The sequence below is a fragment of the Embiotoca jacksoni genome, unplaced genomic scaffold, assembly GCF_022577435.1.
Source record: "Embiotoca jacksoni isolate LCO1_2020_lvr unplaced genomic scaffold, fEmbJac1.0.p SCAF_2, whole genome shotgun sequence".
NCBI lineage: Eukaryota > Metazoa > Chordata > Actinopteri > Embiotocidae > Embiotoca > Embiotoca jacksoni.
In genome coordinates this window covers 22,583,824-22,702,236 of record NW_027185340.1, presented here as the reverse complement: position 1 = coordinate 22,702,236, position 118,413 = coordinate 22,583,824, and the positions used below count along the sequence as shown (strand labels likewise).

The window sequence follows — 118,413 nt, the reverse complement described above, 5'->3', positions numbered from 1 at the left end:
TTGCAAAGGTTTACATATAGATACATATCTGTCATAGGCCATGACTGCAAACAGTGAACATTTCAGAAGAACCGAAAGAGTAAAACACAAACACTTGAAAGAAGCAAGCTGAAAATTCTGACCTTTCACTCATAAAAAGCATTTTTAGCATGTGCAGTATGTAGAATACATAAACTGTATACATTCATAACACAATACTGTTGTATAACAGCAATTGAAAAGAATGTGACAGTACTGTGTTACAAAATGTACTTACTATCGCCATAACTAAAGAATTAATCATATTTTGTAGTATCTTTAATGCATTGTCAAAGCTGAAATTAGGCTTTAAAGTATATTTAGTCACACAAACACATTTTTACATGAAAGAAAAATCATCTTTGAATTTATGTTACAAAAGAAATTAATGTATATCCAACAGAACAGCCTCTTGACTTGACGTGTTTATAGATTTCTTTCATTTTTAGACCATATATAATTGGATTAAAGAGAGGGTGACATGTTACTATCTGTAAAGTCAATGTTAAATATGCACTTTGAGAAAAATCTATTTCCACTCGAGCCAAAACTATATCAAATGAACACAAACACGAAAAGCTGATTAAAATGAGCAGGTGAGGTACACAGGTCTGTGCAGCTTTTTGCCTGACGTTTTTCCAACCGTCAAAATTCTGAACCACCAAGACAGTAACCTTTGTAGTAGCCTTTGTAAGGCCACGCAAAAGTAGTCCCGAAAAAAATCCTCCCCGTGACCCTTTCAGGGGCTCCGTACATTTGTTAGTGAATCAAAATCATTCTAAATTGACAGGCGCGTGTCCACGCTCTGCAATTAGCATACTGACATAACCCTGTGTCTCCATGTAAGGACACCCATTTGTCTGGAGCTGTCAAGACGAAAGCAGTGAAGACAAGTTAACAGAGATATGTGCAGAAAACTGATTTTTTAAACCGTGCCCACGCATACCTGCACGCAATGTTCACTTCATGAATCACAATGCAAGTGGAAATGTGCGCATGTACATCCGCCTCATATCCCGCCTGCAGTGATAGAAATTCCACCATGATGTCTCCATGACGCTGCATTCTGTGCATCTGAGAGCGCAGTGGAAACACTTTTACACACAACAACTGCATTAAACTATGTGTGCACAATATGAGAAAAAAACATTGAAGACTGACCCTCTGTTCTACAGTTCTTTAACCTAATGCTGTTTGATGTTATCTTGGATTTTTACAAAGGATGATGATAGTTTACAATGTAAATGCAGTGAAAATGAACGTGGTGGAGTGACAGCATGTATGATAAAATGAGCACAATTAAATCTGAGATATAGATTTGCTTTTTTCATGTCCAGTTCAAATTTGTTTATAGAATATTTATAGGTCACGAGCAAAAAGTAGCCTGCTGGTTAGAATGATAATGATAAAGTGGACCCATGTCCAAATAAGATGTGATATGAAGTGAAATTAAATGTGAGAGGCTTCGTTATACGTATCAAGATGTCTGTCACATATCATTTCTACAATCTGGCTTCAATTCACCACCTCACCGTCTGTGTTGCTAATTTTCCCCGATGGTCAGAGTTTGTTTACAGGTGTGCACTATTTACCATCAAGTTTGGTTTTATAAATCCCGACTTTTGCGTGGGGAGTGTCGTACACCTTTTTCAGGCCCTGTTGTGTGCGTACGCAACGGTTAGAAATGAGGCCCCTGATCTGTTCCAAGTCCTGAGTGATGCAGAAAAAGGCGGTTGAATTGTGTTTTCTCTGAAAGCTGGTTGCCCTGTTAGACATGGGTTGTACTGCCTCATACTATGTGTTTATTCTATTATGTGTATGTGCTGGAGACAAAGATCAGCTTATGACAGTTAACTGTTCATGCAAAATAAACAGATCATTTTAACACAACAACATTGTTGGTTTATTTGCTATGAATTTTATTTTATTTTTTTCTTATCAAAACTTACAACAAAACGTATTATGAAATGTTAGAAGTTACAGTCCAAGCGACCACACACTGATAAACAAACACTCATCATTAAAAAACGTAAAATGCACATATTACAAATATAAGGACTTCAGTGCAACAAAATTATTAATATTCATTTGTATTCTCTCATTCAAAGTGATTTAGATTTTTAATATTACGTATCAAAGATGGTACACCTTATACTGATGACATATCCTGTATTTAAAATGTTGACACCTGCTAAAACTGTTGTAAACTTCATTATTATTGTACCACTGAATATGATCACAAGTAACAGATCAAGCAAAACTTTGTGGGAAAATTATTACGGCGAATCGACGTGGCAAATTAATCCTTATATTAATTAAGCTAAAGATAGTATTTCATATGTATCATTCAATAAAACAAATATCCCATATTTCCTCCAAATAAATCACATCTCTGTGTAACTAGCACAGAAGAAATCATCCTTATTTAGCTTAGTTTGACACAACGGAAAAGCTTTTTGAGGTGTTTAGAGATTTCCTTCATTTTTAGACCATATATAATTGGATTAAAAAGAGGATTATACAGAACCATTTGTAAAGTCATTATTAAACGCACAGTTTTTGGAAAATCAAATTCTATTCGAGCTATACTGATATCATATATAATCAAACAGGAGAAGCAGATTAAAACCAACAGGTGAGGTAAACAGGTCTCTGCAGCTTTTTTCCTGACATCTCTACCGCTGCGGTAGGATATTATAATGATCTTTGTGTAAGTAAAAAGTATGAAAAGCACAGGGAGAAGTCCAAGATTTAGCAACACAACCAAACCATATACATATATTGCTTTTGACATGACACAGTGAAGTTTTAAGATTGAATTGTTGCAAAAAATCCCTTTCAAAGTGAAGTCACAGAGTTTTTTTTCAGCACTTAATCCAGTTGACACTGCAGCCTGCACGGCAGGCAGAAACCAAGCTAACAGTAGTAATGTATTAACAGTTGTTTTTCTCATGATAGTTGGATATTGCAGAGGTTTACATATAGAAACATATCTATCAAAGGCCATGGCTACCAACAGTAAGAAATCTGAACCAGCTAAACCATAAAACATAAAATACTGAAAAAGACACGCTTGATAAGATATGATCTGTTTTTCAGATAAAAAGTCAACCAACAGCTTCGGGTAGATATTAGTGCTGAACAGAATAGAGTTTACTGACAAAGCTGCAATGAAAATGTACATCGGCTCATGGAGGTTTTGGTGAGCCCAGATCAGGTACACAATGATAGAATTACTGAAAATTATTAAAACATACAATGCACACATAATTAAAAAATAAAGATATCTGTATTTGCCCACTTCTACATACCCACCAAGAGTTATGTATGTCACATTTAATTCATCATTCATTTCAATATTGTTAGTAATTAAATAATTATGATTGAAATGGTAACAACAAAATTATATGAATCAAAATAATAAAACGAGTGTAGATGTTAAGACTGCCTCGGAAGAATTACATTAAATTGTCTTATTGATTTCCAGATATCTGACCTTATCATTACCTTGACTGCTTGATCATCTGTGGAAATGAGAAAGTGAGGGAAGTTTTTATGAGATATCTTTATCCTCAAAGGATCTCATTAAACTTTCCATCAGCGTGACAAAAACAACATTAAAACTTGTTGATTCGTTCATCCACATGAACTCTTTTCCCATCCATTTTACAAATCATAATTAACCAGAATGTTAATTTGTTGCATTACATTGCTATATTATCCTATTATATTTTTGCTTTTGCCTTCTCCTGTAAAGCACATTGAACTGCATTATTTGTATGAAATGTGCTTTACAAATAATGTTTATTATTATTATTATTATTATTATTATTATTATTATTATTATTATTATTATTATTATTATTATTATTATTATTATTATATAGCTGATCAATATATTGCAATCCTCTTTCCACAAAAGTTGGGACGCTATATAAAATATAAATATTAACAGAATACAATGATTTGCAAATCATATAAACCCATGTAATTAAAATAGACTAAAGATAACACTTCAATGTTGATACTGAGAAAGTTAAAACAGATGTATTGTTTTATAAAAAAAACATGTTTTTGAATTTGATGTCAACAACATGTTTCAAAAAAGTTGGGCGCAAATGACGGGAAAAGTTGTTTAATGCTAAAAAATAATTGAAGAAAAATACTGATTAACTGAAGTAACATGATTGCCAATTTAAAGAGCATCTTACACCACTCATGAAGCACTACGTGAGCAAATAGTGCATCAATTTAATAATAATGTTCCTCAACATAAAATTGCAAAGAATTTGAGGATTTCATCATCGACGGTATAAAATATAATTGTGTTGTTGTTACTCTGCATGAAGCGCTACATCCATCTCGCTACTCTTAATTGATTGATTCCCAAAGTCCCGATCACCTCATAACATATTGGATATCTAAATAAACAGCATAACTTGACCTTTCTGATGATAGCCATCATTTCTCTGTATGACAAAATGTTTTCAGCCAGTCCAGTTTTGAAATCACAGCTGACCTCTGTACTGTCTCCAACATAGTGCTGATATTACAACCTACTTTGTATGAATAATAATTATAATAACAACGTATTTATTGGTCTATAGTACAACTGAGGTATTAGCCAATATCACAGGACGTATACTGAATGGTTAGTCCCAATAATGACCAATCATGACACTGGCAGCAATTATGAACATTATATTCACTAGCTAGGACCCCGTCTCAGGAGCCGAGCGCAAACCTTCATTGATCATTTGTAGCGTTGAGGAATGGTTGAGGGAGATTAAGCCAAGGTGAGAGTTTAGCGGTTTGTGTAAGGCTTAGTTGAGGATCCACTGCAGCTCCCGGGGTTTGCAGATCCCCAAAAGAAGCCCTCCTAAGAAAGCAAGGCTGCCTGCCCTTAGCGCAGGTCGTTGAAGCTGTGGCGAGTGTAAAGTTGGAAGGCTTGGGAAGACCAGCAGCCCATGACCTTGATGAGGTGGTCTGGGACTCCTCTGCTTGACACAGTGGTGGCTGCTCCAACACTGAAGGAGTGGCCAGAGAAAGAGTCAGGATTAATCCCAGAGGTGATTAGGACTTCCCTGAAGTGTGAAAGGAACCAGGATGGATTGGCGACGTGGCCTGTTTCGGTGATGAACAACGGTTCATGGGAGGAGGTTTGCTGCATTTTCCTGAGCAGCAGATAGTGTATGAGAGGTTCATAGAGGCTCAGATGTGAATTTAGTTTAAAATCAAATATGGGGACTGGGTTACTTATCTGGTTTGTTTTGCTCTGTTTGAGCAAACAGGCTACACAATCCTCGGAGATAGGATAAAGGTTGAATATGCAGGGGTGGAGACTAGGGTTAAAGTTGGCTGAAGAAGATGCGAATTCTGAGCATCGCAAGAAACCATAAAAAGTAAGTAGAAACATGGATTGCAGGGTGCACGCTCGATGGGTGGAAAAGTGATTAGAGCGTAGGGTGACAATGCAGCGAGAAATAAGATCGGTGGTTAGCGGAAGAAGGCGAGGAGTCGGTGGAGGTGTTTGGTGCTGAAGGCCTTTAATAAGCAAAGACAACTGGGAGAGCGTTGAAGGGGAGCCAGTGAGTAATTTTGAGAAGAAATTGATACCGCTAAGGTAAACCTTAGTGGTGGGTATCTTGATGTGAAGAGTCGAATGGGCACAGGAGATGAAGCTGCATACGGAGGCCACGTCGAAGGAAGGGAACTGAAGGTTAAACGTGGTATAGAAGGAGCGGAAAGAGTTCCAGGCCGTCCAGTAAGCAGAAAGAGTGCTGGGGGTTAAGCTGATGATGATGGCTCATTGAGACAAAGAGATGAGTTCTGCGATGGTCGGTTTCAGATCAGGAATATCGTGTCTGAAAATGGTGGTAATGGGGTTGAATTCTCCTCCGCATCTGGAGCTAAGGTTCTGAAGATCTGGAAGGAGAAGCGAGACAGGGAGTCTGCGATGGAGTTATGATGGCCGGGAACATGTTTAACTCAATGAATTGATGAGTGACCGACTGCCACGTGAAACAGCGTATGAAGGGCAAGATCGTGGTAGAGTTTCTGCCTTTGTTAAAGATGCTGTGAAGTAGAAATGAAAATGAGTTTTAAGTTCATCACACCACACAGTTATGGGTTGTTAACTACCCATCCAAATTTGAATGAAAAAAAACACAGACACGTTTTTTTAAATTAGCCTTTGAAATGGTGAGAAAATCATCAGTCTTCTGCTCTGAGACTGGGGGGGGCGTGTCCTGAAGGAGCTGAAGCTCCGCCCACTCCCTGTGAGGTGTTCAGTGTCCTGTAAGACAGTCCTGTGGCTGAAGTTCTTTTCCCCACTAAGTGGTCCGTCTGACATCCAACCTCTCGGTGACTTTATGCATGATGTCCCACTGGTCCTCTGTCTCTCTGGTGGACGGAGCAGCCTGCTTTATGAAAACAGAATAGAATCAGAATTTATTTGTCCAATGAGTGAAACATACAGATGCATATAAATCCAGCTTGTCCCCCTGAGCTGTAACAGGAGTCAAACTGGACACCAGAGACAGAAGACAGTGAGTCTCCAACTACTTCTAACGCACCTGAATTACAATAGTGGAGATAATAAGAGAGGAGGAGTTGATTTAGTTCTGTAACGACTGCAACATGAACAACGCTGCATTACATCACATCAATTCATTATATCACATCAATTCATTACATCATATCAATTCATTACATCACATCAATTCATTACATCACATCAATTCATTATATCATATCAATTCATTACATCACATCAATTCATTACATCACATCAATTCATTACATCACATGTTAATTCATTACATCACATCAATTCATTACATCACATGTTAATTCATTATATCACATCAATTCATTATATCACATCAATTCGTTACATCACATCAATTCATTACATCACATGTTAATTCATTACATCACATCAATTCGTTACATCACATTAATTCAAACTTTGAACCTGTTCAGGTCGAGTTAAAAGTCTTTCTCTTTCACTGATGTCCCTCCTCCTCCTCTTCTTCCTCCTCCTCCACCGGCTCCTGCGCATGTAGTTGGGCTTGTTTAACCGGACCGGTACCGGTACATGTAACTGAAAGGGTCGGTGATTGTAACGTTACACCGGAGTACAACAACAACAACCCTCATTAATCAGGAGGACTAGATCTCCTCTGGTCCATGTTCACCATCACCCCGACATGTAAAACACAGAGTTACATATTTTATAGTTCCTTATCAGAGCTAGATGTCCATCTAACATAAAACAATCTGTTGTTATCGGAGCATTTTCCTCTGAACTCTGCTCGGCTACGAGCTCAATAGAAAAGAACCATTTCACCAAAATAAAGTTATTCTACAACGAGTAAAATCACGTTAGCAGTTTGCACCGTGGACTAAATATAGCAGAGTTACTGTGGAAAAGTTATCAAGTCTAATTATAACAAGCACACAGAACTTCCACTGAGTGGTGGACTGCTGGCGGCAGGGGACGGTGCCGGTGTTACCGGAGGGTGAAGCTCGGATCGGCTCCACGCTGCTGCAGGAGGAGCGGTGTGTCCTTGAACTCCGTCCGTCTCCGGTCCAAGATTAAACTATCTGTCGTGAAATGGTCCCTGAAGAGGCGTCTGTTGGTGTTAATCCTAAAGTCTCCTTTAGCTCTTCATGAAATCAATCCTCCTCTTTTTCCTTTCTTCATCAGTAGGACATTTAAACAACGATGCAGTGCTGCTTTGGAGGTTCTTGCTTCCAGCAAAGATTCACTTGCAGGTGGAGGGAGACGTCCTGTAGCAGTTAGCTGATGTACAATAACTATCTGACTACAGCAGGAGTAGAACTGAAGTCCAGTGGGACGACCTCTTATGTAAATGAGCTGCAGGATTTTATAGTGTTTCACCGTGTGAGAGGAGGAGCCATGCAGAAGGTTATATAAACCATCTGTCATCTGACGTAGATAGGTTGTAGTGATGTAGATAGGTTGTTGTGACGTAGATAGGTTGTAGTGATGTAGATAGGTTGTTGTGACGTAGATAGGTTGTTGTGACATAGATAGGTTGTTGTGACGTAGATAGGTTGGCTTTTAGCCCCGCCTAAAAAAACCTGAGCTGAAGACAGATGAGAAACTGTTCAACGGTCTAACTCCACATTTCAGTGTGACATAGTTTTCTAGCTTTGTAGATGCTTTCAGCAACTCATTTCACATGTATATAATGTACTGAGAAGCAAATCATGGAATTTGCTTTACAGCATCTTTAATGATGTCAACAACAGCGATATTATCTGAATGGATGAGTATAGATCATTTTGGCCACTCGTTCCCCCACAGGAGAGCAGCAATGATGATCGGATATACACTGCTCAAAATAATAAAGGGAACACTTAAACAACACATCCTAGATCTCAATGAATGAAATATTCTAGTTGAAAATCTTTATTCATTACATAGTGGAATGTGTTGAGAACAAAATAACAAGAATGATCAATGGAAATCAAAATCATTATCTCATGGAGGTCTGGATTCAGAATCATACTGAAAATAAAAGTGGAAAAAATCAGATCACAGGTTGATCCAACTTCTGTGGAAATTCCTCAAGACAAGTTCAAATGAGTCTCAGTAGTGTGTGTGTGGCCTCCACGTGCCTGTATCACTCCCTACAACGCCTGGGCATGCTCCTGATGAGACCACGGATGTTCTCCTGAGGGATCTCCTCCCAGACCTGGATCAAAGCATCAGTCAACTCCCGGACAGTCTGTTGTGCGACGTGGTGTCGGTGGACGGAACGAGACACGATGTCCCAGATGTGCTGGATTGGATTCAGGTCTGGGGAACGTGCGGGCCGGTCCGTAGCATCGATGCCTTCATCATGCAGGAACTGATGACACACTCCAGCCACATGAGGCCGAGCATTGTCCTGCATCAGAAGGAACCCAGGGTCCACTGCACCAGCATATGGTCTTCAATGGGTCTGAGGATCTCATCCTGGTACCTAATGACAGTCAGGGTACCTCTGGCTAGCACACGGAGGGCTGTGCGGTCCTCTAAAGAAATGCCTCCCCAGACCGTCGCTGACCCACCGCCAAACCGGTCCCGCTGGAGGATGTTGCAGGCAGCAGAACGTTCTCCATGGCGTCTCCAGACTCCGTCACGTCTGTCACATGTGCTCAGTGTGAACCTGCTCTCATCCGTGAAGATCACAGGGTGCCGACGGAGAAGCTGCCAATCTTGGTGTTCTCTGGCAAAGTCCGATCACCCTGCATGGTGTTGGCTGTAAGCACAGACCCCACTTGTGGACGTCGGGCCCTCATACCGCCCTCATGGAGTCTGTTTCTGACAGTTTGAGCAGAAACTTGCACATTAGTGGCCTGCTGGAGGTCATTTTGTAGGGCTCTGGCAGCGCTCCTCCTGTTCCTCCTTGCACAAAGGAGCAGATAGCAGTCCTGCTGCTGGGTTGTTGTCCTCCTACGGCCCCCTCCACGTCTCCTGGTGGACCGGCCTGTCTCCTGGTATGTCCTCTGTCCTCTTGACACTGTGCTGACAGACACAGCAAACCTTCTTGCCACAGCGTGCATTGATGTGCCATCCTGGATGAGCTGCACTACCTGATCAACTTCTGTGGGTTGGAGACACCTCATGCTACCTCTAGTGGTGAGGACACTGGCAAAATGCAAAAGTGACCAAAAATTATCCAGACAGGATGAGGACAGAGAAATGGTCTGTGGTCACCACCTGCAGAACCGTTCCTTTATAGGGTTGTCTTGATAATTGCCTCATTTCCACCCGTTGTCTGTTCCATTTGCACAACAGCAGGTGAAGTTGATTCACAGTCAGTGTTGCTTCCTAACTGGACAGGTTGATTTCCCAGAAGTGTGATTGACTTGAAGTTACATTGTGTTGTTTTCGTGTTCCCTTTGTTTTTTTGAGCAGTGTGTATCAGTGCACAATATGAGAAAAAACATTAAAGACTGACCCTCTGTTCTACAGTTCTTTAACCTAATGCTGTTTGATGTTATCTTGGATTTTTACAAAGGATGATGATAGTTTACAATGTAAATGCGGTGAAAATGAACGTGGTGGAGTGACAGCACGTATGATATAATGAGCACAATTAAATCTGAGATATAGATTTGCTTTTATCATGTACAGTTCAAATTTGTTTATAGAATATTTATAGATCACGAGCAAAAATAAGCCTGCTGGTTAGAATGATAATGATAAAGTGGACCCATGTCCAAATAAGATGTGATATGAAGTGAAATTAAATGTGAGAGGCTTCTTTATACGTATCAAGATGTCTGTCACATTTCATTTCTACAATCTGGCTTCAATTCACCACCTCACCGTCTGTGTTGCTAATTTTCCCCGATGGTCAGAGTTTGTTTACAGGTGTGCACTATTTACCATCAAGTTTGTTTTTATAAATCCCGACTTTTGCGTGGGGAGTGTCGTACGCCTTTTTCAGGCCCTGTTGTGTGCGTACGCAACGGTTAGAAATGAGGCCCCTGATCTGTTCCAAGTCCTGAGTGATGCAGAAAAAGGCGGTTGAACTGTGTTTTCTCTGAAAGCTGGTTGCCCTGTTAGACATGGGTTGTACTGCCTCATACTATGTGTTTATTCTATTATGTGTATGTGCTGGAGACAAAGATCAGCTTATGACAGTTAACTGTTCATGCAAAATAAACAGATCATTTTCACACAACAACATTATTGGTTTATTTGCTTTGAATTTTATTTTATTGTTTTTTTCTTACCAAAACTTACAACAAAACTTATTATGAAATGTTAGAAGTTACAGTCGAAGTGACCACACACTGATAAACAAACACTCCTTGTTAAAAAACTTAAAATGCACATATTACAAATATAAGAACTTCAGTACAACAAAATGATTAATATACATTTGTATGCTCTCATTCAAAGTGATTTAGATTTTTAATATAACGTATCAAAGATGGTGCACCTTATACTGATGACATATTCGGTATTTAAAATGTTGACACCTGCTAAAACTATTGTAAACTTCATTATTATTGTACCACTGAATATGATCACAAGTAACAGATTAAGCAAAACTTTGTGGCACAAATCATTATGGAGAATCGACGTGGCACATTAATCCTTATATTAATTAAGCTAAAGACAGTATTTCATCTGTATTATTCAATGAAACAAATATCACATATTTCCTCCAAGTAAATCACATCTCTGTGTAACTAGCACAGAAGAAATCATCCTTATTTAGCTTAGTTTGACACCACGGAAAAGCTTTTTGAGGTGTTTAGAGATTTCCTTCATTTTTAGACCATATATAATTGGATTAAAAAGAGGATTATACAGAACCACTTGTAAAGTCATTATTAAACGCACACTTTTTGGAAAATCAAATTCTATTCGAGATATACTGACATCATATGTAACCAAACAGAAGAAGCAGATTAAAACCAACAGGTGAGGTAAACAGGTCTCTGCAGCTTTTTTCCTGACATCTCTACCGCTGCGGTAGGATATTATAATGATCTTTGTGTAAGTAAAAAGTATGAAAAGCACAGGGAGAATCGTGAGATTTAGCAAAGCAATCAAACCATATACATAAATTGCTTTTGACATGACACAGTGAAGTTTTAAGACTGAATTGTTGCAAAAAATCCCTTTCAAAGTGAAGTCACAGAGTTTTTTGTCAGCACTTAATCCAGGTGGCACTGCAATCTGCATGGCAGGCAGAAACCAAGCTAACAGTAGTAATGTATTAACAGTTGTTTTTGTCATGATAGTTGGATATTGCAGAGGTTTACATATAGAAACATATCTATCAAAGGCCATGTCTACCAACAGTAACATCTCTGAACCAGCTAAACCATAAAACATAAAAGACTGAAAAAGACACGCTTGATAAGATATGATCTGTTTTTCAGATAAAAAGTCAACCAACAGCTTCGGGTAGATATTAGTGCTGAACAGAATAGAGTTTACTGACAAAGCTGCAATGAAAATGTACATCGGCTCATGGAGGTTTTGGTGAGCCCAGATCAGGTACACAATGATAGAATTACTGAAAATTATTAAAACATACAATGCACACATAATTAAAAAATAAAGATATCTGTATTTGCCCACTTCTACATACCCACCAAGAGTTATGTATGTCACATTTAATTCATCATTCATTTCAATAGTTAGTAATTAAATAATTATGATTGAAATGGTAACAACAAAAGTATATTAATCAAAATAAGAAAACGAGTGTAGATGTTAAGACTGCCTCGAAAGAATTACATTAAATTGTCTAATTGATTTCCAGATATCTGACCTTATCATTACCTTGACTGCTTGATCATCTGTGGAAATGAGAAAGTGAGGGAAGTTTTTATGAGATATCTTTATCCTCAAAGGATCTCATTAAACTTTCCATCAGCGTGACAAAAACAACATTAAAACTTGATTATTCGTTCATCCACATGAACTCTTTTCCCATCCATTTTACAAATCATAATTAACCAGAATGTTAATTTGTTGCATTACATTGCTATATTATCCTATTATATTTTTGCTTTTGCCTTCTCCAGTAAAGATAGGTAGGTAGGTTGGTATTTACTTTATTAATCCCCGAGGGGAATTTTTTTTTCGCTACAGCAGCATACAGAAGCAATAAGATATAGAAATAATAGAATAAAATAAGAAAATAGAATCTAATAGTAGAAAAGCAATAAAATAGCAGTAAATAGTAGTACAAAATATAAAATATAAAATGCACAGTATATACATTACATTATATATCTATATATATTATGTACAAACAAACCAAGAAACACAATCAACAGTGTTATTGTACTGTGATGGATTTTGCCAGAGGTGAGTTATTGTACAGTCTTATTGCAGTGGGCAGGAATGATCTCCTGTATCTGTCCTTGTGACAGCGGAGCTGGAGGAGTCTTTTGGAGAAAGTGCTCCGCTGTCCCTGCAGCAGGTGGTGGAGAGGGTGGTCAGGATGATCCAATATGGACAATAGTTTGTTCAGCGTCCTCCTCTCCACCACCTTTTCCAGACTGTCCAGTTTGTAGCCGATGATGAAGCCGGCCTTCTTAACCAGTTTGTTAAGTCTGTTGGTGTCACCGGCTCCAATGCTGCTCCCCCAGCAGACCCCAGAGAAGTACAATGCACTGGCCACAACAGATGGTAGAACATCTCCAACATCTCGCTGCACACATTGAAGGATCGAAGTTTCCTCAAGAAAAAGAGTCGACTCATCACCTTCTTGTAGACAGCGTTGATGTTGGTCTTCCAGTTCAGTCTGTTGTCATGGAGACACCAGGTACTTGTACTCCTCCACCATGTCCACCTCCTCTCCCAGAACTCTCAGCGGTTGTGGAGCCGTCGTCTTCCTCCTGAAGTCGACCACCATCTCTCTGGGCCACGTTCAGGAGCAGGAGATTCCTTCCCACCCACTCCACAAAGTCCTCCACTACTGCCCTGTACTCGTCCTCCCGTCCATCCCTTATACATCCTACCACTGCAGAGTCATCCGAGAACTTCTGCAGATGTCTTGACTCTGAGTTGTACTGGTAGTCAGTGGTGTATAAGGTGAACAGGAAGGGAGACAAAACAGTTCCCTGAGGAGCTCCAATACCACTGACCACCGTATCAGACAGCACACTGTCCAGACGGACAAACTGTGGTCTGCCTGTCAGGTAGTCAGTGATCCAGGAGACGGTGGACGTGTCCACCCCCACCACCCGCAGCTTCTCACTCAGCAGCAGTGTTGGATGGTGTTGAATGCACTGGAGAAATCAAAGAAAGTGATTCTCACAGAGTCACCGGTTCCATCCAGGTGAGACTGAGCTCGTTGCAGCAGGTAGATGATGGCGTCGTCCACTCCCACATGAGGCTGGTACTCAAATTGCAGAGGGTCCAGAGAAGAATTCACCAGCGGCCTGAGGTGGGCCTAGACCAGCCTCTCCAGCACCTTCATCACCTGAGATGTGAGGGCAACCGGTCCATAGTCATTGAGGCCGGATGGAGTCGTCTTCTTAGGGACTGGAACCAGGCAGGACGTCTTCCACAGCACCGGGACCTCCTCCTGCTTCAGGCTCAGGTTGAAGAGGTGTTGTAGGACCTCAGCCAGCTGGACGGCGCAGGTCTTCAGGACCCCGGGGCTGATGCTGTCAGGTCCTGCAGCCTTGCGCTGGTGGAGTCTCTCCAGCTGTTTCCTAACATGTCCAGTCGTCACAGAGAGGGGGGTGAGAGGGGTGTGGGGTGTGTGTGTGGGGAGGAGAGGGGGGGAGGTGTCGATGGAGGAAGAGCCCTTTGAGATTGAGGGCTCTGTGCAGTTCAACAGGGGGCGCAGAGGGAGGTAGGGGGGGAGGCAGCAGAGGTGTTTGGGAGGTGTGAGGTGTGGAGGAGACAGATGAGGGTGGTGAACTAAACCTGTTGAAGAAACAGTTTAGCTCATTGTTCCTCTCGTGGTTCCCCCTGGTTGTTCCTCTCCAGGTTCCCCCTGATTGTTCCTCTCGTGGTTCCCCCTGCTTGTTCCTCTCCAGGTTCCCCCTGATTGTTCCTCTCCAGGTTCCCCCTGGTTGTTCCTCTCCAGGTTCCCCCTGGTTGTTCCTCTCCAGGTTCCCCCTGGTTGTCTCTCTCTCCCCTTCAACCCAGTAATCTCCTTCATCCCGGTCCACACCTCCCTCACGTTGTTCTGCTGGAGTTTGGCCTCCAGCTTCCTGCTGTAGGAGTCCTTGCACTCTCTCATTTTCTCCTTCAGGTGGCGCTGCACTCTCCTGAGCTCCTCCCTGTCCCCAGACCTGAAGGCTGCTTTCTCCTTATTAAGAAGAACTTTCAGGTCACTGGTGATCCACGGCTTGTTGTTGGGGAAGCAGTGTCCAGTCCGGGATGGTACGGTGGTGTGTTCACAGAATTTAATGTATTCTGTGATACAGTCTTTCATGCTGTTGATGTCCTCCCCATGTGGTCCAAACAGCACATTCCAGTCCGTGGACTCAAAGCAGTCCTGCAGGGCGTCTTTGGCCTCCTGTGTCCACCTCCTCACAGTCCTGGTGGTCACAGGCTGCCTCTGCACCAGAGGAACATCCTTGAGAGTCAGCAGGACCAGGTTGTGGTCTGATCTACCAAGGGGGGGAAGGGCAGTTGCACTGTATGCATCCATGGCATTAGCATACAGTAAGTCCAGAGTTTTATTGTCCCGGGTGGGGCAGTTAACATACTGGTGCAAAGTTGGCAGTTCTTTATCCAGGCTGGTTAAAGTCTCCAGTAACTGCCAAAAATGCACCGGGATGCTTAGTCTGCAGTTTAGACACAGTGGAGTAGATGGTGTCTACTGCTGCCTCTACGTCAGCTGATGGAGGAACGTACACAATGATAACGATGGTGGACGAGAACTCACTCTGCAAATAATACGGGCGCATCCCCACGGCTAGAAGTTCAATGTCCGGGCTACAGAAACGTTCCTTCACACACGTGGTCGGGATTGCACCACCTCTCGTTCACGTAGCCTGCAATCCCTCCACCTTTCTTCTTGCCGCTCCGAACAACGTCTCTGTCCGCCAGAACAGTCCTGAAGCCGGGTACGGCTGCGCTGTGGTCCGGGAAATGTGAGTGCAGCCACGTCTCGGTGAAACACATGATGCTGCACTCCCGGTACTCTCTCTGGGTCTTTACCAGCGCGCATACCTCGTCCGTCTTGTTGGCCAACGACCTCACGTTCCCCATCAAGATCTCCGGTACCGATGGTTTATATCTCATCCTCTTCACCTTCAGCTTAGCTCCAGCTCTGCAACCCCGACGTCTTCTCCGAAGTTCGTCCGGGATTTCAGGCCTCGCTCCGGGCAGCAGCAGTCGAGGCCTACCCAGCGCGATCAGCTGATCACGACAGTAAACAATGGCCCCAATCCGTTGTGCGTAGCTCTCCATTACAAAGAAGGAAAAAAGTAGAAGAGCCACCAGAAAAGTGGAAAAGTTACGGTCCCTTTATTTTTTTGAGCAGTGTGTATCAGTGCACAATGAGAAAAAAACATTAAAGACTGACCCTCTGTTCTACAGTTCTTTAACCTAATGCTGTTTGATGTTATCTTGGATTTTTACAAAGGATGATGATAGTTTACAATGTAAATGCGGTGAAAATGAACGTGGTGGAGTGACAGCACGTCTGATATAATGAGCACAATTAAATCTGAGATATAGATTTGCTTTTATCATGTACAGTTCAAATTTGTTTATAGAATATTTATAGGTCACGAGCAAAAATGAGCCTGCTGTTTAGAATGATAATGATAAAGTGGACCCATGTCCAAATAAGATGTGATATGAAGTGAAATTAAATGTGAGAGGCTTCGTTATACGTATCAAGTTGTCTGTCACATTTCATTTCTACAATCTGGCTTCAATTCACCACCTCACCGTCTGTGTTGCTAATTTTCCCCGATGGTCAGAGTTTGTTTACAGGTGTGCACTATTTACCATCAAGTTTGGTTTTATAAATCCCGACTTTTGCGTGGGGAGTGTCGTACACCTTTTTCAGGCCCTGTTGTGTGCGTACGCAACGGTTAGAAATGAGGCCCCTGATCTGTTCCAAGTCCTGAGTGATGCAGAAAAAGGCGGTTGAACTGTGTTTTCTCTGAAAGCTGGTTGCCCTGTTAGACATGGGTTGTACTGCCTCATACTATGTGTTTATTCTATTATGTGTATGTGCTGGAGACAAAGATCAGCTTATGACAGTTAACTGTTCATGCAAAATAAACAGATCATTTTAACACAACAGCATTATTGGTTTATTTGCTTTGAATTTTATTTTATTTTTTTCTTACCAAAACTTACAACAAAACTTATTATGAAATGTTAGAAGTTACAGTCCAAGCGACCACACACTGATAAACAAACAGTCATCGCTAAAAAAAAAACGTAAAATGCACATATTACAAATATAAGGACTTCAGTGCAACAAAATTATTAATATACATTTGTATTCTCTCATTCAAGGCCATTTAGATTTTTAATATTATGTATCAAAGATGGTGCACCTTATACTGATGACATATTCTGTATTTAAAATGTTGACACCTGCTAAAACTGTTTTAAACTTAATTATTATTATACCACTGAATATGATCACAAGTAACAGATCAAGCAAAACTTTGTGGCACAAATCATTATGGAGAATCGACGTGGCAAATTAATCCTTATATTAATTAAGCTAAAGATAGTATTTCATCTGTATCATTCAATAAAACAAATATCCCACATTTCCTCCAAGAAAATCACATCTCTGTGTAACTAGCACAGAAGAAATCATTCTTATTTAGCTTAGTTTGACGTGATGGAAAAGCTTTTTGAGGTGTTTAGAGATTTCCTTCATTTTTAGACCATATATAATTGGATTAAAAAGAGGATTATACAGAACCACTTGTAAAGTCATTATTAAACGCACACTTTTTGGAAAATCAAATTCTATTCGAGCTATACTGATATCATATATAATCAAACAGAAGAAGCAGATTAAAACCAACAGGTGAGGTAAACAGGTCTCTGCAGCTTTTTTCCTGACATCTCTACTGCTGCGGTAGGATATTATAATGATCTTTGTGTAAGTAAAAAGTATGAAAAGCACAGGGAGAACTGTAAGATTTAGCAACACAACCAAACCAAATACATATATTGCTTTTGACATGACACAGTGAAGTTTTAAGATTGAATTGTTGCAAAAAATCCCTTTCAAAGTGAAGTCACAGAGTTTTTTGTCAGCACTTAATCCAGGTGGCACTGCAATCTGCATGGCAGGCAGAAACCAAGCTAACAGTAGTAATGTATTAACAGTTGTTTTTCTCATGATAGTTGGATATTGCAGAGGTTTACATATAGAAACATATCTATCAAAGGCCATGGCTACCAACAGTAAGAAATCTGAACAAGCTAAACTATAAAACATAAAAGACTGAAAAAGACACGCTTGATAAGATATGATCTGTTTTTCAGATAAAAAGTCAACCAACAGCTTCGGGTAGATATTAGTGCTGAACAGAATAGAGTTTACTGACAAAGCTGCAATGAAAATGTACATCGGCTCATGGAGGTTTTGGTGAGCCCAGATCAGGTACACAATGATAGAATTACTGAAAATTATTAAAACATACAATGCACACATAATTAAAAAATAAAGATATCTGTATTTGCCCACTTCTACATAACCACCAAGAGTTATGTATGTCACATTTAATTCATCATTCATTTCAATAGTTAGTAATTAAATAACTATGATTGAAATGGTAACAACAAAAGTATATGAATCAAAACAAGAAAACGAGTGTAGATGTTAAGACTGCTTCGAAAGAATTACATAAATTGTCTTATTGATTTCCAGATATCTGACGTGATCATTACCTTGACTGCTTGATCATCTGTGGAAATGAGAAAGTGAGGGAAGTTTTAATGAGATATCTTTATCCTCAAAGGATCTCATTAAACTTTCCATCAGCGTGACAAAAACAACATTAAAACTTGATGATTCATTCATCCACATGAACTCTTTTCCCATCCATTTTACAAATCATAATCAACCAGAATGTTAATTTGTTGCATTACATTGCTATATTATCCTATTATATTTTTGCTTTTGCCTTCTCCTGTAAAGCACATTGAACTGCATTATTTGTATGAAATGTGCTTTACAAATAATGTTTATTATTATTATTATTATTATTATTATCATATAGATGATCAATATATTACAACCCTCTTTCCACAAAATTTGGGACGCTATATAAAATACAAATATTAACAGAATACATTAATTTGCAAATCATATAAACCTATATAATTAAAATAGACAAAAGATAACACGTCAATGTTGATACTGAGACATTTTAAACAAATTTATTGTTTTATAAAAAGCATATCTTTCAATTTGACGTGACCAACATGTTTCAAAAAGTTGGGAGCAAATTACTGGAAAATTTGTCTAATGCCAAAAAATAATAAAAACAAAAACACTGATTAACTTAAGTAAAATGATTGGCAATTAAAAGAGCATCTTTCACCACTCATGAAACACTATGTGAGCAAATAGTGCATCAATTTAATAATAATGTTCCTCAACATAAAATTGCAAAGAATTTTGGGGGTTTCATCATCTACAGTACAAATAATCATTAAAAGATTCCAAGAATCCTGAAAAATTTCTGTACGTAAGGAACAAGGCCGAAAACCAACATTGATTTTTGGGCCCTCATGGGGCATCGCATACAAAAAAATATAAAAAAGATATGAATCTTTCATGGAAATCACTGCATGGCCTCACTTCCAAAAACATAAACTTTATGTACATGATCCAGAAATGTTCTACCTTCTCTGGGGCTGAGCTCATTTAAGATGGACTGAGGCAAAGCGGAAAGCTGTGTTTTGGTGTGATGAACCAAAATTTGAAATTATTTTTGGGATTCTTTGACGCCACGTTCTCTGAGCTAAAGAGGAGAAAGACCCTGACATGCCAAGAAGAAACCTAAATATGAAAATGATCTAGAAACTCAGCTGCTTTCTCTGCGCCCGTGCTTAGTTAAGATTGACCGAGGGAAAGTGGAAAACTGTCTTGTGGTCAGAAGGATAAAGAATTAAGAAAGCAAATTAAAATGGATAGGAAATTAGAATTACTGCAGAGTGGTTGCATGCTTCCGCTAACCAGTCAAGTTGTAGTTTATATGCATATGTGTCCAAACTAATATAGAGGATGCTGCAAAGAAGCTTATATTTTAAAAGTGGATGGTTCAGATCCATACGATCACCATAGTTTCTAAATGGACACCCCCAGGGTAATATAACTAATTTAGTATCTGTCATAAATGCGAAATATAGTCACAATCTCACCTACTGCCCCTCAGTTTTGGTGTAATAATAAACAGGAAAGAGCAATAATTATATTATTAGATGAGATATTTCAAATTACCAAGTTATGGACACAAAATGTTGTTATGTCACAGTTACCTTTGACCACCAAATTGTATTTAGTTCATCTTTGAGTCCAAATAAAAGTCAGTGCCAAATATTAGACATTTTTCAGGCCCTGTTGTGTGCGTACGCAACGTTTACAAATATCAAGTTGTCCTTCACATTTCTGTGATGTGGTGTGGCAGGACTGGACCCAAATGCAGACACAGAATCAAGTTCAGGTACAGAAACTGTTTTTATTTACTGGTGGCCAGGCCTAATGTCTCTTCTCCGCTCTCTCTCCTCTTCCTGAGTCGGGAGGGAAAGTCCAACGAACTCTGACCGTGGAGCGGGGCCAGCTGGTGCAGCCACGCACTCAGTTCTGGTCCGGGCAGGATCAGGTGGGGCCGTAGATACGCAGGCAGGCAGGCAGGCAGGCAGGCAGGCAGGCAGGCAGGCAGGCAGGCAGCTCCAGAGGTCCTACGAAGCGCAGGAACAGGTCCACTGTGTGGTTTCCAAGGTCCAACACAGGGTAGCAGGCAGGGTGGAGGTAGTCCACAGCAAGAGGACAGGACAGGACAGGACAGGACAGGACGCTGTTAGCACTGGGGACAGGTTACAGGTGAGTGGATGTAGCTGACAGTATGAACCGACTCCTCAGGACTGCAGGACCAGGGTTGATATCGTGTCGGGAGGTGATTAGAGTGATGAGGAACCGGTGTGTCAACCTGCAGCTGGTCATCAGCAGGATTGTCTGCAGCTTTGCAGGCTGATGAGGGGAGCAGCCATGGGAGGTGACTGGAGGTGGGGAGAGGAGGACACAGAACAAAACACAAAGCACATGGCAAACAACAACAAATACACAGGGGAACAACAGCACACATGAGGAAAGGAGATCTGGGGAAACAGAGGTCAAAACACACAGGGTCAGACAGGGATCCTGACAATTTCATTTCTGCAATCTGGCTTCAATTCACCACCTCACCGTCTGTGTTGCTAATTTTCCCCGATGGTCAGAGTTTGTTTACAGGTGTGCACTATTTACCATCAAGTTTGTTTTTATAAATCCCGACTTTTGCGTGGGGAGTGTCGTACGCCTTTTTCAGGCCCTGTTGTGTGCGTACGCAATGGTTAGAAATGAGGCCCCTGATCTGTTCCAAGTCCTGAGTGATGCAGAAAAAGGCGGTTGAACTGTGTTTTCTCTGAAAGCTGGTTGCCCTGTTAGACATGGGTTGTACTGCTTCATACTATGTGTTTATTCTATTATGTGTATGTGCTGGAGACAAAGATCAGCTTATGACAGTTAACTGTTCATGCAAAATAAACAGATCATTTTAACACAACACCATTGTTGGTTTATTTGCTTTGAATTTTATTTTATTGTTTTTTTCTTAACAAAACTTACAACAAAACTTATTATGAAATGTTAGAAGTTACAGTCCAAGAGACCACACACTGATAAACAAACACTCATCTTTAAAAAACTTAAAATGCACATATTACAAATATAACAACTTAATTACAACAAAATGATTAATATACATTTGTATGCTCTCATTCAAAGTGATTTAGATTTTTAATATAAGGTATCAAAGATGGTGCACCTTATGCTGATGACATATTCTGTATTTAAAATGTTGACACTTGCTAAAACTGTTGTAAACTTCGTTATTATTGTACCACTGAATATGATCACAAGTAACAGATCAACCAAAACTTTGAGGCACAAATCATTATGGAGAATCGACGTGGCAAATTAATCCTTATATTAATTAAGCTAAAGATAGTATTTCATCTGTATCATTCAATAAAACAAATAGCACATATTTCCTCAGACTAAATCACATCTCTGTGTAACTAGCACAGAAGAAATCATTCTTATTTAGCTTAGTTTGACACCACGGAAAAGCTTTTTGAGGTGTTTAGAGATTTCCTTCATTTTTAGACCATATATAATTGGATTAAAAAGAGGATTATACAGAACCACTTGTAAAGTCATTATTAAACGCACACGTTTTTGGAAAAACAAATTCTATTCAAACTATACTGATATCATATATCATCAAACAGAAGAAGCAGATTAAAACCAACAGGTGAGGTAAACAGGTCTCTGCAGCTTTTTTCCTGACATCTCTACTGCTGCGGTAGGATATTATAATGATCTTTGTGTAAGTAAAGAGTATGAAAAGCACAGGGAGAACCGTAAGATTTAGAAAAGCAAACAAACCAACTACATATATTGCTTTTGACATGACACAGTGAAGTTTTAAGATTGAATTGTTGCAAAAAATCCCTTTCAAAGTGAAGTCACAGAGTTTTTTGTCAGCACTTAATCCAGTTAGCAATACAATCTGCATGGCAGGCAGAAACCAAGCTAACAGTAGTAATGTATTAACAGTTGTTTTTCTCATGATAGTTGGATATTGCAGAGGTTTACATATAGAAACATATCTATCAAAGGCCATGGCTACCAACAGTAACATGTCTGAACCAGCTGAAGTATAAAACATAAAAGACTGAAAAAGACACGCTTGATAAGATATGATCTGTTTTTCAGATAACAAGTCAACCAACAGCTTCGGGTAGATATTAGTGCTGAACAGAATAGAGTTTACTGACAAAGCTGCAATGAAAATGTACATCGGCTCATGGAGGTTTTGGTGAGCCCAGATCAGGTACACAATGATAGAATTACTGAAAATTATTAAAACATACAATGCACACATAATTAAAAAATAAAGATATCTGTATTTGCCCACTTCTACATAACCACCAAGAGTTATGTATGTCACATTTAATTCATCATTCATTTCAATATTGTTAGTAATTAAATAATTATGATTGAAATGGTAACAACAAAAGTATATGAATCAAAATAAGAAAACGAGTGTAGATGTTAAGACTGCCTCAAAAGAATTACATTAAATTGTCTAATTGATTTCCAGAAATCTGACCTGATCATTACCTTGACTGCTTGATCATCTGTGGAAATGAGAAAGTGAGGGAAGTTTTTATGAGATATCTTTATCCTCAAAGGATCTCATTAAACTTTCCATCAGCGTGACAAAAACAACTTTAAAACTTGATGATTCGTTCATCCACATGAACTCTTTTCCCATCAATTTTACAAATCATAATCAACCAGAATGTTAATTTGTTGCATTACATTGCTATATTATCCTATTATATTTTTGGTTTTGCCTTCTCCAGTAAAGATAGGTAGGTAGGTTGGTATTTACTTTATTAATCCCTGAGGGGAATTTTTTTTTTCCGCTACAGCAGCATACAGAAGCAATAAGATATAGAAATAATATAATAAAATAATAAAATAGAATCTAATCATAGAAAAGCAATAAAATAGCAGTAAATAGCAGTAAAAAAATATAAACTATAAAATGCACAGTATATACAGCACATTATATATCTATATATATATTATATACAAACAAACCAAGAAACACAATCAACAGTGTTATTGTAGTGTGATGGATTTTACCAGAAGTGAGTTATTGTACAGTCTTATTGCAGTGGGCAGGAATGATCTCCTGTATCAGGAATGATCTCCTGTATCTGTCCTTGTGACAGCGGAGCTGGAGGAGTCTTTTGGAGAAAGAGCTCCGCTGTCCCTGCAGCAGGTGGTGGAGAGGGTGGTCAGGATTATCCAAGATGGATAATAGTTTGTTCAGCATCCTCCTCTCCACCACCTTTTCCAGACTATCTAGTTTGTAGCCGATGATGGAGCCGGCCTTCTTAACCAGTTTGTTAAGTCTGTTGGTGTCACCGGCTCCAATGCTGCTCCCCCAGCAGACCACAGTGAAGTACAATGCACTGGCCATAACAGATGGTAGAACATCTCCAACATCTCACTGCACACATTGAAGGATCGAAGTTTCCTCAAGAAAAAGAGTCGACTCATCACCTTCTTGTAGACAGCGTTGATGTTGGTCTTCCAGTTCAGTCTGTTGTCGATGGACACACCCAGGTACTTGTACTCCACAACCATGTCCACCTCCTCTCCAAGAACTCTCAGCGGTTGTGGAGCCGTCGTCTTCCTCCTGAAGTCGACCACCATCTCTCTGGTCTTGGCCACGTTCAGGAGCAGGTGATTCCTTCCCGCCCACTCCACAAAGTCCTCCACTACTGCCCTGTGCTCATCCTCCCGTCCATCCCTTATACATCCTACCACTGCAGAGTCATCAGAGAACTTCTGCAGATGGCAGGACTCTGAGTTGTACTGGAAGTCAGTTGTGTATAAGGTGAACAGGAAGGAGACAGAACAGTTCCCTGAGGAGCTCCAGTACCACTGACCACAGTATCAGACAGCACACTGCCCAGACGGACAAACTGTGGACTGCCTGTCAGGTAGTCAGTGATCCAGGAGACGGTGGACGTGTCCACCCCCACCACCTGCAGCTTCTCACTCAGTAGCAGTGGTTGGATGGTGTTGAATGCACTGGAGAAATCAAAGAAAGTGATTCTCACAGAGTCACTGGTTCCATCCAGGTGAGACTGAGCTCGTTGCAGCAGGTAGATGATGGCATCGTCCACTCCCACATGAGGCTGGTATGCAAATTGCAGCGGGTCCAGAGAAGATTTCACCAGCGGCCTGAGGTGGGCCAAGACCAGCCTCTCCAGCACCTTCATCACTTGAGATGTGAGGGCAACCGGTCGGTAGTCGTTGAAGGCGGATGGCATCGTCTTCTTAGGTACTGGAACCAGGCAGGACGCCTTCCACAGCACCGGGACCTCCTCCTGCTTCAGGCTCAGGTTGAAGAGGTGTTGTAGGACCTCAGCCAGCTGGACAGCGCAGGTCTTCAGGACCCCGGGGCTGATGCTGTAAGGTCCTGCAGCCTTGCGCTGGTGGAGTCTCTCCAGCTGTCTCCTAACCTGGCCAGTCATCACAGAGAGAGGGGGGCATGGAGTCGATGGAGGAAGAGCCCTTTGAGATTGAGGGCTCTGTGCAGTTCACCAGGGGGGCCAGAGGGGGGAGGGGGAGGCAGCAGAGGTGTTTGGGAGGTGTGAGGTGTGGAGGAGACAGATGAGGGTGGTGAACTAAACCTGTTGAAGAAACAGTTTAGCTCATTGTTCCTCTCCAGGTTCCCCCTGGTTGTTCCTCTCCAGGTTCCCCCTGGTTGTCTCTCTCTCCCCTTCAACCCAGTAATCTCCTTCATCCCGGTCCACACCTCCCTCACGTTGTTCTGCTGGAGTTTGGCCTCCAGCTTCCTCCTGTAGGAGTCCTTGCACTCTCTCATCTTCTCCTTCAGGTGGCGCTGCACTCTCCTGAGCTCCTCTCTGTCCCCAGACCTGAAGGCTGCTTTGTTCTTATTAAGAAGCACTTTCAGGTCACTGGTGATCCACGGCTTGTTGTTGGAGAAGCAGTGTACAGTCCGGGATGGTACGGTGGTGTGTTCACAGAATTTAATGTATTCTGTGATACAGTCCGTCATGCTGTTGATGTCCTCCCCATGTGGTCCACACAGCACATCCCAGTCCGTGGACTCAAAGCAGTCCTGCAGGGTGTCTTTAGCCTCCTGTGTCCACCTCCTCACAGTCCTGGTGGTCACAGGCTGCCTCTGCACCAGAGGAACATACTAGGGAGTCAGCAGGACCAGGTTGTGGTCTGATCTACCAAGGGGGGGAAGGGCAGTTGCACTGAATGCATCCATGGCATTAGCATACAGTAAGTCCAGAGTTTTATTGTCCCGGGTGGGGCAGTTAACATACTGGTGCAAAGTTGGCAGTACTTTATCCAGACTGGTTAAAGTCTCCAGTAACTGCCAAAAATGCACCGGGATGCTTAGTCTGAAGTTTGGACACAGTGGAGTAGATGGTGTCTACTGCTGCCTCTACGTCAGCTGATGGAGGAACGTACACAATGATAACGATGGCGGACGAGAACTCACTCTGCAAATAATACGGGCGCATCCCCACGGCTAGAAGTTCAATGTCCGGGCTACAGAAACGTTCCTTCACACACACGTGGTCGGGATTGCACCACCTCTCGTTCACGTAGCCTGCAATCCCTCCACCTTTCTTCTTGCCGCTCCGAACAACGTCTCCGTCCTCCCGAACAGTCCTGAAGCCGGGTACGGCCGCGCTGTGGTCCGGGAGATGTGAGTGCAGCCATGTCTCGGTGAAACACATGATGCTGCACTCCCGGTACTCTCTCTGGGTCTTTACCAGCGCGCTGAACTCGTCCGTCTTGTTGGCCAACGACCTCACGTTCCCCATCAAGATCTCTGGTACCGATGGTTTATATCTCATCCTCTTCACCTTCAGCTTAGCTCCAGCTCTGCAACCCCGACGTCTTCTCCGAAGTTCGTCCGGGATTTCAGGCCTCGCTCCGGGCAGCAGTAGTAGAGGCCTACCCAGCGCGATCAGCTGATCATGCGAGTAAACAATGGCTCCAGTCCCCAGTGCGTGGCTCTCCGTTACAAAGAGGAAAATAGTAGAAGAAGAGCCACCAGAAAAGTGGAAAAGTTACGGTCCCTTTATTTTTTTGAGCAGCGTGTATCAGTGCACAATGAGAAAAAAACATTAAAGACTGACCCTCTGTTCTACAGTTCTTTAACCTAATGCTGTTTGATGTTATCTTGGATTTTTACAAAGGATGATGATAGTTTACAATGTAAATGCGGTGAAAATGAACGTGGTGGAGTGACAGCACGTATGATATAATGAGCACAATTAAATCTGAGATATAAATTTGCTTTTATCATGTACAGTTCAAATTTGTTTATGGAATATTTATAGGTCACGAGCAAAAATGAGCCTGCTGGTTAGAATGATAATGATAAAGTGGACCCATGTCCAAATAAGATGTGATATGAAGTGAAATAAAATGTGAGAGGCTTCGTTATACGTATCAAGTTGTCTGTCACATTTCATTTCTACAATCTGGCTTCAATTCACCACCTCACCGTCTGTGTTGCTAATTTTCCCTGATAGTCAGAGTTTGTTTACAGGTGTGCACTATTTACCATCAAGTTTGTTTTTATAAATCCTGACTTTTGCGTGGGGAGTGTCGTACGCCTTTTTCAGGCCCTGTTGTGTGCGTACGCAACGGTTAGAAATGAGGCCCCTGATCTGTTCCAAGTCCTGAGTGATGCAGAAAAAGGCGGTTGAACTGTGTTTTCTCTGAAAGCTGGTTGCCCTGTTAGACATGGGTTGTACTGCCTCATACTATGTGTTTATTCTATTATGTGTATGTGCTGGAGACAAAGATCAGCTTATGACAGTTAACTGTTCATGCAAAATAAACAGATCATTTAAACACAACAACATTATTGGTTTATTTGCTTTGAATTTTATTATTAGTTTTTTTTCTGAACAAAACTTGCAACAAAACTTATTATGAAATGTTAGAAGTTACAGTCGAAGTGACCACACAATGATAAACAAACAGTCATCATTAAAAAACTTAAAATGCACATATTACAAATAGAAGAACTTCAGTACAACAAAATTATTAATATACAATTGTATGCTCTCATTTGAAGAAATTTATATCTTTAATATTACGTATCAAAGATGGTGCACCTTATACTGATGACATATCCTGTATTTAAAATGTTGACACCTGCTAAAACTATTGTAAACTTCATTATTATTTTACCAGTGAATATGATCACAAGTAACAGATCAAGCAAAACTTTGTGGCACAAATCATTATGGAGAATCGACGTGGCAAATTAATCCTTATATTAATTAAGCTAAAGACAGTATTTCATCTGTATCATCCAATAAAACAAATATCCCATATTTCCTCCAAGTAAATCACATCTCTGTGTAACTAGCACAGAAGAAATCGATCTTATTTAGCTTAGTTTGACACCACGGAAAAGCTTTTTGAGGTGTTTAGAGATTTCCTTCATTTTTAGACCATATATAATTGGATTAAAAAGAGGATTATACAGAACCACTTGTAAAGTCATTATTAAACGCACACTTTTTGGAAAATCAAATTCTATTCGAACTATACTGACATCATATGTAACCAAACAGGAGAAGCAGATTAAAACCAACAGGTGAGGTAAACAGGTCTCTGCAACTTTTTTCCTGACATCTCTACCGCTGCGGTAGGATATTATAATGATCTTTGTGTAAGTAAAAAGTATGAAAAGCACAGGGAGAATCGTAAGATTTAGCAAAGCAACCAAACCATATACATATATTGCTTTTGACCTCGCACAGTTAAGTTTTAAGACTGAATTGTTGCAAAAAATCCCTTTCAAAGTGAAGTCACAGAGTTTTTTGTCAGCACTTAATCCAGGTAGCACAGCAATCTGCATGGCAGGCTGAAACCAAGCTAACAGTAGTAATGTATTAACAGTTGTTTTTCTCATGATAGTTGGATATTGCAGAGGTTTACATATAGAAACATATCTATCAAAGGCCATGGCTACCAACAGTAAGAAATCTGAACCAGCTAAACTGTAAAACATAAAACACTGAAAAAGACACGCTTGATAAGATATGATCTGTTTTTCAGATAAAAAGTCAACCAACAGCTTCGGGTAGATATTAGTGCTGAACAGAATAGAGTTTACTGACAAAGCTGCAATGAAAATGTACATCGGCTCATGGAGGTTTTGGTGAGCCCAGATCAGGTACACAATGATAGAATTACTGAAAATTATTAAAACATACAATGCACACATAATTAAAAAATAAAGATATCTGTATTTGCCCAATTCTACATAACCACCAAGAGTTATGTATGTCACATTTAATTCATCATTCATTTCAATATTGTTAGTAATTAAATAATTATGATTGAAATGGTAACAACAAAAGTATATGAATCAAAACAAGAAAACGAGTGTAGATGTTAAGACTGCCTCGAAAGAATTACATTAACTTGTCTTATTGATTTCCAGATATCTGACCTGATCATTACCTTGACTGCTTGATCATCTGTGGGAATGAGAAAGTGAGGGAAGTTTTTATGAGATATCTTTATCCTCAAAGGATCTCATTAAACTTTCCATCAGCGTGACAAAAACAACATTAAAACTTGATGATTCGTTCATCCACATGAACTCTTTTCCCATCCATTTTACAAATCATAATCAATCAGAATGTTAATTTGTTGCATTACATTGCTATATTATCCTATTATATTTTTGCTTTTGCCTTCTCCTGTAAAGCACATTGAACTGCATTATTTGTATGAAATGTGCTTTACAAATAATGTTTATTATTATTATTATTATTATTATTATTATTATTATTATCATATAGATGATCAATATGTTACAACCCTCTTTCCACAAAATTTGGGACGCTATATAAAATATAAATATTAACAGAATACATTAATTTGCAAATCATATAAACCTATATAATTAAAATAGACAAAAGATAACACGTCAATGTTGATACTGAGACATTTTAAACAAATTTATTGTTTTATAAAAAGCATATCTTTCAATTTGACGTGACCAACATGTTTCAAAAAGTTGGGAGCAAATTACTGGAAAATTTGTCTAGTGCCAAAAAATAATAAAAACAAAAACACTGATTAACTTAAGTAAAATGATTGGCAATTAAAAGAGCATCTTTCACCACTCATGAAGCACTATGTGAGCAAATAGTGCATCAATTTAATAATAATGTTCCTCAACATGAAATTGCAAAGAATTTTGGGGGTTTCATCATCTACAGTACAAATAATCATTAAAAGATTCCAAGAATCCTGAAAAATCTCTGTACGTAAGGAACAAGGCCGAAAACCAACATTGATTTTTGATCCCTCATGGGGCATCGCATACAAAAAAATATAAAAAAGATATGAATCTTTCATGGAAATCACTGCATGGCCTCACTTCCAAAAACATAAACTTTATGTACATGATCCAGAAATGTTCTTCCTTCTCTGGGGCTGAGCTCATTTAAGATGGACTGAGGCAAAGTGGAAAGCTGTGTTTTGGTGTGATGAACCAAAATTTGAAATTATTTTTGGGATTCTTTGATGCCACGTTCTCTGAGCTAAAGAGGAGAAAGACCCTGACATGCCAAGAAGAAACCTAAATATGAAAATGATCTAGAAAGTCAGCTGCTTTCTCTGCGCCCGTGCTTAGTTAAGATTGACCGAGGGAAAGTGGAAAACTGTCTTGTGGTCAGAAGGATAAAGAATTAAGAAAGCAAATTAAAATGGATAGGAAATTAGAATTACTGCAGAGTGGTTGCATGCTTCCGCTAACCAGTCAAGTTGTAGTTTATATGCATATGTGTCCAAACTAATATAGAGGATGCTGCAAAGAAGCTTTAAATTTTAAAAGTGGATGGTTCAGATCCATACGATCACCATAGTTTCTAAATGGACATCCCCAGGGTAATATAACTAATTTAGTATCTGTCATAAATGTGAAATATAGTCACAATCTCACCTACTGCCCCTCAGTTTTGGTGTAATAATGAACAGGAAAGAGCAATAATTATATTATTAGATTAGATATTTCAAATTACCAAGTTATGGACACAAAATGTTGTTATGTCACAGTTACCTTTGACCACCAAATTGTATTTAGTTCATCTTTGAGTCCAAATAAAAGTCAGTGCCAAATATTAGACATTTTTCAGGCCCTGTTGTGTGCGTACGCAACATTTATAAATATCAAGTTGTCCTTCACATTTCTGTGATGTGGTGTGGCAGGACTGGACCCAAATGCAGACACAGAATCAAGTTCAGGTACAGAAACTGTTTTTATTTACTGGTGGCCAGGCCTAATGTCTCTTCTCCGCTCTCTCTCCTCTTCCTGAGTCGGGAGGGAAAGTCCAACGAACTCTGACCGTGGAGCGGGGCCAGCTGGTGCAGCCACGCACTCAGTTCTGGTCCGGGCAGGATCAGGTGGGGCCGTAGATACGCAGGCAGGCAGGCAGGCAGGCAGGCAGGCAGCTCCAGAGGTCCTACGAAGCGCAGGAACAGGTCCACTGTGTGGTTTCCAAGGTCCAACACAGGGTAGCAGGCAGGGTGGAGGTAGTCCACAGCAAGAGGACAGGACAGGACAGGACAGGACAAGACGCTGTTAGCACTGGGGACGAGTTAAGGGTGAGTGGATGTAGCTGACAGTATGAACCGACACATCAGGACTGCAGGACCAGGGTTGATATCGTGTCGGGAGGTGATTAGAGTGATGAGGAACCGGTGTGTCAACCTGCAGCTGGTCATCAGCAGGATTGTCTGCAGCTTTGCAGGCTGATGAGGGGAGCAGCCATGGGAGGTGACTGGAGGTGGGGAGAGGAGGACACAGAACAAAACACAAAACACATGGCAAACAACAACAAATACACAGGGGAACAACAGCACACATGAGGAAAGGAGATCTGGAGAAACAGAGGTCAAAACACACAGGGTCAGACAGGGATCCTGACAATTTCATTTCTGCAATCTGGCTTCAATTCACCACCTCACCGTCTGTGTTGCTAATTTTCCCCGATGGTCAGAGTTTGTTTACAGGTGTGCACTATTTACCATCAAGTTTGTTTTTATAAATCCTGACTTTTGCGTGGGGAGTGTCGTACACCTTTTTCAGGCCCTGTTGTGTGCGTACGCAACGGTTAGAAATGAGGCCCCTGATCTGTTCCAAGTCCTGAGTGATGCAGAAAAAGGCGGTTGAACTGTGTTTTCTCTGAAAGCTGGTTGCCCTGTTAGACATGGGTTGTACTGCCTCATGCTATGTGTTTATTCTATTATGTGTATGTGCTGGAGACAAAGATCAGCTTATGACAGTTAACTGTTCATGCAAAATAAACAGATCATTTTAACACAACAACATTGTTGGTTTATTTGCTTTGAATTTTATTTTATTGTTTTTTTCTTAACAAAACTTACAACAAAACTTATTATGAAATGTTAGAAGTTACAGTCCAAGCGACCACACACTGATAAACAAACAGTCATCATTAAAAAAAAACTTAAAATGCACATATTACAAATATAAGGACTTCAGTACAACAAAATTATTAATATACATTTGATTTTGAATATTACTTATCAAAGATGGTACACCTTATACTGATGACATATTCGGTATTTAAAATGTTGATAACTGCTAAAACTATTGTATACTTCATTTTTATCGTACCACTGAATATGATCACAAGTAACAGATCAAGCAAAACTTTGTGGCACAAATCATTATGGAGAATCGACGTGGCAAATTAATCCTTATGTTAATTAAGCTAAAGATAGTATTTCATCGGTATCATTCAATAAAACAAATATCCTACATTTCCTCAAAGTAAATCACATCTCTGTGTAACTAGCACAGAAGAAATCATCCTTATTTAGCTTAGTTTGACATGACGGAAAAGCTTTTTGAGGTGTTTAGAGATTTCCTTCATTTTTAGACCATATATAATTGGATTAAAAAGAGGATTATACAGAACCACTTGTAAAGTCATTATTAAACGCACACTTTTTGGAAAATCAAAATCTATTCGAGCTATACTGACATCATATATAATCAAACAGGAGAAGCAGATTAAAACCAACAGGTGAGGTAAACAGGTCTCTGCAGCTTTTTTCCTGACATCTCTACCGCTGCAGTAGGATATTATAATGATCTTTGTTTAAGTAAAGAGTATGAAAAGCACAGGGAGAACCGTAAGATTTAGCAACACAACCAAACCATATACATATATTGCTTTTGACGTGCCACAGTGAAGTTTTAAGATTGAATTGTTGCAAAAAATCCCTTTCAAAGTGAAGTCACAGAGTTTTTCGTCAGCCCTTACTCCATGTGGCACTGCAATCTGCACGGCAGGCAGAAACCAAGCTAACAGTAGTAATGTATTAACAGTTGTTTTTCTCATGATAGTTGGATATTGCAGAGGTTTACATATAGAAACATATCTATCAAAGGCCATGGCTACCAACAGTAAGAAATCTGAACAAGCTAAACTATAAAACATAAAATACTGAAAAAGACACGCTTGATAAGATATAATCTGTTTTTCAGATAAAAAGGCAACCAACAGCTTCGGGTAGATATTAGTGCTGAACAGAATAGAGTTTACTGACAAAGCTGCAATGAAAATGTACATCGGCTCATGGAGGTTTTGGTGAGCCCAGATCAGGTACACAATGATAGAATTACTGAAAATTATTAAAAACATACAATGCACACATAATTAATAAATAAAGATATCTGTATTTGCCCACTTCTACATAACCACCAAGAGTTATGTATGTCACATTTAATTCATCATTCATTTCAATATTGTTAGTAATTAAATAATTATGATTGAAATGGTAACAACAAAAGTATATGAATCAAAACAAGAAAACGAGTGTAGATGTTAAGACTGCCTCAAAAGAATTACATAAATTGTCTAATTGATTTCCAGATATCTGACCTTATCTTTACCTTGACTGCTTGATCATCTGTGGAAATGAGAAAGTGAGGGAAGTTTTTATGAGATATCTTTATCCTCAAAGGATCTCATTAAACTTTCCATCAGCGTGACAAAAACAACATTAAAACTTGATGATTCGTTCATCCACATGAACTCTTTTCCCATCCATTTTACAAATCATAATTAACTAGAATGTTAATTTGTTGCATTACGTTGCTATATTATCCTATTATATTTTTGCTTTTGCCTTCTCCTGTAAAGCACATTGAACTGCATTGTTTGTATGAAAGTTGCTGTACAAATAATGTTTATTATTATTATTATTATTATTATTATTATTATTATTATTATCATATAGATGATCAATACATTACAACGCTGTTTCCACAAAATTTGGGACGCTATATAAAATATAAATATTAACAGAATACATTGATTTACAAATCATATAAACCTATATAATTAAAATAGACAAAAGATAACACGTCAATGCTGATACTGAGAAATTTTAAACAAAGTTATTGTTTTATAAAAAGTATATCTTTCAATTTAACGTGACCAACATGTTTCAAAAAGTTGGGAGGAAATTATTGGAAAATTTGTCTAATGCCAAAAAATAATAAAAACAAAAACACTGATTAACTTAAGTAACATGATTGGCAATTAAAAGAGCATCTTTCACCACTCATGAAGCACTATGTGAGCAAATAGTGCATCAATTTAATAATAATGTTCCTCAACATAAAATTGCAAAGAATTTGAGGATTTCATCATCGACGGTATAAAATATCATTGTGTTGTTGTTACTCTGCATGAAGCGCTACATCCATCTCACTTTTCTTAACTGATTGATTCCCAAAGTCCCGATCGCCTCATAACATATTGGATATCTAAATAAACAGCATAACTTGCCCTTTCTGATGATAGCCATCATTTCTCTGTACAACAAAATGTTTTCAGCCAGTCCAGTTTTGAAATCACAGCTGACCTCTGTACTGTCTCCAACATACTGCTGATATTACAACCTACTTTGTATGAATAATAATTATAATAACAACGTATTTATTGGTCTATAGTACAACTGAGGTATTAGCCAATGTCACAGGACGTATACTGAATGGTTAGTCCCAATAATGACCAATCATGACACTGGCAGCAATTATGAACATTATATTCACTAGCTAGGACCCCGTCTCAGGAGCCGAGCGCAAACCTTCATTGATTATTTGTAGCGTTGAGGAATGGTTGAGGGAGATTAAGCCAAGGTGAGGATTTAGTGGTTTGTGGAAGTCTTAGTTGAGGATCCACTGTACCTCACGGGCCTTGCAGATCCTGAGTTACCCGAGTGGGACGGAAGGATAATGACTATGAAAAATGATAACCACAAGTACAATGGTTTAACAAGAGGGTTGGAGGGTGGGATGCGGAAAACACGAACAGCCAGAGGCTTAGAGTGGGTTTATATTTATAGGAGTGGGGGAGTGGTTGAGGCGTGGTCCTGCTCCGGAAAGTCACGTAAAATTATCTCCAATTCACCAGCTAGGACCCCGTCTTAGCAGCCAAGCGCAAACCTTCATTGATTATTTGTAGCGTTGAGGAATGGTTGAGGGAGATTAAGCCAAGGTGAGAGTTTAGCAGTTTGTGGTAGGCTTAGTTGAGGATCCACTGTGCCTCCCGGGATTTGCAGATCCCCAAAAGAAGCCCTCCTAAGAAAGCAAGGCTGCCTGCCCTTAGCGCAGGTCGTTGAAGCTGTGGCGAGTGTAAAGTTGGAAGGCTTGGGAAGACCAGCAGCCCATGACCTTGATGAGGTGGTCTGGGACTCCTCTGCTTGACGCAGTGGTTGCTGCTCCTACACTGAAGGAGTGGCCAGAGAAAGAGTCAGGATTAATCCCAGAGGTGATTAGGACTTCCCTGAAGTGTGAAAGGAACCAGGATGGATTGGCGACGTGGCCTGTTTCGGTGATGAACAATGGTTCATGGGAGGAGGTTTGCTGCATTTTCCTGAGCAGCAGATAGTGTATGAGAGGTTCATAGAGGCTCAGATGTGAATTTAGTTTAAAATCAAATATGAGGACTGGGTTACTTATCTGGTTTGTTTTGCTCTGTTTGAGCAAACAGGCTACACAATCCTCGGAGATAGGATAAAGGTTGAATATGCAGGGGTGGAGACTAGGGTTAAACTTGGCTGAAGAAGATGCGAATTCTGAGCATCGCAAGAAACCATAAAAAGTAAGTAGAAACATGGATTGCAGGGTGCACGCTCGATGGGTGGAAAAGTGATTAGAGCGTAGGGTGACAATGCAGCGAGAAATAAGATCGGTGGTTAGCGGAAGAAGGCGAGGAGTCGGTGGAGGTGTTTGGTGCTGAAGGCCTTTAATAAGTAAAGCCAACTGGGAGAGCGTTGAAGGGGAGCCAGTGAGTAATTTTGAGAAGAAATTGATACCGCTAAGGTAAACCTTAGTGGTGGGTATCTTGATGTGAAGAGTCGAATGGGCACAGGAGATGAAGCTGCATACGGAGGCCACGTCGAAGGAAGGGAACTGAAGGTTAAACGTGGTATAGAAGAAGCAGAAAGAGTTCCAGGCCATCCAGGAAGTAGAAAGAGCGCTGGGGGTTAAGCTGACGATGATGGTTCGTTGAGACAAAGAGATGAGTTCTGCGATGGTCGGTTTCAGATCAGGAATATCGTGTCTGAAAATGGTGGTAATGGGGTTGGATTCTCCTCCGCATCTGGAGCTAAGGTTCTGAAGATCTGGAAGGAGAAGTGAGACGGAGTCAGCGATGGAGTTATTGAAGCTCCGCCCACTCCATGCAAGGTGTTCAGTGTCCTGTATGACAGTCCTGTGGCTGCAGTTCTTTTCCCCACTAAGCGGTCCGTCTGACATCCAACCTCTCGGTGACTTTATGCATGATGTCCCACTGGTCCTCTGTCTCTCTGGTGGACGGAGCAGCCTGTTTTATGAAAACAGAATGGACTCAGAATTTATTTGTCCAATGAGTGAAACATACAGATGCATATAAATCCAGCTTGTCCCCCTGAGCTGTAACACAGGAGTCAAACTGGACACCAGAGACAGAAGACAGTGAGTCTCCAACTACTTCTAACGCACCTGCATTACAACAGTGGAGATAATAAGAGAGGAGAAGTTGATTTAGTTCTGTAACGACTGCAACATGAACAACGCTGCATTACATCACATCAATTCATTACATCACATCAATTCATTACATCACATCAATTCATTACATCACATCAATTCGTTATATCACATCAATTCATTACATCACATCAATTCATTCTATCACATCAATTCATCACATCACATCACATCAATTCATTACATCACATCAATTCATTACAGCACATCAATTCATTACATCACATCAATTCATTATATCACATCAATTCATTCCATCACATCAATTAATTATATCACATCAATTCATTACATCACATCAATTCATTACATCACATCAATTCATTATATCACATCAATTCATTACATCACATCAATTCATTCCACCATATCAATTCATTACATCAATTCATTACATCACATCAATTCATTATATCACATCAATTCATTACATCACATCAATTCATTACATCACATCAATTCATTACATCAATTCATTACATCACATCAATTCATTATATCACATCAATTCATTACATCACATCAATTCATTACATCACATCAATTCATTATATCACATCAATTCATTACATCACATCAATTCATTACATCACATCAATTCATTATATCAATTCATTACATCACATCAATTCATTATATCACATCAAGTCATTACATCACATCAATTCATTACATCACATCAATTCATTACATCAATTCATTACATCACATCAATTCATTACATCACATCAATTCATTACATCACATCAATTCATTACATCAATTCATTACATCACATCAATTCATTACATCACATCAATTCATTACATCACATCAATTCATTACATCACATCAATTCATTACATCAATTCATTACATCACATCAATTCATTATATCACATCAAGTCATTACATCACATGAATTCATTATATCACATCAATTCATTACATCACGTCAATTCATTACATCATATCAATTCATTACATCAATTCATTACATCACATCAATTCATTATATCACATCAAGTCATTACATCACATGAATTCATTATATCACATCAATTCATTACATCACATCAATTCATTATATCACATCAATTCATTACATCACATCAATTCATTATATCACATCAATTCATTACATCACATCAATTCGTTGTATCACATCAATTCGTTACATCACATCAATTCATTACATCACATCAATTCATTACATCACATCAATTCATTACATCATATCAATTCATTACATCAATTCATTACATCACATCAATTCATTATATCACATCAAGTCATTACATCACATCAATTCATTACATCACATCAATTCATTATATCACATCAATGCATTACATCACATCAATTCATTACATCAATTCATTACATCACATCAATTCATTATATCACATCAATTCATTACATCACATCAATTCATTACATCAATTCATTACATCACATCAATTCATTACATCACATCAATTCATTACATCAATTCATTACATCACATCAATTCATTATATCACATCAATTCATTACATCACATCAATTCGTTACATCACGTCAATTCATTACATCACATCAATTCATTACATCATATCAATTCATTACATCAATTCATTACATCACATCAATTCATTACATCACATCAATTCATTACATCACATCAATTCATTATATCACATCAATTCATTACATCACATCAATTCATTATATCACATCAATTCATTACATCACATCAATTCAAACTTTGAACCTGTTCAGATGGAGCTGAAAGTCTTTCTCTTTCACTGATGTCCCTCCTCCTCCTCCTCTTCCACCTCCTCCACTGTCCCCTCCTCCTCCACCTCCTCCTGCGCATGTAGTTGGGCTCGTTTATCCGGACCGGTACCGGTACATGTAACTGAAAGGGTCGGTGATTGTAACGTTACACCGGAGTACAACAACAACAACCCTCATTAATCAGGAGGACTAGATCTCCTCTGGTCCATGTTCACCATCACCCCGACATGTAAAACACAGAGTTACATATTTTATAGTTCCTTATCAGAGCTAGATGTCCATCTAACATAAAACAATCTGTTGTTATCGGAGCATTTTCCTCTGAACTCTGCTCGGCTACGAGCTCAATAGAAAAGAACCATTTCACCAAAATAAAGTTATTCTACAACGAGTAAAATCACGTTAGCAGTTTGCACCGTGGACTAAATATAGCAGAGTTACTGTGGAAAAGTTATCAAGTCTAATTATAACAAGCACACAGAACTTACACTGAGTGGTGGACTGCTGGCGGCAGGGGACGGTGCCGGTGTTACCGGAGGGTGAAGCTCGGATCGGCTCCACGCTGCTGCTGGAGGAGCGGTGTGTCCTTGAACTCCGTCCGTCTCCGGTCCAAGATTAAACTATCTGTCGTGAAATGGTCCCTGAAGAGGCGTCTGTTGGTGTTAATCCTAAAGTCTCCTTTAGCTCTTCATGAAATCAATCCACCTCTTTTTCCTTTCTTCATCAGTAGGACATTTAAACAACGATGCAGTGCTGCTTTGGAGGTTCTTGCTTCCAGGAAAGATTCACTTGCAGGTGGAGGGAGACGTCCTGTAGCAGCTAGCTGATGTACAATAACTATCTGACTACAGCAGGAGTAGAACTGAAGTCCAGTGGGACGACCTCTTATGTAAATGAGCTGCAGGCTTTTATACTGTTTCACCGTGTGAGAGGAGGAGCCATGCAGAAGGTTATAGAAACCGTCTGTGATCTAACGTAGATAGGTTGTTGTGACGTAGATAGGTTGTTGTGACGTAGATAGGTTGTTGTGACGTAGATAGGTTGTTGTGATGTAGATAGGTTGTTGTGACGTAGATAGGTTGGCTTTTAGCCCCGCCTAAAAAAACCTGAGCTGAAGACAGATGAGAAACTGTTCAACGGTCTAACTCCACATTTCAGTGTGACATAGTTTTCTAGCTTTGCAGATGCTTTCAGCAACTCATTTCACATGTATATAATGTACTGAGAAGCAAATCATGGAATTTGCTTTACAGCATCTTTAATGATGTCAACAACAGTGATATTATCTGAATGGATGAGTATAGATCATTTTGGCCACTCGTTCCTCCACAGGAGAGCAGCGATGACGACTGGATATACACTGCTCAAAATAATAAAGGGAACACTTAAACAACACATCCTAGATCTCAATGAATGAAATATTCCAGTTGAAAATCTTTATTCATTACATAGTGGAATGTGTTGAGAACAAAATAACAAGAATGATCAATGGAAATCAAAATCATTATCTCATGGAGGTCTGGATTCAGAATAATACTGAAAATAAAAGTGGAAAAAATCAGATCACAGGTTGATCCAACTTCTGTGGAAATTCCTCAAGACAAGTCCAAATGAGTCTCAGTAGTGTGTGTGGCCTCCACGTGCCTGTATCACTCCCTACAACGCCTGGGCATGCTCCTGATGAGACCACGGATGTTCTCCTGAGGGTAGTGATGTTACGAGATGTGCCGACGCTTCGAAGCGTGTGTCGAGTAACGGAGGGGGCGTTTCCTCGAAGCGCGTGTCGAGGCTTGCTTCATTTAGGGGAGGAGCCAAAAATGATGAAGTCCGAAGCCTCGCTGCCGGCTGTACCACGTGACTGCTTCGGGAAGTGGTTCAGATTTTGCCGGGAGGTTTGACAGCAATATAAACCCCTCAGGCTCCATTCAAAATGTCGGTTGTTGGTGGAGAGTTGAGGTCAGTTGAGAGTTTGGATAGTTTGTAGAGTTTAGAGAGAGAGATAGTTTGGAGATTTAGGAGAGTGAGGAGAGAAGGATAGGTGATAAGATGGAGCCAGCTGGGAAGAGGAGGATTTCCCGTGTGGGAACACTTTGATTTAATAACTCCTAATAAGGTAAGCTAAATCTAACTCTATTTCAGACACATTAGGTTTGCTTATCAAGAACTGTATTTTTCACAGTTTCTTATTTTATTCAAAGGTGAGGTGTTTATTGTGCTCCAAGGAGTTGGGGTACAATAACAACACCTCATCCATGCTGAGGCGTTACCGTGCCTTGCATGAGAATAAGGAGGAAACTGGAGCTTCACCCAGCCAAGGTAAGTCATTACAATATTACAAATGCACCATCACAATTTTTCCCTGTTCACTTTTGTTTATTGTGCAAATAAAGACAGGTAACAGACACTGTATTTATTCTCTTTTAACCAGCCACCAGAAAACAAGAGGTGGATGAAGCCCTCGTCTCCATGATAGTGAAGGACACACAGCCCTTCAGTATTGTGGATGATGTTGGATTCAGGGCATTTGTGTCCAAACTGGATCCTAATTATGTTCTCCCTACAAGGCAGGTATGTATGGGTGCATGCATGAAACAAATGAGTACTTTATTGTGTCTCACAGTTCAGCATTATATATTTTTTCCTTTAGGCTCTGAAGGCCATGGAGGAGGCCAAGTATGAGTCAGCTAAGGAGAAGGCTAAGGCTAAAGTGGAAAAGGTGGCTGCTGTTAGCCTTACTTCTGACATGTGGACATCCACAAAACCAAAAACTGTTGAGAAACTGTTATTTCTGAATAAAAATGAATAAAATGTCCCCTGTCCTGTACATCATTGTCCAAGTTACACAAGCATATTCAGTCCCCTCTTCCTAGTTCCACAAGGACTTCCACTGTCCTCTGCCTGCTTAAGCCCATGACATTTTCCTAAAGTGACAGAAAAACATTATTACACAACCTGCCATATCATATGATACTACCATTTTGGGAAAATGTACACACACAGAATACATTCAAAAAATATTTTATTATGCACATATGTGATAATTTATGTAAAGAAATTATTTGGTCATACATTTTTGTAATTCATAGTCATTCCCAACAGCCATAACAGACACAACAATTCAATGCATCACATTATGTGGTTCAGATACAGCTGCCTGTGATTATACACTTGGCCAGTAGGTGGTTTCGTGTTCACATGAAGCTTCGAGAAATGAACCCTTTCTCTAACCAATTGGCGGAAGTGGTTCGATGCCTCATGAGGCTTCATCTCACCATCACTACCTGAGGGATCTCCTCCCAGACCTGGATCAAAGCATCAGTCCACTCCTGGACAGTCTGCGGTGGATGTGGCGTCGGTGGACGGAACGAGACACGATGTCCCAGATGTGCTGGATTAGGTTCAGGTCTGGGGAACGTGCAGGCCGGTCCGTAGCATCGATGCCTTCATCATGCAGGAACTGATGACACACTCCACACACTCCAGCCACATGAGGCCGAGCATTGTCCTGCATCAGAAGGAACCCAGGGCCCACTGCACCAGCGTATGGTCTTCAATGGGTCTGAGGATCTCATCCTGGTACCTAATGGCAGTCAGGGTACCTCTGGCTAGCACACGGAGGGCTGTGCAGTCCTCTAAAGAAATGCCTCCCCAGACCGTCGCTGACCCACCGCCAAACCGGTCCCGCTGGAGGATGTTGCAGGCAGCAGAACGTTCTCCACGGCGTCTCCAGACTCTGTCACGTCTGTCACGTGCTCAGTGTGAACCTGCTCTCATCCGTGAAGACCACAGGGTGCCGACGGAGAAGCTGCCAATCTTGGTGTTCTCTGGAAAAGTCAGATCACCCTGCACGGTGTTGGCTGTAAGCACAGACCCCACTTGTGGACGTCGGGCCCTCGTACCACCCTCATGGAGTCTGTTTCTGACAGTTTGAGCAGAAACATGCACATTAGTGGCCTGCTGGAGGTCATTTTGTAGGGCTCTGGCAGTGCTCCTCCGGTTCCTCCTTGCACAAAGGAGCAGATAGCAGTCCTGCTGCTGGGTTGTTGTCCTCCTACGGCCCCCTCCACGTCTCCTGGTGGACCGGCCTGTCTCCCGGTATGTCCTCCGTGCTCTTGACACTGTGCTGACAGACACAGCAAACCTTCTTGCCACAGCGTGCATTGATGTGCCATCCTGGATGAGCTGCACTACCTGATCAACTTCTGTGGGTTGGAGACACCTCATGCTACCTCTAGTGGTGAGGACACTGGCAAAATGCAAAAGTGACCAAAAATCATCCAGAAAGGACGAGGACAGAGAAATGGTCTGTGGTCACCACCTGCAGAACCGTTCCTTTATAGGGTTGTCTTGATAATTGCCTCATTTCCACATGTTGTCTGTTCCATTTGCACAACAGCAGGTGAAGTTGATTCACAGTCAGTGTTGCTTCCTAACTGGACAGGTTGATTTCCCAGAAGTGGGATTGACTTGGAGTTACATTGTGTTGTTTTCATGTTCCCTTTATTTTTTTGAGCAGTGTGTATCAGTGCACAATATGAGAAAAAACATTAAAAACTGACCCTCTGTTCTGCTGTTCTTTAACCTAATGCTGTTTGATGTTATCTTGGATTTTTACAAAGGATGATGATAGTTTACAATGTAAATACGGTGAAAATGAACGTGGTGGAGTGACAGCACGTCTGATATAATGAGCACAATTAAATCTGAGATATAGATTTGCTTTTATCATGTACAGTTCAACTTTGTTTATAGAATATTTATAGATCACGAGCAAAAATGAGCCTGCTGGTTAGAATGCTAATGATGAAAGTGGACCCATGTCCAAATAAGATGTGATATGAAGTGAAATTAAATGTGAGAGGCTTCGTTATACGTATCAAGTTGTCTGTCACATTTCATTTCTACAATCTGGCTTCAATTCACCACCTCACCATCTGTGTTGCTAATTTTCCCCGATGGTCAGAGTTTGTTTACAGGTGTGCACTATTTACCATCAAGTTTGTTTTTATAAATCCTGACTTTTGCGTGGGGAGTGTCGTACGCCTTTTTCAGGCCCTGTTGTGTGCGTACGCAACGGTTAGAAATGAGGCCCCTGATCTGTTCCAAGTCCTGAGTGATGCAGAAAAAGGCGGTTGAACTGTGTTTTCTCTGAAAGCTGGTTGCCCTGTTAGACATGGGTTGTACTGCCTCATACTATGTGTTTATTCTATTATGTGTATGTGCTGGAGACAAAGATCAGCTTATGACAGTTAACTGTTCATGCAAAATAAACAGATCATTTTAACACAACAACATTATTGGTTTATTTGCTTTGAATTTTATTGTATTATTTTTTTCTTACCAAAACTTGCAACAAAACTTATTATGAAATGTTAGAAGTTACAGTCCAAGCGACCACACACTGATAAACAAACACTCATCGTTAAAAAACTTAAAATGCACATATTACAAATATAACAACTTAATTACAACAAAATGATTAATATACATTTGTATGCTCTCATTCAAAGCGATTTAGATTTTTAATATTACGTATCAAAGATGGTGCACCTTATACTGATGACATATTCTGTATTTAAAATGTTGACACCTGCTAAAACTATTGTAAACTTCATTATTATTGTACCACTGAATATGATCACAAGTAACAGATCAAGCAAAAGTTTGTGGGAAAATTATTACGGCGAATCGATGTGGCAAATTAATCCTTATATTAATTAAGCTAAAGATAGTGTTTCATCTGTATTAATCAATAAAACAAATATCCCATATTTCCTCCAAGTAAATCACATCTCTGTGTAACTAGCACAGAAGAAATCATCCTTATTTAGCTTAGTTTGACACCACGGAAAAGCTTTTTGAGGTGTTTAGAGATTTCCTTCATTTTTAGACCATATATAATTGGATTAAAAAGAGGATTATACAGAACCATTTGTAAAGTCATTATTAAACGCACACTTTTTGGAAAAACAAATTCTATTCGAACTATACTGACATCATATATCATCAAACAGGAGAAGCAGATTAAAACCAACAGGTGAGGTAAACAGGTCTCTGCAACTTTTTTCCTGACATCTCTACCGCTGCGGTAGGATATTATAATGATCTTTGTGTAAGTAAAAAGTATGAAAAGCACAGGGAGAACCGTAAGATTTAGCAACACAACCAAACCATATACATATATTGCTTTTGACGTGCCACAGTGAAGTTTTAAGATTGAATTGTTGCAAAAAATCCCTTTCAAAGTGAAGTCACAGAGTTTTTCGTCAGCCCTTACTCCAGGTGGCACTGCAATCTGCACGGCAGGCAGAAACCAAGCTAACAGTAGTAATGTATTAACAGTTGTTTTTCTCATGATAGTTGGATATTGCAGAGGTTTACATATAGAAACATATCTATCAAAGGCCATGGCTACCAACAGTAAGAAATCTGAACAAGCTAAACTATAAAACATAAAAGACTGAAAAAGACACGCTTGATAAGATATAATCTGTTTTTCAGATAAAAAGTCAACCAACAGCTTCGGGTAGATATTAGTGCTGAACAGAATAGAGTTTACTGACAAAGCTGCAATGAAAATGTACATCGGCTCATGGAGGTTTTGGTGAGCCCAGATCAGGTACACAATGATAGAATTACTGAAAATTATTAAAACATACAATGCACACATAATTAAAAAATAAAGATATCTGTATTTGCCCACTTCTACATACCCACCAAGAGTTATGTATGTCACATTTAATTTATCATTCATTTCAATGGTTAGTAATTAAATAATTATGATTGAAATGGTAATAACAAAAGTATATGAATCAAAACAAGAAAACGAGTGTAGATGTTAAGACTGCCTCAAAAGAATTACATTAAATTGTCTTATTGATTTCCAGATATCTGACCTTAACATTACCTTGACTGCTTGATCATCTGTGGAAATGAGAAAGTGAGGGAAGTTTTTATGAGATATCTTTATCCTCAAAGGATCTCATTAAACTTTCCAACAGCGTGACAAAAACAACATTAAAACTTGATGATTCGTTCATCCACATGAACTCTTTTCCCATCCATTTTACAAATCATAATTAACCAGAATGTTAATTTGTTGCATTACATTACTATATTATCCTATTATATTTTTGCTTTTGCCTTCTCCAGTAAAGATAGGTAGGTAGGTAGGTATTTACTTTATTAATCCCCGAGGGGAATTTTTTTTTTCGCAACAGCAGCATGCAGAAGCAATAAGATATAGAAATAATAGAATAAAATAATAGAATAGAATCTAACAATAGAAAAGCAATAAAATAGCAGTAAATAGCAGTAAAAAATAAAAAATATTAAATGCACAGTATATATATCTATACATATCATATACAAACAAACCAAGAAACACAGTCAACAGTGTTATTGTACTGTGATGGATTTTTACCAGAGGTGAGTTATTGTACAGTCTTATTGCAGTGGGCAGGAATGATCTCCTGTATCTGTCCTTGTGACAGCGGAGCTGGAGGAGTCTTTCAGAGAAAGAGCTCTGCTGTCCCTGCAGCAGGTGGTGGAGAGGGTGGACAGGATTATCCAATATGGACAATAGTTTGTTCAGCGTCCTCCTCTCCACCACCTTTTCCAGACTGTCCAGTTTGTAGCCGATGATGGAGCCGGCCTTCTTAACCAGTTTGTTAATTTTGTTGGTGTCACCGGCTCCAATGCTGCTCCCCCAGCAGACCACAGTGAAGTACAGTGCACTGGCCACAACAGACTGGTGGAACATCTCCAACATCTCGCTGCACACATTGAAGGATCGAAGTTTCCTCAAGAAAAAGAGTCGACTCATCCCCTTCTTGTAGACAGCGTTGATGTTGGTCTTCCAGTTCAGTCTGTTGTCATGGAGACACCAGGTACTTGTACTCCTCCACCATGTCCACCTCCTCTCCCAGAACTCTCAGCGGTTGTGGAGCCGTCGCCTTCCTCCTGAAGTCAACCACCATCTCTCTGGTCTTGGCCACGTTCAGGAGCAGGTGATTCCTTCCCGCCCACTCCACAAAGTCCTCCACTACTGCCCTGTACTCATCCTCCCGTCCATCCCTTATACATCCTACCACTGCAGAGTCATCTGAGAACTTCTGCAGATGTCTTGACTCTGAGTTGTACTGGAAGTCAGTTGTATATAAGGTGAACAGGAAGGAGACAGAACAGTTCCCTGAGGAGCTCCAGTACCACTGACCACCGTATCAGACAGCACACTGTCCAGATGGACAAACTGTGGTCTGCCTGTCAGGTAGTCAGTGATCCAGGAGACGGTGGACGTGTCCACCCCCACCACCCGCAGCTTGTTGAATGCACTGGAGAAATCAAAGAAAGTGATTCTCACAGAGTCACCGGTTCCATCCAGGTGAGACTGAGCTCGTTGCAGCAGGTAGATGATGGCATCGTCCACTCCCACATGAAGCTGGTACGCAAATTGCAGAGGGTCCAGAGAAGATTTCACCAGCGGCCTGAGGTGGGCCAAGACCAGCCTCTCCAGCACCTTCATCACATGAGGTGTGAGGGCAACCAGTCGGTAGTCATTGAGGCCAGATGGAGTCGTCTACTTCGGGACTGGAACCAGGCAGGACGTCTTCCACAGCACCGGGACCTCCTCCTGCTTCAGGCTCAGGTTGAAGAGGTGTTGTAGGACCTCAGCCAGCTGGACGGCACAGGTCTTCAGGACCCCTGGGCTGATGCCGTCAGGTCCTGCAGCCTTGCACTGGTGGAGTCTCTCCAGCTGTTTCCTAACCTGGCCAGTCGTCACAGAGAGGGGGGGTGAGAGGGGTGTGGGGTGTGTGGGGGGGGGGGGGAGGGGAGGGGGGTGGTGTCGATGGAGGAAGAGCCCTTTGAGATTGAGGGCTCTATGCAGTTCACCAGGGGGCGCAGAGGGGGGAGGGGGGGAGGCAGCAGAGGTGTTTGGGAGGTGTGAGGTGTGGAGGAGACAGATGAGGGTGGTGAACTAAACCTGTTGAAGAAACAGTTTAGCTCATTGTTCCTCTCCAGGTTCCCCCTGGTTGTTCCTCTCCAGGTTCCCCCTGGTTGTCTCTCTTTCCCCTTCAACCCAGTAATCTCCTTCATCCCGGTCCACACCTCCCTCACGTTGTTCTGCTGGAGTTTGGCCTCCAGCTTCCTCCTGTAGGAGCCCTTGCACTCCCTGAGCTTCTCCTTCAGGTGGCGCTGCACTCTCCTGAGCTCCTCCCTGTCCCCAGACCTGAAGGCTGCTTTCTTCTGATTAAGAAGCACCTTCAGGTCACTGGTGATCCACGGCTTATTGTTGGGGAAGCATTTTACAGTCCGGGATGGTACGGTGGTGTGTTCACAGAATTTAATGTATTCTGTGATACAGTCCGTCATGCTGTTGATGTCCTCCCCATGTGGTCCACACAGCACATCCCAGTCCGTGGACTCAAAGCAGTCCTGCAGGGCGTCTTTAGCCTCCTGTGTACACCTCCTCACAGTCCTGGTGGTCACAGGCTGCCTCTGTACCAGAGGAACATACTTGGGAGTCAGCAGGACCAGGTTGTGGTCTGATCTACCAAGGGGGGGAAGGGCAGTAGCACTGTATGCATCCATGGCATTAGCAAACAGTAGGTCCAGAGTTTTATTGTCCCGGGTGGGGCAGTTAACATACTGGTGCAAAGTTGGCAGTACTTTATCCAGACTGGTTAAAGTCTCCAGTAACTGCCAAAAATGCACCGGGATGCTTAGTCTGCAGTTTAGACACAGTGGAGTAGATGGTGTCTACTGCTGCCTCTACGTCAGCTGATGGAGGAATGTACACAATGATAACGATGGTGGACGAGAACTCACTCTGCAAATAATACGGGCGCATCCCCACGGCTAGAAGTTCAATGTCCGGGCTACAGAAACGTTCCTTCACACACACGTGGTCGGGATTGCACCACCTCTCGTTCACGTAGCCTGCAATCCCTCCACCTTTCTTCTTGCCGCTCCGAACAACGTCTCTGTCCGCCCGAACAGTCCTGAAGCCGGGTACGGCCGCGCTGTGGTCCGGGAGATGTGAGTGCAGCCATGTCTCGGTGAAACACATGATGCTGCACTCCCGGTACTTTCTCTGGGTCTTTACCAGCGCGCATACCTCGTCCGTCTTGTTGGCCAACGACCTCACGTTCCCCATTAAGATCGCCGGTACCGATGGTTTATATCTCATCCTCTTTGCCTTCAGTTTAGCTCCAGCTCTGCAACCCCGACGTCTTCTCCGAAGTTCGTCCGGGATTTCAGGCCTCGCTCCGGGCAGCAGCAGTCGAGGCCTACCCAGCGCGATCAGCTCATCACGAGAGTAAACAATGGCCCCAATCCGTTGTGCGTTGCTCTACGTTACAAAGAAGGAAAAAAGTAGAAGAGCCACCAGAAAAGTGGAAAAGTTACGGTCCCTTTATTTTTTTGAGCAGCGTGTATCAGTGCACAATGAGAAAAAAACATTAAAGACTGACCCTCTGTTCTACAGTTCTTTAACCTAATGCTGTTTGATGTTATCTTGGATTTTTACAAAGGATGATGATAGTTTACAATGTAAATGCGGTGAAAATGAACGTGGTGGAGTGACAGCACGTATGATATAATGAGCACAATTAAATCTGAGATATAGATTTGCTTTTATCATGTACAGTTCAAATTTGTTTATGGAATATTTATAGGTCATGAGCAAAAAGTAGCCTGCTGGTTAGAATGATAATGATAAAGTGGACCCATGTCCAAATAAGATGTGATATGAAGTGAAATTAAATGTGAGAGGCTTCGTTATACGCATCAAGTTGTCTGTCACATTTCATTTCTACAATCTGGCTTCAATTCACCACCTCACCGTCTGTGTTGCTAATTTTCCCCGATGGTCAGAGTTTGTTTACAGGTGTGCACTATTTACCATCAAGTTTGTTTTTATAAATCCTGACTTTTGCGTGGGGAGTGTCGTACGCCTTTTTCAGGCCCTGTTGTGTGCGTACGCAACGGTTAGAAATGAGGCCCCTGATCTGTTCCAAGTCCTGAGTGATGCAGAAAAAGGCGGTTGAACTGTGTTTTCTCTGAAAGCTGGTTGCCCTGTTAGACATGGGTTGTACTGCCTCATACTATGTGTTTATTCTATTATGTGTATGTGCTGGAGACAAAGATCAGCTTATAACAGTTAACTGTTCATGCAAAATAAACAGATCATTTTAACACAACAACATTATTGGTTTATTTGCTTTGAATTTTATTTTATTTTTTTCTTACCAAAACTTACAACAAAACTTATTATGAAATGTTAGAAGTTACAGTCCAAGCGACCACACACTGATAAACAAACAGTCATCGCTAAAAAAAAAACGTAAAATGCACATATTACAAATATAAGGACTTCAGTGCAACAAAATTATTAATATACATTTGTATTCTCTCATTCAAGGCCATTTAGATTTTTAATATTACTTATCAAAGATGGTGCACCTTATACTGATGACATATTCTGTATTTAAAATGTTGACACCTGCTAAAACTGTTTTAAACTTAATTATTATTATACCACTGAATATGATCACAAGTAACAGATCAAACAAAACTTTGTGGCACAAATCTTTATGGAGAATCGACGTGGCAAATTAAATCTTCTGTTAATTAAGCTAAAGACAGTATTTCACTTTAATCATTCAATAAAACAAATATCCCATATTTCCTCCAAGTAAATCACATCTCTGTGTAACTAGCACAGAAGAAATCATTCTTATTTAGCTTAGTTTGACACCACGGAAAAGCTTTTTGAGGTGTTTAGAGATTTCCTTCATTTTTAGACCATATATAATTGGATTAAAAAGAGGATTATACAGAACCACTTGTAAAGTCATTATTAAACGCACACTTTTTGGAAAATCAAGTTCTATTCGAGCTATACTGACATCATATATAATCAAAGAGGTGAAGCAGATTAAAACCAACAGGTGAGGTAAACAGGTCTCTGCAGCTTTTTTCCTGACATCTCTACCGCTGCGGTAGGATATTATAATGATCTTTGTGTAAGTAAAAAGTATGAAAAGCACAGGGAGAACCGTAAGATTTAGCAACACAACCAAACCAAATACATATATTGCTTTTGACATGAAACAGTGAAGTTTTAAGAATGAATTGTTGCAAAAAATCCCTTTCAAAGTGAAGTCACAGAGTTTTTTGTCAGCACTTAATCCAGTTGGCACTACAACCTGCATGGCAGGCAGAAACCAAGCTAACAGTAGTAATGTATTAACAGTTGTTTTTCTCATGATAGTTGGATATTGCAGAGGTTTACATATAGAAACATATCTATCAAAGGCCATAGCTACCAACAGTAAGAAATCTGAACCAGCTAAAGTATAAAACATACAATACTGAAAAAGACACGCTTGATAAGATATGATCTGTTTTTCAGATAAAAAGTCAACCAACAGCTTCGGGTAGATATTAGTGCTGAACAGAATAGAGTTTACTGACAAAGCTGCAATGAAAATGTACATCGGCTCATGGAGGTTTTGGTGAGCCCAGATCAGGTACACAATGATAGAATTACTGAAAATTATTAAAACATACAATGCACACATAATTAAAAAATAAAGATATCTGTATTTGCCCACTTCTACATACCCACTAAGAGTTATGTATGTCACATTTAATTCATCATTCATTTCAATAGTTAGTAATGAAATAATTATGATTGAAATGGTAACAACAAAATTATATGAATCAAAATAAGAAAACGAGTGTAGATGTTAAGACTGCCTCAAAAGAATTACATTAAATTGTCTTATTGATTTCCAGATATCTGACCTTATCATTACCTTGACTGCTTGATCATCTGTGGAAATGAGAAAGTGAGGGAAGTTTTTATGAGATATCTTTATCCTCAAAGGATCTCATTAAACTTTCCATCAGCGTGACAAAAACAACATTAAAACTTAATGATTCGTTCATCCACATGAACTCTTTTCCCATCCATTTTACAAATCATAATTAACCAGAATGTTAATTTGTTGTATTACGTTGCTATATTATCCTATTATATTTTTTGCTTTTGCCTTCTCCTGTAAAGTACATTGAACTGCATTGTTTGTATGAAATGTGCTGTACAAATAATGTTTATTATTATTATTATTATTGGTTGGTAGACAATTACTGGAAAAGTTTTCTAATGCCAAAATAATAATAATTAAAAAAAAAACACTGATTAACTGAAGTTAGATGATTGGCAATTAAAAGAGCATCTTTCACCACTCATGAAGCACTACGTGAGCAAATAGTCTATCAATTTAATAATAATGTTCCTCAACATAAAATTGCAAAGAATTTTGGGTGTTTCATCATCTATGGTATAAAATATCATTAAAAGATTCCAAGAATCCTGAAAAATCTATGTACGTAAGGAACAAGGCCAAAAACCAATATTTAAATGCTCGTGATCTTTGGGCCCTCATGGGGCATTGAACAAAAAAAAAAGATATTAATCTGTGGGCTCACTTCCAAAAACATATACAGTGCATCCTGTAGGTATTCACAGCGCTTCACTTTTTCCACATTTTGTTATGTTACAGCCTTATTCCAAATTGGATTAAATCATTTTTTTTCCTAAAAATTCTACACACTACCCCACCATGATAACAAAAAAACATGTTTTTGAAATGTTTGCAAATCTATTAAAAATTCAAAAAGCACATGTACATAAGTATTCACAGCCTTTGTCATGACACTCAAAATTGATCTTAAGTGCATCCTGTTTCCACTGATCATCTTTGAGATGTTTCTACAATTTGATTGGAGTCCACCTGGTAAATTCAGATGATTGGACATGATTTGGAAAGACACACACCGTCTATATAAGATCCCACAGTTGACAGTGCATGTCAGAGCACAAACCAAGCCATGAAGTCCAAGTAATTGTCTGTAGACCTCCGAGACAGGATTGTATCGATGCTCAGATCTGGGGAAGGGTACAGAAACATGTCTGCAGCATTGAAGGTCCCAATGAGCACAGTGGCCAAAATATGGAAAAAGTGAAGCGCTGTGATTACTTTCCAGATTCACTGTTTCTACAACTTGATTGGAGTCCAATTAAATCTAGAAAGATCCAGAAATGTTCTTCCTTCTCTGGGGCTGAGCTCATTTAAGATGGACTGAGGCAAAGTGGAAAGCCGTGTTTTGGTGTGATGAACCAAAATTTGAAATTATTTTTGGAATTCTTTGATGCCACGTTCTCTGAGCTAAAGAGGAGAAAGACCCTGACATGCCAAGAAGAAACCTAAATATGAAAATGATCTAGAAACTCAGCTGCTTTCTCTGCACCCGTGCTTAGTTAAGATTGACCGAGGGAAAGTGGAAAACTGTTTTGTGGTCAGAAGGATAAAAAAATTGAGAAAGCAAATTAAAATGGATAGGAAATTAGAATTACTGCAGAGTGGTTGCATGCTTCCGCTAACCAGTCAAGTTGTAGTTTATATGCATATGTGTCCAAACTAATATAGAGGATGCTGCAAAGAAGCTTATATTTTAAAAGTGGGTGGTTCAGATCCATACGATCACCATAGTTTCTAAATGGACATCCCCAGGGTAATATAACTAATTTAGTATCTGTCATAAATGTGAAATATAGTCACAATCTCACCTACTGCCCCTCAGTTTTGGCGTAATAATAATGAACATGAAAGAGCAATAATCATGTTATTGTATTAGATATGTCAAATGACCAAGTTATGGACAAGTTTTTGGGAGTTCAAAGTTACCTTTGACCACCGATTATAATTAGTTTGTCTTTGAGTCCAAATAAATGTTTGAAGAAATTTTCTCAAGGCATTTCCGGGAGATTGTTTTCACCTTTGATTATCAAAATCTATATAGATCATCTCTGCATCCAAGTGAACATGTATGACAAAGTTGAAGAATGCCCCTCAAGGCATTTTTGAGATATTGCATTCACAAGACCGGGGAAAGACGTGTGGTTGTAGTGACCTTTAGCTTTGACCTTTTGATCACCAAAATCTAACCAGTGGCAGAATTGTAACATTAACCAGTATGATCATGTCTTGTATCATTTCATCCCTTGACTGAACACATTGAACCTTGAAAACTGTGTTGTTGCAAAAGATTCCTTTTGAGGTGAAGACAACATTTTTTTTTAGCATTCATTGTAGTTTGCGCTGCAATTTCAGCAGGGGGCAGAATCTAAGCTGAAACCAGAAAACCACAGACTGTGTTTTATTCTCATGATAGTTGGATATTGCAAAGGTTTACATATAGATACATAGCTGTCATAGGCCATGACTGCAAACAGTGAACATTTCAGAAGAACCTAAAGAGTAAAACACAAACACTTGAAAGAAGCAAGCTGAAAATTCTGACCTTTCACTCATAAAAAGCATTTTTAGCATGTGCAGTATGTAGAATACATAAACTGTATACATTCATAACACAATACTGTTATATAACAGCAATTGAAAAGAATGTGACAGTACTGTGTTACAAAATGTACTTACTATCGCCATAACTAAAGAATTAATCATATTTTGTAGTATCTTTAATGCATTGTTAAAGATGAAATTAGGCTTTAAAGTATATTTAGTCACACAAACACATTTTTACATGAAAGAAAAATCATCTTTGAATTTATGTTACTAAAGAAATGAATTTATATCCAACAGAACAGCCTCTTGACTTGACGTGTTTATATATTTCTTTCATTTTTAGACCATATATAATTGGATTAAAGAGAGGGTGACATGTTACTATCTGTAAAGTCAATGTTAAATATGCACTTTGAGAAAAATCTATTTCCACTCGAGCCAAAACTATATCAAATGAACACAAAAAGCTGATTCAAATGAGCAGGTGAGGTACACAGGTCTGTGCAGCTTTTTTCCTGACTTTTTTCCAACCGTCAAAATTCTGAACCACCAAGACAGTAACAACTAAAACCCTGAAACATACATAGTAGATAAGAAATGACCTGCTTGTCAGATAAAAAGTCAGTCAAGAGCTTTGGGCAGATCACAGCGCTGAAAAGAACATGTTATGAGGTGGGTGTTTTTCCAGGACCCAAATGCAAGCTCACAGACTCGAGGTATGAGTTCCAAAATACAGTCTTTATTGTAAAAAACAAACAAAAACAACGAACCAAAAGGTGGCACCTACCGGGTCCACTTACTTCCAGTCGTGAGGTCAACTCGACCGACAGCTCCAGGGGGACACGGCCGACAGGGCAGCCGGCAGACCAGTGGAAGGGACGGCATCAACAATCTTCCGAGCCGGGAGGGCAACTCCACCGACTGGTGATTTTGACCGGGAATATCCGCAGGAGGCACAGAGGCCGGAGGAACGGGAACGGGACTGACGGAGAGCAGACGGAGGACGGAAGGGTGGCTAACAAAAATGAACCAACAACCAGAGTTGTGCAGGGGCAGGTTACATATAGTCTGGGGAGGTGATCAGGGAGATGCAGCACACCTGCAGGTGGTGATCAGGGGTGAGTGGCTGCATCTGCTGGGACAGGTGAGGGGCGTGGCCACGGGAGGTGAGGGGCGTGGCCACAGACAAAGACAGGGGACACAGGAGGAGAGGTAATCGGGGGCAAAACGGAGGAAAAAACTGGACTCCTGACAGTACCCCCCCCCCCCCCCTCAAAGGGAGCCTCTCGGTGACCAAAACTGGACCGGACGGGAGGAGGGGGGACCGGAGGAGGGACAGAGGACCACACCAACACAAGACAGGAAACCTAGGTGGACGGAAGAAGGCCACGGGGCAGGAAGGCCTGGGGTGACCGCTCCGGAGGACGGCCACGGGGCAGGACAGGTTCAGGGGATCTCTCCGGAGGACGGCCACGGGGCAGGACAGACTGGGGTGACCGCTCCGGAGGACGGCCACGGGGCAGGACGGGTTCAGGGGATCTCTCCGGAGGATGCCCACGGGGGAGGACAGGTTCAGGGGACCTCTCCGGAGGACGCCCACAGGGCAGGACGGGTTCGGGGGACCTCTCCGGAGGACGCCCACGGGGCAGGACGGGTTCGGGGGACCTCTCCGGAGGACGATGACAAGGCAGGGCTTCGACCGCACCGGAGGACGGAGCCGGGGCGACGACTGCGCCGGAGGCCGGAGACGGAGCGATGACATCCCTGGAGGACGGAGCAGGAGGCGGGGCGTCGACCGCGCCTGAGGCCGGAGCCGGGTCGACGACCGAGTCGGAGGCAGCAGGAGCTGGAGGAGGGGCGTCGACCGCGCCGGAGGACGGAGACGGAGCGTCGACCTTCCTGGAGGACGGAGCCGGAGGCGGGGCGTCGACCGCGCCGGAGGACGGAGACGGAGCGTCGACCTCCCAGGAGGGAGCAGGAGATGGAGGAGGGGCGTCGACCGCGCCAGAGGCCGGAGACGGAGGCGGGGTGTCAACCTCCCAGGAGGGAGCAGGAGACGGAGGAGGGGCGTCGACCGCCCTGGAGGACGGAGCCGGGGCAACAACCGCGCCAGAGGATGGAGCCGGAGGTGGGGCGTCGTCCCATCCGAAGGCAGCAGGAGCTGGAGGCAGGACGTCGACGACCCGTCCAGCGACAGGGAACGAAGGAGCAGCATTACTGCCGCGTAGGCCATGCTGCAGGTACTTGAGGGCCAACGCCCAGGCCCGGATGGCGTCTGGATCTCTCGCCGGCGCTGCGGGGGTAGAGAGTCCGTAGTGGCGACCGACTGGGCTGTGGGCTCGCTCGTAGCGACGGACTGGACTGTAGACTTGCGCGTGGTGACTGACGGCTACACGTCCAGAGATCAAGGGCGGAGCAGGACCGGATGGCTGGTGACCCCGGCATCGCCGCCTCCTTCTGGTGGGGGGTCCCAGAAGGCCAGGAGGGTTCCCTTGAACCCAGTCCGGGGTTCAGCAGAAACAGTGTCATTCCGGCGGGCCTGACTGGAAAAATATTGAAATAAAGTCACGTATCTTGGATTTGAGTCTGTGGCTGCTGGGTCCTTCCTTGGTCGGTTCATTCTGTTATGTGGTGGGTGTTTTCCAGGACCCAAATGCAAGCTCACAGACTCAAGGTATAAGTTCCAAAATACAGTCTTTATTGTAAAAAACAAACAAAAATAACGAACCAAAAGGTGGCACCTACCGTGTCCACTTACTTCCAGTCGGGAGGTCAACTCGACCGACAGCTCCAGGGGGACACGGCCGACAGGGCAGCCGTCAGACCAGTGGAAGGGACGACGTCAACAATCCTCCGAGCCGGGAGGGCAACTCCACCGACTGGTGATTTTGACCGGGAATATCCGCAGGAGGCACAGAGGCCGGAGGAACGGGAACGGGAACGGGAACAGGACTGACGGAGAGCAGACGGAGGACGGACGGGTGGCTAACAAAAATGAACCAACAACCAGAGTTGTGCAGGGGCAGGTTACATATAGTCTGGGGAGGTGATCAGGGAGATGCAAGCACACCTGCAGGTGGTGATCAGGGGTGAGTGGCTGCATCTGCTGGGACAGGTGAGGGGCGTGGCCACGGGAGGTGAGGGGCGTGGCCACAGACAAAGACAGGGGACACAGGAGGAGAGGTGATCGGGGGCAAAACGGAGGAAAAAACTGGACTCCTGACAGAACAGAGTTCAGTAACAAAGCTGCAATGAAAATGTACATAGGCCCAAGGAGGCTTTTTTGAAATCAGATGAGAAAGAAGATGGTTAAATTACTGCAGAGTATGAGAATATATGCAATAAACATAATCATAAAACAAATCTGTATTTGTGCAATTCCACATGCCCACCGAAAGTTATAGATGTAACATTATAGTTGTCATTCATTTGATTCATAAAAGCTAAATGCAAAATAAAACAGACTCATTACAGAAGTTTGCCTTTGAGTGTTGCACTAAAATATAACCTCTCTAAGTGTCGAATTACATTCAGGAGAAATGTACTTACAGTGTGTTTGCCTTAGTGTGAATCATATGAGTCTTCACACATTTTTTATACGACTGCTTTATCCTCCACAGATCCTATTAACCTCTTGACTACTAACATAAAAACAAGTTTATTAAACTCTAGAGATTTAAGCTAATGTATTCTTACTTTCTACGCCAAATCACAGTGGGATTCATGACACATGCATCCTGGCCAATTTTGTTCTTACCACCTTGTGTATGTACGGAGGCCTTAAAGGGTCAGGGGTGGAAGATTTTTTTCAGGACAACTTTTGCGTGCCCTCGCAATACTTTTCTTCAGCCATTTGCTCTGAGCCATATGACTGTTTGCATTCAGCTGCTCTGGTCTGTATGAACAGTAGTGGGTTTGTATATGTCTGCTAAAACAGTTAGATACTACAGGAATTAGAGATGATGTGCTGAATTGAAAGCTACGAGGAAGAAGCTGACTGCATTCCTTGATTTTTACGATTACAGACACGTTCGTTTTTAATGGTTGTAACACATACTGTCATAGATGCGACGCAAATTCAAATAGTAACATCTAGAAATATCCATAACACGACAGCCTGAACCACAGCAGCAGTTCAAGTCCGAACAATAACCAATATAACCACAGATTCAACCACAGCAGACAGAGCAGCTGCAGCTCTGCTCACAGCAAGAAGCTGAATACTGTCGGGGATCGGCCTTTTAACATGAATGAGCACTAAATGCACAACTTGTCACATCATCTCTAATTCCTGTAGTATCTGAGTGTTATAGCTGACATGAACCAACACTTCTTCATGAGGACCAGAGCAGCTGAATGCAAACAGACATTATGGCTCAGAGCAAATGGCTGAAGAAAAGTATTGTGAAACCACGCAAAAGTAGTCCTGAAAAAAATCCTCCCCGTGACCCTTTAAGGGGCTCCGTACATTTGTTAGTGACTCAAAATCATTCTAAATTGACAGGCGTGTGTCCACGCTCTGCAATTAGCATACTGACATAACCCTGTGTCTCCATGTAAGCACACCCATTTGTCTGGAGCTGTCAAGACGAAAGCAGTGAAGACAAGTTAACAATTTTATTATTAGTGTTATTTTCTTACCAAAACTTACAACAAAACTTATTATGAAATGTTAGAAGTTACAGTCCAAGTGACCACACACTGATAAACAAACACTCATCTTTAAAAAACTTAAAATGTACATATTAGAAATATAAGAACTTCAGTACAACAAAATGATTAATATACATTTGTATGCTCTCATTCAAAGCGATTTAGATTTTTAATATTACTTATCAAAGATGGTACACCTTATACTGATGACATATTCTGTATTTAAAATGTTGACACCTGCTAAAACTATTGTAAACGTCATTATTATTGTATCACTGAATATGATCACAAGTAACAGATCAAGCAAAACTTTGTGGCACAAATCATTATGGAGAATCGACGTGGCAAATTAAACCTTCTGTTAATTAAGCTAAAGATAGTATTTCATCTGTATTATTCAATAAAAACAAATATCCCACATTTCATTCCAAGTAAATCACATCTCTGTGTAACTAGCACAGAATAAATCATTCTTATTTAGCTTAGTTTGACGTGATGGAAAAGCTTTTTGAGGTGTTTAGAGATTTCCTTCATTTTTAGACCATATATAATTGGATTAAAAAGAGGATTATACAGAACCACTTGTAAAGTCATTATTAAACGCACACTTTTTGGAAAATCAAATTCTATTCGAGATATACTGACATCATATGTAACCAAACAGAAGAAGCAGATTAAAACCAACAGGTGAGGTAAACAGGTCTCTGCAGCTTTTTTCCTGACATCTCTACCGCTGCGGTAGGATATTATAAAGATCTTTGTGTAAGTAAAAAGTATGAAAAGCACAGGGAGAACCGTAAGATTTAGCAACACAACCAAACCAAAAACATAAATTGCTTTTGACATGACACAGTGAAGTTTTAAGATTGAATTGTTGCAAAAAATCCCTTTCAAAGTGAAGTCACAGAGTTTTTTGTCAACACTTAATCCAGGTGGCACTGCAATCTGCATGGCAGGCAGAAACCAAGCTAACAGTAGTAATGTATTAACAGTTGTTTTTGTCATGATAGTTGGATATTGCAGAGGTTTACATATAGAAACATATCTATCAAAGGCCATGGCTACCAACAGTAACATCTCTGAACAAGCTAAACCATAAAACATAAAACACTGAAAAAGACACGCTTGATAAGATATGATCTGTTTTTCAGATAAAAAGTCAACCAACAGCTTCGGGTAGATATTAGTGCTGAACAGAATAGAGTTTACTGACAAAGCTGCAATGAAAATGTACATCGGCTCATGGAGGTTTTGGTGAGCCCAGATCAGGTACACAATGATAGAATTACTGAAAATTATTAAAACATACAATGCACACATAATTAAAAAATAAAGATATCTGTATTTGCCCACTTCTACATAACCACCAAGACTTATGTATGTCACATTTAATTCATCATTCATTTCAATATTGTTAGCAATTAAATAATTATGATTGAAATGGTAACAACAAAAGTATATGAATCAAAATAAGAAAATGAGTGTAGATGTTAAGACTGCCTCGAAAGAATTACTTAAATTGTCTTATTGATTTCCAGATATCTGACCTTATCATTACCTTGACTGCTTGATCATCTGTGGAAAAGAGAAAGTGAGGGAAGTTTTTATGAGATATCTTTATCCTCAAAGGATCTCATTAAACTTTCCATCAGCGTGACAAAAACAACATTAAAACTTGATGATTCGTTCATCCACATGAACTCTTTTCCCATCCATTTTACAACTCATAATTAACCAGAATGTTAATTTGTTGTATTACGTTGCTATATTATCCTATTATATTTTTGCTTCTGCCTTCTCCTGTAAAGCACATTGAACTGAATTATTCGTATGAAAGTTGCTGTACAAATAATGTTTATTATTATATAGCTGATCAATATATTACAACCCTGTTTACCAATAAGTTGGCACGCTGTGTAAAATATAAAAATGAACAGAACACAATGATTTGTAAATCATATAAACCCATGTAATTAAAATGGAGTAAAGATAACACATCAATGTTGACACTGAGAAAATTAAAACAAATGTATTGTTTTATAAAAAACATGTTTTTGAATTTGATGTGAGCAACATGTTTCAAAAAAGTTGGGCACAAATGACGGGAAAAGTTGTGCAATGCTAAAAAATAATTGAATAAAAATACTGATTAACTGAAGTAACATGATTGGCAATTAAAAGAGCATCTTACACCACTCATGAAGCACTACGTGAGCAAATAGTGCATCAATTTAATAACAATGTTCCTCAACATAAAATTGCAAAGAATTTGAGGATTTCATCATCGACGGTATAAAATATAATTGTGTTGTTGTTACTCTGCATGAAGCGCTACATCCATCTCACTGCTCTTAATTGATTGATTCCCAAAGTCCCGATCGCCTCATAACATATTGGATATCTAAATAAACAGCATAACTTGACCTTTCTGATGATAGCCATCATTTCTCTGTATGACAAAATGTTTTCAGCCAGTCCAGTTTTGAAATCACAGCTGACCTCTGTACTGTCTCCAACATAGTGCTGATATTACAACCTACTTTGTATGAATAATAATTATAATAACAACGTATTTATTGGTCTATAGTACAACTGAGGTATTAGCCAATATCACAGGACGTATACTGAATGGTTAGTCCCAATAATGACCAATCATGACACTGGCAGCAATTATTAACATTATATTCACCAGCTAGGACCCCGTCTCAGGAGCCGAGCGCAAACCTTCATTGATTATTTGTAGCGTTGAGGAATGGTTGAGGGAGATTAAGCCAAGGTGAGAGTTTAGCAGTTTGTGTAAGGCTTAGTTGAGGATCCACTGTACCTCCCGGGATTTGCAGATCCCCAAAAGAAGCCCTCCTAAGAAAGCAAGGCTGCCTGCCCTTAGCGCAGGTCGTCAAAGCTGTGGCGAGTGTAAAGTTGGAAGGCTTGGGAAGACCAGCAGCCCATGACCTTGATGAGGTGGTCTGGGACTCCTCTGCTTGACGCAGTGGTGGCTGCTCCAACACTGAAGGAGTGGCCAGAGAAAGAGTCAGGATTAATCCCAGAGGTGATTAGGACTTCCCTGAAGTGTGAAAGGAACCAGGATCGATTGGCGACGTGGCCTGTTTCAGTGATGAACAACGGTTCATGGGAGGAGGTTTGCTGCATTTTCCTGAGCAGCAGATAGTGTATGAGAGGTTCATAGAGGCTCAGATGTGAATTTAGTTTAAAATCAAATTTGGGGACTGGGTTACTTATCTGGTTTGTTTTGCTCCGTTTGAGAAAAAGACTCAGGAATCCTCAGAGATAGGATAAAGGTTGAATATGCAGGGGTGGAGACTAGGGTTAAACTTGGCTGAAGAAGATGCGAATTCTGAGCATCGCAAGAAACCATAAAAAGTAAGTAGAAACATGGATTGCAGGGTGCACGCTAGATGGGTGGAAAAGTGATTAGAGCGTAGGGTGACAATGCAGCGAGAAATAAGATCGGTGGTTAGCGGAAGAAGGCGAGGAGTCGGTGGAGGTGTTTGGTGCTGAAGGCCTTTAATAAGTAAAGCCAACTGGGAGAGCGTTGAAGGGGAGCCAGTGACTAATTTTGAGAAGAAATTGATACCGCTAAGGTAAACCTTAGTGGTGGGTATCTTGATGTGAAGAGTCGAATGGGCACAGGAGATGAAGCTGCATACGGAGGCCACGTCGAAGGAAGGGAACTGAAGGTTAAACGTGGTATAGAAGAAGCAGAAAGAGTTCCAGGCCGTCCAGTAAATAGAAAGAGTGCTGGGGGTTAAGCTGATGATGATGGTTCATTGAGACAAAGAGATGAGTTCTGCGATGGTCGGTTTCAGATCAGGAATATCATGTCTGAAAATGGTGGTAATGGGGTTGGATTCTCCTCCGCATCTGGAGCTAAGGTTCTGAAGATCTGGAAGGAGAAGTGAGACGGAGTCAGCGATGGAGTTATTGAAGCTCCGCCCCCTCCCTGGAAGGTGTTCAGTGTCCTGTAAGACAGTCCTGTGGCTGCAGTTCTTTTCCCCACTAAGCGGTCCGTCTGACATCCAACCGCTCGGTGACTTTATGCGTGATGTCCCACTGGTCCTCTGTCTCTCTGGTGGACGGAGCAGCCTGCTTTATGAAAACAGAATAGAATCAGAATTTATTTGTCCAATGAGTGAAACATACAGATGCATATAAATCCAGCTTGTCCCCCTGAGCTGTAACAGGAGTCAAACTGGACACCAGAGACAGAAGACAGTGAGTCTCCAACTACTTCTAACGCACCTGAATTACAATAGTGAAGATAATAAGAGAGGAGGAGTTGATTTAGTTCTGTAACGACTGCAACATGAACAACGCTGCATTACATCACATCAATTCATTATATCACATCAATTCATTACATCACGTCAATTCGAACTTTGAACCTGTTCAGATGGAGCTGAAAGTCTTTCTCTTTCACTGATGTCCCTCCTCCTCCTCCTCTTCCACCTCCTCCACTGTCCCCTCCTCCTCCACCTCCTCCTGCGCATGTAGTTGGGCTTGTTTATCCGGACCGGTACCGGTACATTTAACTGAGAGGGTCGGTGATTGTAACGTTACACCGGAGTACAACAACAACAACCCTCATTAATCAGGAGGTCTAGATCTCCTCTGGTCCATGTTCACCATCACCCCGACATGTAAAACACAGAGTTACATATTTTATAGTTCCTTATCAGAGCTAGATGTCCATCTAACATAAAACAATCTGTTGTTATCGGAGCATTTTCCTCTGAACTCTGCTCGGCTACGAGCTCAATAGAAAAGAACCATTTCACCAAAATAAAGTTATTCTACAACGAGTAAAATCACGTTAGCAGTTTGCACCGCGGACTAAATATAGCAGAGTTACTGTGGAAAAGTTATCAAGTCTAATTATAACAAGCACACAGAACTTCCACTGAGTGGTGGACTGCTGGCGGCAGGGGACGGTGCCGGTGTGACCGGAGGGTGAAGCTCGGATCGGCTCCACGCTGCTGCAGGAGGAGCGGTGTGTCCTTGAACTCCGTCCGTCTCTGGTCCAAGATTAAACTATCTGTCGTGAAATGGTCCCTGAAGAGGCGTCTGTTGGTGTTAATCCTAAAGTCTCCTTCAGCTCTTCATGAACTCAATCCTCCTCTTTTTCCTTTCTTCATCAGTAGGACATTTAAACAACGATGCAGTGCTGCTTTGGAGGTTCTTGCTTCCAGGAAATATTCACTTGCAGGTGGAGGGAGACGTCCTGTAGCAGCTAGCTGATGTACAATAACTATCTGACTACAGCAGGAGTAGAACTGAAGTCCAGTGGGACGACCTCTTATGTAAATGAGCTGCAGGCTTTTATACTGTTTCACCGTGTGAGAGGAGGAGCCATGCAGAAGGTTATATAAACCGTCTGTGATCTAACGTAGATAGGTTGTTGTGACGTAGATAGGTTGTTGTGACGTAGATAGGTTGTTGTGACGTAGATAGGTTGTTGTGACGTAGATAGGTTGTTGTGACGTAGATAGGTTGGCTTTTAGCCCCGCCTAAAAAAACCTGAGCTGAAGACAGATGAGAAACTGTTCAACGGTCTAACTCCACATTTCAGTGTGACATAGTTTTCTAGCTTTGCAGATGCTTTCAGCAACTCATTTCACACGTATATAATGTACTGAGAAGCAAATCATGGAATTTGCTTTACAGCATCTTTAATGATGTCAACTACAGCGATATTATCTGAATGGATGAGTATAGATCTTTTTGGCTACTCGTTCCCCCACAGGAGAGCAGCGATGATGACCGGATATATTTCCTGGACTGCTGTAGATGATTGGAGGGAGCCTTGGAGGAATTTGCGAAATTCGATGGGCCATTCAGCTGAAAACCATCGTCTGCCATAATGGCCCCCAAAACTGGTGGAAGGAGCAGCGTCGGTATTGAGCTGAATGTCTTCTGGGTTGGAAAGTTGGCCGTCGTAGAAGAAGGTGATACTGTTCCACAAAGTCCTCCACTACTGCCCTGTACTCATCCTCCCGTCCATCCCTTATAAACCCTACCACTGCAGAGTCATCAGAGAACTTCTGCAGATGTCTTGACTCTGAGTTGTACTGGAAGTCAGTGGTGTATAAGGTGAACAGGAAGGAGACAGAACAGTTCCCTGAGGAGCTCCAGTACCACTGACCACCGTATCAGACAGCACACTGCCCAGAAGGACAAACTGAGGTCTGCCTGTCAGGTAGTCAGTGATCCAGGAGACGGTGGACGTGTCCACCCCCACCACCCGCAGCTTCTCACTCAGTAGCAGTGTTGGATGGTGTTGAATGCACTGGAGAAATCAAAGAAAGTGATTCTCACAGAGTCACTGGTTCCATCCAGGTGAGACTGAGCTCGTTGCAGCAGGTATATGATGGCGTCGTCCACTCCCACACGAGGCCAGTACTCAAATTGCAGAGGGTCCAGAGAAGATTTCACCAGCGGTCTGAGGTGGGCCAAGACCAGCCTCTCCAGCACCTTCATCACCTGAGATGTGAGGGCAACCGGTCGGTAGTCGTTGAGGCCAGATGGAGTCGTCTTCTTAGGGACTGGAACCAGGCAGGACGTCTTCCACAGCACCGGGACTTCCTCCTGCTTCAGGCTCAGGTTGAAGAGGTGTTGTAGGACCTCAGCCAGCAGGACGGCACAGGTCTTCAGGACCCCGGGGCTGATGCCATCAGGTCTTCAAGACCCCGGGACTGATGCCGTCAGGTCTTCAGGACCCCAGAACTGATGCCGTCAGGTCCTGCAGCCTTGCGCTGGTGGAGTCTCTCCAGCTGTCTCTTAACCTGGCCAGTCTTCACAGAGAGGGGGGTGGGGGTGGCCATGGTGTCGATGGAGGAAGAGCCCTTTGAGATTGAGGGCTCTGTGTCCATGCAGCTCACCAGGGGGGCCAGAGGGGGGGGGGGAGGCAGCAGAGGTGTTTGGGAGGTGTGAGGTGTGGAGGAGACAGATGAGGGTGGTGAACTAAACCTGTTGAAGAAACAGTTTAGCTCATTGTTCCTCTCCAGGTTCCCCCTGGTTGTTCCTCTTCAGGTTCCCCCTGGTTGTCTCTCTCTCCCCTTCAACCCAGTAATCTCCTTCATCCCGGTCCACACCTCCCTCACGTTGTTCTGCTGGAGTTTGGCCTCCAGCTTCCTCCTGTAGGAGTCCTTGCACTCTCTCATCTTCTCCTTCAGGTGGCGCTGCACTCTCCTGAGCTCCTCCCTGTCCCCAGACCTGAAGGCTGCTTTCTTCTTATTAAGAAGAACCTTCAGGTCACTGGTGATCCACGGCTTATTGTTGGGGAAGCATTTTACAGTCCGGGATGGTACGGTGGTGTGTTCACAGAATTTAATGTATTCTGTGATACAGTCCGTCATGCTGTTGATGTCCTCCCCATGTGGTCCACGCAGCACATCCCAGTCCGTGGACTCAAAGCAGTCCTGCAGGGCGTCTTTAGCCTCCTGTGTCCACCTCCTCACAGTCCTGGTGGTCACAGGCTGCCTCTGCACCAGAGGAACATACTTGGGAGTCATCAGGACCAGGTTGTGGTCTGATCTACCAAGGGGGGGAAGGGCAGTAGCACTGAATACATCCATGGCATTAGCATACAGTAGGTCCAGAGTTTTATTGTTCCATGTGGGGCAGTTAACATACTGGTGCAAAGTTGGCAGTACTTTATCCAGACTGGTTAAAGTCTCCAGTAACTGCCAAAAATGCACCGGGATGCTTAGTCTGCAGTTTAGACACAGTGGAGTAGATGGTGTCTACTGCTGCCTCTACGTCAGCTGATGGAGGAACGTACACAATGATAACAATGGCGGACGAGAACTCACTCTGCAAATAATACGGGCGCATCCCCACGGCTAGAAGTTCAATGTCTGGGCTACAGAAACGTTCCTTTACACACACGTGGTCGGGATTGCACCACCTCTCGTTCACGTAGACTGCAATCCCTCCACCTTTCTTCTTGCCGCTCCGAACAACGTCTCAGTCCTCCCGAACAGTCCTGAAGCCGGGTACGGCCGCGCTGTGGTCCGGGAGATGTGAGTGCAGCCACGTCTCGGTGAAACACATGATGCTGCACTCCCGGTACTCTCTCTGGGTCTTTACCAGCGCCGAGCTCGTCCGTCTTGTTGGCCAACGACCTCACGTTCCCCATCAAGATCGCCGGTACCGATGGTTTATATCTCATCCTCTTCACCTTCAGCTTAGCTCCAGCTCTGCAACCCCGACGTCTTCTCCGAAGTTCGTCCGGGATTTCAGGCCTCGCTCCGGGCAGCAGCAGTCGAGGCCTACCCAGCGCGATCAGCTCATCACGAGAGTAAACAATGGCCCCAATCCGTTGTGCGTTGCTCTACGTTACAAAGAAGGAAAAAAGTAGAAGAGCCACCAGAAAAGTGGAAAAGTTACGGTCCCTTTATTTTTTTGAGCAGCGTGTATCAGTGCACAATGAGAAAAAAATATTAAAAACTGACCCTCTGTTCTACAGTTCTTTAACCTAATGCTGTTTGATGTTATCTTGGATTTTTACAAAGGATGATGATAGTTTACAATGTAAATGTGGTGAAAATGAACGTGGTGGAGTGACAGCTTGTATGATATAATGAGCAATTAAATCTGAGATATAGATTTGCTTATATCATGTACAGTTCAAATTTGTTTATAGAATATTTATAGGTCACGATCAAAAATGAGCCTGCTGGTTAGAATGATAATGATAAAGTGGACCCATGTCCAAATAAGATGTGATATGAAGTGAAATTAAATGTGAGAGGCTTCGTTATACGTATCAAGATGTCTGTCACATTTCATTTCTACAATCTGGCTTCAATTCACCACCTCACCGTCTGTGTTGCTAATTTTCCCCGATGGTCAGAGTTTGTTTACAGGTGTGCACTATTTACCATCAAGTTTGTTTTTATAAATCCCGACTTTTGCGTGGGGAGTGTCGTACGCCTTTTTCAGGCCCTGTTGTGTGCGTACGCAACGGTTAGAAATGAGGCCCCTGATCTGTTCCAAGTCCTGAGTGATGCAGAAAAAGGCGGTTGAACTGTGTTTTCTCTGAAAGCTGGTTGCCCTGTTAGACATGGGTTGTACTGCCTCATACTATGTGTTTATTCTATTATGTGTATGTGCTGGAGACAAAGATCAGCTTATGACAGTTAACTGTTCATGCAAAATAAACAGATCATTTTAACACAACAACATTATTGGTTTATTTGCTTTGAATTTTATTTTATTGTTTTTTTTCATACCAAAACTTACAACAAAACTTATTATGAAATGTTAAAAGTTACAGTCCAAGCGACCACACACTGATAAACAAACAGTCATCATTAAAAAACTTAAAATGCACATATTACAAATATAAGGACTTCAGTGCAACAAAATTATTAATATACATTTGTATGCTCTCATTCAAAGCGATTTAGACTTATAATATTAGTTATCAAAGATGATGCACCTTATACTGTTGACATATTCTATATTTAAAATGTTGACACTTGCTAAAACTATTGTAAACTTCATTATTATTGTACCACTGAATATGATCACAAGTAACAGATCAAGCAAAACTTTGTGGCACAAATCATTATGGAGAATCGACGTGGCAAAATAATCCTTATATTAATTAAGCTAAAGACAGTATTTCATCTGTATCATTCAATAAAACAAATATCCCACATTTCCTCCAAGTAAGTCACATATCTCTGAATAACTAGTACAGAAGAAATCATCCTTATTTAGCTTAGTTTGACGTGATGGAAAAGCTTTTTGAGGTGTTTAGAGATTTCCTTCATTTTTAGACCATATATAATTGGATTAAAAAGAGGATTATACAGAACCACTTGTACAGTCATTATTAAACGCACACTTTTTGGAAAATCAAATTCTATTCGAGCTATACTGATATCATATATAATCAAACAGGAGAAGCAGATTAAAACCAACAGGTGAGGTAAACAGGTCTCTGCAGCTTTTTTCCTGACATCTCTACCACTGCGGTAGGATATTATAATGATCTTTGTGTAAGTAAAAAGTATGAAAAGCACAGGGAGAACCGTAATATTTAGCAACACAACCAAACCATATACATATATTGCTTTTGACATGACACAGTGAAGTTTAAAGATTGAATTGTTGCAAAAAATCCCTTTCAAAGTGAAGTCACAGAGTTTTTCGTCAGCCCTTACTCCAGGTGGCACTGCAATCTGCATGGCAGGCAGAAACCAAGCTAACAGTAGTAATGTATTAACAGTTGTTTTTCTCATGATAGTTGGATATTGCAGAGGTTTACATATAGAAACATATCTATCAAAGGCCATGGCTACCAACAGTAACATGTCTGAACCAGCTAAACTATAAAACATAAAGGACTGAAAAAGACACGCTTGATAAGATATGATCTGTTTTTCAGATAAAAAGTCAACCAACAGCTTCGGGTAGATATTAGTGCTGAACAGAATAGAGTTTACTGACAAAGCTGCAATGAAAATGTACATCGGCTCATGGAGGTTTTGGTGAACCCAGATCAGGTACACAATGATAGAATTACTGAAAATTATTAAAACATACAATGCACACATAATTAAAAAATAAAGATATCTGTATTTGCCCACTTCTACATAACCACCAAGAGTTATGTATGTCACATTTAATTCATCATTCATTTCAATATTGTTAGTAATTAAATAATTATGATTGAAATGGTAACAACAAAAGTATATGAATCAAAATAAGAAAACGAGTGTAGATGTGAAGACTGCCTCAAAAGAATTACTTAAATTGTCTTATTGATTTCCAGATATCTGACCTTATCATTACCTTGACTGCTTGATCATCTGTGGAAATGAGAAAGTGAGGGAAGTTTTTATGAGATATCTTTATCCTCAAAGGATCTCATTAAACTTTCCATCAGCGTGACAAAAACAACATTAAAACTTGATGATTCGTTCATTCACATGAACTCTTTTCCCATCCATTTTACAAATCATAATCAACCAGAATGTTAATTTGTTGCATTGCATTGCTATTTTATCCTGTTATATTTTTGCTTTTGCCTTCTCCTGTAAAGCACATTGAACTGCGTTATTTGTATGAAATGTGCTTTGCAAATAATCTTTATTATTATTATTATTATTATTATTAGTAGTAGTAGTAGTAGTAGTATTGTATTGCTGATCAATATATTACAACCCTCTTTCCACAAAAGTTGGGACGCTATATAAAATATAAATATTAACAGAATACAATGATTTACAAATCATATAAACGGATATAATTAAAATAAACTAACGATAACACCTAAATGTTGATACTGAGAAATTTTAAATAAATTTATTGTTTTATAAAAAGCATATTTTTCAATTTGATGTGAGCAACATGTTTTCAAAAAGTTGGGAGCAAATGACTGGAAAATTTTGTGGAATGCTTAAAAAATAATAACCAAAAAAAATACTGATTAACTGAAGTAACATGATTGGCAATTAAAAGAACATCTTTCACCACTCATGAAGCACGACGTGAGCAAATAGTGCATCAATTTAATAATAATGTTCCTCAACATAAAATTGCAAAGAATTTTGGGGGTTTCATCATCTACAGTACAAATAATCATTAAAAGATTCCAAGAATCCTGAAAAATCTCTGTACGTAAGGAACAAGGCCGAAAACCAACATTGATTTTTGGGCCCTCATGGGGCATCGCATACAAAAAAATATAAAAAAGATATGAATCTTCGTGGAAATCACTGCATGGCTTCACTTCCAAAAACATAAACTTTATGTACATGATCCAGAAATGTTCTACCTTCTCTGGGGCTGAGCTCATTTAAGATGGACTGAGGCAAAGTGGAAAGCTGTGTTTTGGTGTGATGAACCAAAATTTGAAATTATTTTTGGGATTCTTTGACGCCACGTTCTCTGAGCTAAAGAGGAGAAAGACCCTGACATGCCAAGAAGAAACCGAAATATGAAAATGACCTAGAAACTCAGCTGCTTTCTCTGCACCTGTGCTTAGTTAAGATTGACCGAGGGAAAGTGGAAAACTGTCTTGTGGTCAGAAGGATAAAGAATTAAGAAAGCAAATTAAAATGGATAGGAAATTAGAATTACTGCAGAGTGGTTGCATGCTTCCGCTAACCAGTCAAGTTGTAGTTTATATGCATATGTGTCCAAACTAATATAGAGGATGCTGCAAAGAAGCTTTAAATTTTAAAAGTGGATGGTTCAGATCCATACGATCACCATAGTTTCTAAATGGACATCCCCAGGGTAATATAACTAATTTAGTATATGTCATAAATGTGAAATATAGTCACAATCTCACCTACTGCCTCTCAGTTTTGGTGTAATAATGAACAGGAAAGAGCAATAATTATATTATTAGATGAGATATTTCAAATTACCAAGTTATGGACACAAAATGTTGTTATGTCACAGTTACCTTTGACCACCAAATTGTATTTAGTTCGTCTTTGAGTACAAATAAAAGTCAGTGCCAAATATTAGACATTTTTCAGGCCCTGTTGTGTGCGTACGCAACGTTTATAAATATCAAGTTGTCCTTCACATTTCTGTGACGTGGTGTGGCAGGACTGGACCCAAATGCAGACACAGAATCAAGTTCAGGTACAGAAACTGTTTTTATTTACTGGTGGCCAGGCCTAATGTCTCTTCTCCGCTCTCTCTCCTCTTCCTGAGTCGGGAGGGAAAGTCCAACGAACTCTGACCGTGGAGCGGGGCCAGCTGGTGCAGCCACGCACTCAGTTCTGGTCCGGGCAGGATCAGGTGGGGCCGTAGATACGCAGGCAGGCAGGCAGGCAGGCAGGCAGGCAGCTCCAGAGGTCCTACGAAGCGCAGGAACAGGTCCACTGTGTGGTTTCCAAGGTCCAACACAGGGTAGCAGGCAGGGTGGAGGTAGTCCACAGCAAGAGGACAGGACAGGACAGGACAGGACAAGACGCTGTTAGCACTGGGGACGAGTTAAGGGTGAGTGGATGTAGCTGACAGTATGAACCGACACATCAGGACTGCAGGACCAGGGTTGATATCGTGTCGGGAGGTGATTAGAGTGATGAGGAACCGGTGTGTCAACCTGCAGCTGGTCATCAGCAGGATTGTCTGCAGCTTTGCAGGCTGATGAGGGGAGCAGCCATGGGAGGTGACTGGAGGTGGGGAGAGGAGGACACAGAACAAAACACAAAACACATGGCAAACAACAACAAATACACAGGGGAACAACAGCACACATGAGGAAAGGAGATCTGGAGAAACAGAGGTCAAAACACACAGGGTCAGACAGGGATCCTGACAATTTCATTTCTGCAATCTGGCTTCAATTCACCACCTCACCGTCTGTGTTGCTAATTTTCCCGGATGGTCAGAGTTTGTTTACAGGTGTGCACTATTTACCATCAAGTTTGTTTTTATAAATCCTGACTTTTGCGTGGGGAGTGTCGTACGCCTTTTTCAGGCCCTGTTGTGTGCGTACGCAACGGTTAGAAATGAGGCCCCTGATCTGTTCCAAGTCCTGAGTGATGCAGAAAAAGGCGGTTGAACTGTGTTTTCTCTGAAAGCTGGTTGCCCTGTTAGACATGGGTTGTACTGCCTCATACTATGTGTTTATTCTATTATGTGTATGTGCTGGAGACAAAGATCAGCTTATGACAGTTAACTGTTCATGCAAAATAAACAGATCATTTTAACACAACACCATTATTGGTTTATTTGCTATGAATTTTATTTTATTTTTTTCTTATCAAAACTTACAACAAAACTTATTATGAAATGTTAGAAGTTACAGTCCAAGCGACCACACACTGATAAACAAACACTCATCGTTAAAAAACTTAAAATGCACATATTACAAATATAAGAACTTCAGTACAACAAAATGATTAATATACATTTGTATGCTCTCATTCAAAGTGATTTAGATTTTTAATATTACTTATCAAAGATGGTGCACCTTATACTGATGACATATTCTGTATTTACAATGTTGACACCTGCTAAAACTATTGTAAACATCATTATTATTATACCACTGAATATGATCACAAGTAACAGATCAAGCAAAACTTTGTGGCACAAATCATTATGGAGAATCGACGTGGCAAATTAATCCTTATGTTAATTAAGCAAAAGATATTATTTCATCTGTATTATTCAATAAAACAAATATCCCATATTTCCTCCAAATAAATCACATCTCTGTGTAACTAGCACAGAAGAAATCATTCTTATTTAGCTTAGTTTGACACCACGGAAAAGCTTTTTGAGGTGTTTAGAGATTTCCTTCATTTTTAGACCATATATAATTGGATTAAAAAGAGGATTATACAGAACCACTTGTAAAGTCATTATTAAACGCACACTTTTTGGAAAATCAAAATCTATTCGAGCTATACTGATATCATATATAATCAAAAAGAAGAAGCAGATTAAAACCAACAGGTGAGGTAAACAGGTCTCTGCAGCTTTTTTCCTGACATCTCTACCGCTGCAGTAGGATATTATAATGATCTTTGTGTAAGTAAAAAGTATGAAAAGCACAGGGAGAAGTCCAAGATTTAGCAAAGAAACCAAACCAAATACATATATTGCTTTTGACATGAAACAGTGAAGTTTAAAGAATGAATTGTTGCAAAAAATCCCTTTCAAAGTGAAGTCACAGAGTTTTTTGTCAACACTTAATCCAGTTGGCACTGCAATCTGCATGGCAGGCAGAAACCAAGCTAACAGTAGTAATGTATTAACAGTTGTTTTTCTCATGATAGTTGGATATTGCAGAGGTTTACATATAGAAACATATCTATCAAAGGCCATGGCTACCAACAGTAACATATCTGAACCAGCTAAACCATAAAACATAAAATACTGAAAAAGACACGCTTGATAAGATATGATCTGTTTTTCAGATAAAAAGTCAACCAACAGCTTCGGGTAGATATTAGTGCTGAACAGAATAGAGTTTACTGACAAAGCTGCAATGAAAATGTACATCGGCTCATGGAGGTTTTGGTGAGCCCAGATCAGGTACACAATGATAGAATTACTGAAAATTATTAAAACATACAATGCACACATAATTAAAAAATAAAGATATCTGTATTTGCCCACTTCTACATAACCACCAAGAGTTATGTATGTCACATTTAATTCATCATTCATTTCAATATTGTTAGTAATTAAATAATTATGATTGAAATGGTAACAACAAAAGTATATGAATCAAAATAAGAAAACGAGTGTAGATGTAAAGACTGCCTCAAAATAATTACATTAAATTGTCTTATTGATTTCCAGATATCTGACCTTATCATTACCTTGACTGCTTGATCATCTGTGGAAAAGAGAAAGTGAGGGAAGTTTTTATGAGATATCTTTATCCTCAAAGGATCTCATTAAACTTTCCATCAGCGTGACAAAAACAACATTAAAACTTGGTGATTCATTCATCCACATGAACTCTTTTCCCATCAATTTTACAAATCATAATTAACCAGAATGTTAATTTGTTGCATTACATTGCTATATTATCCTATTATATTTTTGCTTTTGCCTTCTCCTGTAAAGCACATTGAACTGCATTATTTGTATGAAATGTGCTGTATAAATAATGTTTATTATTATTATTATTATTATTGTTATATAGTTGATCAATATATTACAACACTGTTTCCCAATAAGTTGGCACGCTGTGTAAAATATAAAAATGAACAGAATACAATGATTTGCAAATCATATAAACTCATATAATTAAAATGGAGTAAAGATAACACATCAATGTTGACACTGAGAAATTTAAAACAGATGTATTGTTTTATAAAAACATGTATTGAATTTGATGACAGAAACATGTTTCAAAAAGTTGGGCACAAATGACGGGAAAAGTTGTGCAATGCTAAAAAATAATTGAAGAAAAATACTGATTAACTGAAGTAACATGATTGCCAATTAAAAGAGCATCTTTCACCACTCATGAAGCACTACGTGAGCAAATAGTGCATCAATTTAATAACAATGTTCCTCAACATAAAATTGCAAAGAATTTGAGGATTTCATCATCGACGGTATAAAATATCATTGTGTTGTTGTTTCTCTGCATGAAGCGCTACATCCATCTCACTGCTCTTAATTGATTGATTCCCAAAGTCCCGATCACCTCATAACATATTGGATATCTAAATAAACAGCATAACTTGACCTTTCTGATGATAGCCATCATTTCTCTGTACAACAAAATGTTTTCAGCCAGTCCAGTTTTGAAATCACAGCTGACCTCTGTACTGTCTCCAACATAGTGCTGATATTACAACCTACTTTGTATGAATAATAATTATAATAACAACGTATTTATTGGTCTATAGTACAACTGAGGTATTAGCCAATATCACAGGACGTATACTGAATGGTTAGTCCCAATAATGACCAATCATGACACTGGCAGCAATTATTAACATTATAATCACTAGCTAGGACCCCGTCTCAGGAGCCGAGTGCAAACCTTCATTGATTATTTGTAACGTTGAGGAATGGTTGAGGGAGATTAAGCCAAGGTGAGAGTTTAGCAGTTTGTGGAAGGCTTAGTTGAGGATCCACTGTACCTCCCGGGATTTGCAGATCCCCAAAAGAAGCCCTCCTAAGAAAGCAAGGCTGCCTGCCCTTAGCGCAGGTCGTCAAAGCTGTGGCGAGTGTAAAGTTGGAAGGCTTGGGAAGACCAGCAGCCCATGACCTTGATGAGGTGGTCTGGGACTCCTCTGCTTGACACAGTGGTTGCTGCTCCAACACTGAAGGAGTGGCCAGAGAAAGAGTCAGGATTAATCCCAGAGGTGATTAGGACTTCCCTGAAGTGTGAAAGGAACCAGGATCGATTGGCGACGTGGCCTGTTTCAGTGATGAACAACGGTTCATGGGAGGAGGTTTGCTGCATTTTCCTGAGCAGCAGATAGTGTATGAGAGGTTCATAGAGGCTCAGATGTGAATTTAGTTTAAAATCAAATATGAGGACTGGGTTTCTTATCTGGTTTGTTTTGCTCTGTTTGAGCAAACAGGCTAAACAATCCTCGGAGATAGGATAAAGGTTGAATATGCAGGGGTGGAGACTAGGGTTAAACTTGGCTGAAGAAGATGCGAATTCTGAGCATCGCAAGAAACCATAAAAAGTGAGTAGAAACATGGATTGCAGGGTGCACGCTAGATGGGTGGAAAAGTGATTAGAGCGTAGGGTGACAATGCAGCGAGAAATAAGATCGGTGGTTAGCGGAAGAAGGCGAGGAGTCGGTGGAGGTGTTTGGTGCTGAAGGCCTTTAATAAGTAAAGACAACTGGGAGAGCGTTGAAGGGGAGCCAGTGAGTAATTTTGAGAAGAAATTGATACCGCTAAGGTAAACCTTAGTGGTGGGTATCTTGATGTGAAGAGTCGAATGGGCACAGGAGATGAAGCTGCATACGGAGGCCACGTCGAAGGAAGGGAACTGAAGGTTAAACGTGGTATAGAAGAAGCAGAAAGAGTTCCAGGCCGTCCAGTAAGTAGAAAGAGTGCTGGGGGTTAAGCTGATGATGATGGCTCATTGAGACAAAGACATGAGTTCTGCGATGGTCGGTTTCAGATCAGGAATATCGTGTCTGAAAATGGTGGTAATGGGGTTGGATTCTCCTCCGCATCTGGAGCTAAGGTTCTGAAGATCTGGAAGGAGAAGTGAGACGGAGTCAGCGATGGAGTTATTGAAGCTCCGCCCACTCCCTGTAAGGTGTTCAGTGTCCTGTATGACAGTCCTGTGGCTGCAGTTCTTTTCCCCACTAAGCGGTCCGTCTGACATCCAACCGCTCGGTGACTTTATGCGTGATGTCCCACTGGTCCTCTGTCTCTCTGGTGGACGGAGCAGCCTGTTTTATGAAAACAGAATAGACTCGGAATTTATTTGTCCAATGAGTGAAACATACAGATGCATATAAATCGAGATTGTCACCCTGAGCTGTAACAGGAGTCAAACTGGACACCAGAGACAGAAGACAGTGAGTCTCCAACTACTTCTAACGCACCTGAATTACAATAGTGGAGATAATAAGAGAGGAGAAGTTGATTTAGTTCTGTAACGACTGCAACATGAACAACGCTGCATTACATCACATCAATTCATTACATCACGTCAATTCGAAATTTGAACCTGTTCAGATGGAGCTGAAAGTCTTTCTCTTTCACTGATGTCCCTCCTCCTCCTCCTCCTCCTCCACCTCCACCTCCTCTCTGCAGCCTCCTGCACAGGTAGTTGGGCTCGTTTATCCGGACCGGTACCGGTATATTTAACTGAGCGGGTCGGTGATTGTAACGTTACACCGGAGTACAACAACAACAACCCTCATTAATCAGGAGGTCTAGATCTCCTCTGGTCCATGTTCACCATCACCCCGACATGTAAAACACAGAGTTACATATTTTATAGTTCCTTATCAGAGCTAGATGTCCATCTAACATAAAACAATCTGTTGTTATCGGAGCATTTTCCTCTGAACTCTGCTCGGCTATGAGCTCAATAGAAAAGAACCATTTCACCAAAATAAAGTTATTCTACAACGAGTAAAATCACGTTAGCAGTTTGCACCGCGGACTAAATATAGCAGAGTTACTGTGGAAAAGTTATCAAGTCTAATTATAACAAGCACACAGAACTTCCACTGAGTGGTGGACTGCTGGCGGCAGGGGACGGTGCCGGTGCGACCGGAGGGTGAAGCTCGGATCGGCTCCACGCTGCTGCTGGAGGAGCGGTGTGTCCTTGAACTCCGTCCGTCTCCGGTCCAAGATTAAACTATCTGTCGTGAAATGGTCCCTGAAGAGGCGTCTGTTGGTGTTAATCCTGAAGTCTCCTTTAGCTCTTCATGAAATCAATCCACCTCTTTTTCCTTTCTTCATCAGTAGGACATTTAAACAACGATGCAGTGCTGCTTTGGAGGTTCTTGCTTCCAGGAAAGATTCACTTGCAGGTGGAGGGAGACGTCCTGTAGCAGCTAGCTGATGTACAATAACTATCTGACTACAGCAGGAGTAGAACTGAAGTCCAGTGGGACGACCTCTTATGTAAATGAGCTGCAGGCTTTTATAGTGTTTCACCGTGTGAGAGGAGGAGCCATGCAGAAGGTTATAGAAACCGTCTGTGATCTGACGTAGATAGGTTGTTGTGACGTAGATAGGTTGTTGTGATGTAGATAGGTTGTTGTGACGTAGATAGGTTGTTGTGATGTAGATAGGTTGTTGTGACGTAGATAGGTTGTTGTGACGTAGATAGGTTGTTGTGATGTAGATAGGTTGTTGTGACGTAGATAGGTTGTTGTGACGTAGATAGGTTGTTGTGATGTAGATAGGTTGTTGTGATGTAGATAGGTTGGCTTTTAGCCCCGCCTAAAAAACCTGAGCTGAAGACAGATGAGAAACTGTTCAACGGTCTAACTCCACATTTCAGTGTGACATAGTTTTCTAGCTTTGCAGATGCTTTCAGCAACTCATTTCACATGTATATAATGTACTGAGAAGCAAATCTTGGAATTTGCTTTACAGCATCTTTAATGATGTCAACAACAGCGATATTATCTGAATGGATGAGTATAGATCTTTTTGGCCACTCGTTCCCCCACAGGAGAGCAGCAATGATGACCGGATATACACTGCTCAAAAAAGTAAAGGGAACACTTAAACAACACATCCTGGATCTCAATGAATGAAATATTCCAGTTGAAAATCTTTATTCATTACATAGAGGAATGTGTTGAGAACAAAATAACAAGAATGATCAATGGAAATAAAATCATTATCTCATGGAGGTCTGGATTCAGAATCATACTGAAAATAAAAGTGGAAAAAATCAGATCACAGGTTGATCCAACTTCTGTGGAAATTCCTCAAGACAAGTCCAAATGAGTCTCAGTAGTGTGTGTGGCCTCCACGTGCCTGTATCACTCCCTACAACGCCTGGGCATGCTCCTGATGAGACCACGGATGTTCTCCTGAGGGATCTCCTCCCAGACCTGGATCAAAGCATCAGTCAACTCCCGGACAGTCTGCGGTGGACGTGGTGTCGGTGGACGGAACGAGACACGATGTCCCAGATGTGCTGGATTGGATTCAGGTCTGGGGAACGGGCGGGCCGGTCCATAGCATCGATGCCTTCATCATGCAGGAACTGATGACACACTCCAGCCACATGAGGCCGAGCATTGTCCTGCATCAGAAGGAACCCAGGGTCCACTGCACCAGCATATGGTCTTCAATGGGTCTGAGGATCTCATCCCGGGACCTAATGGCAGTCAGGGTACCTCTGGCTAGAAACATGCACATTAGTGGCCTCCTGGACGTCATTTTGTCGGGCTCTGGCAGCGCTCCTCCTGTTCCTCCTTGCACAAAGGAGCAGATAGCAGTCCTGCTGCTGGGTTGTTGTCCTCCTACGGCCCCCTCCACGTCTCCTGGTGGACCGGCCTGTCTCCTGGTATGTCCTCCGTGCTCTTGACACTGTGCTGACAGACACAGCAAACCTTCTTGCCACAGCGTGCATTGATGTGCCATCCTGGATGAGCTGCACTACCTGATCAACTTCTGTGGGTTGGAGACACCTCATGCTACCTCTAGTGGTGAGGACACTGGCAAAATGCAAAAGGGACCAAAAATCATCCAGACAGGATGAGGACAGAGAAATGGTCTGTGGTCACCACCTGCAGAACCGTTCCTTTATAGGGTTGTCTTGATAATTGCCTCATTTCCACCCGTTGTCTGTTCCATTTGCACAACAGCAGGTGAAGTTGATTCACAGTCAGTGTTGCTTCCTAACTGGACAGGTTGATTTCCCAGAAGTGTGATTGACTTGGAGTTACACTGTGTTGTTTTCATGTTCCCTTTATTTTTTTGAGCAGTGTGTATCAGTGCACAATATGAGAAAAAACATTAAAAACTGACCCTCTGTTCTACAGTTCTTTAACCTAATGCTGTTTGATATTATCTTGGATTTTTACAAAGGATGATGATAGTTTACAATGTAAATGAGGTGAAAATGAACGTGGTGGAGTGACAGCACGTCTGATATAATGAGCACAATTAAATCTGAGATATAGATTTGCTTTTATCATGTACAGTTCAAATTTGTTTATAGAATATTTATAGATCACGAGCAAAAATGAGCCTGCTGGTTAGAATGATAATGATAAAGTGGACCCATGTCCAAATAAGATGTGATATGAAGTGAAATTAAATGTGAGAGGCTTCGTTATACGTATCAAGTTGTCTGTCACATTTCATTTCTACAATCTGGCTTCAATTCACCACCTCACCGTCTGTGTTGCTAATTTTCCCTGATAGTCAGAGTTTGTTTACAGGTGTGCACTATTTACCATCAAGTTTGTTTTTATAAATCCCGACTTTTGCGTGGGGAGTGTCGTACGCCTTTTTCAGGCCCTGTTGTGTGCGTACGCAACGGTTAGAAATGAGGCCCCTGATCTGTTCCAAGTCCTGAGTGATGCAGAAAAATGCGGTTGAACTGTGTTTTCTCTGAAAGCTGGTTGCCCTGTTAGACATGGGTTGTACTGCCTCATACTATGTGTTTATTCTATTATGTGTATGTGCTGGAGACAAAGATCAGCTTATGACAGTTAACTGTTCATGCAAAATAAACAGATCATTTTAACACAACACCATTATTGGTTTATTTGCTATGAATTTTATTTTATTTTTTTCTTACCAAAACTTACAACAAAACTTATTATGAAATGTTAGAAGTTACAGTCGAAGCGACCACACACTGATAAACAAACACTCATCGTTAAAAAACTTAAAATGCACATATTACAAATATAAGAACTTCAGTACAACAAAATGATTAATATACATTTGTATGCTCTCATTCAAAGTGATTTAGATTTTTAATATTACTAATCAAAGATGGTGCACCTTATACTGATGACATATTCTGTATTTACAATGTTGACACCTGCTAAAACTATTGTAAACATCATTATTATTATACCACTGAATATGATCACAAGTAACAGATCAAGCAAAACTTTGTGGCACAAATCATTATGGAGAATCGACGTGGCAAATTAATCCTTATGTTAATTAAGCAAAAGATATTATTTCATCTGTATTATTCAATAAAACAAATATCCCATATTTCCTCCAAATAAATCACATCTCTGTGTAACTAGCACAGAAGAAATCATCCTTATTTAGCTTAGTTTGACACCACGGAAAAGCTTTTTGAGGTGTTTAGAGATTTCCTTCATTTTTAGACCATATATAATTGGATTAAAAAGAGGATTATACAGAACCACTTGTAAAGTCATTATTAAACGCACACTTTTTGGAAAATCAAAATCTATTCGAGCTATACTGATATCATATATAATCAAAAAGAAGAAGCAGATTAAAACCAACAGGTGAGGTAAACAGGTCTCTGCAGCTTTTTTCCTGACATCTCTACCGCTGCGGTAGGATATTATAATGATCTTTGTGTAAGTAAAAAGTATGAAAAGCACAGGGAGAAGTCCAAGATTTAGCAAAGAAACCAAACCAAATACATATATTGCTTTTGACATGAAACAGTGAAGTTTAAAGAATGAATTGTTGCAAAAAATCCCTTTCAAAGTGAAGTCACAGAGTTTTTTGTCAACACTTAATCCAGTTGGCACTGCAATCTGCATGGCAGGCAGAAACCAAGCTAACAGTAGTAATGTATTAACAGTTGTTTTTCTCATGATAGTTGGATATTGCAGAGGTTTACATATAGAAACATATCTATCAAAGGCCATGGCTACCAACAGTAACATATCTGAACCAGCTAAACCATAAAACATAAAATACTGAAAAAGACACGCTTGATAAGATATGATCTGTTTTTCAGATAAAAAGTCAACCAACAGCTTCGGGTAGATATTAGTGCTGAACAGAATAGAGTTTACTGACAAAGCTGCAATGAAAATGTACATCGGCTCATGGAGGTTTTGGTGAGCCCAGATCAGGTACACAATGATAGAATTACTGAAAATTATTAAAACATACAATGCACACATAATTAAAAAATAAAGATATCTGTATTTGCCCACTTCTACATAACCACCAAGAGTTATGTATGTCACATTTAATTCATCATTCATTTCAATATTGTTAGTAATTAAATAATTATGATTGAAATGGTAACAACAAAAGTATATGAATCAAAATAAGAAAACGAGTGTAGATGTAAAGACTGCCTCAAAATAATTACATTAAATTGTCTTATTGATTTCCAGATATCTGACCTGATCATTACCTTGACTGCTTGATCATCTGTGGAAAAGAGAAAGTGAGGGAAGTTTTTATGAGATATCTTTATCCTCAAAGGATCTCATTAAACTTTCCATCAGCGTGACAAAAACAACATTAAAACTTGGTGATTCATTCATCCACATGAACTCTTTTCCCATCAATTTTACAAATCATAATTAACCAGAATGTTAATTTGTTGCATTACATTGCTATATTATCCTATTATATTTTTGCTTTTGCCTTCTCCTGTAAAGATAGGTAGGTAGGTTGGTATTTACTTTATTAATCCCCGAGGGGAATTTTTTTTTCGCTACAGCAGCATACAGAAGCAATAAGATATAGAAATAATAGAATAAAATAATAGAATAGAATCTAATAGTAGAAAAGAAATAAAATAGCAGTAAATAGCAGTAAAAAATATCAAATATAAAATGCACAGTATATACATTACATTATATATCTATATATATTATATACAAACAAACCAAGAAACACAATCAACAGTGTTATTGTACTGTGATGGATTTTGCCAGAGGTGAGTTATTGTACAGTCTTATTGCAGTGGGCAGGAATGATCTCCTGTATCTGTCCTTGTGACAGCAGAGCTGGAGGAGTCTTTTGGAGAAAGAGCTCTGCTGTCCCTGCAGCAGGTGGTGGAGAGGGTGGACAGGATTATCCAATATGGACAATAGTTTGTTCAGCGTCCTCCTCTCCACCACCTTTTCCAGACTGTCCAGTTTGTAGCCGATGATGGAGCCGGCCTTCTTAACCAGTTTGTTAAGTCTGTTGGTGTCACCGGCTCCAATGCTGCTCCCCCAGCAGACCCCAGAGAAGTACAATGCACTGGCCACAACAGATGGTAGAACATCTCCAACATCTTGCTGCACACATTGAAGGATCGAAGTTTCCTCAAGAAAAAGAGTCGACTCATCACCTTCTTGTAGACAGCGTTGATGTTGGTCTTCCAGTTCAGTCTGTTGTCATGGAGACACCAGGTACTTGTACTCCTCCACCATGTCCACCTCCTCTCCCAGAACTCTCAGCGGTTGTGGAGCCGTCGTCTTCCTCCTGAAGTCGACCACCATCTCTCTGGTCTTGGCCACGTTCAGGAGCAGGTGATTCCTTCCCGCCCACTCCACAAAGTCCTCCACTACTGCCCTGTACTCGTCCTCCCGTCCATCCCTTATACATCCTACCACTGCAGAGTCATCAGAGAACTTCTGCAGATGTCTTGACTCTGAGTTGTACTGGAAGTCAGTGGTGTATAAGGTGAACAGGAAGGAGACAGAACAGTTCCCTGAGGAGCTCCAGTACCACTGACCACAGTATCAGACAGCACACTGCCCAGACGGACAAACTGTGGACTGCCTGTCAGGTAATCAGTGATCCAGGAGACGGTGGACGTGTCCACCCCCACCACCTGCAGCTTCTCACTCAGTAGCAGTGGTTGGATGGTGTTGAATGCACTGGAGAAATCAAAGAAAGTGATTCTCACAGAGTCACCGGTTCCGTCCAGGTGAGACTGAGCTCGTTCCAGCAGGTAGATGATGGCATCGTCCACTCCCACATGAGGCTGGTACGCAAATTGCAGCGGGTCCAGAGAAGATTTCACCAGTGGCCTGAGGTGGGCCAAGACCAGCCTCTCCAGCACCTTCATCACATGAGGTGTGAGGGCAACCGGTCCATAGTCATTGAGGCCGGATGGAGTCGTCTTCTTAGGGACTGGAACCAGGCAGGACGTCTTCCACAGCACCGGGACCTCCTCCTGCTTCAGGCTCAGGTTGAAGAGGTGTTGTAGGACCTCAGCCAGCTGGACGGCGCAGGTCTTCAGGACCCCGGGGCTGATGCCGTCAGGTCCTGCAGCCTTGCACTGGTGGATTCTCTCCAGCTGTTTCCTAACCTGGCCAGTCGTCACAGAGAGGGGGTGAGAGGGGTGTGGGGTGTGGGGTGTGTGTGTGGGGAGGGGAGGGGAGGGGGGAGGTGTCGATGGAGGAAGAGCCCTTTGAGATTGAGGGCTCTATGCAGTTCACCAGGGGGAGCAGAGGGGGAGGCAGCAGAGGTGTTTGGGAGGTGTGAGGTGTGGAGGAGACAGATGAGGGTGGTGAACTAAACCTGTTGAAGAAACAGTTTAGCTCATTGTTCCTCTCCAGGTTCCACCTGGTTGTTCCTCTCCAGGTTCCCCCTGGTTGTTCCTCTCCAGGTTCCCCCTGGTTGTCTCTCTCTCCCCTTCAACCCAGTAATCTCCTTCATACCGGTCCACACCTCCCTCACGTTGTTCTGCTGGAGTTTGGCCTCCAGCTTCCTCCTGCAGGAGTCCTTGCACTCTCTCATCTTCTCCTTCAGGTGGCGCTGCACTCTCCTGAGCTCCTCCCTGTCCCCAGACCTGAAGGCTGCTTTCTCCTTATTAAGAAGAACTTTCAGGTCACTGGTGATCCACGGCTTATTGTTGGGGAAGCAGTGTCCAGTCCGGGATGGTACGGTGGTGTGTTCACAGAATTTGATGTATTCTGTGATACAGTCCTTCATGCTGTTGATGTCCTCCCCATGTGGTCCAAACAGCACATTCCAGTCCGTGGACTCAAAGCAGTCCTACAGGGCTTCTTTAGCCTCCTGTGTCCACCTCCTCACAGTCCTGGTGGTCACAGGCTGCCTCTGTACCAGAGGAACATACCTGGGAGTCAGCAGGACCAGGTTGTGGTCTGATCTACCAAGGGGGGGAAGGGCAGTAGTACTAAATGCATCCATGGCATTAGCAAACAGTAGGTCCAGAGTTTTATTGTCCCGTGTGGGGCAGTTCACATACTGGTGCAAAGTTGGCAGTTCTTTTTCCAGGCTGGTTAAAGTCTCCAGTAACTGCCAAAAATGCACCGGGATGCTTAGTCTGCAGTTTAGACACAGTGGAGTAGATGGTGTCTACTGCTGCCTCTACGTCAGCTGATGGAGGAACGTACACAATGATAAAGATGGCGGACGAGAACTCACTCTGCAAATAATACGGGCGCATCCCCACGGCTAGAAGTTCAATGTCTGGGCTACAGAAACGTTCCTTCACACACGTGGTCGGGATTGCACCACCTCTCGTTCACATAGACTGCAATCCCTCCACCTTTCTTCTTGCCGCTCCGAACAACGTCTCCGTCCTCCCGAACAGTCCTGAAGCCGGGTACCGCTGCGCTGTGGTCCGGGAAATGTGAGTGCAGCCATGTCTCGGTGAAACACATGATGCTGCACTCCCGGTACTTTCTCTGGGTCTTTACCAGCGCGCCGAGCTCGTCCGTCTTGTTGGCCAACGACCTCACGTTCCCCATCAAGGTCTCCGGTACCGATGGTTTATATCTCATCCTCTTCGCCTTCAGCTTAGCTCCAGCTCTGCAACCCCGACGTCTTCTCCGAAGTTCGTCCGGGATTTCAGGCCTCGCTCCGGGCAGCAGCAGTCGAGGCCTACCCAGCGCGATCAGCTGATCACGAGAGTAAACAATGGCCCCAATCCGCTGTGCCTCGCTCTCCGTTACAAAGAAGGAAAAAAGTAGAAGAGCCACCAGAAAAGTGGAAAAGTTACGGTCCCTTTATTTTTTTGAGCAGCGTGTATCAGTGCACAATGAGAAAAAAATATTAAAAACTGACCCTCTGTTCTACAGTTCTTTAACCTAATGCTGTTTGATGTTATCTTGGATTTTTACAAAGGATGATGATAGTTTACAATGTAAATGTGGTGAAAATGAACGTGGTGGAGTGACAGCTTGTATGATATAATGAGCAATTAAATCTGAGATATAGATTTGCTTATATCATGTACAGTTCAAATTTGTTTATAGAATATTTATAGGTCACGATCAAAAATGAGCCTGCTGGTTAGAATGATAATGATAAAGTGGACCCATGTCCAAATAAGATGTGATATGAAGTGAAATTAAATGTGAGAGGCTTCGTTATACGTATCAAGATGTCTGTCACATTTCATTTCTACAATCTGGCTTCAATTCACCACCTCACCGTCTGTGTTGCTAATTTTCCCCGATGGTCAGAGTTTGTTTACAGGTGTGCACTATTTACCATCAAGTTTGTTTTTATAAATCCCGACTTTTGCGTGGGGAGTGTCGTACGCCTTTTTCAGGCCCTGTTGTGTGCGTACGCAACGGTTAGAAATGAGGCCCCTGATCTGTTCCAAGTCCTGAGTGATGCAGAAAAAGGCGGTTGAACTGTGTTTTCTCTGAAAGCTGGTTGCCCTGTTAGACATGGGTTGTACTGCCTCATACTATGTGTTTATTCTATTATGTGTATGTGCTGGAGACAAAGATCAGCTTATGACAGTTAACTGTTCATGCAAAATAAACAGATCATTTAAACACAACAACATTATTGGTTTATTTGCTTTGAATTTTATTTTATTATTTTCTGACCAAAACTTACAACAAAACTTATTATGAAATGTTAGAGGTTACAGTCCTAGCGACCACAAACTGATAAACAAACACTCATCATTAAAAAACTTAAAATGCACATATTACAAATATAAGAACTTCAGTACAACAAAAAGATTAATATACATTTGTATGCTCTCATTTGAAGAGATTTAGATTTGTAATATTACGTATCAAAGATGGTGCACCTTATAATGATGACATATTCTGTATTTAAAATGTTGACAACTGCTAAAACTATTGTAAACTTCATTATTATTGTACCACTGAATATGATCACAAGTAACAGATCAAGCAAAACTTTGTGGCACAAATCATTATGGAGAATCGACGTGGCAAATTAATCCTTATATTAATTAAGCTAAAGACAGTATTTCATCTGTATTCTTCAATAAAACAAATATCACATATTTCCTCCAAGTAAATCACATCTCTGTGTAACTAGCACAGAAGAAATCATCCTTATTTAGCTTAGTTTCACACGACGGAAAAGCTTTTTGAGGTGTTTAGAGATTTCCTTCATTTTTAGACCATATATAATTGGATTAAAAAGAGGATTATACAGAACCACTTGTAAAGTCATTATTAAACGAACACTTTTTGGAAAATCAAATTCTATTCGAGCTATACTGATATCATATATAATCAAACAGGAGAAGCAGATCAAAACCAATAGGTGAGGTAAACAGGTCTCTACAGCTTTTTTCCTGACATCTCTACTGCTGCGGTAGGATATTATAATGATCTTTGTGTAAGTAAAAAGTATGAAAAGCACAGGGAGAAGTCCAAGATTTAGCAAAGCAACCAAACCATATACATATATTGCTTTTGACATGACACAGTGAAGTTTAAAGAATGAATTGTTGCAAAAAATCCCTTTCAAAGTGAAGTCACAGAGTTTTTTGTCAACACTTAATCCAGTTGGCACTGCAGCCTGTATGGCAGGCAGAAACCAAGCTAACAGTAGTAATTTATTAACAGTTGTTTTTCTCATGATAGTTGGATATTGCAGAGGTTTACATATAGAAACATATCTATCAAAGGCCATGGCTACCAACAGTAAGAAATCTGAACCACCTAAACCATAAAACATAAAATACTGAAAAAGACACGCTTGATAAGATATGATCTGTTTTTCAGATAAAAAGTCAACCAAAAGCTTCGGGTAGATATTAGTGCTGAACAGAATAGAGTTTACTGACAAAGCTGCAATGAAAATGTACATCGGCTCATGGAGGTTTTGGTGAACCCAGATCAGGTACACAATGATAGAATTACTGAAAATTATTAAAACATACAAGGCACACATAATTAAAAAATAAAGATATTTGTATTTGCCCACTTCTACATAACCACCAAGAGTTATGTATGTCACATTTAATTCATCATTCATTTCAATATTGTTAGCAATTAAATAATTATGATTGAAATGGTAACAACAAAAGTATATGAATCAAAATAAGAAAACGAGTGTAGATGTAAAGACTGCCTCAAAAGAATTACATTAAATTGTCTTATTGATTTCCAGATATCTGACCTGATCATTCGTTGACTGCTTGATCATCTGTGGAAATGAGAAAGTGAGGGAAGTTTTTATGAGATATCTTTATCCTCAAAGGATCTCATTAAACTTTCCATCAGCGTGACAAAAACAACATTAAAACTTGATGATTCGTTCATTCACATGAACTCTTTTCCCATCAATTTTACAAATCATAATTAACCAGAATGTTAATTTGTTGCATTACATTGCTATATCATCCTATTATATTTTTGATTTTTCTTCTCCTGTAAAGCACATTGAACTGAATTATTTGTATGAAATGTGCTGAATAAATAACATTTGTTATTATTATTATTATTATATAGCTGAAAAATATATTACAACGCTGATTCCCAATAAGTTGGCACGCTGTGTAAAATGTAAATATGAACAGAATACATTGATTTGCAAATCACATAAACCCATGTAATTAAAATAGACTAAAGATAACACATCAATGTTGATACCGAGAAAATTAAAACGGATGTATTGTTTTATAAAAAACATATTTTTGAATTTGATATCAGCAACATGTTTCAAAAAAGTTGGGCGCAAATGACAGGAAAAGTTGTGCAATGCTAAAAAATAATTGAATAAAAATACTGATTAACTGAAGTAACATGATTGCCAATTAAAAGAGCATCTTTCACCACTCATGAAGCACTATGTGAGCAAATAGTGCATCAATTCAATAATAATGTTCCTCAACATAAAATTGCAAAGAATTTGAGGATTTCATCATCTACGGTATAAAATATAATTGTGTTGTTGTTACTCTGCATGAAGCGCTACATCCATCTCACTACTCTTATTTGATTGATTCCCAAAGTCCTGATCACCTCATAACATATTGGATATCTAAATAAACAGCATAACTTGCCCTTTTTGATGATAGCCATCATTTCTCTGTACAGCAAAATGTTTTCAGCCAGTCCAGTTTTGAAATCACAGCTGACCTCTGCACTGTCTCCAACATACTGCTGATATTACAACCTACTTTGTATGAATAATAATTATAATAACAACGTATTTATTGGTCTATAGTACAACTGAGGTATTAACCAATATCACAGGACGTATACTGAATGGTTAGTCCCAATAATGACCAATCATGACACTGGCAGCAATTATTAACATTATATTCACCAGCTAGGACCCCGTCTCAGGAGCCGAGCGCAAACCTTCATTGATCATTTGTAACGTTGAGGAATGGTTGAGGGAGATTAAGCCAAGGTGAGAGTTTAGCAGTTTGTGGAAGGCTTAGTTGAGGATCCACTGTACCTCCCGGGATTTGCAGATCCCCAAAAGAAGCCCTCCTAAGAAAGCAAGGCTGCCTGCCCTTTGTGCAGGTCGTTGAAGCTGTGGTGAGTGTAAAGTTGGAAGGCTTGGGAAGACCAGCAGCCCATGACCTTGATGAGGTGGTCTGGGACTCCTCTGCTTGACACAGTGGTGGCTGCTCCTACACTGAAGGAGTGGCCAGAGAAATAGTCAGGATTAATCCCAGAGGTGATTAGGACTTCCCTGAAGTGTGAAAGGAACCAGGATGGATTGGCAACGTGGCCTGTTTTGGTGATGAACAACGGTACATGGGAGGAGGTTTGCTGCATTTTCCTGAGCAGCAGATAGTGTATGAGAGGTTCATAGAGGCTCAGATGTGAATTTAGTTTAAAATCAAATATGGGGACTGGGTTACTTATCTGGTTTGTTTTGCTCCGTTTGAGCAAATAGGCTAAACAATCCTTGGAGATAGGATAAAGGTTGAATATGCAGGGGTGGAGACTAGGGTTAAACTTGGCTGAAGAAGATGCGAATTCTGAGCATCGCAAGAAACCATAAAAAGTAAGTAGAAACATGGATTGCAGGGTGCACGCTAGATGGGCGGAAAAGTGATTAGAGCGTAGGGTGACAATGCAGCGAGAAATAAGATCGGTGGTTAGCGGAAGAAGGCGAGGAGTCGGTGGAGGTGTTTGGTGCTGAAGGCCTTTAATAAGCAAAGACAACTGGGAGAGTGTTGAAGGGGAGCCAGTGAGTAATTTTGAGAAGAAATTGATACCGCTAAGGTAAACCTTAGTGGTGGGTATCTTGATGTGAAGAGTCGAATGGGCACAGGAGATGAAGCTGCATACGGAGGCCACGTCGAAGGAAGGGAACTGAAGATTAAACGTGGTATAGAAGGAGCGGAAAGAGTTCCAGGCCGTCCAGTAAGTAGAAAGAGTGCTGGGGGTTAAGCTGATGATGATGGTTCATTGAGACAAAGAGATGAGTTCTGCGATGGTCGGTTTCAGATCAGGAATATCGTGTCTGAAAATGGTGGTAATGGGGTTGGATTCTCCTCCGCATCTGGAGCTAAGGTTCTGAAGATCTGGAAGGAGAAGCGAGACGGAGTCAGCGATGGAGTTATTGAAGCTCCGCCCACTCCCTGTAAGGTGTTCAGTGTCCTGTATGACAGTCCTGTGGCTGCAGTTCTTTTCCACACTAAGCGGTCCGTCTGACATCCAACCACTCGGTGACTTTATGCATGATGTCCCACTGGTCCTCTGTCTCTCTGGTGGACGGAGCAGCCTGCTTTATGAAAACAGAATAGAATTAGAATTTATTTGTCCAATGAGTGAAACATACAGATGCATATAAATCCAGCTTGTCCCCCTGAGCTGTAACAGGAGTCAAACTGGACACCAGAGACAGAAGACAGTGAGTCTCCAACTACTTCTAACGCACCTGAATTCCAATAGTGGAGATAATAAGAGAGGAGAAGTTGATTTAGTTCTGTAACGACTGCAACATGAACAACGCTGCATTACATCACATCAATTCATTACATCACATCGATTCATTAAATCACATCAATTCATTATATCACATCAATTCATTGCATCACATCAATTCATTATGTCACATCAATTCATTTCATCACATCAATTCATTATGTCACATCAATTCATTACATCACATCAATTCATTATATCAAATCAATTCATTACATCACATCAATTCATTACATCACATCAATTCATTACATCACATCAATTCATTACATCACGTCAATTCATTTCATCACATCAATTCATTATGTCACATCAATTCATTTCATCACATCAATTCATTATGTCACATCAATTCATTACATCACATCAATTCATTATATTACATCAATTCATTACATCACATCAATTCATTATATCACATCAATTCATTACATCACATCAATTCATTATATCACATCAATTCATTACATCACATCAATTCATTACATCACATCAATTCATTATATCACATCAATTCATTGCATCACATCAATTCATTACATCACATCAATTCATTACATCACAACAATTCATTAAATCACATCAATTCATTATATCACATCAATTCATTGCATCACTTCAATTCATTGCATCACATCAATTCATTAAATCACATCAATTCATTAAATCACATCAATTCATTACATCACATCAATTCATTACATCACATCAATTCATTACATCTCCTCAATTCATTAAATCACATCAATTCATTAAATCATATCAATTCATTACATCACATCAATGCATTACATCACATCAATTCATTACATCACATCAATTCATTACATCACGTCAATTCATTTCATCACATCAATTCATTATGTCACATCAATTTATTACATCACATCAATTCATTATATCACATCAATTCATTACATCACATCAATTCATTACATCACATCAATTCATTACATCACGTCAATTCATTTCATCACATCAATTCATTATGTCACATCAATTCATTACATCACATCAATTCATTATATCACATCAATTCATTACATCACATCAATTCATTACATCATGTCAATTCATTTCATCACATCAATTCATTATGTCACATCAATTCATTTCATCACATCAATTCATTATGTCACATCAATTCATTACATCACATCAATTCATTATATCAAATCAATTCATTACATCACATCAATTCATTATATCACATCAATTCATTACATCACATCAATTCATTATGTCACATCAATTTATTACATCACATCAATTCATTATATCACATCAATTTATTACATCACATCAATTCATTATATCACATCAATTCATTACATCACATCAATTCATTACATCACATCAATTCATTACATCACATCAATTCATTTCATCACATCAATTCATTATGTCACATCAATTCATTACATCACATCAATTCATTATATCACATCAATTCATTACATCACATCAATTCATTATATCACATCAATTCATTACATCACATCAATTCATTACATCACATCAATTCATTATATCACATCAATTCATTGCGTCACATCAATTCATTACATCACATCAATTCATTACATCACAACAATTCATTAAATCACATCAATTCATTATATCACATCAATTCATTGCATCACTTCAATTCATTGCATCACATCAATTCATTAAATCACATCAATTCATTAAATCACATCAATTCATTACATCACATCAATTCATTACATCACATCAATTCATTACATCTCCTCAATTCATTAAATCACATCAATTCATTAAATCATATCAATTCATTACATCACATCAATGCATTACATCACATCAATTCATTACATCACATCAATTCATTACATCACGTCAATTCATTTCATCACATCAATTCATTATGTCACATCAATTTATTACATCACATCAATTCATTATATCACATCAATTCATTACATCACATCAATTCATTACATCACATCAATTCATTACATCACGTCAATTCATTTCATCACATCAATTCATTATGTCACATCAATTCATTACATCACATCAATTCATTATATCACATCAATTCATTACATCACATCAATTCATTACATCACATCAATTCATTACATCATGTCAATTCATTTCATCACATCAATTCATTATGTCACATCAATTCATTTCATCACATCAATTCATTATGTCACATCAATTCATTACATCACATCAATTCATTATATCAAATCAATTCATTACATCACATCAATTCATTATGTCACATCAATTTATTACATCACATCAATTCATTATATCACATCAATTCATTACATCACATCAATTCATTACATCACATCAATTCATTACATCACGTCAATTCATTTCATCACATCAATTCATTATGTCACATCAATTCATTTCATCACATCAATTCATTACATCACATCAATTCATTATATCACATCAATTCATTACATCACATCAATTCATTATATCACATCAATTCATTATATCACATCAATTCATTACATCACATCAATTCATTATATCACATCAATTCATTACATCACATCAATTCATTATATCACATCAATTCATTATGTCACATCAATTCATTTCATCACATCAATTCATTATGTCATATCAATTCATTACATCACATCAATTCATTATATCACATCAATTCATTACATCACATCAATTCATTATATCACATCAATTCATTACATCACATCAATTCATTATATCACATCAATTCATTACATCACATCAATTCATTACATCACATCAATTCATTACATCACATGTTAATTCATTATATCACATCAATTCATTATATCACATCAATTCGTTACATCACATCAATTCATTACATCACATGTTAATTCATTACATCACATCAATTCGTTACATCACATTAATTCAAACTTTGAACCTGTTCAGGTCGAGTTAAAAGTCTTTCTCTTTCACTGATGTCCCTCCTCCTCCTCTTCCTCCTCCTCCTCCACCGGCTCCTGCGCATGTAGTTGGGCTTGTTTATCCGGACCGGTACCGGTACATGTAACTGAAAGGGTCGGTGATTGTAACGTTACACCGGAGTACAACAACAACAACCCTCATTAATCAGGAGGTCTAGATCTCCTCTGGTCCATGTTCACCATCACCCCGACATGTAAAACACAGAGTTACATATTTTATAGTTCCTTATCAGAGCTAGATGTCCATCTAACATAAAACAATCTGTTGTTATCGGAGCATTTTCCTCTGAACTCTGCTCGGCTACGAGCTCAATAGAAAATAACCATTTCACCAAAATAAAGTTATTCTACAACGAGTAAAATCACGTTAGCAGTTTGCACCGCGGACTAAATATAGCAGAGTTACTGTGGAAAAGTTATCAAGTCTAATTATAACAAGCACACAGAACTTCCACTGAGTGGTGGACTGCTGGCGGCAGGGGACGGTGCCGGTGTGACCGGAGGGTGAAGCTCGGATCGGCTCCACGCTGCTGCAGGAGGAGCGGTGTGTCCTTGAACTCCGTCCGTCTCCGGTCCAAGATTAAACTATCTGTCGTGAAATGGTCCCTGAAGAGGCGTCTGTTGGTGTTAATCCTAAAGTCTCCTTTAGCTCTTCATGAAATCAATCCTCCTCTTTTTCCTTTCTTCATCAGTAGGACATTTAAACAACGATGCAGTGCTGCTTTGGAGGTTCTTGCTTCCAGGAAAGATTCACTTGCAGGTGGAGGGAGACGTCCTGTAGCAGCCAGCTGATGTACAATAACTATCTGACTACAGCAGGAGTAGAACTGAAGTCCAGTGGGACGACCTCTTATGTAAATGAGCTGCAGGCTTTTATAGTGTTTCACCGTGTGAGAGGAGGAGCCATGCAGAAGGTTATAGAAACCGTCTGTGATCTAACGTAGATAGGTTGTAGTGATGTAGATAGGTTGTTGTGACGTAGATAGGTAGTTGTGACGTAGATAGGTAGTTGTGACGTAGATAGGTTGTTGTGACGTATATAGGTTGTTGTGACGTAGATAGGTTGTTGTGATATAGATAGGTTGTTGTGACGTAGATAGGTTGGCTTTTAGCCCCGCCTAAAAAAACCTGAGCTGAAGACAGATGAGAAACTGTTCAACGGTCTAACTCCACATTTCAGTGTGACATAGTTTTCTAGCTTTGTAGATGCTTTCAGCAACTCATTTCACATGTATATAATGTACTGAGAAGCAAATCATGGAATTTGCTTTACTGCATCTTTAATGATGTCAACAACAGCGATATTATCTGAATGGATGAGTATAGATCATTTTGGCCACTCGTTCCTCCACAGGAGAGCAGCAATGATGATCGGATATACACTGCTCAAAATAATAAAGGGAACACTAAAACAACACATCCTAGATCTCAATGAATGAAATATTCTCGTTGAAATCTTTATTCATTACATAGTGGAATGTGTTGAGAACAAAATAACAAGAATGATCAATGGAAATAAAAATCATTATCTCATGGAGGTCTGGATTCAGAATCATACTGAAAATAAAAGTGGAAAAAATCAGATCACAGGTTGATCCAACTTCTGTGGAAATTCCTCAAGACAAGTCCAAATGAGTCTCAGTAGTGTGTGTGTCCTCCACGTGCCTGTATCACTCCCTACAACGCCTGGGCATGCTCCTGATGAGACCACGGATGTTCTCCTGAGGGATCTCCTCCCAGACCTGGATCAAAGCATCAGTCAACTCCCGGACAGTCTGCGGTGGACGTGGTGTCGGTGGACGGAACGAGACACGATGTCCCAGATGTGCTGGATTGGATTCAGGTCTGGGGAACGGGCGGGCCGGTCCATAGCATCGATGCCTTCATCATGCAGGAACTGATGACACACTCCAGCCACATGAGGCCGAGCATTGTCCTTCATCAGAAGGAACCCAGGGCCCACTGCACCAGCATATGGTCTTCAATGGGTCTGAGGATCTCATCCTGGTACCTAATGACAGTCAGGGTACCTCTGGCTAGAAACATGCACATTAGTGGCCTCCTGGACGTCATTTTGTCGGGCTCTGGCAGCGCTCCTCCTGTTCCTCCTTGCACAAAGGAGCAGATAGCAGTCCTGCTGCTGGGTTGTTGTCCTCCTACGGCCCCCTCCACGTCTCCTGGTGGACCGGCCTGTCTCCTGGTATGTCCTCCGTGCTCTTGACACTGTGCTGACAGACACAGCAAACCTTCTTGCCACAGCGTGCATTGATGTGCCATCCTGGATGAGCTGCACTACCTGATCAACTTCTGTGGGTTGGAGACACCTCATGCTACCTCTAGTGGTGAGGACACTGGCAAAATGCAAAAGGGACCAAAAATCATCAAGACAGGATGAGGACAGAGAAATGGTCTGTGGTCACCACCTGCAGAACCGTTCCTTTATAGGGTTGTCTTGATAATTGCCTCATTTCCACATGTTGTCTGTTCCATTTGCACAACAACAGGTGAAGTTGATTCACAGTCAGTGTTGCTTCCTAACTGGACAGGTTGATTTCCCAGAAGTGTGATTGACTTGGAGTTACATTGTGTTGTTTTCGTGTTCCCTTTATTTTTTTGAGCAGTGTGTATCAGTGCACAATATGAGAAAAAACATTAAAGACTGACCCTCTGTTCTACAGTTCTTTAACCTAATGCTGTTTGATGTTATCTTGGATTTTTACAAAGGATGATGATAGTTTACAATGTAAATGCGGTGAAAATGAACGTGGTGGAGTGACAGCACGTCTGATATAATGAGCACAATTAAATCTGAGATATAGATTTGCTTTTATCATGTACAGTTCAAATTTGTTTATAGAATATTTATAGGTCACGAGCAAAAATGAGCCTGCTGGTTAGAATGATAATGATAAAGTGGACCCATGTCCAAATAAGATGTGATATGAAGTGAAATTAAATGTGAGAGGCTTCGTTATACGTATCAAGATGTCTGTCACATTTCATTTCTACAATCTGGCTTCAATTCACCACCTCACCGTCTGTGTTGCTAATTTTCCCTGATAGTCAGAGTTTGTTTACAGGTGTGCACTATTTACCATCAAGTTTGTTTTTATAAATCCCGACTTTTGCGTGGGGAGTGTCGTACGCCTTTTTCAGGCCCTGTTGTGTGCGTACGCAACGGTTAGAAATGAGGCCCCTGATCTGTTCCAAGTCCTGAGTGATGCAGAAAAAGGCGGTTGAACTGTGTTTTCTCTGAAAGCTGGTTGCCCTGTTAGACATGGGTTGTACTGCCGCATACTATGTGTTTATTCTATTATGTGTATGTGCTGGAGACAAAGATCAGCTTATGACAGTTAACTGTTCATGCAAAATAAACAGATCATTTTAACACAACAACATTATTGGTTTATTTGCTTTGAATTTTATTTTATTTTTTTCTTACCAAAACTTACAACAACTTATTTCATCTGTATTATTCAATAAAACAAATATCCCATATTTCCTCCAAGTAAATCACATCTCTGTATAACTAGTACAGAAGAAATCGATCTTATTTAGCTTAGTTTGACACCACGGAAAAGCTTTTTGAGGTGTTTAGAGATTTCCTTCATTTTTAGACCATATATAATTGGATTAAAAAGAGGATTATACAGAACCACTTGTAAAGTCATTATTAAACGCACACTTTTTGGAAAATCAAAATCTATTCGAGCTATACTGATATCATATATAATCAAAGAGGTGAAGCAGATTAAAACCAACAGGTGAGGTAAACAGGTCTCTGCAGCTTTTTTCCTGACATCTCTACCGCTGCGGTAGGATATTATAATGATCTTTGTGTAAGTAAAAAGTATGAAAAGCACAGGGAGAAGTCCAAGATTTAGCAATGAAACCAAACCATATACATATATTGCTTTTGACATGACACAGTGAAGTTTTAAGATTGAATTGTTGCAAAAAATCCCTTTCAAAGTGAAGTCACAGAGTTTTTTGTCAGCACTTAATCCAGTTGGCACTGCAATCTGCATGGCAGGCAGAAACCAAGCTAACAGTAGTAATGTATTAACAGTTGTTTTTGTCATGATAGTTGGATATTGCAGAGGTTTACATATAGAAACATATCTATGAAAGGCCATGGCTACCAACAGTAAGAAATCTGAACCACCTAAAGTATAAAACATAAAATACTGAAAAAGACATGCTTGATAAGATATGATCTGTTTTTCAGATAAAAAGTCAACCAACAGCTTCGGGTAGATATTAGTGCTGAACAGAATAGAGTTTACTGACAAAGCTGCAATGAAAATGTACATCGGCTCATGGAGGTTTTGGTGAGCCCAGATCAGGTACACAATGATAGAATTACTGAAAATTATTAAAACATACAATGCACACATAATTAAAAAATAAAGATATCTGTATTTGTCCACTTCTACATAACCACCAAGAGTTATGTATGTCACATTTAATTCATCATTCATTTCAATAGTTAGTAATTAAATAATTATGATTGAAATGGTAACAACAAAAGTATATGAATCAAAATAAGAAAACGAGTGTAGATGTGAAGACTGCCTCAAAAGAATTACATAAATTGTCTTATTGATTTCCAGATATCTGACCTTATCATTACCTTGACTGCTTGATCATCTGTGGAAATGAGAAAGTGAGGGAAGTTTTTATGAGATATCTTTATCCTCAAAGGATCTCATTAAACTTTCCATCAGCGTGACAAAAACAACATTAAAACTTGATGATTCGTTCATCCACATGAACTCTTTTCCCATCCATTTTACAAATCATAATTAACCAGAATGTTAATTTGTTGTATTACATTGCTATATTATCCTATTATATTTTTGCTTTTGCCTTCTCCTGTAAAGCACATTGAACTGCATTATTTGTATGAAAGTTGCTGTACAAATAATGTTTATTATTATTATTATTATTATTATTATTATTATTATTATTATTATATAGCTGATCACTACATTACAACCCTCTTTCCACAAAAGTTAGGACGCTATATAAAATATAAATATTAACAGAATACATTCATTTGCAAATCATATAAACCTATATCATTAAAATAGACTAAAGATAACACATCAATGTTGATACTGAGAAATTTGAAACAAATTTATTGTTTTATAAAAAGCATATATTTAAATTTGATGTGAGCAACATGTTTCAAAAAGTTGGTAGAAAATTACTGGAAAAGTTGTGTAATGCTAAAAAATCACTTAAAAAAAACGGATTAACTGAAGTAACATGATTGGCAATTACAAGAGCATCTTTCACCACTCATGAAACACTATGTGAGCAAATAGTGCATCAATTTAATAATAATGTTCCTCAACATAAAATTGCAAAGAATTTTGGGGGTTTCATCATCTACAGTACAAATAATCATTAAAAGATTCCAAGAATCCTTAAAAATTTCTGTACATAAGGAACAAGGCCGAAAACCAACATGAACATGAACTCTTTTCCCATCCATTTTACAAATCATAATCAACCAGAATGTTAATTTGTTGCATTACATATAATATAATAATATATAACATATAATATTATCCTATTATATTTTTGCTTTTGTCTTCTCCTGTAAAGCACATTGAACTGCATTATTTGTATGAAATGTGCTGTACAAATAATGTTTATTATTATTATTATTATTATTATTATTATTATTATTATTATTATTATTATCATATAGATGATCAATATATTACAACCCTCTTTCCACAAAAGTCGGGACGCTATATAAAATATAAATATTGACAGAATACGTTGATTTGCAAATCATATAAACCGATATAATTAAAATAGACAAAAGATAACACGTCGATGCTGATACTGAGAAATTTTAAACAAATTTATTGTTTTATAAAAAGCATATCTTTCAATTTGACGTGACCAACATGTTTCAAAAAGTTGGGAGCAAATTACTGGAAAATTTGTCTAATGCCAAAAAATAATAAAAACAAAAACACTGATTAACTGAAGTAACATGATTGGCAATTAAAAGAGCATCTTTCACCACTCATGAAGCACTATGTGAGCAAATAGTGCATCAATTTAATAATGATGTTCCTCAACATAAAATTGCAAAGAATTTTGGGGGTTTCATCATCTACAGTACAAATAATCATTAAAATAATCCAAGAATCCTGAAAAATCTCTGTATGTAAGGAACAAGGCCGAAAACCAACATTGATTTTTGATCCCTCATGGGGCATCGCATACAAAAAAAAGAAAAAAAGATATGAATCTTTCATGGAAATCACTGCATGGCCTCACTTCCAAAAACATATACTTCATGTACATGATCCAGAAATGTTCTTCCTTCTCTGGGGCTGAGCTCATTTAAGATGGACTGAGGCAAAGTGGAAAGCTGTGTTTTGGTGTGATGAACCAAAATTTGAAATTATTTTTGGGATTCTTTGACGCCACGTTCTCTGAGCTAAAGAGGAGAAAGACCCTGACATGCCAAGAAGAAACCTAAATATGAAAATGATCTAGAAAGTCAGCTGCTTTCTCTGCGCCCGTGCTTAGTTAAGATTGACCGAGGGAAAGTGGAAAACTGTCTTGTGGTCAGAAGGATAAAGAATTAAGAAAGCAAATTAAAATGGATAGGAAATTAGAATTACTGCAGAGTGGTTGCATGCTTCCGCTAACCAGTCAAGTTGTAGTTTATATGCATATGTGTCCAAACTAATATAGAGGATGCTGCAAAGAAGCTTATATTTTAAAAGTGGATGGTTCAGATCCATACGATCACCATAGTTTCTAAATGGACATCCCCAGGGTAATATAACTAATTTAGTATCTGTCATAAATGTGAAATATAGTCACAATCTCACCTACTGCCCCTCAGTTTTGGTGTAATAATGAACAGGAAAGAGCAATAATCATGTTATTGTATTAGATATGTCAAATTACCAAGTCACGGACACAAGTTTTTGGGAGTTCAAAGTTACCTTTGACCACCGATTATAATTAGTTTGTCTTTGAGTCCAAATAAATGTCAAAAATAGTAATGACAGATATGACGGATGTGAGGTTGTATTGACATTTTGAAGACGACTATAATTACTACTCACTTAATCCTTGAATCTAAGTGAATGTTTGTGTCACACTTGAAGAAATTCTTTTAAGGCATTCTTCAGACATCGTTCACCAGCATGGGTCAATGTGAGGTGACAGTGACCTTGACCTTTGACCCCCAAAATCTAAACACTTTATCTTTGAGTCTAAATGAATGTTTGTACCATATTTGAAGTGATTCCCTGAAGAGGTTTCTGAGATATCGCATTCACAATGGGAAATAAATGTGAACTCACGTGACCTTGTCCTTTTGACCACCAAAATCTCATCAGTTCATCTTTGAGTCCAAATGAATGTTTGAAGAAATTTTCTCAAGGCATTTCCGGGAGATTGTTTTCACCTTTGATTATCAAAATCTATATAGATCATCTCTGCATCCAAGTGAACATTTATGACAAAGTTGAAGAATGCCCCTCCAGGCATTTTTGAGATATTGCATTCACAAGATCGGGGAAAGACGTGTGGTTGTAGTGACCTTTAGCTTTGACCTTTTGATTGCCAAAATCTAACCAGTGGCAGAATTGTAACATTAACCAGTATGATCATGTCTTGTATCATTTCATCCCTTGACTAAACACATTGAACCTTGAAAACTGTGTTGTTGCAAAAGATTCCTTTTGAGGTGAAGACAACATTTTTTCATGGACACAAAATGTTGTTATGTCACAGTTACCTTTGACCACCAAATTGTATTTAGTTCATCTTTGAATCCAAATAAAAGTCAGTGCCAAATATTAGACATTTTTCAGGCCCTGTTGTGTGCGTACGCAACGTTTATAAATCAAGTTGTCAAGTTCTCCTTCACATTTCTGTGATGTGGTGTGGCAGGACTGGACCCAAATGTAGACACATAATCAAGTTCAGGTACAGAAACTGTTTTTATTTACTGGTGGCCACTGCCTGGGTGTGTCCATCGACAACAGACTGAACTGGAAGACCAACATCCACGCTCTCTACAAGAAGGTGATGAGTCGACTCTTTTTCTTGAGGAAACTTCGATCGTTCAATGTGTGCAGCAAGATGTTGGAGATGTTCTACCATCTGTTGTGGCCAGTGCATTGTCCTTCACTGTGGTCTGCTGGGGGAGCAGCATTGGAGCCGGTGACACCAACAGACTTCACAAACTGGTTAAGAAGGCCGACTCCATCATCGGCTACAAACTGGATAGTCTGGAAAAGGTGGTGGAGAGGAGGACGCTGAACAAACTATTGTCCATATTGGATAATCCTGACCACCCTCTCCACCACCTGCTGCAGGGACAGAGGAGGACGTTCTCCAAAAGACTCCTCCAGCTCCGCTGTCACAAGGACAGATACAGGAGATCATTCCTGCCCACTGCAATAAGACTGTACAATAACTCACCTCTGGCAAAATCCATCACACAACAATAACACTGTTGTCTGTGTTCTTGGTTGTTTGTATATCATATATATATATATATATAATATATATAGATATATACTGTACTGTATATACTGTGCATTTTATATTTTATATTTTATATTTTTACTGCTATTTTACTGCTATCTATTATTCTGTTATTATCTTTTCCTTTCTGTATGCTGCTGTCGCGAAAAAATGTCCCCTCGGGGATTAATAAAGTAACTACCTAACCTTACCTAACCTAATGTCTCTTCTCCGCTCTCTCTCCTCTTCCTGAGTCGGGAGGGAAAGTCCAACGAACTCTGACCGTGGAGCGGGGCCAGCTGGTGCAGCCACGCACTCAGCTCTGGTCCGGGCAGGATCAGGTGGGGCCGTAGATACGCAGGCAGGCAGGCAGGCAGGCAGGCAGGCAGGCAGGCAGGCAGGCAGGCAGGCAGGCAGGCAGGCAGCTCCAGAGGTCCTACGAAGCGCAGGAACAGGTCCACTGTGTGGTTTCCAAGGTCCAACACAGGGTAGCAGGCAGGGTGGAGGTAGTCCACAGCAAGAGGACAGGACAGGACAGGACAGGACGCTGTTAGCACTGGGGACGAGTTAAGGGTGAGTGGATGTAGCTGACAGTATGAACCGACACCTCAGGACTGCAGGACCAGGGTTGATATCGTGTCGGGAGGTGATTAGAGTGATGAGGAACCGGTGTGTCAACCTGCAGCTGGTCATCAGCAGGATTGTCTGCAGCTTTGCAGGCTGATGAGGGGAGCAGCCATGGGAGGTGACTGGAGGTGGGGAGAGGAGGACACAGAACAAAACACAAAACACATGGCAAACAACAACAAATACACAGGGGAACAACAGCACACATGAGGAAAGGAGATCTGGAGAAACAGAGGTCAAAACACACAGGGTCAGACAGGGATCCTGACAATTTCATTTCTGCAATCTGGCTTCAATTCACCACCTCACCGTCTGTGTTGCTAATTTTCCCCGATGGTCAGAGTTTGTTTACAGGTGTGCACTATTTACCATCAAGTTTGTTTTTATAAATCCCGACTTTTGCGTGGGGAGTGTCGTACGCCTTTTTCAGGCCCTGTTGTGTGCGTACGCAACGGTTAGAAATGAGGCCCCTGATCTGTTCCAAGTCCTGAGTGATGCAGAAAAAGGCGGTTGAACTGTGTTTTCTCTGAAAGCTGGTTGCCCTGTTAGACATGGGTTGTACTGCCTCATACTATGTGTTTATTCTATTATGTGTATGTGCTGGAGACAAAGATCAGCTTATGACAGTTAACTGTTCATGCAAAATAAACAGATCATTTTAACACAACAACATTGTTGGTTTATTTGCTTTGAATTTTATTTTATTGTTTTTTTCTTAACAAAACTTACAACAAAACTTATTATGAAATGTTAGAAGTTACAGTCCAAGAGACCACACACTGATAAACAAACACTCATCTTTAAAAAACTTAAAATGCACATATTACAAATATAAGGACTTCAGTACAACAAAATGATTAATATACATTTGTATGCTCTCATTCAAAGCGATTTAGATCTTTAATATTACTTGCCAAAGATGGTGCACCTTATACTGATGACATATTCTGTATTTAAAATGTTGACACTTGCTAAAACTATTGTAAACTTCATTATTATTGTACCACTGAATATGATCACAAGTAACAGATCAAGCAAAACTTTGTGGCACAAATCATTCTGGAGAATCGACGTGGCAAATTAATCCTTATGTTAATTAAGCTAAAGACAGTATTTCATCTGTATTATTCAATAAAACAAATATCCCATATTTCCTCCAAATAAATCACATCTCTGTGTAACTAGCACAGAAGAAATCATTCTTATTTAGCTTAGTTTGACGTGATGGAAAAGCTTTTTGAGGTGTTTAGAGATTTCCTTCATTTTTAGACCATATATAATTGGATTAAAAAGAGGATTATACAGAACCACTTGTAAAGTCATTATTAAACGCACACTTTTTGGAAAATCAAATTCTATTCGAGCTATACTGACATCATATATAATCAAAGAGGAGAAGCAGATTAAAACCAACAGGTGAGGTAAACAGGTCTCTGCAGCTTTTTTCCTGACATCTCTACCGCTGCGGTAGGATATTATAATGATCTTTGTGTAAGTAAAAAGTATGAAAAGCACAGGGAGAACCGTAAGATTTAGCAAAGCAACCAAACCATATACATATATTGCTTTTGACATGAAACAGTGAAGTTTTAAGATTGAATTGTTGCAAAAAATCCCTTTCAAAGTGAAGTCACAGAGTTTTTTGTCAGCACTTAATCCAGTTAGCAATACAATCTGCATGGCAGGCAGAAACCAAGCTAACAGTAGTAATGTATTAACAGTTGTTTTTCTCATGATAGTTGGATATTGCAGAGGTTTACATATAGAAACATATCTATCAAAGGCCATGGCTACCAACAGTAAGAAATCTGAACCAGCTAAACCATAAAACATACAATACTGAAAAAGACACGCTTGATAAGATATAATCTGTTTTTCAGATAAAAAGTCAACCAACAGCTTCGGGTAGATATTAGTGCTGAACAGAATAGAGTTTACTGACAAAGCTGCAATGAAAATGTACATCGGCTCATGGAGGTTTTGGTGAACCCAGATCAGGTACACAATGATAGAATTACTGAAAATTATTAAAACATACAATGCACACATAATTAAAAAATAAAGATATCTGTATTTGCCCACTTCTACATACCCACCAAGAGTTATGTATGTCACATTTAATTCATCATTCATTTCAATATTGTTAGTAATTAAATAATTATGATTGAAATGGTAACAACAAAAGTATATGAATCAAAATAAGAAAACGAGTGTAGATGTTAAGACTGCCTCGAAAGAATTACATTAAATTGTCTTATTGATTTCCAGATATCTGACCTTATCATTACCTTGACTGCTTGATCATCTGTGGAAATGAGAAAGTGAGGGAAGTTTTTATGAGATATCTTTATCCTCAAAGGATCTCATTAAACTTTCCATCAGCGTGACAAAAACAACTTTAAAACTTGATGATTCGTTCATCCACATGAACTCTTTTCCCATCAATTTTACAAATCATAATCAACCAGAATGTTAATTTGTTGTATTACATTGCTATATTATCCTATTATATTTTTGCTTTTGTCTTCTCCTGTAAAACACATTGAACTGCATTATTTGTATGAAATGTGCTGTACAAATATTGTTTTTTATTATTATTATTATTATTATATAGCTGATCAATATATTACAGTCCTCTTTCCACAAAAGTTGGGACGCTATATAAAATATAAATATTCACAAAATACAATGATTTGCACATCATATAAACCGATATAATTAAAATAGACTAACGATAACACATCAATGTTGAGACTGAGACATTTTAAACAAATTTATTGTTTTATAAAAAACATATCTTTCAATTTGATGTCAGCAACATGTTTTCAAAAAGTTGGTAGCAAATGACTGGAAAAGTTGTGTAATGCTAAAAAATAATTTAAAAAAAATACTGATTAACTGGAGTAACATGATTGGCAATTAAAAGAGCATCTTTCACCACTCATGAAGCACTACATGATCAAATAGTGCATCAATTCAATAATAATATTGTTTAACATAAAATTGCAAAGAATTTGGGGATTTCATCATTTACAGTACAATTGGAGATAAAGTTTTAGCTGAATTTCAGGAGCAGGGCCACGCCTCAACCACTCACCCACTTCCGGCCACACTCCTATAAATATCCACCCACTCTAAACCTCGGCCTGTTCACATTTTCTGCATCCAGAACCAGATGCCACGCAGAAGGAAAAAACAAAAAACAAAAACGATCTTACCTTGGACCAAACATGGATCTGCTGTTCCTCAGCCTGTCTGACGACGACGACGATTGTTTTGCCTTCCCACAGCCCACCCATACACCCAAGGGAAGCGCTCGATCTGCTGCCCTCTCCAAAAACCCCAGGGTTACCCATGAGCCGACCAGCTGCATCCATCAGAATCCCTCTCTCCGTTCAATCCTTCTGTACGAAGGTTCTGATCCACAGCCGTCCTCCTACAACTCACTCACCGGTGACAGAGGGAGACCTGCCACCCCCAGACGTAGTCAACGGAAACGTAAGTCCCCTCTCTCTTCCTCCGCTCGCTCCAGGCCCAGTGCTCGGGAACGAGTGTCCGACGACTCCGGCTCCCCAGCGCGCCGCGCTCAAAGCCGCCGCCACCGCTCCCGCAGTCCAGCCAGGTCCCCCGTCGAAGACGCACCAGCCAAGATCTCCGACTGGACCGTACTACTGCTGTTCTTCCACACACCCCTTTTTTCTGCCCTCTACTCTGGCACCGGGTTGCCAGGTCTTCTTTCCTCTTTCCCCCTCTCTCATCCATCCACAGTGCCCATCATCACCACTGGGCTGCCAACTTACAACCCTTCTGCCCTCTTTCCTCAGGCGCCTCCAGCGACCTTCCCCAGCACAACGAGGGCCGCAGTTTACCCTCCTACCATGGAGATTCCTGGCACCGGGATGCCAGTCCCTACTCCTTCTTCCCCTACCCTCTCTTTTCTGGCTTTGTGCCCCCCCCCCCTTCTTCCAACCCAGCAGTCCCACGGCCACACTACCGGCACCGAGATTCCAGCCCCCCCTCCTCCTCTTTTCCCCACTCCAACCACACACCCAGCACTTCTCCTTGGTGTCAGCGATCCCTCCACCCAACATACCAGCCAAAAAAAAAAACAACCTTCTCCCATCTCCGCGAACTTCCGCCAACAGATAATCTCAGGTAAATACGTTGACTTGGCACAACTCATCCTCCCTCCCCTCCACCAACACGCTGAACCTAGGGTGATCGATAGCCATGAGAGCCTCATTATCATGCGTACCTCAGCGCCAGCTCGCTCCAAAGAGCTCACCCCGCCTGAGTTCACGTATGCCTTCTCCCTGTATAGAGATGTCCCCTGCACCCCCTTCCCATCTATGAGGACAGAGTTAGACAATTACCTTTCCATAATCCTCGACCTGGCTCTCCGCTTCGGTGGATCAGGCTTTTACTAATACCACATTCACTTCACTTCAGAAGCTGCAGCCCGTCTCCTCCAGTTCAACCAGGCCACTTACTGGGGTACCCTCGACCAGGAACTCTACTGCTGCATTTTTGCCGCCCGTCCAGCTCTCCCCTGCAAATTATGCAGCGCCCCTTCCCATCCCACCTCCGCGTGCACCATCCCCATCCAACCACGTCCCCAAAGCCAACCTTCAGCCACCACTCACCCGACTTCCTGGTTATAACTCCTCCTTTTATCACCTCCAGCCCACGGTCTCTTGACCATGAAATCAGTCTTCGCTCAGCTTAGCGTCTCTCTCTCTGAAGAGAAAACAGAAGGTCCTTCACACATCTTGGAGTTTCTCGGGATTACTCTCGACACTGTCCGGTTCCAAGCTTCTTTGCCCGCGGAGAAACTCCACCGCATCATTCTCTTCCTACAAAACTTTCTTCTTACTCCCTCTTGCACCAAATGACAACTGCTCTCCCTCTTGGGACATCTGAACTTTGCCTTGCACATCATCCCCCAGGGCCGCTCCTTTATTTCGCACTTGCTTTCCCTCGCGTCATCCACACCCTCACTTATCGATCCAGTCTCCATGGATACCCCCTCCAGAACAGAGATGCAGATGCAGCTGCACCTCCTCTCCAACTGGAACGGTATCACCTTCTTTTATGATGACCAACTTTCCAACCCAGAAGACATTCAGCTCTATACTGACGCTGCTCCTTCCGCCGGTTTTGGGGGTCACTACGGCAGATGATGGTTTTCAGCTGAATGGCCCATCGAGTTCCGCAACTTCCTCCAAGGCTCCCTCCAATCATCTTCAGCAGTCCACGAAATATATCCGATCGTTACCGCCGCTCTCCTCTGGGGGCACGAGTGGCCAAAAAGATCTATACTCATCCATTCTGATAATATCGCTGTAGTCTACATCATTAACAAATGCAGAACAAACTCTCCCACGATCTTACCCTTCATACGCCGTCTCACGTGGCTGTCAGTCACTCATCAATTTATTCTCCGAGTTAAACATGTTCCTGGCCACCATAACTCCATCGCTGACTCCCTGTCTCACTTCTCCTTCCAGATCTTCAGAACCTTAGCTCCAGACGCGGAGGAGAATCCAACCCGTCGCACCATTTTCAGACACGACATTCCTCATTTGAAACAAACCATCGCAGAACTCATCTCTTTGTCTCAACGAACCATCATCATCAGCTTAACCCCCAGCGCTCTTTCTACTTACTGGATGGCCTGGAACTCTTTCCGCTCCTTCTATACCACGTTTAACCTTCAGTTCCCTTCCTTCGACGTGGCCTCCGTATGCAGCTTCATCTCCTGTGCCCATTCGACTCTTCACATCAAGATACCCACCACTAAGGTTTACCTTAGCGGTATCAATTTCTTCTCAAAATTACTCACTGGCTCCCCTTCAACGCTCTCCCAGTTGTCTTTACTTATTAAAGGCCTTCAGCACCAAACACTTCCACCGACTCCTCGCCTTCTTCCGCTAACCACCGATCTTATTTCTCGCTGCATTGTCACCCTACGCTCTAATCACTTTTCCGCCCACCTAGCGTGCACCCTGCAATCCATGTTTCTACTTGCTTTCTTCGGTTTCTTGCGATGCTCAGAATTTGCTTCTTCTTCAGCCAAGTTTAACCCTAGTCTCCACTCTTGTGTATCAGACCTTTATCCTATCTCCGAGGATTGCTTAGGCTATTCGCTCAAATGGAGCAAAACAAACCAGGTCAGCAACCCAGTTCCCATATTTTACTTTAAACTAAATTCATATGAGCCCCTACAAACCTCTCATACACTATCTGTAGCTCAGGAAAACACAGCAAACCTCCTCCCATGAACCGCTGTTCATCACCGAAACAGGCCACGTCGCCAATCGATCCTGGTTCCTTTCACACTTCAGGGAAGTCCTAATCACCTCTGGGATTAATCCTGACTCTTTCTCTGGCCACTCCTTCAGTGTAGGAGCAGCCACCACTGTGTCAAGCAGAGGAGTCCCAGACCACCTCATCAAGGTCATGGGCTGCTGGTCTTCCCAAGCCTTCCAACTTTACACTCGCCACAGCTTCAATGACCTGCGCTAAGGGCAGGCAGCCTTGCTTTCTTAGGAGGGCTTCTTTTGGGGATCTGCAAGGCCCGGGAGCTGCAGTGGATCCTCAACTAAGCCTTCCCCAAACCGCTAAACTCTCACTCTGGCTTAATCTCCCTCAATCAATGAAGGTTCGCCCTCGGCCGAGGCGGGGTCCTAGCTAGTGAAATAATCATCAACCCTTGATTTGTCCTCACATTTACTTGACACCCAGCCCCCTCGGGTCAAACTGTCCATCATCATCTCATATTGTCTGTACACCCAGTGCCCTCGGGTAAAACTGCGCAGCATGATCTCATATTGACATTCAGATTCAGATTCACATTTCATTTTATTGTCATTGCACAGATTACAAGTACTGCTACATACATATTATATAACCTGTATGGGCAGTATATACACTGGGAGGCTGTAGCTCAGTCGGTAGAGTGGGTTGCACACTAATTGTACAGTTGGTGGTTCAATCCCAGCTCCTCCTGTCCACATTGGAGAGGGGGAGAAGACATTTGGTTGTTTATTTATTTTTTTCTCTAGCGGGTAGAGGGAGAGGAAAGCTGGCAATCGCAAGGTTATGTTATTTTGTAAAAACTATGAACAACGGCACACAAAAAAGCAAATATAGAAACCCCACCTCTGAATGGCACCAGTTGCTCATCCACGGTCACTTCGGGCCCTGGGTTGTAGAGGTGCAGCAGTCGCTCCACCCACGCGTCCCAGACCTCTCGCACGGCTGCCAGTTTGTCCGTAGCGCATCTGGCGGGTTTCGTCTCGCGGTCGTCGAACCGTAAAAATCTCGAGTAAGTGTGATAGACTTTGAGTGGCATAGTGGCACGGAAAATAACCCTTCCGCCCTCCGCGTCCCATAGACTGGGACTCGGGACCTGTAGACGCTGGCCAGGATGAGAAGCCCTATGATGGTTTTATTGAACACATGCTGTATTGGGGATTGCAAAAGGAGTTGAACCAGGACCAGCCACCTGGTGACATAGCACAAGCAGGACCTTAGTTCGTAGTAGTCTACTGGGTTACAGTGCTGAGGTTGACCAGGTTCAGTGTCAAATCAAACGTTTACACAGCGCAACTTTTCTTTTCTTTTCTTTTCTGATATTAACTATAAACAAGCTGAACCAGAGCATTAAATCCGTGTCTATATAGCAAACAAGTTCGTGTTGATACATTTTGAAAATGGACCACCTAGTCCATCGATTTCTCATTGACCATGGTCACAATAATGACAATTCTGTGTTTCTGGGAATTAACTTTTGTGTTTTTGTCTCTCTACCAGTGAACACTTTACGTGCCATGGGTGTCAGTGACAAATTCATGTGTGACCATAAACTACTGGTAGATAAAACCAGAGAAAGGTGGATGTTGCCCTACTCCCGAATGATATCACAGCAGCAAGAGCAGGTACCACAGCAACAAAAACACAGGTTGCTGGCAGATTACCAAGATGTACAGCATCGCCGTGTTCTCGCAGTAGAGCAGCCCTGTGTTCTCACAGTACACTCCACAAGTCGGATTTTACATATCACACTCCAGCCATGCCCAGCGATATGATCTATGCTACCTATCAACCCAAACTCGGGGAGAATCGCTGCAGAAACTCCAAAATGGATCAAGCTGTAAAGGAGCAGAATCCTCAAGTGGGCTGTGCTACGCAATCTCAACGTAAACCACAGCTGAGCCCCGATGTGAGAAGGGATATGAGGCTGCGCTCTGACAAAAGAAAGAATATGCGTCAGCTAAGGTCCTACACCAAACACCTGGGTCAGGTTCACACTGCCTACAATTATTAAACAAACAGCAACAAAATCATCCAGAATATGGTCCATTCAGTTCATCCCACCAGAGGGTTCCACTAGACTAAAGGGTGGATGTCTAAAAAAAAGAGTTTGGATTTGTATAAAAGGGAGTGTATGTCTGGTCTCAACCCAGACCTTGACTGAAACATTGACTTTGCTACATCTCTGATTTGAGACAGGACTGAAACCCCACAAAACCGAACTAGTAACCGTTTGGTTCAGACTCACTTTCAGCCAACCTGGCTCTCTGATTGGAGTTAAAGTCCAATCACTTCACAGTTGACACTGTTACACGAGAGCTTCACCTACACGAATCGGGTACGCTCAGCTACAATGGACTGTACCACAGCCCCAGGTCAAAGTTACCCTTACACCAGCACCGTGACCACCGGTAGCACTACCACTGTCACCTTTTCACGAGCCAAAAATGGGAGGACATGTGCAGTTGTACTCGGTCAACAAATTGGAGAGTACAACAACGTTTACACTCATACGGACAATGAGGAAGACAACGGGTTACACAAGGCAGACACAGCTACAGCAGATGAGGGACCTGTCGACTACGAAGAAGATGAGTGTTCTTGGTCAGACTCAGATACAAGAGATGAGGGACCCTCGGACCGCGAAGAGGATGAATCATTTTGGTTGGACCCAGATTATGATCAAGCTCTCCAATATTACAACGGAGATGAAGTTGCGGAACGGTGCAGCTTTGGCCTGGAGTTCGAGGCATCGTTCGATGGAGGCTTTTGGTATAAACCCGGTGGATGCATCAACTGTTATGGAAAAGCCACAGGAGTTGTGTTTGAAGAGACGGAATGACACAATGACTAAGAACATTGACATGTTCAACAAATGTGCTTACATTGTAGAACCCAAACTATTGGATATTGCCTATAGTAGCAGATCCGTGTGTATTAGAATGTATAACGTGACAGTTCTGTAACCCCAACTTGTTCACAATAAAGACAATCGAGATCGTGTGTACAGCGTGTCTATTGTTTATTTGATCAAGTCACAATTACAAGCACATAGATTAAATACATATGCTACTTGTAATATATCTCACCAGTGATTCTGATAGACCTTTCACCACTGTGCATCTCGTCTCTGATGTGACATAAAAGCAACAAGGCTGAGAGCATGTCGTCTCTGGTGTACTCTCCGTCTACAGATTTCTTCCCCCCTGTAGTCACCGTACTGCCTTTCACGGACTCAGTGATAGTGACCATTGTCATTTCTTCTCTCAATTTCCCCAGTAGAAGTTTGCCTTGCTCAGCGTGACACTTGTCAGTGAGCCTATCCCGGGGTAGAGTTATAATGTCACGTGTTTCCAATATATTCGCGGTGATGTCAATGGCCAAATTGACTCCCTTTCGCGAGCGCCTGTACATGAACACGTCCATCTTGGAGCCCATCTTGTTACTGCAACCTGCACCCTTGAAGGTACCAATGCTCGACTCGATCATCCAAGTTTTCTTGGTAGCCTCCGATAACACTGCCCATCCCAGGGACATTACGGTGTCGCAGTAATGTAGCGTTTCTTTATTGATCGAGGACACTGTACTGAGAACCATAGCAAGTTTGGTCTTGGCACCCACGTGCTTCCCTAGCATGTACTTGTTATTGATGTGCGACCACTTGCTGTAGAACAGCACCTTGAACCCAGAGTGCACCAGTGAGTGTTCGATTAGTTTTTTCACGTTGAACAGAGTGTTGACGTAGGTGTTTTGTTCAAACACTATTACCACAGATACTTCTCTCCACATCACTCTGGGCAACAGAAGTTTCAGTAGTCTGATATGGGCAGAACAGACAGGACAGGGTGTATAAAGTATCTGAAAGCCCCACTTGAGTCAAAGTACAGATATTTTACCAGAAAATAACTTCGGTGAAAGTCACCTATTACAAAATTACTTGAGTAAAAGACATAAAGTAGGTGATATTAACAGTAATTAATCATCAAAAATAATTTCATGATTAGATGTTCTTAAGTATTAAAGGTAAAAGTAAAAGCAAGCGTTGACAATTTTAAGAATTATGAAGTTTATTTTTTTAAAACATCACTGTAACACTTGCTGAACTTCACTACAAATGAAAATTAGGATTAATATTAGTCAATTATAATAATGTCATCTGAAGTAGTTATAACAACTTGCCAGACCTGCTTGCATGCATTTTGTATCATCAGGCTGCCAAATTTCTTCAGGGTTTATTATGTAGGAACAAAGTAACTATGCTACCTAGGAGAAATGTAGTGGAGTGAAATTTGATAGAAATCGAAACTAAAGTAAAGTACCAATAGTCCCAAAAAACACCTTCGTACTGTAATGAAGTACATTACACAACTGCCCAAGGGCACCAGTTTACTGTACTGTGGGCAACACTGCTCTAGAGGGCTAAACTACAGGCATTGTTTTGCCTGTAGTTTACTAAAATAATGTTTTATAAATCTTTTGAGGAAAAATTCCACATTGTACAAAAAAATCTCAAAAAGTAGGAATCTGATAAATAATAAATAGAGCCAAACAACATATTCAGTAAATTAAATTCAGTGTGTATAAATTGTATACATTACAGGACTTGAAGGTCATAAGTATGGCATGACCTGTGCATTGTCTATGAAGCTGTGCAGTCATATGCGTAGTTACCAGCTCTTTCAATTAAACCTGGGAATACACTGGTCCATGCACTAAAACATTCAAAACGCAAAACAAAGACAAAACATGCGATGAATGACATAGCAGTGTCTTATTCAAAAACTTTTTTTTCATAAAAAGACAGTTTTAGAATCACCGCAGAACAATTATTGCAGAAGGAAGAACTCACAATCTGTGTCAATAAATCAGGTTATTTTGGCTGGACAGAACAAACCTTTTAGGCGTTTGGAAATTTCTTTCATTTTCAGCCCGTATATGAAAGGATTAAACAAAGGATGATACAGAACAATTTGTAACGTCATTATTAAACGTGCAGTTTTTGGAAGGTCAGATTCCACTCGAGCTATGCTTATATCATATGCACTCAAACAGGAAAAGCTAATTAAAACTAACAGGTGGGGTAAACACGTCTCTGCTGCTTTTTTCCTCACTTCTTTACAACTCCGGTACGATACAACAAGTATTTTTGAATATGAAAAAACAATTAAGAGCATAGGGAGAATTACGAGATTGAATAGAGCAACCACACCAAATATGGTGAGTAATCTTGAACTGACACATTGAAGTGCGTAAATGGAATTGTTACAAAATATTCCCTTTAAATCAAAATTACACAGTTTTGCCTCAGCAATCAGTATTATTGGGATTACTGAATGACAAGCAGGTATGAACCAAGCTAAAGCCAAGAAAATACTGATTGTGTTTTTTCTCATGATAGTGGGATATAGCAGAGGTTTACATATTGACACATATCTGTCATAGGCCATAGCTAACAAAAGAAAGAATTCTGAAGTACCCAGACAGTAAAACATAAAAAATTGAAAGAGACACATTGAATATGTTACGATCTGTTTTTCAGATAAAAAGTCAATCAGAAGCTTTGGGTAAATACTTGTGCTGTAAAGAACAGAGTTCAGTAACAAAGCTGCAATGAAAACATACATAGGTTCATGGAGATTTTTGTGAATCCAGATGAGGTACGCGATAGTAGAATTACTGCAGATTATTAAAATATATACTGTAAAAATAATAACAAAATAAACATATCTATATTTGCTAATTTCCACATACCCACCAAGAGTTATCTCGGTAATATTAAACTCATAATCCATTTGTGTTTTTAAAAACTAAATATTCAATAATAAAACAGACAAATTGCATAACGAGTGTACATGAATAATTACTCAAAAGTAATTACACCAACATCCAACCTTCACCAAGAGTCTTATTCATTTAAACATACCTGAAGTTGAAATGCACTTTGTGTATGTTCACCTACAACATTTAAAAAGTAAATCATTTGAGTCTGTGGAAAGTTTTTTATCAGAATGCCTCATCCTCTAAGGATCTCAGCTCTGGAGGCCTGATGTCACGCCCTTGTTCAACCTGCAGCCCATTACGCAATCTTTCCAACTGACAATTTTGGCCGTTGTAGTTCAGAACAACTAACCAGTCCTCTTAACTAGTTTCATGTGAAGTGTTGTTGGTCTGCAATGGCCAACATGTTATTGTAGATTTGAGGCATACTTTTCTACAGTGGTTTTGATAACTTTATCCATGCATGTCGTAGGCTGCTTGATGCCACATTAGCCGAAACTTGGGAGTAACGGCATCAGGTTTTGGTATGCTGGACAACACATACACTATGAGCTTGAAGTTCAGTATTGTGCTATTTCAGTAAGGATTTATTGACAGTTGAGCTCTTGGTGTAGTGTTTAAAGCAGCCTTCATGACCTCTCTGTCATTGTCCAAAGTGGGACTGAATTAAAACTTTCTCATAAACAACCTGGTCTCTCAGTAATGAGCGTAAGGCTTTGAAAGGGACTAAAAATTCTGTGCTATCACATTTAAAGGACTTCTGTGCTAGTCACGGGTTGGCCATTACGAGCACCATGTTTGAGCATAAAGGTGGTCCATAATTGTACCTGGTACCAGAACACCTTAGGCCGGAGATCAATGATCAACTTTGTAGTTCTATCATCTGATCTGCAGCCATATGTCCGGGACACTCGGGTGGAGGAGCAGAGCTGTCAACTGATCATCAGCTGGTGGTAAGTTGGATCAAATGGCGGGGGAGTCGGCTGGAAAGACCTGGCATACCCAAACGCATAGTGAGGGATAACTGGGAATGTCTGGCGGAGACCCCTGTCCAGGAGATCTTCAACTCCTACCTCCAGAACTTCTCACATCCCGAGGGAGGTTGGGGACATGGAAACTGAGTGCACCACGTTCAAAGCCTCTATTGTGGACGAGGCCGCTAGGAGTTGTATTCGGAAGGTCATCGGTGCCTGTCGTGGCGGCAACCCGAGAACCCGGTGGTGGACACTGGGGGTGAGGGAACCTGTCAAGCTGAAAAAGGAGGCCTTTTGGGCCTGGTTGGCTCAGGGGTCTCCTGAAGCAGCTGAGAGATACCGGCAGGCCAGAAGGGCTTCGACTGCGGTGGTCGCGGATGCAAAAACTTAGGCGTGGGAGGTCTCTGAGTAGTCATAAAGCTCCTCTGTGGCAAGGCACAAGGGGTGGATGAGATCCACCCCAAGATGCTGAAGGCCCTGGACATTGTTGGGGTGCCCCAAAACTACTGCAGGGGTCCTGGGAGTTTGCCCATCCAGTCTACATGTGCTTAGACCACTGACAGATGTATAGATAAAGTATCAGAGACAGATTAAACATTTTAAGGCAGCAGTCTTATTTCTATTTGGGCATGTGGTGTGGTCTGTAAGAATTATAACTAAGTTGAAGAGAAGAACTGCGAAATGCATAGTTATCACTTTGCAATGGAATATAATGAAATACTTGTCCATCAAATGCACTGCTCAAAAAAATAAAGGGAACACTTAAACAACACAATGTAACTCCAAGTCAATCACACGTCTGGGAAATCAACCTGTCCAGTTAGGAAGCAACACTGACTGTGAATCAACTTCACCTGCTGTTGTGCAAATGGAACAGACAACGGGTGGAAATGAGGCAATTATCAAGACAACCCTATAAAGGAACGGTTCTGCAGGTGGTGACCACAGACCATTTCTCTGTCCTCGTCCTTTCTGGATGATTTTTGGTCCCTTTTGCATTTTGCCAGTGTCCTCACCACTAGAGGTAGCATGAGGTGTCTACAACCCACAGAAGTTGATCAGGTAGTGCAGCTCATCCAGGATGGCACATCAATGCACGCTGTGGCAAGAAGGTTTGCTGTGTCTGTCAGCACAGTGTCAAGAGGACAGAGGACATACCAGGAGACAGGCCGGTCCACCAGGAGACATGGAGGGGGCCGTAGGAGGACAACAACCCAGCAGCGGGACCACTATCTGCTCCTTTGTGCAAGGAGGAACAGGAGGAGCACTGCCAGAGCCCTACAAAATGACCTCCAGCAGGCCACTAATGTGCATGTTTCTAGCCAGAGGTACCCTGACTGTCATTAGGTCCCGGGATGAGATCCTCAGACCCATTGAAGACCATATGCTGGTGCAGTGGACCCTGGGTTCCTTCTGATGCAGGACAATGCTCGGCCTCATGTGGCTGGAGTGTGTCATCAGTTCCTGCATGATGAAGGCATCGATGCTACGGACCGGCCTGCCCGTTCACCAGACCTGAATCCAATCCAGCACATCTGGGACATCGTGTCTCGTTCCGTCCACCGACACCACGTCCACCGCAGACTGTCCAGGAGTTGACTGATGCTTTGATCCAGGTCTGGGAGGAGATCCCTCAGGAGAACATCCGTGGTCTCATCAGGAGCATGCCCAGGCATTGTAGGGAGTGATACAGGCACGTGGAGGCCACACACACTACTGAGACTCATTTGGACTTGTCTTCAGGAATTTCCACAGAAGTTGGATCAGCCTGTGATCTGATTTTTCCACTTTTATTTTGAATATGATTCTAAATCCAGACCTCCATGAGATAATGATTTTGATTTCCATTGATCATTCTTGTTATTTTGTTCTCAACACATTCCTCTATGTAATGAATAAAGATTTTCAACTGGAATATTTCATTCATTGAGATCTAGGATGTGTTGCTTAAGTGTTACCTTTATTTATTTTGAGCAGTGTATATTGACAGTCTCCAGAAACCTCCAGCAGAGTTAAACAGCTGCTAGATTTCTGTCATGGCAATCTTTGGATGTCCTCTTGTTCAATCAGTGTTCTTCTAACTTTTTGACAGCTTCTTGCTTTGGCTATGTACGCAAATGTTCATTTTTGTTTTACCGAACTGGCACAAACTTACAATCTGGTAAAATGGTTAATTTGATGGAGGACGAATATCAGTCAGGAGACACTGTTTGATAGAGCTGTGTTTTAGGGATCTTGATGGACCCCAGAGACAACAGATCCTTCTGGAGTTCCAGTTTCCAGTGAAAGCCCTTTGGATCTTACTTTCTAGATTTTGACAAGCAGTTAAATGTCAGTGAACAGATAACAAAGTTGCTCAAGGCAGATTACCTGCGGCAGAGGTATGTCCATAGTTTGAGCTCCACCAGTTTCAAGTCATCATTTGCATCTCCTGATCTCTATAAAGCAGGGCTGCCTTTGTACCTCTCTCTCTCCTTTTCCACCTAGACCTCTTGGGTTGTGTTATTTTGTTACTTTAATTTTGTTCACACGACACACTCACTCCATTAGTGATGTACTGACACTACACTCTAGTTTACGTTAATATTGGTTAAATACATTTATTTTATAGTACTTTTCAACTTGTGTGGTCTCCCTTTGTCTGGACCTTGAGCCATTTCATTACAATCTCAACCATTTTTTTTACCGTCCAATTACTAAATATGCTTTCTAAACCTCTAAATCTTAATTTTTTTTGTTTTCTTAATAGCCATATACCCTTTGAAAGTAAAGCCTTGGGTCAGGCTCATTAATAGCTCAGTGTAACCAGCACTTCTGTGTTGAATAGGCTTGAGTATGGATGGTGACAGCGGATCAGAACATAAATAGAGCATAAATAATTGATTTGGATGACTTAGTTGCAATTACACTTATGAAGTATTCTTATATAGAATATCCAGCCTGAATATAATGTAAATTAGCTGTAAACAGTATTCTCAAATTCTGC

At 40.7% G+C, this 118,413-nt stretch overlaps 17 protein-coding genes and 1 pseudogene across 17 annotated transcripts; all 18 read right to left on the bottom strand.

Annotated features, from left to right (window-relative positions):
- Window positions 1-2,443: 2,443 nt before the first annotated feature.
- On the bottom strand, window positions 2,444-3,385 carry LOC138201682 (olfactory receptor 11A1-like). The gene has a single exon (XM_069155297.1). It carries the CDS (start codon window positions 3,368-3,370, stop codon window positions 2,444-2,446), a length of 927 nt encoding a protein of 308 aa, XP_069011398.1. The 5' UTR covers window positions 3,371-3,385.
- Window positions 3,386-11,263: 7,878 nt separating this feature from the next.
- On the bottom strand, window positions 11,264-12,205 carry LOC138201681 (olfactory receptor 51E1-like). Its single transcript, XM_069155296.1, has one exon. It carries the CDS (start codon window positions 12,188-12,190, stop codon window positions 11,264-11,266), a length of 927 nt encoding a protein of 308 aa, XP_069011397.1. The 5' UTR covers window positions 12,191-12,205.
- A 5,122-nt stretch (window positions 12,206-17,327) lies between these two features.
- Window positions 17,328-18,269, bottom strand: LOC138201680 (olfactory receptor 6Y1-like). Its single transcript, XM_069155295.1, has one exon. The coding sequence runs from the start codon at window positions 18,252-18,254 to the stop codon at window positions 17,328-17,330; it is 927 nt and encodes a 308-aa protein (XP_069011396.1). The 5' UTR covers window positions 18,255-18,269.
- Window positions 18,270-21,827: 3,558 nt separating this feature from the next.
- On the bottom strand, window positions 21,828-22,755 carry LOC138201679 (olfactory receptor-like protein OLF4). The gene is given in 2 exon segments (XM_069155294.1): window positions 21,828-21,956; window positions 21,958-22,755. Coding segments are annotated over 2 exon segments (927 nt in total).
- Window positions 22,756-27,762: 5,007 nt separating this feature from the next.
- LOC138201678 (olfactory receptor 51E1-like) lies at window positions 27,763-28,704 on the bottom strand. The gene has a single exon (XM_069155293.1). The coding sequence runs from the start codon at window positions 28,687-28,689 to the stop codon at window positions 27,763-27,765; it is 927 nt and encodes a 308-aa protein (XP_069011394.1). The 5' UTR covers window positions 28,690-28,704.
- Window positions 28,705-30,653: 1,949 nt separating this feature from the next.
- Window positions 30,654-33,164, bottom strand: LOC138201677 (olfactory receptor 11A1-like; annotated as a pseudogene).
- Window positions 33,165-35,037: 1,873 nt separating this feature from the next.
- Window positions 35,038-42,131, bottom strand: LOC138201676 (uncharacterized). Its single transcript, XM_069155291.1, has 2 exons — window positions 42,095-42,131; window positions 35,038-36,059 (listed from the first exon to the last, which is right to left on the bottom strand). Exons 1-2 carry the CDS (start codon window positions 42,129-42,131, stop codon window positions 35,038-35,040), a joined length of 1,059 nt encoding a protein of 352 aa, XP_069011392.1.
- A 1,919-nt stretch (window positions 42,132-44,050) lies between these two features.
- On the bottom strand, window positions 44,051-44,992 carry LOC138201675 (olfactory receptor 11A1-like). The gene has a single exon (XM_069155290.1). The coding sequence runs from the start codon at window positions 44,975-44,977 to the stop codon at window positions 44,051-44,053; it is 927 nt and encodes a 308-aa protein (XP_069011391.1). The 5' UTR covers window positions 44,978-44,992.
- Window positions 44,993-49,964: 4,972 nt separating this feature from the next.
- On the bottom strand, window positions 49,965-50,906 carry LOC138201673 (olfactory receptor 11A1-like). The gene has a single exon (XM_069155289.1). It carries the CDS (start codon window positions 50,889-50,891, stop codon window positions 49,965-49,967), a length of 927 nt encoding a protein of 308 aa, XP_069011390.1. The 5' UTR covers window positions 50,892-50,906.
- A 7,821-nt stretch (window positions 50,907-58,727) lies between these two features.
- Window positions 58,728-59,669, bottom strand: LOC138201672 (olfactory receptor 51E1-like). Its single transcript, XM_069155288.1, has one exon. It carries the CDS (start codon window positions 59,652-59,654, stop codon window positions 58,728-58,730), a length of 927 nt encoding a protein of 308 aa, XP_069011389.1. The 5' UTR covers window positions 59,655-59,669.
- A 1,853-nt stretch (window positions 59,670-61,522) lies between these two features.
- LOC138201671 (uncharacterized) lies at window positions 61,523-64,745 on the bottom strand. The gene is made up of 3 exons (XM_069155287.1): window positions 64,592-64,745; window positions 62,689-62,800; window positions 61,523-62,033 (listed from the first exon to the last, which is right to left on the bottom strand). The coding sequence occupies exons 1-3, from the start codon at window positions 64,743-64,745 to the stop codon at window positions 61,523-61,525; spliced, it is 777 nt and encodes a 258-aa protein (XP_069011388.1).
- Window positions 64,746-67,990: 3,245 nt separating this feature from the next.
- Window positions 67,991-68,932, bottom strand: LOC138201670 (olfactory receptor 51E1-like). Its single transcript, XM_069155286.1, has one exon. It carries the CDS (start codon window positions 68,915-68,917, stop codon window positions 67,991-67,993), a length of 927 nt encoding a protein of 308 aa, XP_069011387.1. The 5' UTR covers window positions 68,918-68,932.
- A 3,562-nt stretch (window positions 68,933-72,494) lies between these two features.
- On the bottom strand, window positions 72,495-73,436 carry LOC138201669 (olfactory receptor 11A1-like). Its single transcript, XM_069155285.1, has one exon. The coding sequence runs from the start codon at window positions 73,419-73,421 to the stop codon at window positions 72,495-72,497; it is 927 nt and encodes a 308-aa protein (XP_069011386.1). The 5' UTR covers window positions 73,422-73,436.
- Window positions 73,437-80,458: 7,022 nt separating this feature from the next.
- On the bottom strand, window positions 80,459-81,400 carry LOC138201668 (olfactory receptor 11A1-like). Its single transcript, XM_069155284.1, has one exon. It carries the CDS (start codon window positions 81,383-81,385, stop codon window positions 80,459-80,461), a length of 927 nt encoding a protein of 308 aa, XP_069011385.1. The 5' UTR covers window positions 81,386-81,400.
- A 5,023-nt stretch (window positions 81,401-86,423) lies between these two features.
- Window positions 86,424-87,365, bottom strand: LOC138201667 (olfactory receptor 11H2-like). The gene has a single exon (XM_069155283.1). It carries the CDS (start codon window positions 87,348-87,350, stop codon window positions 86,424-86,426), a length of 927 nt encoding a protein of 308 aa, XP_069011384.1. The 5' UTR covers window positions 87,351-87,365.
- A 9,405-nt stretch (window positions 87,366-96,770) lies between these two features.
- LOC138201666 (olfactory receptor 11H2-like) lies at window positions 96,771-97,697 on the bottom strand. The gene has a single exon (XM_069155281.1). The coding sequence runs from the start codon at window positions 97,695-97,697 to the stop codon at window positions 96,771-96,773; it is 927 nt and encodes a 308-aa protein (XP_069011382.1).
- Window positions 97,698-103,566: 5,869 nt separating this feature from the next.
- Window positions 103,567-104,493, bottom strand: LOC138201665 (olfactory receptor 2T6-like). Its single transcript, XM_069155280.1, has one exon. The coding sequence runs from the start codon at window positions 104,491-104,493 to the stop codon at window positions 103,567-103,569; it is 927 nt and encodes a 308-aa protein (XP_069011381.1).
- A 9,047-nt stretch (window positions 104,494-113,540) lies between these two features.
- Window positions 113,541-114,467, bottom strand: LOC138200785 (olfactory receptor 11H2-like). The gene has a single exon (XM_069153670.1). The coding sequence runs from the start codon at window positions 114,465-114,467 to the stop codon at window positions 113,541-113,543; it is 927 nt and encodes a 308-aa protein (XP_069009771.1).
- Between the last annotated feature and the right edge of the window lie 3,946 nt (window positions 114,468-118,413).

What these genes read in the sequence shown, in the direction of transcription:
- LOC138201682 (XM_069155297.1), bottom strand. Translation starts at nt 3,370, where the DNA reads ATGAATGATGAATTAAATGTGACATACATAACTCTTGGTGGGTATGTA.
- LOC138201681 (XM_069155296.1), bottom strand. Translation starts at nt 12,190, where the DNA reads ATGAATGATGAATTAAATGTGACATACATAACTCTTGGTGGGTATGTA.
- LOC138201680 (XM_069155295.1), bottom strand. Translation starts at nt 18,254, where the DNA reads ATGAATGATGAATTAAATGTGACATACATAACTCTTGGTGGTTATGTA.
- LOC138201678 (XM_069155293.1), bottom strand. Translation starts at nt 28,689, where the DNA reads ATGAATGATGAATTAAATGTGACATACATAACTCTTGGTGGTTATGTA.
- LOC138201676 (XM_069155291.1), bottom strand. Translation starts at nt 42,131, where the DNA reads ATGAGGGTGGTACGAGGGCCCGACGTCCACAAGTGGG. An exon ending in GCCCGACGTCCACAAGTGGG is followed by an intron (nt 36,060 to 42,094) that starts GTCTGTGCTTAC and finishes TTCTCCTTCCAG; the next exon opens with ATCTTCAGAACCTTAGCTCC.
- LOC138201675 (XM_069155290.1), bottom strand. Translation starts at nt 44,977, where the DNA reads ATGAATGATAAATTAAATGTGACATACATAACTCTTGGTGGGTATGTA.
- LOC138201673 (XM_069155289.1), bottom strand. Translation starts at nt 50,891, where the DNA reads ATGAATGATGAATTAAATGTGACATACATAACTCTTAGTGGGTATGTA.
- LOC138201672 (XM_069155288.1), bottom strand. Translation starts at nt 59,654, where the DNA reads ATGAATGATGAATTAAATGTGACATACATAAGTCTTGGTGGTTATGTA.
- LOC138201671 (XM_069155287.1), bottom strand. Translation starts at nt 64,745, where the DNA reads ATGAAGGTGCTGGAGAGGCTGGTCTTGGCCCACCTCAGACCGCTGGTG. An exon ending in GTCTCACCTGGATGGAACCA is followed by an intron (nt 62,801 to 64,591) that starts GTGACTCTGTGA and finishes CGACCCTCTCAG; the next exon opens with TTAAATGTACCGGTACCGGT. An exon ending in GAGGAGGAGGAGGGACATCA is followed by an intron (nt 62,034 to 62,688) that starts GTGAAAGAGAAA and finishes GTCTCAATGAAC; the next exon opens with CATCATCATCAGCTTAACCC.
- LOC138201670 (XM_069155286.1), bottom strand. Translation starts at nt 68,917, where the DNA reads ATGAATGATGAATTAAATGTGACATACATAACTCTTGGTGGTTATGTA.
- LOC138201669 (XM_069155285.1), bottom strand. Translation starts at nt 73,421, where the DNA reads ATGAATGATGAATTAAATGTGACATACATAACTCTTGGTGGTTATGTA.
- LOC138201668 (XM_069155284.1), bottom strand. Translation starts at nt 81,385, where the DNA reads ATGAATGATGAATTAAATGTGACATACATAACTCTTGGTGGTTATGTA.
- LOC138201667 (XM_069155283.1), bottom strand. Translation starts at nt 87,350, where the DNA reads ATGAATGATGAATTAAATGTGACATACATAACTCTTGGTGGTTATGTA.
- LOC138201666 (XM_069155281.1), bottom strand. Translation starts at nt 97,697, where the DNA reads ATGAATGATGAATTAAATGTGACATACATAACTCTTGGTGGTTATGTA.
- LOC138201665 (XM_069155280.1), bottom strand. Translation starts at nt 104,493, where the DNA reads ATGAATGATGAATTAAATGTGACATACATAACTCTTGGTGGGTATGTA.
- LOC138200785 (XM_069153670.1), bottom strand. Translation starts at nt 114,467, where the DNA reads ATGGATTATGAGTTTAATATTACCGAGATAACTCTTGGTGGGTATGTG.